Raw genomic sequence first — 144,179 nt, 5'->3', positions numbered from 1 at the left:
TGAAAATAAAGAACTTCAGTTCAGTAGTTTTGTCATATCAGACAAACTGTTCTCTGACTCAGTATCATGATATTTGCATTTATTACAAAACTTCTGCATACCAATTGTGTTGCAGATGCTAAATCATGCAGAAGAATCTTATAAACCACACAGATCCATTCAGTGGATGGGGATGGGGTACATGTTTATCCATTTGTAAAAAAAAAAAAAGATAAACATAAAATAGATAGCAGGCATTTTGTTGTTATGACAATTTGGCATCTTCTGAGCAAATGTATTTGCTTACTATATATACATCTTCAAGCTGTCAAGTAATTGGACAACCATTGCCCTCTCCTCATATTACAAGTTTGATTAAAATGGCAGAGGCCAGATGCCCAGCTCACTCACAGATTCTTTAATTAGAGGGTCTCCTGAACCTCCGAACCACTTGAATGAAAAAAAAGAGCAATTAACACTTTTCCAGGGCTTCCTTCATCCATCTGTCACAGCACAGGTGAAAAAAAAAAAAAAAAAAAAAAAAAAAAGAAAAGAAAAGGAAGAAAAAAAAAGATGATAATGGATCGTTTCTCCAGAAAACACTGGACTCTGAGTGTGCTCCTCCAGCCAGTCCATCAAAAACATCCCTCCCTCCCCCTGCAGAAAATGAAAAGCCTCGAGGTTTTCAAATATGCTAACTGAACAGTACATCGTCTAGGGGAGAAAAATCATGTAGAAGCTACACAGACGGGCACAACATGTCTTTAATCACCCCCGTTTCCATCAGGCAAGAAAGCCTCACAAAGCTCGGCTGGTTAGATGCAAGGGCTTGACATGTGAGGGCATCCACTTCCCACCCCCATGCTGCCCCCCCAGCCATCCGCAGTATCAAATGAGATCTGTTATCAGCCTTAGTTAGATCATAATGAAATAATTGCAGGACTCAGCTGAGGGTGACTGCAGTGTAGTGAGGTGAATTAATTTTCCCACCACAGCAGGGCATGTCAGATCTGGCCACGAGCAGGTCAAGCCATTATTTTTTGTGGGTGTGTGAAAGTGATTGACTGGATTTCTGCACTTTGGGAGGGTTTGTGGAAGAAAAACAAAGGTGTACCTCAGCCATGCTTTATCCTTTAAATGGCAGGCACAAATGAAAGTAAAACAGTTCATAAATTAACACAGAAAGAAACTTTCTATTCAGGTTCAAAAAGAAACCTCATGCAACTTATGCAACTTTAGAAATTTCATCAGGCATCTGTAAAACGTGCATTTCAAGCCACTCCAGGGAAGATGCTGGGTTTTTGGTTTGGGGGGTTTTTTGAGCGTTATAGTAAGTTTATGGCTAAAATGTTAGCAATATGCAACTTTTAATGATCAATATCACAGCTCCCACTCCCATAAACGGGACTGCTACATTGAAGATAAAACATTTAGTATGGCTCAGAGAGGTATTTTCGATCCAAATACTTTGAAACATCATACTGAGGGCCAAACAGCACATTATGTGCTCAGTAAAACTAACCAAACGTCTATTTTTCCCCCGCTATTTGGGGGTAGGGACAATTGTGATTTTCAAAATTTCCTCTGTTCTCATAGGTTATGAAAATTGTTGCTTTTGTGAATTTTGGTAAAAGCAAACAGCTTTTTATTTAAAAACAGCTACTCTTTTTAATCAGAACTCACGTAAAACTTAGAAAGGAATGCTACCTTGCAATTCTGATTTTCCTCTTAAGAAGAAACTACTTGAAAGAAAAATAAAATTTCTACAGACATTTTTCTCTGTACTTCCATATCAAATTTTTACATGCTATTAGCTCAGCATTTACATTCACCAGCAATAAAAGAAAAATGTGGAGCCCTACTATAGTGCTATATTATTTTGTAAAGATTTTTTTGTGTTTTTTTTAAAGTAGGTACTACTGAGGGAAAAGCCTGTCTGAGTTGTATGGTTGTGTTGTACAATTCTTCCAAGAATCGTGCTGTGAAGAAGTCGTCTTCACTGAAGCCATCCTCAGAATCTGCTTCGACTCACAGAAATCCTCTGGCAATTTCCATTGTGGCCATGAAGAGGAAACACAATGTCTTGCCTCAAGAAAAGGAATATGCTCATTGAGAAAGTTCACCAGCTCTTGCAAACTACTAGAGATGATTGGAAAGACGACTACTTGGAGACCAGTGGAATCTTACAGAGGAATTAAATTAGGTAATTGAACAGTATGATTTTAATATAAAACACTCAAGGCTGAAGTGACTACTAAAAACCAGCATTAGGAAGAAAAGACACCTGCACTACAAACCTTCGGGTTTCCCCTCATTTTCCTCTTGAATCTATAACTAATGAGAAACAGGGTGATAGTTACCTTCTGTATTCATTTTCCACCGGTGGATGGGGGGGAGAGGCACATTTTCAGAGGTGACTTTGCTAATTCCTTTCTGTTTCTTTTTTCCCATAGCATTTAGAAAAAGGGAAGGAGATGAAGGAAGGCAGCATTACTCAGACTTCTCTTGTTAAAAATAAATGAGATGAGAAAAAAACCTGTGCAAACATCTATATAAACCCCAAGCTGTGCTTTCTTAATTACAGGGGAGGCAGAAACACCTCTAAAATACCCCTAGCAATTATTCACCTATCTTTCTTTTTAGCAACTTTCCTGGTCCAGTCACCTCAGGGGCTCCAGTGCAACTTCCTGACAAGCTGAGTGAGAACAATGTGATTATTTAGCATCAAGAGAATACAAAACCTAATACTACAGCACCTCAGCTGAAAAAACACATAAAAAAATACATCCCTCATGAAATACTAAAACCAGCTTATACCAATATCTGGACTGCAGCAGGAGGTACCAACAGCTCTTCCTCAAAGAAAAAGTGGACAGTGAAGGATGACACTCTCAGACTTTCAAGTCCCACTTTGTTGTGCTTCAGCCTAAGGTGTTGGCTCATTTTTACTCCTGATGCATGCAAACTGCATCATTAGAGACAGCATATATTAATGCCTCATGAGAAATTGTATGTCGAACCACTTTTGGGGAGTATTCTTTCTCTGTAGTGTCTTTTATTTTCTGGCTCTTTTATATATCTGTATCTACAAGATATACATATGTATGTATATATGTGTGTGTACATACATACCTTTCTCTCCTATGTCTCCTCACTGATGAGCCTGTCCATCTCTTTTAGTAACCCTTGGGCTGCCACTCCCAGTCCCTCAAACACAGGAACCTCTCTGCGGCTGAGTACACTTTGGGGACAGAGGAAAATACCAGACTCTGGTCTGAAGCACTGATAGGAGTCCATGGAAGATTTTCTGGACAGCTGTGACAGCAAAGGGACAGGAGAAAAAGGTAAGGAGACAGCATTTTCTTGAGTGGGGAGGAATGAACAGTACTCTAGCAGATGCCCCCATGAAAGTATTTTCTGGGCTGGCATAACTCACAGCAACACAGAGCTGCTTGATAGTGCCTGGAAAGTCAATTTTTCCCTAGGCAGCCCAAAACTGGGGAAGTAGAAAGTGGCCTTTTACCCATTCATTGTCCTTTCTTAAATGTCTGTTTCAAACTGTGTTCCTCTGCTCTGTTTCCTGCAGCTTCCCGTCAATGCTGCCCATGAGATGGAAACCTCCCCTGCCTCCGCAATCTGCTGACAAAGCACAATAGAAAAAAGCTGTTCTCCAGGGTACACACCTGTGTTTTAACACACCACCTTGTCTCCCTCCCTCCTCCCTCCCACTGCCATCCTCTGATGTCTCATACACAGAATTTCCTTTGCCTGTGACTGTAAGACCCTCCGGGCAGGGACCTTGTCTTTTTGTGTGTTTGTAAAGTGCTGCTCCTTTCCCTAGAGTTCAGCCCTTCGTTGTTATTCCATCTCTTCAACAACACAGAGCTTTACTCCCTCTCTGACATAAAATCCTACTTTAAAAATGCTTTCATACCGTTGTGGGTCTTGAAGCTCCAGTAGCAGCAAGGCAACGTGTTCTATAAATGGCACAAATGCTGATTGGTAATATCATGTGTTAATTGGCAATATCTGCCTTCAGTAGGCTCTGCAATATGTGTTATATCACCCTGACTAGTTACATACCCATGATAGTAGGTATTAACTATTTGCAGGATAAATGTGTGCTCCTTTGAAGGAAGCATGTGAATTTAGTATTTTGTTTAATTAGCCTTTATGGCCTGTCAAAAGCTGGAAAGTGAAGAGAGCATCCATCGAATGTGACATACTGTCAAAACCAGGCAAAGCAAGTATTGTCTCCCCCGCTGTACAGTTCCCTCAGAAACATCCCCTTGAGATAATCATCTTAGCAGTATCAAACTCTTGGCAACCCTGACCTGATCCAGAGCTCACAAAAGGCAAGAGGAGTCTTCCAGAGACTTCACTGGTTTTCAAGCGCATCGCTGTTGCTCCTTTGGTCTTAGCAGTTAGTCAGGATTCAGTTCCCCCCAGGACTGCTCTAGATGAGAAAACAGTGACACAGTACAGTGATCCGATCCCTAGGTTGTGTTTTGACTTCTCCTTTTTTCGCCAAGCCAGAGGTGTGTTTCCCTGAACACGGAGGGGGTTTCTGTACACAGTGTCTGTACCCAGAATTCACCGTCCAGCACCACCGAGCTCCACACCCGAGACCCTTGGTCCCACTCCTGCCGTCCCGGCTCTGCTCACAAGTGCTTCTCCTGGATTTTGGGTGGCTTTGCTGCCACCGGACGCTCAGCAACTGCAAATCCAATATCCCATCCCCTGTGTGCCACCAAGGAAATCCCCCTGCCTACATGCTCAGCTCTGACCTGGCATGTGCTGTCTGAAATCCCTCCATTGTCTCTGCTATTTAAAGAGGCTCAGTTGCTTCTTCTTCAGAGCCTGAAAAGGAGTGTTTGGCAAACCCGCTGATTATAATGAGATCTATTATTGTCTTTGGATCAAAGGCTCACTTGATGGCAGCTATTAGCACATTTCACCATAACAGTAATTTAAAGGTGACCACAGGCATCTTCTGTTTACTCCTCAACAGTACCCCCGCTTTCTTCCACCCAGATTGGTGAGGTTTGCGGGCACATACTTGACCAAGAATGAACCTGGTGTGTGTCTTCACTGTCAAGAAAGGTGTAGGAGGGGGAAAAGAGAATCTCGGTATCATAATCCACACTGTTTCCTTGCAAATTCAGGTGGAATAAAAGCTTTAGTTTTCATCCCTTTGTAGGCATCGCTGTAATCTCTTCACTTACACAGCCGGCTTTACCTAACTGCCATCCAATATAAATGAAAGCATCCAGTTCACCACAACAGTATAGCAATATATCTAGCACCCATTTTTTACCTTGCCTAAACCACTATTATTGGGGGGAATTACTGGTTTTACTACGCTGGCCTGTTCCACCTGAGGGAAGTCAACTCCATCCTTTCTCCTCTCCTTCCACATACTCTTCTCCTGCAGCTGGTTTAACCTCCTGGTTGAAAACAAAGCAGAACTTTCTTCTAACAGCTGAAGACTTAAATTAGGCTCTTTCTGAGAGAAAAGGCAAGCCGGAAACCTACTCATTTTAATAAACGGCCAAATTTTACCTTACACAGGACTGAGCTGATAATCAATTGATAATACCTGAGAGTAATATCTGATTTATAATACTGGTATCACAGATTAGATTTTCCAGGCTGTCCACTTGATGCACAGGAGAATGCCAGGTCTCTGGCATGTCATTTTTCAGAATAGGCTCCTGATAAGCAGTGCTGTATGTTAAAAACCATTAAACATGCTAACATCTTCTTCTATCTTCCAAATATCTACTAAGCCAGGTGCAGAGGCACATGGCTGAACCTAACATCCTTTGCAAGGTATTAACCACTATTTATTATAGGACTAGAAAAGATGAAATAAGCAAAATGAAACACTTGCACTATCTCCAAGAGCAATGGTTTCATTCTGTCTGTTTGCATGACCTATAAAGAAATTTCACGTAACTATTCTTGTCAATCATCTTCAAATAGCTCAGCCCTGCCCTTTCTGCGTCGCTCTGCCTTCTCTCCATTGTGCTCGCAATCACTGCTGCCACTCTTACAGCTATTAAAGCAAAACATTCAACCACAAATTGTTAGTATCTGCAGTTAAACATATACTCTCTCTTTTCTATTTCCTGGAACTACCGTGTATGTAGTTTATTTTTTATAATGGTTTCCAATTAAATATCACTAATTCAGTCTTAACATCTCATTTTTTACTTAACTTCAAAGGCGACAAAGCAACTTATACACCAAATTAATTATGTCTATTATCACTTAAAGAAATCCACTTAATTCTGTCAAGCCTGGCAAATGATATAAAAATGTTGGTTTGATAATATTAACATCAACAACTTAAACTGTATTTAAACTGAGGAGGAAGAAAATAGAAATAATTAATTGCTCATCACAAATCTGCCCAATATGGAATGCCATGTGGTTCTGCTTTTCTAATAAATTAGTTCGCCTTCGCTGCACTATTCTTTGTGAGGTATATAAGTAGTTAAAGGAGCATATTGAAAAATGAACAATCAGGCTAACGAGGAAAGTGATTAAAAGTTATTAAAACCAGAGCCAAAATACTGAGGAAGATGTAGAAGTTTTGAAATGTTGTCCCATGTAAGCAAGACCAGAAAGTGTTCACCTTTTCCCTTCTATTCTTCTGTTTGTATTCCTCCCCTACCCAATATGAGGAAATTCTATGACAAAATATAAAACAACAAAGCAACAAAGGAGAGGAACTGGGACAATCACATTGACTTATGCGCTAAAACCCATGAAGGGAGGGACAAAAGTCAGGCGATCTCGGACGTCCAATGTTACGGACACTTGCACTGTGATGAGTTTACTAGGGCTCTGCGCGGGAAGCAGGTGTGTCCGAGCAGACCCCAGTCTCTTTCTTTACATCGCACCAGGGCCAAGCGTGGGGGGGAGCAGCTACTAGCAGCCAGCACCCCTCCTCGCTCCGCTCCACCCGGGGCGCCTGGCAGCCAAAGGGTTCAGCGGACACCGGCACGGGTGGGTGTCACGGCAATCTAAACAGACAGAGCAGAAATGAATTTCACCACCAGAGATTAGCTAGCAAATTAAACTCAACCTCCCTGACGGAAAAGCGCAGCGATGGAAAGCGCCTAACTTCGCCACGTTCCTGAGAGCTGTCCCTGCCCACGGTGCCTCTCCGACACCGGCTCCTTCAGCCCCACTGAACCCAGTGACAGGGGACATCTGATTTTTTGGCTGGGCAGAAGCCAGGAGGAGACCGTGCACTGCCGGTGCAGCCCCTAGAGAAGGGACGAAACCTCAGTGAAAGCCACGTTCTGCGAAAGCCATGTTCTGCAAAAGCCTCCCACAAAACAGAGAGCCAGATCCACCACAAGTGAAGTCCATCACTGTTTACCCAAAGGGAGCAATATTGACTTACACAAAGTGATGGTCCAGAGTCCCACATTTATTCCCAGGGCACAGTCTCATTTAGGTGTTCAGTTAACCCCCAAAAATAGGCACTTCATGGTAAGCATTTGCAGAATGAGGCACTATTTACCTGTTTTCTGACGCCAGAAAATCCTCCTCTCGGTTTGCCTGTCCACATTCTCACACATTTTTCTCACTTTATCTTCTAAGGCCATGTTAGCTAAATGCATACCATGACCAGAGCTAGCTTCCAGGGTGATCTTTCTGAGGGAAATTTTGCAGTTTTGAAAGAACCAAAAATCCACATCAGAGTGAAGAGTGGAGGCTTCAAAGCTGTGTGTGGAAAAGAAAAATTCAAGCTACTACTGTAAATGATCGAAACGCTTTCGTTAGAAGTGCTGAGTGCAGGGAAGCCCAAGCACAGACACCTCCAACTCAGCTATGGCCCTACAACCGGAGCAGGCTGCCCAGGAGCCCCAAAACCTGCTCCCACAGAGGTGGGCCCAGCACTGGGAGCTGCAAGGGCACCGTGGGGCTGCAGGAGGGACACAGCAGCAGCAGGGATGAAGTCCGGGACCACCCCAGCCCAGAGAGCCCAGAGGGTGGACGGCAGAGAGGAAGCAGGGAGGAGCCAGGCTGGTTTGGATGGAAATCTGCTTTGCTGTCCAGTCTTGAAATCGTTTGGAAGATGTGTTAGAACAGGCCTGTTCTTTTGAAATGCCTCAGTGCCAGCAAACAAGTGTGTTTTTAACAGTATAAATGTTTCAGCACAAAAGCTTTGACCAGATTCACAGAGGAGCACAGTCTGCTAAACGTCCTCCTCAGCAGTCGATCTATAGGATATGAGAGTCTACTTTAGCCAGAAACATAAAAGCCCAGTTTCTTAATTTGTGCTGTCACAGCTCACACCTTGTACCTTTAGAGGTCAACGTCCAGTATTTAGCCAAGACAGCAACGTGTAACAAGACCTCTGCTGATCACTGAAATCCATATATAAGCCTGCTCCAAAGTTCAGAGAAGATGGCAGGAGGTTTTCCATCAGCCTCAGTATACACAAAGACCTTAATGAAGAGCGTGGATGTTCCCAGACAGTTTTCACACATTCATGACTGTTTTTCCACCCACTCAAAGGACTGATTTTATCTTGTATTGCTTGAGTCCAACCATGAGATGTACTGATTGGAAAATCTCAATGCATGAAAGAGGAACATCTGCTAAACAGGGATACAGGATTCTGCCCTGACTCAATCCCTTTGCTCCACTTCAGCATTGAAAAGGGGATATCATGCCTCCATTGCTTGCCAGTACTGAATTCCCAAAGCAAAGGAATATTTTCTGCTAGCATAAAACCCCCAGAGGCATTTCCTGATGCTAAACTCACCTCCTTCCCTGCAAGGCAGAGAAGGAAGGAGACATGTCTGGGAGGGTGTTTGGGGATATAATCTCCATTTTGTCACCAAAACCTCAGTGGCAGAGATTCCCTTAGCAGCTGTTTCAAATCAGAGCAACAAAGAAGCATCTAACTCACTTGGGGAAAGGACAGCCGGGAAATTCGAGAGTCTTCTACCAAGTGGGTGCTGGAATAGAAAAGAAATTGGTCTTCTGCATCTAGTGTCCTTCTGCCAGCCTCTACCCTCAGGAAAGACAGCAAAACTGAACAAAAATCACCTATAACATAGAGCAATAGACATCGATAATTTACTAACCACCTGGAGGACAAGAGATTGAAGCTCTTGGACCAGCAGCGAAAGCTAGGTGCAAAGTCAAAGCCTTTCTCCTTGGCAAATGCCCAACAAGCAGCTATTTCTGACTTGCACACGCAAAGTGTGTTTATAACTTTCATGCAAATTCCTATGCAAAAGAGGGGCTGCACACCAAAAATTACCTGTCGCCACTTTCCCCCATCGTCCCTGCTGGAGAGCGCGGAGCTTGAGAGATCTTGTCCAGCCCCACTGGGAGGCTTTGACGAGAACTCTTTTCTAGCACACGGTCCTAAGTGGTATCAAAAATAGTAATTCAGCCATCTCTAAGCAAACAAAAACAGAGTCTGTAAGAGACAAGAGGCTGCCAAATCTGAAGTGATGCATGTAACGTTTTTCTTTCAGGAAGAAGGGATGTTTTCTCTTTCATCTGTTTTCTGTTTGTTCATTTGGTTTCATTCATTTACAAGAGTCTCCTTTTAACCAAAGGGGAAAAAGTTGATGTTTATTTACATCCTCTCTGCATAATAAGGCCCTGGCCCTTACACACATATGTGTAGTTCTGCTTAAGTCAATGGGATTACTCGCCTGAGGAAAGTTAAATAAGTTCCAAAGTCCTTGAAGGAGCAGGGCACAAAATAGCTACCTATTGACATAAAATAGCTACCTATTGCAGAAACCCAAATAATCAGATTCAGCAGTTGTCCCCCTTTTTCCTCATTTAATCCATAAAGTTGTGCTCTGTTTTTTTGTTAAATCAACACAAAGTTATCATCGGAGCTAAGGAGGCAGCATCCAGTCTGATTTCCACGCTGCCCGACATGCAGCCCTTTGTTATAATCATCATAATAATATTAAATAAAAGATAAGGACCGCTGTCAAAAAGTTAATCATCAAAAGCTGGAAATCACATAGTGAATCTGTCAGTCGTCTGAACTGGACGGGGTCATGCAAATGAAAGGGAAAGAATGCGCAGTCCGCAGACGATGCTTACATGCTAATAAAAACCAGCCAGGCAAAAACATATATGCACAAGACTGAGCAATTTGTCACCCTGGGCTATCATGGCTGTTCCCCTGCCTATTGTAACAATGCCAGCATTCAAAATAGTCAGAAAGGAGCTTACAGGAGCTGAATGCCAGCACATGTGTTTTTCCAGCTGGAGCCGAGTCCTGGACCAGCTTCTGAATTCTAGTTTAAGTTTCTTACTCTCTCCCTCAAACAGGAAAAACACATAATGCAAAGACTGAAAGCCCTAAAATAAAAATGTTGAAGAGAAACTAATGCTGGAAAGAGTCCTAAAAACATAGCTGCGAATTTGGGAGTGTTAACCATCCCCCTGCTGCACACATACCTTCCTCTCCATCGAGCCTCGCCGAGGCTCACTTTCCTGCGGTGCTGGAGCCCGGGGACTGCAGAACCCCCGGCACCCTCCCTGCCTTGCACCCACAGCCCAGCATGCCCCCGGCCCTACCAGGGCTCTGGGACTGGGAAGGGCTTTCTAAGTTTGCCTCAGCCTGGCATTGAACACTACCTCTGAAAACTTTCAAATGCTTCGGTTCTTCCACTGTTTTGGTCTTGCAGTATTAATAGAGCTTTCCTCTCAGCCCCTCGCCTTCTTCAGCAGGAACAGTTTAATGCTGTGCAAGTGCTTGTTTAAAAAAAAAAAAAAAAAAAGACAGCTTGCAACCCTCTCCAAAGTTTACAGTCATCTACTCCAGGCATAATCATTTCAAACTCTGCAGCACTTCACATTTGGTTAAAACCACTTCAGTTTAGAAGTGATTAGAGGTTGAAGATTTGCAGTTTAAAATTTAAATTAAACTGTTTAAAATTATTGGAACACTTCACACATTTAAAGCAAATAATTTTTTTTTTATATTTATTTTCTTTCCTTCCCAGTAGTTCTGCATTTTCAGTAGCGAACTGCAGAGCAGAGGCAGCTATTAAAGAATCAGGAGGGAACAGAAGTCAGATTTAGGCTTTCAAATCCCAGTAACTTATAAAAGGGAAAGTTGTGAAAAGGACTCTGTTTCCACAACAGCAAAGACAGCAAAAATATCTGTAGATACACAGGGAGAGAAGCATGGGAATGGATAATAATAGTGTGTGGTTTAAGGCTTGTGCTAAAATATTACTTCGGATCATTTGCAGCCAAATTCCTTCATTTATAAAACGCCTATAGCAGAGGCAAATGAGCACCCTGTACTCCTTTATCATTTCATTTTAGCTTTCTAAGATTTCATGTTTTCGTTAGAGGAATTAACAGGACAGTAACAATAAATCCTCCTCTCCAAATGAATATGCCTTTTTCTTCCACTCCCCAAGACACAGACGACATCCCCAAACTCATCCCTCCTACAAATTTATGTGGCACAAGGCGTTATCCGCGTTTGACCTGTGAACTAAACTGCTGTCCGTTTCACAGAAACGACTCCCGAGTTCCTCCCAAGCAGCACTGGCGTTTGTGCCGAGTCGCAGCTCCCCATTCAGAACCAGAATCGCACCGCGCACGTACGCAAAGCAGAGCCGAGCCGAGCCGAGCCGAGCGAGCCGTTACGCAGGGCACAGCCTTACGCTTCCAGCTCGAAAGGTCTGACAAAGCAAGGCGAAAAATAAAATATTTCCTAGTTTACATCACTGCTGAAACCAGGCAATCCCCGCTCTCGGAGGGGCTGGGAGGGAGGGGAGGAGAGCAGCTTCCCAGACGCTTCAAAAACAGCTCCCTCTTCCAGTTTTCCATCCCCCGAGGCAGGGCCGGGCGTGGGGCCGGGCAGAGCCGGCGGCTCGCCGCCCAGCTCCGGGCTCCCCCCGCCGCGGCCCCGCTCCTCTGCCGCAGCCTCGCCGCCCCGCTGCTCTGCGGGGCTGGCACCGGCCTTTGTGTGGGCATGAGCCGCGAGCGTGGGCTGCTTTTGTTCCTTCCGGCAGGGAAGGAGGTGGAAGGGAGGACGGCCCTCCCGTGGAACTCCTCAAGTGCCCCCAAGAATACGTTTCACTATACTTATCACCCGCTTTCAGCAGTGTTCCTCTGGCTTCAAAGATCAGCGACGGGCCTCGACAGTTAGCAAAGCCGGTTTTTTCGAGTGCTTGAGCTCCTTAGTATTGCCGCAGAAAAAGTGAAGAAACATAGAAGTAGGTGAAAATCAAACCCGAGACACACGGCGTCATGTTTAACAAACCCATCAAAAGCAGTTTGCATCCCTCTCTTACATATCCTTCCTGTTATCATTAGCTAACAAACCACATTTCCTCGTTAGGTTCATTGGCAGCTGTATACGTACATGAGAAATGAGATACACAGGTTGTATCAGACCCCTGTACTAATGATTCATATGTGGGAATACTCATCTAAAACAAAACAAGGCGGGGGGGGGGGGGGCAGGAAAAAAAAAGAAAAAAGTTTGTTTCTTTTCAAGTACCCACAAGTAATACTCAACACTTGTACATTTGGTATTCAAATCTTTTATGATCTTTGTATTAAAACTTCCTACTTGCCACATGCCTTTTTAAGCAGTACTAGTCTTTGACACACACACTGAAATCTACCCAGTGTGTTAAAGTTATTGAACTGTCGCGAGCTTCCTGACAACAGTGCTGTGCTAATGCCAGTTTTGATTCCACTGACATTAATCTTGGTAGGGCTGAGATGCTGTTAATACTCACTTCCTAAGCGAGGTAACCCCTTCAAAGGCTGACACACACCACCTCGCCTTGTTCATCAAATATATAATCTTACTAAATGCTGTAATCTTAAATCCCAACCTAGAGTAACTAGCAGTGCTTACATTATCATTTTTCTTTAAAGTTCATCTAAAGGGAAAAAAAAATTATCTATTAAAGAATTGCAGATTTCAAAAACCACACAATCAGAACTTAGGACCAACACCTTCTCCATATACTGCACCAAACTGCTTATTAAGCTTTAACATTAACACAATCTAAGATTATTCCTGCCTTTCTGCCAGTCCACCCACGCTTCCATGCACACAACACACATGAATCTTCCAGAAGGTCCCATTGAAATTTTAAAGAGCTCTTTTTTTTCCCCATTTGACAACTCTACATCCTCAAATTAAAAAGGGGGAATGTAGTTATAGCATATGATGTAGAAGGAATTAAAAAAATGGCCCTTCATTGCCAGTGCTACTCAATGACAGCTCATTTTCTTGTGCCAATAGGAAGAACAAGATTAGAAGTGACTCTAATTCTTACCCAGACTCCAGGCCGGTGAAAGTCAAGTTAAAGAAATAAGGCGCTCAGTCTCTGGAGGGCAAGGGTACCAGTCACTTATTTCTTATGAACACTTGCTGACATGTGCACTAAGCATAATAATAATAATAATTTTATTTATAAAGTGCTCCCCCAGCGAAGTGCTTGCGGCATTGTACAATATCATAAAGGCAACTTAAAATACATTTTAAAACATAGGAAATAATGGACCACCCTCTAATAATAATAATTTTTATTTAGAAAATTATGACAAGAACACTGGCCTAATGCTAGGCACTCCCATCACCCACAGCAGAGGAGAAAGGAGGAAAAATGAGGAGAGGAGAAGAGAGGAGAGGAAAAAGAAAGGGAAAGAGAAAGAGAAAAAAGAAAGAAAAAGAAAAACAAAAAAAAAGAAAGAAAGGAAAGAAAGAGAGAATGAAGAGGAAAATCTCTTCTGGTTTTGATTTACAAGTTTTAAGGCTCCTAAAGCATCTGGGTTTAAAAAATCACACATTCGATGTAGGGCTGTTTTCCTATGTATAATGAAAATCATAAGGGAATAATATGACTAACAAATTGCAGTCAGGTAGTTAATTCTCAGCTCCTGTTAGCTGGCACTGATGCTTCAATTTTCCAGACTAGCTTGAATTACTTAATTTCCTAGCTTTTGCTGTTGTAAGTGATATTTCTTATAATGTTAATGTGGGAGCAGTTGGGTATTTTTTTTTCCTTTCATATATTTTATGTATGTAAAACTTTTAATTAATGTTTATTTAGGGATAAAAAGAAGAGTTTTTGCATCACGGGAATGGCCAAATTTATCGCACATGCTAATCTACTAGTGTCAGCAAAGTTACCCTGGGGATACATTTGGCTCTATGTATCACACTATCATATATAATTCCAGTAACGAGCATCTCCTGAGGAATAAGAGATAGCAACCAGAAAGAGAACTGGGAAGTTCAGGGTGGGATGCTGGAAGGTGCTTTGACAGAGCCTGCCACTGGACGGCTTCTCCCTGTGCTGGTGTGGAAGGGGCAGTAACCCCGGTGCACCTATAGCGCTGTCCTGACCGAGACCCCCAACCAGACCCTGAGGCTGCAGCTCTGCTCACAAGCCAGGGCTCTGCATACGGTGGAGCAAAACTGGATTTGTGCTTTTTTTCAGGAGGCCACCCGTGAAGATTCCCACCATGATTATCACACATCCAGACTGATTCTGCAAAGCAGGTTCAGAACCACCAAAACTTTTGGCTAAGTAGGACTGGGAAGGTCAGAAGGAAGAAAGACTCCCTTGCTAGGCACAATCAGAGAGCATAGATCAGATTCCTAATTAGGACGCTACTAATTAGTTTGAAAGGATGGATATGCTTAACAAGAAACTTCTGCTGAGTGTCCTTGTACACTCCGCATTTCCTGCGCCATCAGTGTTTTTGCACCCACACTTAGAGGTTAAGATTTTCAACGAAGACTCAGAATAGATTCATTTTAATAGAAGCTGCTGAATAACTCTCCAAATTTGCTTTGAAAATTTCAACAACAGTGTCAAGGAACCCATCTAGTCAGTCCGTACACTCCCAAGAGAAAGGATTATAGCTTTACTTATATTTTGGACAACCCCAAGCAACTCTTCGTACTTAGCAAATACAAACACATTCAGATAGGATTGACTGGTCTCGCATTCTCAAACGTGCATATGCACCCAACAGGCAGACAGTTCTGCTCAGGAATAGAACTGAAATTATTATAACCAACTCACCACTTGATTTTTTTAAGCCTTTTTCTGTGCCCGTTGCACCTTTTCACTGAGTAGATTTATTTTGGTCTTTAAATTGTATTTTCCTCATTGAATTTCCTCGTTGCATGCTCCTTTGCATGTTTCATTGCTCAGCATTATCATTCATTAATGTTTCAGCCGCTTTCTTTTGTCTGCTGCCCTTCTCCTGTTAACATCAAGTTTCTTTGCTAGTCAAATAAGTTATCCCACTCTTTTTATGCCTTGGTTTCAGCTTTCAAAAAAAAATAAAAGCAGGAGGATACAAAATCTTCAAATGGCTTATTAGAATTCAGTATGACTGGCAAGTGTCATTTAAAAAAGAGATACTGCACCTTTAATAAATTTAATCCACGTCTGATTACAGAGGAAGAAAGCTCTTTTTTAATCTTACAGGGCTGGAATATTGCAATAACTGTTCCATCTGATTTTAAAAATAAGATTTGCTAAAGGTCAACGTATCTCCTGGCCACATATGCAGCAACATTGAAATTTCCTTGGCCAGGGAATAAAAAGATTCTATCATTAAAAATAAAAGCGCAAGGACATCTTGCAAGCCCATAGGGTTTTTAGAAAGAGAAGGAGACATTTCGTTATCAACTAGCAATCATAAGATTTTTAAGCAATATCTCTAATCTGCTTCTCTTCCCCCCACCCCCGCTCCCCACAACCCCCCTTTCCTTTTCACATCAAGGTCTTTTTATCTTCCAATTTTGCATCTAAAGATGAGGTGAATGCCATTAGCTCAATTCAACCTCAAGTGTAGTCAGATGTGCCTGTGATTTCTGAAAAGCACTGTCTAAGGTCACATTAAAATGTATAAGAGCTTTTCTATTCCTGAGAAGGGGGCTTATTATCCATCCATGGTGTAAGGGAGTAATGTCAGTGGCCATAGACTAGGGTGAAAACAAAAGAGATACCAGGGTTTCAGGCTTTTGTCAGGGAACCTCTCTGCCTCCCTTTTATTGCTGTCTGAAGCCCTACAGATAGCGCCACAGACTGTAAACTTGGGCAGCTCTGGGGGAGAGAAAAACAAGTTCAACAGGCTCAGACTCTCCTTCCCTGAACCCTCGTCTTTAAGCGCTTAACTCTTCCCACAAAACTAAAACCCGAGAGCACCACTCCGCACCCACCGAAGGGTTTTGCTCCACACTGGGATTTTGCTCCAGCTGGGAACGCCACCGCGGCGGTGGCTGCCGGAGCGCCGAGCCTGCCGGAGACCGCGGCACCCGCTTTGCTTTGAGTGCACCAATGTCCTCGGAAACGAGACCTGGTAAATGCTCCTTGGGCTTAGAGTCAGGACAAGATCAGAGCTGCCAAATTTGGCAGCAACTTGGAGTGCCTTTTTTTTTTCCTTTAATTTAAAAAGGGCTGTCAAGAAAAGTTAATGAGTGTTTACCTGGGCATGATGTCCGTATTTTCCTGCAATTGAATTAAGGAGCTGTCACTCAGGGATAATGCGAGTCATCAGTAAAAAATATTACAGTATCAACAGTTTCTGTTTTCCTTCTTTTAAAAAAAAAATTAATGGTCAAAAGGAAAAGTCAGTCACGGGGGCTTTACAAAAACAGATACTCATGGCCTGTTTTAAAATGCATTTCAAATGTAATTGTATATTTTAGACTCGATTCCCATCTCAGAGCTTTGTGTATGATGTTATAGCTTTAAGTTCCTTGTAGATATCCCTTCAGGGCCATGTGCATGGCTGACTTTCAGCAGTCTGATGTCTTTAAGAGACTGCAGGCATGCTCTTTCTACTGTACAACTCTGCATTGAACTCCCATGACCTGGTACAGAAGATACACTCTCTTGGTGATCTACTGCTGAAGCTGCAGGTAGGCCTTTTCTGGAAAAACAAGGGGTTATTTCCACAACTTCAACAGCCATTTGCCCTAAGGAATGGGCAAACTAAAAGCATGAGACAGGTTTTTTCTTCTTCTTTTTTTTTTTTTTTTTTTTTTCAAACAGGAGGTCTGATTCATCTCCTCTCCGAAGCACATTAAACACAATCTAATTTATAAAGGGTGGGCCAAATGTATTCAGGGCATAATACTTCTGAATGTTACACTAGGAGTTAATCTGACCCATAATTTTCCACCTTGGTAAATTTTCCCATCTTGCAACAGCAATGCCAGTTAAGTGACTCACTGTGATGAGATAATGTAGTGACTTAATTACCATTGTGAACAATGAAGTTACCGTGCAGTTTGTGTACCTTAAAATGGCACGTAAGCCAGTAAAGGTAATTCCTGGCTTTAGTGTGTACCAATGAGCTTATTAGAAGGAATAATAGATTGATATTTCTCTTTCTTTGTGAGAAGGGTTGATAGCTTCTGCAATATTTTTTCATGGTACTGCATATTTTCAAACCTTGCCTCTGAACTCATTAGCTATTTCCCATGCAAGCGACTGCCTGTGAAAAGGGAGCTAAGGCATGTTTGCAAACTCCAAGCAGCAACACAGATCTGTGATGCAGTCTGCACAATCATTGTGGCACGCAAAGACAATTGCTCGTGCAAAGGAAGCTTTGACGTCTCGGAGATGTTTTTTGCCTGGTAGACAACATGAGCTTGAGTAGAAATCACTCTGTTTTTACATGCCGACAGTGCAGTTGACACGTACAGGTGTTCCCAGTAGAGGTTTCATCTATCTATTCCAAGTACAAATAGCAATGAATATTCAGCATCCCAGGCTTCTAGCCCAGGCGAGGCAAAAGCCCTCCTCAAGTTGCCCTGCTCAGGATGATATCCAAAGGCAGGCCAGCTCTACGCACAGCAGAGACAAAGCAAGCTCTTCTAATCCTTGTGGAAAGATAACAATGTGTTGCCTTTGTCCCTTCTTGAGAAAATTTGCCATCTGTTGAACAACACCCATTCCTGGCCTCATGCGGCAACAGATATAAAAAATTAAGCTCTTGGTTACATCACTGTATTTACCCTATTTGTCATTTGGTTACATCAGCGTTGTCACTTTCCGTCAACCCCATGGAGCACGGGCAGCAGATGGCCCAGCTCTTCAGCCTTTACCCTGACCTCACTGTGTCTGGGGGCCATCACTTGACCTCAGTACAAAGCACACCTGGTGCCTCTCCCAGGACTGAAAACTCTGCAGACTCCAGCCAGCCTGGGATCAGAAGGATGAGTTAAATACATAACTTCAAATATAGTCAAAGTTGCAGTAGGCTAGTTGGTTGGTTTCCACACCCCACATGCCAAATACATCCTCTAAATTACTTCCTTATTTGTCATTTATGTACTTTTGAATTTTAATGAATAGTTCTCTCGTTCTTTGCCAAACTCCTATATTCATAGAAAGCTGGCATTTCACAAATATCAAAGAGTGCTGCTAAGTGAACAGAACCAACCTCAGAGAAACTCAGGAATCATCATTCAAACTCCCTGTTAAAACAGGAAAACAGCTAACTGACATTTATCTGTTAAAATGCAAATAATATTTCTGCTTATCCCTTCAGTGATCCTGCACAGTCCAGGAACATCTCCCGGAGTGCTGGGGCTGCAATTTTGTTATGATGCCTTGAGCTCAGCCTTCAAAATCTGCAGCAATATGAATCAGATTGGACTTTCAGTTTTCTGCTGTTCTTTTTAATAGGAAGGCTCATAAAGAAATTGACCCCTCTGTTTTTCACAGCCATTTCACAGTAGATCATCTTTCTTTTAGTAACCCACATCACTGTTTCCACAGTAATACTGCAGTATTTCCACAGTAATACTGCAGAGCACGGACATTAGCATACTGATAACAGCAGCAATGTGAAACATTTGTTTCATATTCGTCTAGTTTTGCTCTATTTATTTCTTTAGAAGGAAGGTTTTTTTTCTGATAAGCAATCTCTGACTTAAGGAACAGCTATAATTTTGTTTAGGGAAGATGAAAGACCTCCTCAGAGATCAAGGAAAAGAAACAGGGAAAGAAACGAAGCTGAAATCAACGCAGGTGATTTTTTTGCACAGAGCCTTCCAATACAATGCATTGGTGAAGAAAAGCGAAGACAGGTATGAGACACCAATAGCTATATTCTCCCACAGCACAGAGAAAAAGATTTTAGAATCAAAGAGCACTCGGCTATCTTCGGTGACGAGAGATGGCTGCTTTGCTTAGATGGTCTCCACTAAAACAGAGAGAGTGACAACTTCTCAGGTACAAAATTGGCTTGTTATGTGGGCTTTAAAATAAGCTGAAAGGAGAAGCTTTTACTTAATCCAAAGAATCAAGTGTGTGCTTTTAACACACAAAATAAGACAGAAGTTGAGGCTCTGAAATAGAAGATGAATAATAAAAGTGCTAAAGTCATAAAGTGGCTTTATGTGAATGGAAATTCTGTATGGGAAACAAGCAAGAAGAACTTGAAGTATCACTAAATAATGGAAAGTATGAGAGCAAGTGAAACCTTGTAAAATGATTCTCATAACCAGAATATCAGTACGGACAGGTTCAATTTATATAGAAGAGATACAACGGGAAGAGACAGAGGAGGGATGGTTTTGTATGTGAAAAACATCTCCAATGCCAGCAGACGACAATATGAAAATGGAGAATAGGGTAGTGAAATTCTTGGATAAAGACAAAAGGAATGAAAATCAAAGGGGAATCTACAGGAGGTAAACGCTATAGATCACCAAGACTGGAGGAAAGCAAGAATAATAATTCTTGGACCAACTCTCAAGATACTTGTAACCACAGGATACCCTCCCCATTGGAGAGTTTAATTTCCCATATATTTACTGTGCAGCTAGAGCAAGATACAGGCTACATCAAAGAGATTTTTAAATTGTGTGGGAGACAGCTTCATAATCCTGACAGGAGAGATTCCAACCGGTGGAAAAGTCAACCTGGAAGTAATTCTTCCTCAGAGGCTTGAATTAATCATGTAGAAGCGACCAGTAAAGAAACTTAGAACGAGTTAACTACCATCTTCTTGCCCTGGGAGGAAGGGATTCGTGGCAAAGTATACATTTTAAGAAGCCGTATTCTGGGTAGGAACATTAATTTAAACCCAATCCTCTTGCCTTCAAATCAGTGACAAAGCAACCATTGATTTTGTTCTTTGATGCTGACTTCATCTTCATCTTGAAGTCAATTCACATTGAGGTGAGAATTTGCAGCACACCAGCAATTCTGCACAAAGGGGAGGGATTCACCTATGAGATGTTCCAGAGACGCTGTCTGAGACACCAAACCCAAGTGCCAAATCACACTGCCTAGTCGAGAGAGACATCTCCCCAGGGTGTTTCAACCCACCTAAGATCTGATTGCCCTCTGGATACGACTAGGCTTCTACGTGAAGCACCTTAGGCACCTAAGTTAGGGAGAACTAATCCCCTGTCGATCCTCACGCGGATGCTGTTATGCTCCCACTAAGAATATCTTTATGTGAAGCAGCTTACTCTGACGGTATCCATATGGAGAGCGGATAGGAAATAGTTTCAGTGTTGCATACTGTATGCTACTTTTCCTACCTAAAGAAGACTGACGGATATGTTAGAATTCATCTGTGAGAAAGCAAGCTGTGAAATCTCAAAGGACATAAGAAGTGATTGTTTTTAGGGTCCACATGTAGCTGTCAGCCATTGTTTGACCACAGAATGGTGGTCTGGGTGATTTTTGCTTGTGAAGCTACAAATAAAGCTCTCAGGCGGGAGGGCTGAGGCAGGACACTAGCTTCTCTTGTAAAGCTCTTTCTGTCTCTTTTCCTGAGACAGGTCGCTTCCCTGTCTTCTTCCCAGTGGATTCATGTATACATTTTTCCCCCATTTAAATTAATCTTTACTCAATAAGAGTGAACAGAATTGCACTGTAGACCCTATTCCAGAGGAGATCCTTCTCATGCCATGTGTAGTATCATTAATATTTTGCTATTTCTAGTAGGTACGTCTTACCTGGGATTTCATTTGCCTTTTTCACAGCCACATCATTGCCAATGGCTTAGGCACATCTCTATGTATTAGCCTGCAATGTTTGAAATGCAGACATTTGTCTTCTGTCTAAATGAGTCTCCTTTTTCTAGCAGAAATTCTTGTTATTGTTTCCTAAGTTAAGTACTTTGCACTTTGTACTACTAAATTTAAACCAATTTCTAGTACTAATATTCTCCAGACCACTTGTGTTTCTCCTTCTCCTAGCTTTTGGAAGCACAGAGCCAGTTATACAGTGATGATGGAAACTCTCATGGTTTCTTGTAGCATGAAATCTGGGGCTAGCGGCAAAGCCCAGAACACAAAAATCTTCAGACTGTGTAAATCAACAAAGCTCCTTTGATTCAGTTTTCACAAGGATGTGGCTCCAAATCTCTAGCATGTGTTCAAAAAATGTAGTCCAGTTAATGTGGAAGAAAATCCAAGTGCTATTGTTATTTTGAAGACTTAAGATTATTATTCATGAAATGCACTGGGACAAGAGAAATCTCATAAAGCAAAAGCAAACCAAGAAAAAAAACACAAATAAGTAACATTTAAAATTAACTTGAAGATTTTTATCTTAATATGGAAAATAACTTTTCTACCATAGATTTGAGATGTTAATAAGTTTTCCCTTATGCAGACTAACTTGAAAAGAATACAAATGTCATAATCTGGATTAAAATCATTCCTACTCTATTTGAGATATACATCTCGTAATCAAGAACATCCAGGTCCCCCTTTCACAGGCACTGCTATATTCCCCAGGGGTTTTCCATGCTGAAGTTAACTTATGCAAGTAGAAAATTTAGACAGAGTGAGACTTGGAGCACCAACATGCCGGGCAGGAATCTATATACCTGAAAAAAATGGATGAACTCATTTTAAAACTGATTTTGCTAGATGCACATTGTCTCTTAAGGGCTGTCTGTTGCCTCTCCTGGGTTCTCTGAGCTCTCTATGAGTTCAGAGTTGCAGCTCCTTACTGGATAATCACCAAGGCAGCTTGTGATAAGTATCATGCACAGTGATGGAAGCAGTTCAGAGTTTCTGAAGGTAAGGTAAATAGGCTTCCATTAATTGGAAAGAGCACTCTTTAATTACTTTTCTAGCCTGGACTAGCCTATTCTAATATATATCATAATTCAGAATACAGTATACTAACTAACGTCTACAGAATTTTCATTACAAAAGGTGAAGAGCTAACTCTTTTGGAGCCAAAGGTAGTTATGCCATTGATTTTAACAAGGTCAAGAATTCACCACAGATAGATAAAGTTATTCCTGACTAGCACTCAGTGCTTGTGTGAGCAAGAGCAAGTCACTTCTCCAGGCTCCTGTGGTCTCTCCCACAGCTTATTTTTATAATTAAGCCCATTAGCAAAGGGACTGTCTCCTGGACCTAAGAGGGTGGAAAGAGCAGCATGCAAAGGGTCTCAAGGTGGTAAAAAAAGCTAATAAAAATAATAAAATAAATCTAATATAAGACAGGCTTTCTATGCACCGGATGCATGAGAACATAAAACCCATCCTGGATCAGACGGCAATCTGCCCAGCCTGTACCCAGTGATGGATGCTTGGGGAAGCAGCAGAGATGGAGCTCCAGGCTCAGCCTTGTTTAGCCTCCAGTTTACCTGCCAAGCTTCCCTCAATCAGTTTTAAAAACCTCATGAAGCAGAGTTTACTTCTGAAACATATGGTTTAACAACCACCACTGGCTTTCAATGAATATGTCTAATTCTTTTTTTAACTCATTTTTACTTTTCACTTTCACTATATCCTATTCTCTGTTTTGATTATGCATTGCACAAAAAAGAAAGGGGGTTTTTGTTTTGTTTTAAACCTAATAATTTCACTGGATTGTGAAAAACAGAGCCTAATCCTTTCCTAATCACATTCTCTGCAATATTAGTTATATTATAGACTTTTGTCATATCCCCTCAGAAGTTCTTTTCCAAGCTAAAAAGTCCAACTCTTTCCAGTCCACAGTGTATGGAAGGCATTCCTGCATCTGGTAAAACACATCACATTTCTCTGTACCGCTTTCAGGTTACCTTTGTCTCTTTTGAGATAGGATAACCATAACTGCATCCAGTATTTAAGATACAGATATGTCATGAACATGCATGATAACATAATGATGCTTTCGATTTTTCTCTCTGTTCTTTACCTAATCATTCCTAATGTTTCCTTTGCCTTTCTTGAGCTGATCCTTTTGAACAACTCTCCAAAATTATTTTAACATCTCTGGGTACCTATACCATCCTGTCCACGGATATATAGACATGAAGAGACAAGGATTTTAGGGAGTATTCTTCCCTCTAGATAACTATTTTGCAGTTACCACCATTGAATTTTGTTTGCCATCTTAAAACAGAGTCTCTCTGGATCATGGGATATTTCAATCAAAGCTACTAAATGAATGCTAGTCAAAAGTTAATTTTGGAAGATGAAACTTTTAATAATTTTCCTTTATAATAATTGATCCTATTGTAACCAACTCAACTTCAAGTTATTCAGGAGTCTGACAAGGTTTCAGAGTCTCACTGGAGTTCCCATTGAAAATGAGAAGCAATATTGATGGCACAATAGATCAGACTGATGCAATCTTATAGGAGCAGACAGCATACAAGAAGACACAGTTGATGCTCCATGTGGCAATTACAGAATTTAGCTGTAGCACTTCGGTTGAATACTTGTACCATCTCCTAATTAAATGATTCCACTTCACAGGACAGCCGTATAGTCCTCTGATTGAGTAAATAAAGGACTGTACAAACTTCCACCATCTTAGCAAAGTTTATTCCTTTTCTTCTTTTCCTTTTGGTCTTAGATGATGCCTCTGCTTCTACACCTATCATAAGGTAGGAAATATAAGAATGGAAGACAATTCTGAGGCATAAGTAACATAAGATGTTATGGAACTCACCATCCCTGTGGCACATATATTTTCAAAAAAAGCACCCCAAGATATCCTTACTTAATTATATGCTAAATTTCTCCTGCTTCTGATTAAAGAAAACTTCCATTCTTTTCCAAAAATTAAGGGGGTGTGTGTATATATATTTTTTTTATATACATATTTATATATATTAAAAAAAATACTTAGCATAACTGAAGGCGAATATTCTCCCAGCACTGAGCAAAGGAGGGAATCACTTGGTAAGTAACGGCAGGAGCCTGATCCCATCCCTCCACTGCACAGGCTATCAGCCAAAGAGCACCACACAGCTGCAGTTTTACAGAATGATTTTTGGAGTTCTGTGACAATACAAAAAAAAACCTGTTTTCCACTTGTACTCTCAAAGCAGCAAGAGCTTTTCTGACATTTTATTGTATTTATAAAGAAATATTCTAAACTAACATATAAACACATTATTTTTTACAAATACAGTTATAATAATATACACATAAAATGTATGGTTATGCTTTTATAGATATGAATATCTATATAGGTATTCTATAAGGCCTATATAAAAACATAGGGAAATTATCTACTGTAATGTCAGGGACTAAAGGAGTTATGCCCATGATGTCCTGTTATTTAATAATTTTATATGGAACACATCATATATGGAACACATATGGAAAAGCATGAAAAGATCATATTTCTTAACTTATTTGGAAACTATCAACATATATGAGATCCCATCACTCTTAGGCTGTTACTTCAGCACGAAAAAAGAGTGAGCCAAATTCACCTCTTCTGGAACATCACTGAATTGGATGATGGGTGAATTGCAGTAGCTTTTCCTATGCTTACACATCACACAAGATTCATAGCTTACTGGCAATTTTATTTTAAAACAAGCCTCGTGTTCTATTTAGGATGCATCAGTAATTGCAACTTTTAGTTGCCTGGGACTGGCTTTTGCAAATTTGCAAATTTGCAAATTTACCTTGTAAATCTGGAGAACCCCAAAATTAGGTTCTCCTCCTCTGTTTACAGAAGAGAAATGACACATGTGGTTTACAAAATGTTTCCCCAGAAGGAGAGCCCTAAACATCTGAGTAATGCATGAGATTTACAAACTAGAGCCTATGAAAGTGGTTTTCCAAGAGTAACAATGATTAACACAACCCGTCAGAGCTTTATTTATTAGTTGGGTTCTCTGTGCCAACTCCAACCACAGAGTTGGAGGCATGAGCATGCGTGCACTCATACACACGCGTGCACACGCACACACAACGCACTTGTTGTTGCAACATGCTATTAAGATACTTCCTTCCTTTCATATAGAAAGCATTATAGAAGATTAACCAGCTCTCCCTTTTCTTCCCAGCACACTGTGATTCTCCAAACTCAGAATTCGTGTAATTCTGAAATTCAAACTGGAGGAGGTTTTCCTCATTCTGTGCAGATCAAAGGCAAACAGGGAAAAAAAACAAAATTATGCCTCATATACAATGCAAGGGCCTCTTCATTTCTAAGTTATGCAGATGACCCCTCCGCAAAAATAACAATCTCTAGGAACTTGGAAGAAGAAACTGTAGTCCCAGTTGCTTTGACCTAAATAAAGTGTCTGTGTAATTATCTTCAACAGGGCTTGCCAAAACATCATTTTATACTGTTCAAATGCATATTCTAAGAGGGGATGGAAATTTGAGGGACAGGATGGCAAGCAAAGTACATTTTATTTCTCTGAACAATTAGAAAGATTATAATAATACAGCAAATACTGTGCATCCTGCCACTATGTGCCATCTTCCATCCCAAAGGATCTCAAAGGGACTTGTCACTAATTCCATTTTTCTCGTTCCAAAAAATAACATGTCAACCTTTAACTATTTTGTTCCATACAGTACAATACATACTTAAATTTGCTACTTCCCTTTTCATTCTCATGAAATTGCCAATGTGCATTTGTTTGTGGGGTTTTTTTTCCAGTGACTTGGGATTCCATGCAGTCTTGATAAACAGGCATCTTTGCTCAAATACAAGTCAAATTTTGCTCATAAATCATACCTTCCTTCTTCATTGCAGACATTTTGCAAACCTTTCACTCAAATATTGGAGATGATTGGAAAATTTTAGTCATGCAATAAGAAAACTGATAAAATCTTATTTTGAAAGGATATGCGTGGAGACAAAATCTCAGTTCAGTTGGAGAAAACTGGGGAAATGAGAAGTGAGAAATTTCTTTTTTTGATGAATACTTTTTTTAAAAAATTGAATTTTTGATCAAAATGTCTATTAAACAAACAAAGTTCTTTTACATTGATAATTCATTACACTGGGAAACATGATTTACAGGATGATATAAGAGTTCAATACCATAACATCTTTTTTCATGATAGAAGTACAGATTGATTTGTGAGATACACACCCCAACAGCTGCCTGAAACAGAGGATATGTCAAAAAACAGGAGAAACGTATTCAACACTCCAAAACGTTTTGCAGATTTTTAATAAAAACTGGAGTTCTATTTCCTCAAAATTTAGAAAAATAGAAAAAAGGAATAAACAGCTCAGGCTTTCTCCTCATTATCTTGAGCTGACATTTCCTTAACCTGCCAAATTAAATTCAAGAGTCTTTAGGACTTGACTGTTTGTAACTTCGAGAGGGATTTTTATAGACAGAAAATTATTCCCTGACTTGGAGTCTGGCCAGGGCACTGCAGAGAGCAGCATCTTGAGAAAAAGCGATCTGGTCAAAACAAGGGATACGCTCATGCTAAACTGTTTAATATAAAACCCTCCTCCTGGAAATGAGACGAACTGTCAGACACTACCACAGTGACCATCCCAAACAAAGCAGTAAAGCATTTCATCACGAATGTTATCCCACACTGTATAATTTCAGACAATAGACACTAGTTTGTTCGCAATGAGTTTGAGCAATTTACCAGGAAATGTGAAAGCTGGTCAAGTAGAGAAAGGAAAAAATTTCCAGCCTATTACAGAAAACCTCAATGAGAAAAAAAATAGAGGGAGAGGATCTCTCCCACACAAGACCTTACTAGGTTGATATCTAGATGCATCTCGATAGTCCCTGTGTTGTTAGAGCTCTATTAGAGCCAACAGTGAAAGGATAAGTAAGACAAAAATTGAGACTTCCAAAGTTCGAATCATATAATAGCTGATGAACTAGCAACATCTCGAAACTACCATCAGGAGACCCTGTTGGGATCAAATGTAATCTCAGGAGAAATAATATATTTGTGAGGAAGATACGTGTGTTGATCAGATAAAGCTTCAATCATGTAACACAGCAGTGGCTGGGCATATTATTCACAAATATCACAGTACATGCTTATTACAAACTCAGGACATTAACATGAAGGTGGTACTGAGACTCAGTCAGCAGGATGTGGAAAGGAACATAGCAGACAAACAACCAGTAAACATCAGAACAGACTTTCAAAACACCCTGCTAACAGAAGAACCAAATACAAGCCAGTCTCTTATCATCAAGAATAAATTGCATTGGCACCAACATCAAGATGCCTGCAAGGTAAACACAAGACTTTGTACAATACTGGCATGAAAAAAAGTAACTCTCTTAAACCCAGAAGAAAACATCTTAATTCTCCAAGAGAGTTGGAAGCTCACAAAAACTATGAAGGAAAGAACTTGGTGTGAAATGGTGTTAAGTTATGTAATTGATGAGGATTTTAAGAGTATAAGAAAGTTCTGCTAACCACATTTAATGCTACTCTTTTAAGTACGGTAAAAAGCACATTAGGAAAGGTGGCTTCCCAAGAAGGGATACTGTGTTTTTATAGGCTGCTTATATGATACATTTATGTCTGATATCTTCAAAAACTCTGCTTTCAAGAAGTGCCTCATGAGAGAGGACACTATATGTGTAGGAAGGACTAAAACCTGACCTATGCACCGCTTTGGCGCTCTCTTTTTTTGTGCTTGAACATCAAACACCAAGGACATCACTTCACTTTTAGTTCACCTTTTTAGCTTACCCGATAACCCTTAACACTTCCTTTCAGGAGAGTATAACTTCTAGGTGCTGCCTCTTCTCCTTTCTTCCCATGAGTGCAGTAAAGATGAAGCTACTAATGTCCTTCAAATGAAATGACAACAGCTGTAAAAGAGAAGGCATTGTCTGGGGTTCTGAAGAGACATGTTACTTGTCACCTTCTGCGTTACCTGTTAGTGCTGTGCTGACTTACTGCTTTTTTTCTCTTTAAAGTGGATTTCACATTTTTCTCTAGCAGCTCCTTTGGCTTCTGCGGGCCTTTGTTTTGTTGTTTATTTTGTTTTTATCTGCAGGAACAATGCGTGCTGTTTTTCCCATAGTGTTTTTGTACACTGTGACCCAATATCTAACACTTCCATTTCTTATTATCTACAACAGCAAATTCCAATATTTTGAATTAACTTTTCTGTTGAGACCAACCTCCGCCCAGCATACGAACAATCACATAGCATGTCTATATGCTGTACTGTGCGTAGACACGAACACTCTGCCAGCGTGCTAAACCAACCACACTCCGCTCAACCGCAGTTAGCAAAGCATTAAACCTGACATAATAAGCCCAGCTGATAATGAACCCAAATATGCTGACTGCAAGAAGGCAGGCAACTATCCCACTGCTTACAATGTCCCATTTTTTGCAGCTCAGCAGGGTTGTGTCCTCCTACATGTCAAATGAGTGTGCAGCTCACATACCATATCAAGGCACCCACCTCCGAGAGGAAACTGAGCCAATGGATTCATTTTGTGTATCTACAACCACACATTCAGATTACAGCTTTCCCCTGCTAAGACTCATGTTTAAATAATTTTCAACTTCCTTTTTAATTATGTGCCTTAGAGCCCGCTTTCCAGATTGAATCTTTACCCTAGGCAGACTGGATCTGTGCTAGAACAGCATGTCTCATTTCAGCAGGTATCTGGTTGGAGATGTCGCCCAGAAAGCCAACAGTCTCCTTCAGGGGAGGAGGAAACACAAGAGAACAAAACCGAGAGGCTGAGGACCCCAGTACAAGCAAACACGGTGAGCAGATTTGGATATGCATGGCATGCCTGCCCAGCAGCGCATTGCCATGGGTGAGCAGAGCCTCTGATTCTCAGCCCCAGGCAGCGAGAACAGCTTGCAATGGGAGGGCAAGTAGAGCCAGGCTCAGCCTTCTGAGGCCAGAATTTGCCCTGTCTCAACTCAAATTCAGAAAGATGAGCAAGGAAGCTGCTGCAAATGTCCTGAATTGTTGGCCTGTCCTTTTAGAACAATGTAAATCATGTGAGAGGGATCAGCGGAGGAAGTGAAGGAGACAGGCAGCTGACAATAACCTTGTCAGCCCTTTCCATTACATGTGTCCCCAAACCCCACCAACTGAGGCAACACTCAGAGGGACAAAGAAATCCACTAATTGTTTTCCCCTGAATATGTCACAACCATCTCTTGCCCAGTGAACCACTCTCTCCTGTACACCCTGAAAAATCACAAAGCCAGATTATCAGAACTTGTAAAAAGAATTATATTTAGCAATCTCTACAATACTACAATGGCTGCAGATTGCATCTGATATGTCTGATGGTTATGGGCAGCAAATTCCAAAACACCTTCATCATTTCAGTTCTCCCTATGTGATTTACATAAGATTGTATTAAGTGATGGCTGTTGGTTGTCTGAAGTTGAATTTCCAGAAGGATTCTCTTCAAAGCTCCACTTCCAAAAAGCAACTAGGAAATTTGTTTTGCCCACTGAAAAGAGCTCCTGATTTTGGGAAGTACTGGAATTGGTTATTATTAATCCTTCTGTGTGAAAATTATCTCCCACAGGCAAGTAGTCACAGCAGGTACCAACAATATGCACCTACAGACTTCCAGTCACTCAATGTGGGAGCAGAACTGAAGAATTTCTTCCTTCGGTCACAATTATTTTTCTCTCTCTGCCTATCTATAGCTTTCTTTGTAAGGCAAGTGATATTTGCTGTCATAGCTTCAGCCTCACTATGTAAGTTAAAAACATGCCCTGTCTCCATTACATGATTACAGGCAGACTTTCAACTCTGATAGTCTATGAGCTAAAGTCAAGGAACGTGCGCCAGCTGTTACAAAACAGTTTTCCTGGAAAATAGCCACCAGACCAGCAGTCAAACTAGGACATTCTACATACAAGGAAGAATAAAATAAAAAAAAGCACAGCAGTACAACACATGATTTTAATAAAGTCAGGAATGCCATGAAATGTCCAGAAGAAAACATGTCTATACTAACCACTAAATTTGATGATCCATGAACATTCACTGCAAGAAGAGTGCTGTGGCACCGAAACACTCACCCCAGCATCTTCACTTTCCATTGAAATCTGTTACAGAAATTCAGGTGTCTTTCTGCCCTGTCGAAACACAGATACTTGCTCATCTGAGTATCTGAGGACATCACATTATGTGATGTGTCTCACATCCATCACATGTTCTTTGTTCTCTCATCATCTCCCCATGGAGGAGGAGTATGTGGCGCCAGGCCTCTTGTTTTCCTAGGGTTTGGGTTTGGGGTTTTTTTTTCTGTTTTTGTCTGCACATGTTGCTGCATACTGGATAAAGCAAGGTCACAAAGCATGTCTCACACTTGGAGTGGAAGACTGTGAGGCTTGTGATGGTCCTTAGCTTCTTAGGCTTTTGTTTTATTTGATGGAGAGCCTTCCTAAGGCTGTGTTTCTTTCACACACAAGCTTTACCCAAATAGAAGAGTGCTCACTCGAGCCAGAAGAGCAAAACTATCAGTGTCCACCACCAGAATGCCATTTACGTAGCTTTCTACAAACTTCAGTGGATAAATCCCAAGTGTCCCCTAGAGAATTCAAGTGAGAAGTTGTGGCTTGGGCCCATTTCTGATCAGAAATTACTAAGCCTAATGATCCTCATACTATGAACCATGACAACAAGAGAAAATATAGGTACTGTAGCTTTATTTAACACCCGAAACAACCTCTGCAACAAATGTTCACAGCATTTAACTTCAGGAGAGAGCTTTGGTGACTAAGTTAAGACTGAATTCCCATGTGTTCAGAGGTTGGGGGTTCAGAGCTAGGAGCCTACTCGTCCTCCCAGATGCCCAGGCTCTTATGCCAGTTCCCTCGTGTCAGCATGAGCACAAATCACACCAACACTAAACACAGACCTACTCACAAATAAGAATGAACTTAAGGACTCAGCTTCCTCCAGACCATAATGTTACGTAAAATCCAGGAGGAGCAGCCGCAAGATGTAACACCGCGTGGCCATGATTGCTGGCATAGATCATGAAAGGAAGGAGGATGTTTAGTCAGCTTGTCCCGGATGTATTGAGAGCTGTTGGCAGCCAGGAAGGACAGTTTTGGGCAGTCGTCAGGGAAACTGCAGATGGATTAAACATTTTGGAGGGTCCGGGTATCTCTGTTGCAGGAGAATGAACAGCTGGGAGGAGAAGGGGACTGTGAGCACTCTCATTGCGGCTGGGAGGTGCTTCTCTGGGATTGTCTCCGGTTGACCCTGTGCATTTTTGATGGCAAAGCAAAGCCATTCTGTCATGCAGAACTGACGATGCAGAAGCCAGGGTGCACAGGAGGGCATTGCTACTTGTTTGGGTTTAGCATTTTGGCTATTCTGTTGCAAATTACCCAAAGGAACTGCTGTTCCTGGTGGCTGAAGTTCACAGTGTGGGACTGAAAACCTAAGTTAAAGAAAAGGGAGGGAGTGCGGGAGAGAGGGTAAATATGCATATTAGCTATCCTGAAGATTCAAAACAGAATTAATTGTTCTAGAAGCAAGAAAGCTTACATTTAAGATAATGAAAACAATGTCAGGTCACCAAGAAAAAAACAGAGAATCACACATTTAGCATATGCATATCAAGGTTTTTAATGTTATCAGAAGGGAAGTTCTTTCAAGAAATGCAAAGTATTCTGATTTGGCTTGAACACAAGTATTCCCTTAGAAATGCTAATCAGTTAGGTAAAATTCTACAGAAGAATATTTTGTACAGATCTTTTGTCCTACATATGGGTGAAACAGGAATAATTGCATGATGAGATATCTACTATGTTCCCCACACAGGGCTCAGTATGGTATCAGTTCTAGCTCTACCTTCATCCACAAAAGCACCCCTCATAATTTTTTTCATTAGTACAGGCATGAGCATTTTATCGTACATTGCAAGCATCTTTTCAAGGCATCATGTTCATGTTGTGCTTCTAAACATGCACAGATGTGTTTGGACAGGGCAATATGGGTTAATTGTAACTTTACCAGTTATATATTGCAAACAAAACACTGACAATAAAACAAGAGACAGAAAATCAATATGGTGTCAGACAAATTAATTATCAATGGTATATGGAGTTAAAAATAATGGAATGAGATCATCCACTTAGTTATTTTCAACGGTCTGCCTCTCTGTGATCCTCTTTTGAGTCTAAAAAATTCTCCATAGGTCTGCAAAAGCAGAATAATTACCTGTTCAATCAAGCTCCTTTCTCCACCAGCTTCTGCAATGGAAACTCAAACCCATTTCACCAGCCACCACTCATAGCCCTTTGCCTCGGATCATACCACTTCCCACCTTGCTGGGACCTCCTGGTGCTCTTATGTCTTATTATCCCGACTGGGAAACAAGTAGTTCCAATTTCCAAATATTTTCCCCTTCTCCCACTTCCTGCTCAGGCGCCCAGCACTGAAACCTACCTAACCACTCTGCTGACCCTTACTTACCTCCCACAAAGGAGGTACCTGCTCTTTCTCACTGCCTTCCCATTTCCCTGGCCTGGATTTCGTTCCCATGCATTCCACGTTCTCTCCTTGCTTCTTTTGGTCTAACCCCTATTTTGCATCTTTCACATCAACCAGGCTTTCTGAACCTTTTCTCCAAACCTGGTTGAAGGGCTTCCATAGCTCCATCCCACCTGCAGCTCCTATAATTTCCTGTGCTTCATGCCTTTAGGCCAGGTTTCCAACTTGAATGACACAGTTACAGACTGTCCCTTTCCCAAGACAAAAGAAAATGTCTTTGGGCCAAATCCTGAGCTGATATGCATCAGCTTGGCTCCCCTGATTTCAGGGGAAGGGTGCAGGCTCAGAGCAGCTGAGCAGTTCATATGCAGCTTTGCCCTAGGAAATGACTGCAGCACATCACACAGAGTTGAGAAGTTCTCATTACCCCAGTAATGGCTATGGCTAGTCCTGCCTAAAAGCCAAAGACGGGAGCGGGTATACTGTGTTTTTATAGTTGTGGGTCATTCACAGTTCTGTCAGATACATAATAGTCACAGCAGACTTTGTTTGGCTGTTTTCAAAAACTTGGAATTGCTTGGGGGGAAAGGGGTGAAAAGCAACAAAAGGACTTAATTAAAGCGTATTCACTGAGGTCACCAAGTTATGACACATACATTTGGTTAAACAACTACATTTTTGTTCATTGTCGCAAAAACTGGCAGTTCAGATTTACAAGGCCAGTTTCTGTCTGCTAACTCCGCTGCTCTGTCTGGAGTCTCCCCTAGTGTCAGCATGTGAAAGCAGCGGCCTCTGATAACCAGCATTTACATAGGACAAAACGTGATTTTTTCGGGTCCTCCTCCCTCCTGGACTACCAAGGTTTAATTAACAGGACTCAGAGGTCAGTAACTCAGCCTTTCGGCATTATGAGATCCTTTCATCAACAAATTATGGCTCAGATCATGCCTCCAGGCGCAGCCCCGGGACAGCAGTAGGTGATGACGGCGAGTCAGCCCAGGAGCAGCCCTGGGAGGCTGAGCAGCTCAGAGACAGCCCCGGCAGCACACAGTCCCCCTCCTGCCCCTTCCTCGGGGCAGAAAGCACTATCTATCCCCAGCCTCTTCCAGCAGCAGCCTACAACCCTCCCCATGACAGCTCAGCCGTCCCTCCCATCCACTGCCCACACCCCTGCCCGTGGGAGAGGGAAGCGGCTGAGGAGCTCCACCCGTAGCACCGAACACCTGGGCACAGGCAGGTTCACAACATCCTTACTCCTCTGCATGGACACATAAATCTGCCCCAGCAGGTTTCTCTCCCCAGCTGCAAAATGACTTAAATATTCCGCAGTTGATACGTCTCTGAGCAAGATAAATGAATTAACAGCAAGGGCCAAACCCTCAGCTGGGGAGATTTAGAGCCGCACTGATTTGGTGCAATATGGAGATTTACTCTTTGGGGGTTTTTTTCCCTATATTTCCCTGCAAACCAAAGCTGTTGTCCGGCAGATTCTTCTTACAGTAAACTTTGACTGGAGATTATTCTATTGCTTTGGCCACCCTTCTTTTTCATCCCCTTCCTTTTTTTGCACATTTTAACCTGATAGCTTTTAAATAAAAAATTTCAGTGCTTACATAACTTCCAGTGCACCATCCTGACTGATGAAAGCCAGCAAATCTCAGAGTAAAACCCACCTGAATAATGGTGCTACAAATGAAGAAATAGAAGACGCTTAGAAGAAAGTTGCCAAGAGAGGCTGCGAGATGCCAGATAAAAGCCAGGGATGTATCTGAGGAAACAAGGCAACTGCAAGAGATAAGAAGGCAGATATAGAGATTTAAGCTTAAGAAATAAAGCAGATTTTTGTAAATCAGGACAATGATACAAAGAAAAAGATGAGAGAGGAAACCAGGAAGAACAATATTGAATTTATCAAGACAACACTGAACAAACAAAACAAAACTTGAAAGTACAGTAGTAGGAAGGAAGCACAAGAGAGGGAAATACCATTTTATTGCAGTGCTGGGAAAAAGACAGAACTCTTTAAGTGACAGGGCACAAATCATTAAAAGGACTGGAGTATTCTACAGAGACTTAGAGTCCTGCGTTTAGAGCAACTAGCCGAGAAAAGAGTTTTTGCCTTCAAAAAGCACCTCTGAAATCGCAAATGAATGAAATGCGTGGCCTGACCAAAGCATACAGTAGGTCAAGGCACTGGCAGGCAGTTGCCTTTGATAATCCATGGAACAGCCTGTCAGACAGCAGTGTGCCCTTTCTGATGTCTGTTTGGTGTCCTGTATAAAAAGAGCTGTTGGTTCCCATTGCAGCAGATGTTTGTCTCTCTCACAAAAAACACCAGGGCAGTTGGCACAACTGATTCTCTGAGCAGAGATGCTGAAAGCTGACTGGACATAGAGGAATTTTTTTTTTTTTTATGATATGGGCCACAGAAACAGAGATATTCTGAATGAACAAATACAGCATCACAGCTGCAAACATACAAGATGGCCCCAAGTACTAGGGCCTTTGAAGATTGCTTCAGAAAATTTTAGAAAGGTACCTTGAAGGGCATACACCAGCCTATAACACTAGCCATGCCGATTTGACCGTTGGCCCCTGAGTGTGACCATAGCAGCGGTATGGGATCAGAACAAAGTTCTGCATCTTTCCCCAACTGTTCCCCAACAGGTGCATATGAAGCATCTAAGATCAAGGCAACATTAACAATATTTCTTCAGTCTTCTAGTCTCCAGCCATGTGCAGCTCAGCAACTTCCCATTCTTGTATATTCAGGAATTCTCAGGGGGTTTCTTGCAAAACTTGCAAAGCCTCCCCTTTAAGGCATATGAACTGTTAGAAACATGCAGCAAGGAATTCTGCACACAGGGTGAAAAAACACTTCTGACCTTCCCCAGCTAGCATCATCTCACTCATCCCTATCCACCCACATGATTTTACAGACCTCAGATATCTCTTTCACAGTCTGAAGAGACCTTTTCTTAATTGTCCTCTTTCCACATCTTGGATCTTCCCTGTGGACCTTCTCTGAATAAGAACCATGCTAAACCACTTGAAAAAGCAAGTGCCACCAATGGTCTTTGCAACTGATCTGTGGATCAATGGAAGGCACTTTGTTATCAGGATTAATGGGGGTTTTTTTAAGGACAGAAGGGAGCAGAGAAAACATGGTTTCTTTAAGAAGAAGAAGGCAGGAGAGTTGAGAGTACGTTGAAATTAAGTTATTTTGGCCCAACAGACATGTAGATATGCAAAGTGAGCCTAAGAGCATTTCTGTGATAGAAGTGGCCTGTACAACCAGAAGGGCAGAAGAGCCCTCCTCCACCCATGAAGCCACGTGGCTCTGGAGCAGCCCAGCAGAATAGGCAGAAGGTGTCAGATCTCAGACCAGCCCATCTTCCCTACCGTCTTACCACGTTAGTCTGGGCTGCCACTGCACCAAAAGCCGAAGCCCCTTGAGGGCGGCAGCAAAATATGCCCTCCTCCTAATGAGCAGGAATGCATTTCTGAGCTACCTGGGCAGCTTCTTTCCATCCCTTACTCTAACCCTAAATTATTCTCAAAGGAGGTGATTTTGTACTGCCCTTCTCTTAACCTCCATTAAACCATCTTTAACGCTACAGTGCCCCTTAATTTCAGTGAGATCAACCACAGAGTAAGACACTATTCAGTGCAGGAGTGATCCTACCCTCCATTTTTGCCTCTGAGAATCAAAGCCTGGGAAAATATTTCACAGCTGGCATCCGTTACCCGCACCCCTGATATTTAAGAGGCCAGTCTATTTGTTTATAGTATTCATTTGTCCCAACCTAAGCAATCAAGTATTATCCTGCCTGGGGAGGACAGCAGCACTGGCAGAGCAGTAATGGACAAACATGTAGAGAGGAAAACAAGGGAAAACCAAGACAAAATGCTTGCAAATCCTTAAATCTTCTTTAACATCACCTACAACCTTCTCTGGCAAATGCCACAGTAATTGCCAACGCTGTGGGTATGGTCTCCAATTAGGCAATCTGCAGAGGGTAAACACTTGGGCCAGATCTTGGAGCTTCTGCTGGTTTTTAGCAGCTACAGATCTGGCCTGGGATCTGCCGTTTACCCAAGACAAAGGCAAGAAAGAGTTTGTCTTATACGTCATGTTAGCATTCGAGCAAACATCGTGTTTAATATTAGAAGCCGGTATGCATGTGGTTGCTTAGGAATGAGAAACATCCCTTCGATATGCCCTCCGATATGCACCGGGTTGCTGTGGGATGTTTTTGTGCATTCTACTTGAGCAGCTACCAGGGTCTGGAGTCCACGGGAACATGACATTGTAATCTTGGTCATGTTTTATTTATGGGGAGTAGTGCAGCAGATAGGGTGTGTTAACAAACAAAGATGATTGCTTCAGGGGCACTCTCTCGTCCTGAGGTAATTAAGACAAAGTAGTTTCACTGGTTGGGGGATTCATACTGCAGACAACCTTTCCCTTGCTAAAATGATCTGCAGCAACCAGGCCAAAAAGGCTAAATCAGAAGCAACATGGGTAGTGTTTTATCTTTGGTTAAAGGTGCATCATTAAATGGCACTGGCATAAATTATACTTCTTAAAAATCCATATAACATTAAAAACTACTGAGAAGAAAATGTCAGGCTCAGAGATGTGCAGATTTTCAGCTGGAAAAATACCCAAAGAATTGCTGCTGCAGCCCAGCATCTCTTTCATGGCCTGAACTGAAAACAGTGACTGTCACCAAGGCCACCCTAACCACAAACCCTGAGAGATGCTGGCCTGACAAAACATGTAAACTCGGAGTCAGGCTCAGCTGTCAAAGAATCTCAGCATCACGAGGGAAATCTATTCCACCACCAAAGGTCACAACTCAGAGACTTATGGCTGCTCACATTTGTTGGTTATTTGCAAACTGTACGGCTGTGATCACAGCCCTGCAGTACTCACTCCAGAGGAACTCACAGAAATACACACAAGGCACAGCGCAGGTTTAGCCAGGAAATACACGAAGACCCTCCTCCTTGCCCATCGCCTCTTCTCCCTTCTTTTGTCTCTGGCCCTATCCCTTCCACTGCAGCAAGTCCAGTAGGAAAACTCTCCCCAGCTCCTTCTCGCTCTCCATGGCAGGTCAGGCTCTTCCAGTGCTGGGCAGGTGTGTTGGCTGGCTGAGATCAGGCTGATCCCTTGTGGCCCAACACAGTCGTGCTGTGCTCCCCCCGAAAGCAGAGGATAGCTTTGCCCCTTGTGGTTTTTAGCTGACCCATTGAAACCAATGGGAGATTTTTCACTGACTTGGACAAGCTCTGGGTGAAGCTTCTATGGAAAAACATCTTTTCTTACACCTTCAGATGTCGCTTGCCATAACAACACATCTACCCAAAGGATGGTTGTTCCTTTAGGACTGAGGAACCAGATCAAAACCCACCAGAACTGGACTCAGGAGATGTCCACAAAACTTCTAGTTACTTCACAGAGTTTTTTGTATGACCTTGAACAAGTAACTTAACCTTTCTGTGCTTTAGATCCCCATTCATAAAGCTACTATAATAACAATTTTTTTCTGTTACTGTTTTTATGTAAGCTCCAGCTTTGCTTTTCTGAGACAGTTATAGTATATGGGGTATTTCAGAGGCATCAACAATAAAGTATTTCATTTTCAGGATTCCCCATCTTTCACTAATAGGCTACATTTGCTGTGTAGGATGCTTACAGCAGTGCTGCTGTCTTCTGTCACCATTAACCCAGAAGAGTGGTCTGCTCAAATGAGAGACAATTTGAAAGGAAAGAATAAATACACTTAATGAAACCTGACAGGTACCTTTCACACCTTTCCAGGGAAAGACATTAATTGCCCCCTTTGCTTTTAACTGTCCTACGTTGATATTTTAAAATAGATCAATATAGTATAAAACCAGTATCTTGATTGCTTGAACTGTATGTTTAATTAGGCTAATTTGCATTTTTCTCTGAGTTAAATTAAGGGCTAAATTCAGGTCTGGTGGAAGGAGGAGGAACTCTTTTAAAGGTTATGTTGCACTAGCTTACACCAGGTCTGAATCTGGTCCACAGGTCTCTACTTACGTTTGATAAATCCTGGGTGAAGGCAAGTGTTGCCATTGAACTCCCTTGTTTAGTAAACATTTTAAAAAATCCTTGCTCTTTTAAGATGCCAGTCAAGGGAGCCATGACCACCGATTTGTAAGGAAAGGAAATGTTTGCCAAGGAAAGGATTTGAGAGTTGCATAAGGTGAAATTCCTTGTGAAGGTACAGTGGATATGTTTCTTCTTCCAGGTACCGTGGAGGCGTATGAAACCATGGAGGGGGAGAACATCTTTACAATGTGTTTTTCCCTTACTTGAGAGGAGTTGTCTCCCTCCTTCATTTTGCCTCCTTCTTCTGCTCTTTTTTGGATAAACAATCCAAATTACTTCAATATTTCCTCATCAAACATACATTGTAGACTTCTAATCATTTCCTTTGCTCCCTTCAGGACAACCCTCCAACCGGCCTACATTTTTCTTGAATTTTAACCCACAACTGGATGTCCAAAGTGCTCACTATGCTGGACAGAGCGGACAGCGTACACCATGTCATTTGCAGGCTACTCTCTTGTTGATACATTCCATGGTGGTGTCTGCCTTTTTTTTGCAACAAAATGTTGTTGTCTCCCTGTCACTTGTGATCCTTCATACCTTTTTTTTTCTGACCAATGGCTGTTTAGTGAACTTAGTGAGATATTAAAATCACTTTGAACACCACCACCAACCTTCAACACACTTTTGATCTCTCCCAACTTGGTTTGGTGTGCAAATATAATGTGTTGTCTCCAGCCCAACATCTAAGGTTTTAATGAAACATTGCACAGAACTGCTCCCAGTACTGACCCCTTAAAACCTGCTCCATTTTGAGAGTGGCTCTGTGTCTCTTTCTCTCCCTGAACAGAAAAGGTACCCTGAAGAGAAATTCAAGAGCATGTAGGAATTCAAACAAACTGAAATATGATGTGTGTCTGGTAGGCACAGAGGCAAGCCAAACAACACTTTACTTGTAAGTATGCAACTTGTTCTAGTGTCCTTTGTGCTCAGAGGATCTGAATTCATTTTTGCTTAAGCTCCTATTTTGCTTAAGCAGCTATTGTGTGGGAGAACTGCGGAAGCTGATCACCAGTCCTCTGGGCCAGGAGAGTTTCACAGGGACCAAGAAACTTCCCTTGAGCTACAATTACCTGTACAAATTAGTTCATATTAACAGTGTAGGGAGAAGTCAATGTCCAGTCTTGCGTGGCCAGAGGAAGAATGACCAAAACCTCATGTGTGGGAAAACAGCATGGTGAAGAGAAAACTATGGGTTTTACATTGAGGAATCACTCATCGCCGGGATTAAAGTGGTAACATGAAATCACGTCTGAATAACAGCTAACAAAAGAAACAGTCTCCAAGTATGGAGAATCATGTGAACTATGTGGCCAGAGTTTCTGCATATCAAGACAAGTACATACTTCTGGGAAAAATTGCTTGAGAGATTACATCAGACTGAAATGACAAAAAAGCTACTTAATTCTGCTGGCTGATCATTCACATACATCACAGAAGTTCCTACTGACATGCACAGTCTACCTAATTTACCAAGAGCTACAGGTTCCTACTACTCTTTTTGAGGATTGACTTACTGGGGAAGTCACACTTAGTACCACAAAGCAATCAGGGTAATTTGGTTTAAAACACTTCTTGCTTTAAAAAATCTGAAGAACATCTTAGTCTTTTTGAAAAATAATATTTGAAAATATATCAGATATTAAAACCATTTACCAACCTGGGGTGGACAGCACAAATTTGAAAATAATTCTCAAGTTATTTATTATTCATCATCTCAGATAAGTAAGTAAGCCTAGTTGCCTTGGCACAACAGAGCAATACTAATTTACACCAGGCAATGTCCCATTTTGGTTTGCTCCCCCACAAAGCAGAATTAGAAAATGTGTTTCTCTAACTTGCTACTAAAAAAAAAAATTTTTTAAAAAAATCTGCTTCGGCTTTCAGATCCACATCTGGGAAGAGAATCCATCTTCATAGGCATATCCTCATCATCATGGATGGACAAGACATTCTACAGCCATGGTCAAACATCTGTTGCAGAACAAGATGTGCCAATTGAAATTGTACACCTGAGGTCCTCTCCTCTTCTCAGACTAGATTGATCTGCCAGCAGAGAACTGGCTAATCTACCTGACTTTGCATTAGAGTAGGTGAGGAGCACCCATGCAACTCTTCTACAGAAAGGATAAACCATGGCAGAGGAGTAAACTGCAAATACTTCACATATCAAACTTCAAAACTAGCACATACATAGAAACATTTTCATCAATGAACATTTTTCATAGAGAGAGACATGACTTTTGACTCAAAATGTGTTTTCCTCAACCAGAAAGTTCATGTTGTTAGTCGCTGGTAGTTTGGACATTTTAAATAGCTATGATTTCATACCATTACCTCAAGAGTCTTTGCAATGAGCCAAATTACAGATCTAAATTTGAACCTCCTGCAGGTAGCGAGGTTTCCACCAGGGTGTCATTCTGAGAGTTTCTCCATAGGACTACTGGAACACTTATGAGATGTATTGATCTGGAAATAACTCTGCGGTCTTTCATATCTAGTGAAATGGTTAGGCCACTGTCCTGGCCATGTGCTGTTTAGCCTGAATTTCTGCTATCTGTTGGGTACAGTGATGGGTTTCTAGACCTGAAATATGGGGAGTTAGGACTTCTGTCTCTTTTTAGTAAAGATGAGGCTAAGCCACAAACTGAGAGAGGATGAGTCTGGCATTCCAATTTCTCTATGTTCAAAAATGTTCAGACATATAAAGTAATAATTTAAGCCATTGGAATATAAGCAGAATAATATCTATGACAGGAGACTGTTTTTCTAAAACACCTTTGGACCACTGCCTTATTTTCAAAAGCCATTTGGAAATGCAAGGCTTGTTAAAAATCATTAGATCTTAGAACTCAAGTTACCTCTAAAATAGGATTTAAACTCCCATTTCACTTAGGTATTTTGAAATGTCTAACAGGCTTGATTCATCAATGATCCTCCAACACATTACTTTTTTCTGAACATTATTACCATGTGAAACATTATTTTCTCCCTTGTTTATATCTCTTAACATCTCCTTCCCTCTCCTCTTCTAATTTTGTAATTGCATCAATTCGTTCTGTCAGTCATTTGGGGGTATTTTGCAGGAATAGTGCTTTTCTCAGTGAAGCTGCATTATGTTACATCATTGCTAAGAAGTCAAAGTATTCTGTGATAAGTGCCTGGTTTCCGATTAGATTGCTGCAGCCGCATCCTGAATAGAAACTACTATTGTTATCAATATCAATTTTCCCTGATTTTGCTGATGGTTCACATTGGGAATATATCATATGAAGACTTTACTCCTTTGGCCTCCTGCTTCACTCCAAAAATTATTCTCACTGTCACATCATGGAGAGTTAAATGATGAGAGTTTGTTCTGGAGTGTTTCCATGTCTGCTCAGCTTTTATAACTTATCTTGGTTTCTCTCATCTCACCCCATCTCACACCAGTGGGAAGACCCATGCACTATGACGAGTGAAGCCCAACATCCCTCAAACACACAGGTAGTGTTATATCCATCTTTTCATATAAATTAATAAATATAGTGAGAAAAAGAATTATAAACATACCTCCTAGTGGTACTTTGGTACTGTGGAAACTTCACATGCCCCAGATTAGTCTGGCTAGTCACTGAACTTTGCTTTATGATCTATTGGTTTCTAGTAAAAAAACAGCATCTTAAGGATTTTAATAGTGTCTAGTAAAATGTTATATAGATGGACATTGCCCGCACGCAATGGCTACTCCAATTGTGATTTCTAGAGGGAAAGCAAGGGGTCTTCATTTATCACTGTAATATCCATTTCAAATCACCTTTGCTAAAGTAACTGGCAATCTTAAGGATATAGTGCTGTGGACTAAAATTAGCTCAGTTACACTTGCCTGTTGATTAGGAGAAATTTGAATGAAAACAATATTATGCTTTAGCTTTCTAGAAGTACACTTGAAATTTGAATCTAAGTTATGTACGCAGAGATGTATACATAGTTTTTGCACACTCACACATATAACTTGTTAGTCATTGGACATCCGTTCTTTATGCTTAAAACATTTTTGAAGAGCAATGTGTATTTTTTGCATTCCTGTAATTCCTAGCCAGTTTATAGGAATCATTAAAACATGATTGTTTCCCTTCACGTTTTCATTAGCTTTGATGTTTTCTGATGATACCTATGTCTTCTACCATAATCAGCACTGGCACTTGCCAAATCTACATGAAAATACGTAAGTGGTCTTCACTTGCACAGGAGGTATTTCACAGGTATCCTGACAGAATAAGAAATAAATGAAAAGATACACATAAAAGGAAACCTACGTCTAACTTCTGTGCAGAAAAAGTAATCTGTAAATCAGTACGTTGTCTGTATAATGCAATGGTCTCCTGATTAGTATGGGAAATAGAAGAATTAGGATATCTTTTGGAACTAGCCTCACTCTCAAACTACAGTCCAACAAAGCCCTGAAGCATGTGTCCATTCTCAATAAATGTAGTACCATATTGTTATATCCTGTGATTAAACCCATGGGGAAATGGGCAGTGACAAAAGTGGCTGAAGAATCTTTTCTTACCAGGCAAATTTTTTTGCAATGGGTAGGCATAAAATTATATTTGATTCTGTTCTGCATAACATCCTGTTTAGGAAAAGTACTGAAAGAAATAATCTTGCATTGGTAGTGGATGGGCAAAAGGAGTGAATAGGTCTTTTCCAGCTCTAACATGTGTGATCCCAGAGAACAGTCTGTCATCTGTCAGACAGTGAAATGCATGTTGTCATTGAGTAGCTAAAGGTCAGTGTTTAGCTGAGCTAGGAGAATAATTCAGAGCAAATCAACTATTAGGCAAATGTTGCCTCTTTTTTGCTTACAAGTTGTCTGCAAATAGATCACAATTTTCTCAAATATATTCATTATTCAGAATTATTTCCTGAATGATTTTGGTGTATAATTATTGGTCTGTTCACAAGCCTTTCATTTTGAGTTTTCAGGCTGTTTTAATTGGACGTACAGTTCACATGGTATCTTTCTGTCCTTTGATAGGGTAAATGTAACTCTTTGACTCCACTTTCTCATGGAAACATCTAAATTATGGAGTTAGAGTTCAATGGCCACTGCTATTCTGTTATATGTTCTGATCATTTAAGTAAATTTTTTGTATGTAAAACCACTAAACCAGATTCAATCCCATGGAATACTTATGTAAATCAGGAGTAAATCTATTGAATCCAAAGAAGCAATATGGTGTAGAATCAGTGTGAGGAATAAGGCCCTTGAGAAATTAAATCACCTTTATAACACATTTCTTCATTATAATAACTACAATGCTGACTTAAAGTACCTCTCCTTTCATACCAAAGTTTGAACTCCATTGGTTTCATTTGGATTTCACGAAGATTTTTCTAAACGTTTTTCCTTTCTTGATTATAACAGAGTTCTTCTTGGGTTACACAAGCATGTGTGATACAGGAATATCCAACGCGAGGATGCTGCAGAGAGACTCATTTGGATTTAGTTGTTTGCAGCCTTGTTTGTGTGATTTCTCACATTTCCTCTGTCAAAAGGGCGTAATCCGGCTTTTTCCCTCATGCCAACATGTGAGTAATCAGGGCTCTGACAGACAAGCTCTAGCAGATCCAACAGTAATGAGTTAAGGCATCACTACTTCTAGGAGGTCCATGCTTCTCCGTGCCGGGCAGATACCACCTCCCCTAGCAGAGGCAGTGGACGGAAAGTCCCCTCGCACCTTCAAACCCTCCTGGCCACAGGCCAGGGTGCACAGCAGCAGCTGCTGCCGCTCAGTCTTCAAACATCGCATCAACATCTGCAAGGCCTGCAATGCCTTTAAAGCTGACAAAATGACACAGCAGTGTAAAGCTCCACTAGAGTGAAGTCATGTTTATGGGGTGTCAAAAACACCCCATTCAAATGCAAACTGTACAAAATTTAGAAGTAAAATGTAACAGCCTTTACAGCTCACTGCAGAAGGCATTCAAAATGAACATGGCATTTTGGGAATTACAGCGTGAACTATTGCCCAATATAATTGTCAGCGTCGGGTTCTGATTTCATTTTCACTGGTTTTTCATGAGTGCAACTTTTCAAAGCCTGTAACTTTTATATCACTCTGAAGCCTTGATCCAGCAAAGCACTTACACACATACCTAAATTTAGATTGTAGATTCAGGGAGCCTGAGATCAGGAAGGGACCATCTGTAGGAGCTCTTCTGTACCACAAACCACTTAGCTTCCCCTCCTGACTTCTGAGTTGAGCCAAATACTTTAAAGTCCAGGAGCAGTTCCTTTGAAATGAATTTCAATTACCCACCTGCTTTGAATCACAAGCCTGTTACATGGTTTGCTGGACCAGGGCCTCCAGGAAATCAGAATCTGGTCTCCGACACTCCAAATCTTTACTGAGCTTTCCAATAATGGTTTGAATAACAATTCTCTCATTTAAGATTTCCATGCATCTGCTAACAGGTTGGCTTGATAAAGAGTATCAGGACAGTGAACTGCCTGTAGCTGTCAGCTCTTATCCTCAAACTGCAAATTGTGCAAAATTCTGCCTTTAACTGTGCATGCCTTCGTCCCTAGCTGAGGAGGAGGAGCAGATGTTTAGCTGCAGTTACGTTTTGGTGCTTCTCACATAGTATTACGCAGTCTGTGGCCCAAATTCACCTCCTGCTTAAATTGGTAAGCGTTCTCCCTATTTGCACTGGCATGCAAGAAGCAAAACACGTTAACGAACTTAGGTGCATACAGCACATAGTTAAGTTTATGAGGATGGAAAGGAACACAAGAGCAAAGCACATCTCACCATCTTCAGAAAACTGTGCTAATTGCCCAAACGTAACATAATTTCCTATGAGAAAGTTGACCGTTTCAAGCATTATTCTACCACTTTCTCTCAATACCCCTACTCAGGAAATACTTGACATTATATTTAAGTCCAAGAGATGTAAGCAGGACTTGAGCATCTGCTTAGCATCATGCAGGTGCTCACATGTCCTCCCCAAACAAGAATTCTCTCCTGATCGACTCCCACGAGAATCGACAGAAAATACAGCACAAGCTCTATCATCTGTACTGAAGCTTCAACTTCACACTCCCTTCTTTTTACCCTTTCCCACCCCTCAATTTCAAAAAAACAGGAAAGACAAGATTTGGAGATCAAGTCAAATGTCCAATTTATTTTTATAACTTGAAACTGGAACAAACGTTGTTTTGAACGAGCGTACAAATGAAATGGTAGACACATGCTGAACTCAACATTGTGACAATAAGGGAAAAAAAAGAGGCCAAAAATCTTGTACAGAGAATAAAAGGAACAATAAATATTTCACTAAGCCATATTGAAATGACCTCCAGCCATCTCAACATTTTATCCATAATAAAAAAAAAAAGTGCTCTCGTTTTTTAAACAGAGCACAAATACCAAGCAATAATAAATAGTTCCAAACTTGTAGTAAAAGACAAAACCTCCAAGTAAACAACAAAAGCTCATACAATAAGTAATAGAAAAAGGTAATAAAAATATTTTGCCTTGCCGGTACAAATGCAAACAACTTAAATCAACGTTACTTTGCTTTGCAGTTCTAAAATACAAAGAGCACCATAAAAATGAGTTTGCCTGTGATAAACAAAACCTTGGACTGTCTTTTACATAGGACTGGGATGAAATGCTGATTTTTTGACCCTTTCCTTAAAAATCAGTATTTTTCTTTCTAAAACCAGGTTCTCGGACCTGTCCTGTTGCCAAGGGATTTGACTGGAGTTTTGCTCTGGACTTCAAAGGCAGCAGGACTAGACACAATAAAAGTAATAAATTCAACCTTAAAATAATAATAAAAAAACTATTTAAATTGTGAAAAGAACTATGGCAGCATTCTAGCTGTTTTATGTCTATGTTATATTGTGCTTATGGCCTAGTAAACTACAGTTCTTCTAAGCAAGAAGAAAAGGAGGGCCATTTCATTATCACTACAGTCTGCAGAAACACAACCCTTGTGCTTTTGGGTGACTTATTGTTAGTTTCAGTGATCTAAGTCACAAAATTAGACAACTGCTGGTGTTAGCTATCCTGGATAATTAAGAACAACAGGGAGACTGGAGCTCCTAACAACTTACACTAAAATGAAAGGTGAATTTCTTTCTTAAATCAACAAATTGTGGACTGAAAATATGCCGTTAACTTCTGATCTTCATTACACTGATGCATGTCCAAGGGATTCTGCTGAGTTCTGTGACATGACTCTGGATTTATACTAACGCCAGAGATCTGAATTTTCACCAAAAAGTGAAAATGTGCCTTTAAGGGACCAAATTGCAGCCTCAGCTACACTGGAGTAATCCAGGACTAAAAGTGATGAATAATTCTTGATTTATATCAGTTTAATTGAGATCCAGAATTTGTCCAGAAGTCTTAAGGGTACGTTGTTCAAGCCAGGAAGACATATATCTATCTGTTAGGTAGCTGGACCAAATTCTCCCTGCTGTCACACCCATGCCTCTCCAATTGCTCCAGCAGTTCTGCACCGATGAAAGCAGCAGAAGAATTTGGCATGGCAATAGGTTTTTTTGTTGTTGTTTTTGTTTTAAGTTTTACCGTCACTTCCTGCAAGAGCGGTGAGCATTTTCTCCTTCTCCCCTTCACTAGAGCTTCAGTGCCTCTTCTGCCACCTGTCTTCCCCTCGACCCAAAAGGGAGAGAGTGTGAGAGAGAGAGAGAGAAAGAAAAGCAAAGAAGAGAGAAATGAAAAGGCACAGGATTTCATCCCAGTCCCTCAAACATTCAGAAATTTATGGAATGTACAATTAGGAGTGAACAGCAGCAAAGCAGCTAAAAACATGGACTGGCAAGACCTGTACACGGAGTAGGTCCTGTTCTGACAGGGAAGAGGAGGGCTGTGCCTGGACCAATTTTACTTCAACCTGGTTACAGCTGTACCAACAGCAGACCATTTTACCATTTTATGTCGAAGTGGAAGCAACAGCTCTCACTTTTTGCTATAAAACAACTTTCTTCCAGAGGACGGTGGCAGGGTGTGGGGAGCAGTGAGGTGGGGGGTGGCCAGGACAGGGAAGATGTGTTGGACATCTTCTTGTTTAGAAGGGGCGGAAAAAATCTCCTCTCTCTCTCTCAAATCTGCGGGGAAGCTGTGGGCTGTCACCCCAGACACCTTTACGGGAACAGAATTTCATTTCACATGAATAGGCAATAACCATCCAGCCTGGTTCAACCATACCTGGTAAAACCTTGATGCAAGGGGTCCAGGCAACTTTGAAGTTATTTAGAGCCCTGTGGGAACAGCACTTTTTTGTAGGCCATTTCTGACAAAAAAAATATATATACAACTAAAATTATCTGTGAACAACAACAACAAAAAAATTAAAAATAAAAAAGCACTTAATTATTTTGTTTTGTTTCTTTTACTCAAAGGTCGTCTAACAACCCCCTTTTTTCCTGTACAATAAGGACTTCACATACAAATTTTTTTTTATTTTTGCAATATTTTATCCTGCCAAATTAAAAAAATATATTATGGCAGCCTGTTTGTTTGTTTTTATTTTTATTTCCAAATTCACTAACAAAAAGGTACATTAAATCCCTTTAAAAGGACAAGCGTACAGTTAAAAAATTACAAGCTTCAGTAAAAATACAGCAAGTGCCTACATCATATGAATCAACCAATATCAATATCCATTCCAGAAGGGGAAGGGAAGGGGGGAAGGGGAGAAAAAAAGAGAAAAATAGGTACAGGTCAGAAACGTGATTTTTTTTTTCTGCAAAGCAATAACAATATTAAGCACTTTTTTCTACTTACTTTTTCTACATGGTGTAGCAATCACCTTTTAATCCCCAAATACAAGATTCTATACATTTTTCGAAATAAAAATTCAACACCCAAGGCAGAAAAAAATTTACTAAAACTCAAGACTTTACAGTTACAGTGACAAGAACAAATTTATAGACCCACCATTTAAATTTTACTGCAACATTTTCAAGGAAAAAAGAAAAGGGATTTTTTTTTTTTTCTTTCTGGTTTTGTAAAATGCCCAGGCATTCTCCATTATTACAAATACTGGTCCACTTTTACAGTAATCAAGAAATTTTAATATATATAATATATACTAAAACCCCGTCACCAAAAGAAAACAATATACACATGGCCATTATGGCATTTTTTTTAATAACCTATTAAGCAAACTTTGAAAAAAAAAAGATTGCTCAAACACACATACACACAATTTCTTTTTTACCCTTGTATGTATTCAATACTGTAAACGTATTTTAAGACAGAGTGCACTAAATTTAACTTTAAAAAAAAAATTAGCCGTTGTTCCTGAATTGTTTTTTCTCATTCAATGATAACAACTTGTAATTTGTGTCATTTGAGTTTTAATTCAGCAGTAAATCATTTCCATTCCATTTCCTAAGCAGCGTTGTCCTGAAAAAAAAAAAAGGCTGAGAATAATTCAGCTAATGGATGTCCGAAGTTGTGCTGGGTATACATCTTCATTTGATTGGGTCTTATGGCATTTTCATGTCCACTATCTTCAACCAGTAATTTTTTTTTTAAGTAAATGTGGCTCTTTTTTTCTAAAGAATGTACTTTTCTTGTTTTACTTTTTTTTTTTTTAAAAGTCTTTTCATTTCACAAAAACGTTTTGCATTTGTCTCAAGAGACTCAAATAGGAAGATCAGTTTTCAAGGCACTCACGTCAAATTGAATGGCAGTAGAAAAACTGTCCAATAAATTATTTTTATTTATTTTTCTTTATAGTGCCAGTATTGTGAATGCCATGCTTAGCAACACTGACACTTAATCTCAGCTGTTCCCTTACAGTTTAACCCACCTTTGGGCCAAGTAGAAGAATATGATGTAATTTCTTGTTGAGAAGCCATTTTTCTCTTAACCACAAACAAAAGCTTTAAAGTGCGGGTCAACATAATTAAAATCTCTAACCATAATTCTCCACTGTTTGCTAATATTAGTCATAAAAGGCTTTAAAAAATTTGGAATTTGAAAGTAGAGCAGGTGCATTTTTCTTTTCTTTACTTTTTTCTGTCGTAATGCTTTTATCTGAATACAATCCCATTCTGTTCCTAATTAAGCCAAGGGGAAAACTCTTACCGACTTCAGTAGGAGCAGAATCTTGCCCAGACAAGTAAATAAACTAGAATTTGTTTTTCCCTTCCTTATAATAACATCATTGTACATCATATAAGATAGTTCTAATGTTTCTATTCATAAACGAAATGCCTATGAGTTGAGGCTTTTCATTCAGAAATTCACACTTTCCCATCCTCTAGTAATTATTTTGACTACAACAACTCTGGACTAAAGTAGATGTCCTGAACTCAAATTTATGATTTTGCAGTTTAAAAATTAAAAAAGATAGCATTTGACTCCTCCAAGGTTCGAAAAGAATGTTACAATACTCAAGATGTACTTTCACTGTCTCTGGGAAGAGTGGCAGGAGGGGAAGGGGGTGGGAAAGACACTCCAAAAAGTGACAAAATGGCACCATTATGTTGCCATAGCTTTTAACAACAGGAAGGAACTATCTGATAGTAATGCACAATTAAGAACATTTCTGGTTTTGGAATGTAGCTGCCTTCTACACCTATGTCTTTTTTGTTATCATAACTTTAGTGATGAAATCCATCTAGAAAAGGCCTCTATCGTCAGCAACATTGTCAGCGCTACATGTTTGATCCAATTGCAAAAGAAAGTGCTAATTTTAAAGATTGTTATCCGCTGTATAATTTTGTTTTCCCTAATCTTCAAGGTTATTTAAGAAGAGGAAAGGGAAGAAAAAAAGAAAGAAAAAAAAAGGAAGATTTCTGTTCAAATGCTGGCTTCTTCACAAGAAATTACACACACTTAGCTTAAATTTCAACAAAGCAGCGGCCCAAAAATTATAATTTTAAAAGATATGTTTCTCCCCTACAATGCAAGTAATCTCAGGCTACGACTGGGTAAAATTAAAAAGGGATACCCAACAAAATTTTAAAAGAAATTTAAACAGAAAGAATAAAAAAAAGTACCTGCACATGCCAAAAAATTACAAAAACCCAATAAATACAGAAATTATTGCACAGTTAAAAGGCTCCACAATTTTTACTGCCTTAATCAACCCTCGGGTTTAATAGAACTTTGTAGACACAGGTTATATTTAAGTGCCAAAGTCTGGCACCTACCATAGTTATGCTAAGTTATGTTTACGGAGGCAAGTTAGGTCATCTTTTCTCAGTTGGCAATAGTTAAACTGTACAAATAAAATGTTACCTAGACCCCTGAAATTTAACCTAGCGGGGGCGGGGGGTGGGGGGCCTTAGCTTCTTTCTGCCTGCTCAATTTTGACGTCATTTGTCAGCAAATGTTCTCCATGCCACTTTTTCATGTGTTTCTCCAGGGTGCTGTAAACACTGAAGGGCATCTGGCAAATGTCGCAGCGGTAGACCTCCTTCCCTATCTGGCCATGCGTTTTCATATGGCGCGTCAGCTTACTGCTCTGGGCACATGCATAGTTGCAGAGCTCGCATTTGTAAGGCCGCTCTCCAGTGTGGCTCCGACGGTGCACCGTCAAATTGCTGCAGTTCTTAAAGACCTTGCCACAGTACTCACATGTATCGCTCCTGCGCCCTTCCTTCGAACTGGGTCGCCCGGGGCCGGGACCGCTGATGTGGGGGGTGCTGCCTCCGCTCGCCGTGCCGCTGCGCCCTGAGAGCCCCCCGTCCAGCATGTCCCCTGGCGGGGTGGAGAAACGCAGGCTCCCGTTCTCCGACGAGTGCTCGGAAGAGGTCGCGAAGGGGGATTGTCGGGAGTCTGTGAATCCGAGGAACGGATCCTTCATGAAGTGCCGTGATGCTGCGTACCCTACCAGCCACTGGGAGTAAACGTTTTCGGAAGGTATTATCGTTGCTGGTGGCAAGTCCAAATCTTTCTCTACCTTTATTCTTTTAGAGGAATTGTTTAAACTGGGGCTCGTGATAGGCGTCGGCTTGCGGGGGAACAAGTTTGGGAAGGGTTCACCCGGGCCAAAGTTTCTTCCGTTGACCGTCCCTTCCTCAGTGCGGTCCAGCTCTCCCACCACTGAGTCCTCGTCGCCTGGATCTCTCTGACAGAGGTCTCGGGGACACAAGTCTCGCTGGTCAGAAGACCTTTTCATGAAGCTACTCCTCTTCTGTTTTTCAGCTAGCATGTCGTTATATTGCTGGATGGCACCTAGACTTACATTCTCGATGACTTTTCCCAGGACGAGGGATTTCTCATCCGGCAGCGACTTGGAGCCGTTTTCTCGGTTACGACTCAGCTCTGAGTCCATACTGAAGCTCGACTCTGGCCGGCTCTCATTTTCGAGCTCCTCTTCCTCCTCCTCCTCCTCTTCCTCTTCTTCATTGTCATGGCCCAGGGAAGGATCGCTCTCGTTCCTGAAATCTGCCTCACTGGATTTCAGTCCCTCTCCAGTGAGCTCGCTTGTGCCCGGCTCTGGGGAGCTAGTGGTGGATAGTCCATCGTCTGACCTGCCCGTCATGGAGCCAGCTTTATGCATATGCGTTTTCATGTGGCGTTTTAGCTTGCTGGCCTGGGAGCAAGCGTGGTCACAGAGCTGACACTTGTAGGGCTTTTCTCCTGTGTGACTGCGCCGGTGCACAATAAGGTTACTCTGGAACTTGAATGTTTTCCCACAAAATTCACAGGACTTGCTCTTGGCCTGAGGCTGGGGAGGCGTAGTGCTGCTGGGGGGCATGGGGGGCAGTGGTGGGGTGCTCAAAAAAGGTGATTTAGGACTCGGCTGGAAAGGATTCAACAGGCGATGCATAGGGTTGGTGCGACTGGGTGAGACTGGCGGAGGGGTGGAACTGTTTCCTGCCAGCTCTCGAAGCCTTCTGGAGAAATCCATCGCTGGGGACTCAATTGCCATGGGGTTTAAACGCATAACTCTGTCAAAGGCACTGGGATGCTGGGCAACTAACCCCATTTCTTCGGCACTAAGGCGATGTGGATCCAGATGATGACGAGGCGGTGGGCTGAACAGTGGAGGCGTGTTTGGGAGCCGACCCTCACCAAAGCCAGGGTGTTCGCGCAAGATGGGTCCTGTCATCCGCAAAAGATTGAAAGGGTTGTTGTCTCCAAGGAAATTCATCAGCGGGGACTGTGCAACAGTCTCCGGTCCCAGAGGAGGAGGGATGGTGATGCGTGGAGTAAGGGAACTGTTTGAAGGGCTTGTTTCCAGGTAGATGCGGAATCCATGTGTGTTCTGGGCATGCTGAAGCAAGAACCAAGCACTATTAAAAGGCTGCTTGCATGTTGTGCAAATATAGCTTGAAGGCTCATCTTTACCTATAAAAGAAAAACAGAAAGAACACTCAAAAAATAATACAGCGGAGAACATTTAAATACAGTTGGCATGCACTTTATTTTGCTAACACATTTCCTCCTTGGCATTTCTGAAAGAAGGACTTAATTGCAATGTATTGACTGATATAAATTGTTGAACAGCACATTTACTCACCACACTTATTCACTTAACATGTATGACAAATATCACACATACGCATTGGTGCTATATACGTTTATATCCTCTAACTTGCAAATAAAACCTTCCTTTATGATGCATAAGGATCCAAATCCTTTCACGTGTTTGTTCCACAAAAAGGAACTTGTTTCAAGGGATTTATGACTCCAGACAAAAAACAAAGAAAATGCAGTGTGGTAGGTTTTACAAGGCACCTGCAAGAAGCTTCAGTGTCATTTTCACTCTTTCATTTTATATTTTTGTATACTTCATGCAGCAGTCCCCTGAGATCTTGCTGAATTTAATTTATACATGCTTCAGTCATGCCAGCACTTCCATTTTTAAAATACTATGTAGGTATTTAGCTGCACAAGTCCTATTCAAGTCAACAGGAGCTTGGAAAGCATACCCTTGCATAAACCACTTTGACTTTCTTTTTGCCAAAACACCAAGAAGCCACTCAAATGAAACATCCGGTAATCAAAGCCGACAGCACAGTTGCAATTAACAGTAACAAACGTTGGGCCGTGCTTGAACTGGGTCCCAAGAATTTCTGAGCCTGAGCCTGCCCTCCAATGCAGAAATGCTCACCGGAGCCAAAAACATTGTTCTGTTTGCCTTTCTAGCCTCTTTGAACGACGGCATAAAGGTGGAAAGCATTCCTTTAACCTTGATTCAGCTTTACATAAAGGACAGGTGTGGACAAGTCTGCACTACAGTCATAATTTTGCTAGCTAGAAAATTCCAGTCCTGGGCACGATATAAACTTCGTGCTATCTTCAAAAAGCACTTCCTCCCCGCCCCCCCAGCCGCCCTTCTTTTTCAATGCCTCTGCAAGACTCTGATAAATTCATAAATATGTGTCAACTTGAAAATCACGATCCAGGATTTGTTTTGTTGTTTTTTTTTTTAAATGAGGGGGAGGTTTCCTGAAAAAACAACTACCCATTTTGGAAAATCTAAAATTAATTTCTTGCTTGTTTGTTTGTTTATGAAAGCACATATTTTGGCTAGCAGTGGCCCCGCTGCACCTAAAGGCACTAAACTTCCTGAAAGTTCAAAGCCTGAACCAAGCTTCCCGCCTGACCCGTATCTGCATAACAACCCAAAGGAGGCCCGATCCCAGCCCCTCCACAGGAGCTCAGGTCCAAAGCTGAACTACACAACCCCTTTCTAGACTGAGGAGACTGCAATTCATAAAAGCCTATTGCTTGAGCTTGAAAATGAAAATTTATAAGGTGAACAGAACCGTATTATTGAAACTACCTTTGTAAAGAGGAGGACTGACTCATAGCAGTCAAAAAAAAAAAAAAAGAAAAAAATTGAACTCGGGCACACCAGGCGAAGCAGGATTGCTGCTGACTGAATTCCCCTCTTCTGGCTGTTGCAGGAATGGCTGCTGCTAACAAAACCTACAAAACCTTAGACAAGGAGGCTAGAAGATTATGTGCCTACCTATCAGCCTGTCAGTCTATCTAATCTTATCACCCAATGAACATCCATAAAAGCGTAAAGGAAAAAGCATCTATCAGATTGAGACTTATTTACAAAGGTAGGTGATAAATGTGGTGCAGCTCCTCACGCTCCTATTGATTTAGTAGGGCTATTGCTGTGGATAGCATCTTCAGACCCCGATTTCGGAGAAGCCGGCTCTCCACAGCCAAGAAAAAACGTACACAACACAGCGGGCATTTCTGCCTGGCTGACATGGCCCCTGTGCCCCGGCCCTGCACGCTGCGTCGTACAGGACAGACTCAGTTGCTTTGATTAATCTCTAACAACCGCTATTAGAAAAAACACAAGTTTGGGAACTGTACTCGGCTTGGAAAAAGTGCCCGTAACTGCTATTGACAGTAATGAAAGCCACATACAATCACAGAAAGGAACTGATACATTATCCCTTAAAAATCTACTCAGCGCTGAGGCAGTTAGGGAATTTTATGTCAGCTCTGCAGCCAAAGCAACAGTAAATGCTCCCATTATTACTTCAAATATTTAAATTTCTGTTTCTTACAGAAATATGATGAAAATGTCTAGACCTTTAACTTTTCTTGCACGGCAACATGTGTAGTATAAAAAGTGACAGAAATCACTGAAGCAGACTAAAGTATATAACATACTCTGTCAAAAGCTTTTTTTAACAATATGTTTTACCTCAGCTCACCCTAGAATAGATTTTAATAAAGCCCCTTCCGAAGTGTGATCTAATAGCAAATGAAGTGCAGCATCTTACAAGGTCATATATCTTCAAATTAAAGAGTGCTCTGCACCCTTCACCTTCATTTTATCCACTCTAATTAATCGATTTATTACCCACAGCTGTTCGATTCTTTCATTTTTAAAGTCACAGCATGCATTCTTCTTTGTTGTGGGGTTTTTTTCTTTAAAAAAATAAAGTGTGTGAGTGTGTGTGCGTGCATTCTCCTTGCTTAGCTCAAGAGCTGACAGGAAGAAGAAAACAGCTGTGTATTAGACAATGACGACGACAACAGCAACACGTTTACTTCAGCAAAGGCACATACGTAAGGAGAAAAATTCCTGAGCAGTCTGAGGATCAAGGCCAATCTAAAACTGAAATGGCTGATTAAAAAAATTACCCTCAAAATGGCAGCTGGCTGGATGCTTGCTACTACATGTTACATGGAACTGAGATGTTTTGTTTTGTTTTGTTCTCCAAAACTTCACCTCCGTGAAATTCAAGTGAGGAAAGTAAATCCCCCTCCTTTTTAGTTTTCTTTCATACAGAGCAAATTAGTGCTATTAGTGATCTAAGATTTACAAGCTAGCAGTCATAAAAGAGTCTTCTCTTCCTTTTTGTTTTGTTTAGCTTTTATGCTCCTTAACACTCCTCTTCAGGAGACCCCAACACGGCAGCAAAATTGACTGCAGGCTACCTGGCTACCAATCTCTGACTGCTTCAGGAGTGTTCACGTGTGCATGCCTGTGTATATATATATGTTTTAACTTTCACAACCCTGAAAGACTCTCCTCAGACTCCCCGTTTAAAAAAAAATGAAAAAAATAAATTAAAATGTTCATTTCCATATTATCACTTCATGGTTATCTTGCCTAGAAGTTGCCCTGAGCAGTGTAGATGCTCACTTTTAAGAACAGAACAATGTCAAAAAGTCTTTGAAGATCCACTCCAAATATTTTTATATTCAAAAACTTGCTAAATATTTTAAACATGCCCAGAAACAGCCATGTATTGCTCAAGAATGATCCTTATATTTAATAATGCAGTGCACCTACACTATAAAACTCTTTGTTATAAGGCTACTTTTGATATATGGCTATCTTAATCCCTTGCCACCTGCACTGAAGTCTGTCTAAATACCCGCTTTATGACAACTAGCTGTATAGGCTTTGCCATATGCAGTCTTTATCACTTTAGCATGTGCTTGACTTTGAGCATGTGAGTAATCAACATCAGTGAAACTTAAGCATAGGCTGAAGTGCTCTGTTGGATAGTGATGAAATTATTCATGTGCTTAGAGTTAAGCACAAGCCAAGACTTTATTAATACTGTTAAATGATTTGCACATGGATTCACCCCTACAGTCTGTAACTACGCATGATTTTCAGGGCTGATGGCTCAAGTATAATCTTTTATCTTTACATTAGTTGGTAGATAGGGTGTATGTACTGAGATGAGACATCCAGGTCCCAAGCCCCGAGCAGTCAATAGTAGCTTCAAGGTTGCACTAAAGCCAAACAAATATTGCTGCTGAAGTTCAGACATGAGACAGGTTTGTAGAGCTGGATCCTACCGAGACACAGGTCTATAGGTTCAGAAACATTGATTTGAAGGCTAGGAAGGACTGTGAATTTAAAGAATGAGAGGACTGGGATAAACCTTAAGGGTTGCCCTTGTCCAATTCCTGACCCAAAGGATGTCCATATCTATGCATCTATCCATATCTACGGCAGATGCTCCATTTATCCCACTTCAAAGGCCACCTGGATGGAGAGTCTACAACCTTCCCAAAGTCTACCTCATTCCTTCTCTCCTTTACCATCATGAAGGTTCCCCAAATGCCTAATCTAAATTTTTTCTTCCTGCAATTTAAGATCATAATATTTTTTCCTACATACATGTACATGAAAAACATAGGAAACAGTTTAGTCTGCACCTCACATACAGATATCATCCAGCCCAGCAATTTGCAGTTGAACCACTTCGTGTCTTTTAGCACCCCCTTCTCCCAACTTGATTTGGAAATGCCAAAGTGAGAGAGAGTTCACTATGCATCGGAGTAGTCTGTGGCAACGGTTGACTACCTTCAGTATTAAAAAAACTGTCTTCTTTTCGATTCAAATTGCTGAGTTGAACTGCCAGCCATTAGATCTTGTTATGTTTTTATCTGGTAGATTAAAAATCTCTCTAGTATCTTCTCCCTAAGCAGGTAATTATAAACTATGTACTTACTGAATACTCTTGCCTTTTCTGCATATTATGGCAAATGATGGTCCTTTCCAGAAATATTAAAATGTGTTCCCTCCATTATTGCATGACAGATTATGTTCCACTCAAAATGTCAAAGCAATAATGAGCTTTTTTGTCTTTCATGAACAGTACAAAACAAAGGTAAATTCAGATCCTGCCTCCCAAATTCTGCCCTTACAGGGGCAGTGAGAAAAGACAGTTCGGTTTTCCCAGCCCAGAACAAGAGTAGCCTGGGTCTGTGGACATTCATCCCACTGCACCAGGCAGCCTGAATCCCCTGACTTATCTGTCCTCTGCAGTCTCACTTGTATCATTTAGTGATACGCAGATCTTCCTTGCCCAGTTGGTACATTACTTTCTATATACCCTGAATGCTGAGCGCCTTTGCCCTGGAGATAAATTTCCCTCAAAATATCCTCAGTTATTCTGGATACCATCAAACAATAATCAGTGTGAGATAAGAACTGTTGAGAATTCATTATTTTCTGCTGGGCTACAGTGACATCCAGTGCCTTATGAATCCTCCCCTCAGCACGCCTGAATAATGCCATTAGCTGTAACAGAGAACAAACTCCCCCCCCACCACCCTTTTTAATCACCCACCCATAACCCCTGCCAAGACTGCGGTGAGGACCTGCAGTCAGGTCCACATAACCACTGCCATTCTTTACCTCTAGCAATACTTTCCAGATAATGTTTCTGGTTCCCTTTACAAAGTTACAACAGCAGCAATAAAAATGTTAAGGAATTTTAATGCTGCTTTACTGCACCTTTAGAAGTTCAGGAAAAGTAGAAACTTGCAAGCTTTAAAGAAAGGACACCTTTTATTGTAGCACTCAGGAACAGACATGTATCAGGTTCCTACAGTCTTTCCACCAATGTTACTCTCTTCTCCACCACTCGATTTTTAATGAGCATTTAAATAATTACTCCTTGTTATTATGATGGTTACTCTAATAATACCAATAAAGGTAGCATGGATGCTCCATAAAAAACACACCTTTAATTGAATTATTATTAAATTAAAATGCCATAATTGAGAACACTAGTTTAACAAGTCTCCTTATAAGACCAGCTGACATTAAAGGGCATTAAATACTGAAAAGATTTAGTGTTTCATAGTGAAGAAAATACATGGTTATATGTGGTTTGACAGGTCACCTAGACAAGGGCCAAATACTTTCCAGGTGTCTGCAGTGTGCATCTGCAGTGTGAACTATATCGGTTCATACCCGATGCTTGACTGGGTATGCAAAAATATCTCTAATATAGGTATTTCTGCTGAAGAGGTTTTATAAGCCATATTGCCACTCTAAATTATCCAAGTTAGCAAGAAGATTGACTTACATATGTTTATGATTAAATAAACATATGCTGAGCACACCCAATATCAAGAGTTTTACCCTCCCTGCACGCCCTGGGGTGTTTGGCAGTGCTGCTACCTCCATTTCAGAGGGACTGACAGTCTCAAAAAAAAAAGACGGAAGTGTGAAGCAGGGTCCAAGCCTGGGTGAGGATCACCACTGCCAGTCCAATGCCAGTCACTAGTTTTGAACACCAAACGCAAAGGAGCCATTTCTCTTTATACCTCTCTTCATTTTCATTTTGTTTAGATCGCAACACGAGCTGAAGATGTAAAACAAGCGCAACTCCTCTATCCATCCCCAGAGCTAACACAGTGCATCCATCTCTACGCTGCCTTGTCTAAAGAAAGGGCTCAAGAGAGTCTTGCAGCACATCCGGCTGAGGGTGACGGGGACTATCACCAACAATTCATAAACTAAGCATCAACTAGCAACTAAAGTTGGTGTTTTGTGGCTTAGCAAGATGCCTGCAGTCTCACAACCTAAGCACCTCCAATTCTCCACTCAGATAAACAGCCACTCTCTCTTGTAAAGCTCAGCCGACCTGAAGCACATCTCGGTCAAGAAGAGGAGATGGAGGTTTAGGTTCAAGAGCCCAAGCATGAGGGGCCACAGAGCCTGTCATCATCTGAAAATGGGGAATCTCAGGATGAGGTTGGTGAAGGGAAAGATGTGACAGGGAAACAAAAATGAAATGTTTTTAAGAGGTGGATGGAAAAATAAGGGTGTCTGAAGAAAGGAGGAGAAGTAACCAAGAAGTGTTACTTCTCAGTAACAGAATCCTGTTTCCTCCCATACTAGGCCCTGTTCTCTTTTTCTGCCTTGCCTCTTGAATAGCCTGTCTCCTCCAGTGCCATCTTCAAACAGAAGAATCACGACTTCATGCAATATTCTTCTCCCACACACTGCCTGCGTGTTTTACAGCTTTCTCCATCCTGTTTCTACCTTGACTAGTGAGACTGCAAGTTCTCTACAGAGATTACGCAAGAAGCTTTATGCCAAGAGAACCTACAAACCCCACAAGACCCTCTCATTCCAAGCACTGATTTTAATTACTGATGCGAATATTCTCGAGAGCATTTTCTACCTGTTGAAAAAGATCTACAACAGCACTGGTTGACACCAATATTAAAATATATTAATATTACACTACTATTAGTAAGGTACTGTTAATCCTTTCTATGCTAAAGCCAACTACCAAACTCGGCCTTTGGTGGACTAAATGCTGCCCCACTTTTGGGAGCCTATTTTATTTTCTGAAGCCATTTGTGCTTTTCAGCCATGTTCCTTTTCTATTAGACAGGACTGCAAATTGTCTGTTTATCATTCTTGTAATAATAAATATCTTTTTTGTGAAATGAACTATTTTATCATACAAGTGGAAAACCAAACAGATTAATTACCAATCACATAGTCAAAAAGTCAGACTGTCATGCTGTCTGTCTACAGCCAATCCTTTCATAATTCCAAGAACAAAGAGCATGAATCCTTGAAGACTTGCAGATATCAACCTGATACCTTAAAATCATACTCTTAGCCAAACTCTGATTTGAATTACCCTGCTATGGATTCAAAGTAGCTCTTATGGCCACCATTGCAGACTTCAAATTTTTCCAGATAAGCTATACCAGGTTATCACAAACAAGGATCTTATCTAGGCTTATATGAATATACCAAGTTGTGATTTTTTTTTCATTAAACTTTCCCCAGAAGCATTTTATATGTCCTCTCTAGCATTTATACTTACAAAAAAGAAGGAGACTGCAGGCAGACTACAGTCATGCATAACACAAACAGATGCTTCCTGCTTCTTAATGGACACAGGCGACCTTTGGCTGAAGATGCAGCTTGTGTTCAATAGTACCATTTTCTGTGAGACTTAATCATACCTCAGATCTGTACTGCCAGATTCACATAAATGCGCCAAATGCACAGCTCAGTTTAATTTCTAGTGCATTACAAAATGGCAATATTATATTTTTAGGTATAAAATGTCAATAGTCATTTTGGGCAACTTCCTTCTGGATGTCCAATTTCTCATTCCTTAAAAGAGCTTGTGGCTTACTGGAAGTTAATGTTCAGCCTACAGAAGTATAAGAAGTGCTTTTACTTAGTGCAGAGAAAGAAATAAAAATGCATAGCAAAAATTGGAACTCACGACACAGGGATTTTGATCCAGGAGCACTATTAAAATGGAAGATAAAAACCATGTTTGTCATCTCTGAACACCTTCTTCTAATTGGTGTTAAATTCTAAAATACAAAGGCAATTTATAAAGCAGAGAAAGGGAGAAGTGTGAAAAGTAAGGAGCAAGCAGGAAAATCAATATTAAAAGATCAATAGTGAATGAGTTAACTTTTAAATTAGCCCTTTGTGATACAACAGTTTCAATTGACTCCACCTTTAGCATCTAAACAGCTTTGTGTCTTTTAGTTAGTTTCTCTGAACCTAAGACATCAGCTAGCAGACTGAAAGGATGCTTTACAAAGCTGCTGCATAAAATAGTGAAAACTATCAGTGAAAATGGGGAAGGCAATATGTGGGGGGAAATGTACCCATTCATGAGACAAAAAGACCATAGGGCTACCCATGGCTGGTGGTTTAATATATAGGATCCCATTTACAGCATTAATGAAAAACCCTTGTACTGCTCAAGGACACTTTTAGGCCTTTTCTTTGCATAAGGTATTCAAATGCATTTGAAATAATGTCAGTCTTTTCTACAACATATGACATATGCCAGCAGCTTCCCTTTAAATCGGTTTCCTGTAAGTAGTTTTGTTTGAAAACTGGCAAGTGCTGGGATTTTTTTTTCCCACAGACTTTTCTAAGGTGCCATTTTCTCATCTTACAAGCAAGAATTCTCAGTAATCTGAATAGGAACTTAAAGGAGAATACATAAAGGAAATTGTCCATGTCATATAATGGAAAAATAAAGAGTAAATTAGGAAACAATAAAAAAAGCCAAAGGGTGAAAACAAATTTTCCTGTTTTTTTCCCCAGGAGTACTTCAGTCTGTTTTACTATAACTATTTCTTAAGGGTATTAGGTGCCTATTCATAGTTAGTAAATGAAATAGCATTTTTGTTTTAATTCATTGCTTCTTTAACAAATGCTAACTCCCATCTCTGCTTCTTTAAATCCACAAAATCTCCACGTTCAATCCTAAGAAGTATTATAAAGGCTGTAAATCTTGTTTTAATGGAATGTACATTTAGCTATGAGGAGATAATTGACGTTATGGAGGGCCTAGATGCTGAATTATATAGGTTATCTAATACAAAGGGGACTCATTACCGAAGCACTACAAACAAGTAGTAATATATGTATATTGTTCTGAGTGGCGTTATAGCAAAAGTGTTCGGGTCTGCAGGGATTTATAAAACACAAGAAAACAGCAGACATGCACTTGTAAATTTGTCTCATTTGTCTCTGAAGTTAAAGGTTATTCCCTTGATCTGAATTTGTAATAAAAACATGCTAGACTAAGGTTTGTAGAGAATGTTTGAATATGTAAATTGTGTATAATGATAGGCAATTATAGGGTAAAAACTGGACCTTATGAATGTTACAGAATTGCATGGAGCATCAAAGTATTTTCCTTCAGATGAAATATTTATTTTTTATGCATGTTATAAGCACTTTTTCAAAGGTATTCAGCAACCCATTTGAGTGGAGAGTTGACAAAAATCAAACCATTACAACCGACTAAGACTGTGGGCTTATGCACAGGAGAAGCCACAGCTTTTTACAGAATATGCATAATAAATCTCTTGAACTAATGGTTCCGGAGATGGATCCTCAAGGACAAGTTCCACTGATTTTCACTCCCTTAGATGAAAGCTGGTCAGATGTTTCTGGCTTTTTTTTAAGAAGATGTGGGGGTAGAATGTGGGGAGGGAGACTGGGGAGAATAACTAGGTAAGAATGTGAATTTTCTCGGACTGATTCAATGAAGCCCCATTTTCCCTTCAGTTCGTTGGCTGCTGTTCTCAGGGAATAACATAAAAAAAAATAAAAAAAAAAAGGATGCTGCACTGAGATAGAAAGGAGTAAAGCCGGGAGATGATACTGTAGTTTATGCTACCGAAGATAAGGTTTTCTCCTTCTCTGAGCACGACAGTCTGTTCAGGTTAACCAACTGCAGTGTTAGAATAACTCCAGCCGACTTGTCACAGAGTACAAAAGTCATCAGCAACTGAATGTTCTTTTCTGCACCGCAATTAAGACGAATCAATACGACGTGCCACAAATGGTATTTTACTCTCAATAAGAACTCGGGCTGAGTTTATTCAGAATATTTTAGCGCTTCCCCAGGGGATTTTGGTCCGACGCAGATGGCAAATAAAGTACTCAGCCTAGGGCTAGAGCACATTATGCTAATTCTAATGTCAGATGTACTTTAATATACAGCTCTATTTAATCACCCCATTATTTCACATTTCCATATGAAAAACCTGCGGCACTTCTGCAGAGCTTTCACTCTGCGACAATGCCAGCTTCCTTCAACTAGCTCACTGCGAAAGAGAAAAGAAGACTGGTCATTCTCACCAGTCAAAATGTTACAGTTTCAAAGTTTCAGTATTCCTGAATTTAAAGTGGGTCTTCCAGTGCAATTAGCAAATCGGTCGGCTAGAATGCTGATATGTACAAAATGCTAAGGAGGTGTGACTGAAAAAAAATTAAAAATAAAAGCCCTCCCTCTCTACCTCATCCACTCGTGCACACAGAATAGGCAGACACATATCTCAAATCTGCTTGCAGAACAGTAATAATAAAAATAATGAAAATATTTTCATAGTGCAATTCAACCAATATTCTCAACACTTGTCACCAAAACACTGTTATTCCTGGCTGCACGGCTTCCGTTACTTAAAAGAACAGACATGGCTGGCACAGCTGCCAACCTACAGATGTCTCCAAATAAAACCTTCCTTGTGTATCAATAATTTTTGCCTGCAACAAACTACACCTCTAATTAGGTTTAGAAGCCACACACCTTCAGCATGGGCCACTATCCAAATTATCTGCAAATTTACCTTGATGCCTCATCTCTGGTGACCACAGAATTTGAACCTATGGACTTGAAGGTAAAATGATTCAAAACTGGATTTACATTGAAAGGAATGAAGGAAAAAACTTTGCTCTGGAGCTATTTTTCAAGCCATGTAGGCTCTTGATGTGCAGAGAGGGAAAGCAGAAGCAGTCCTTGGAGCACCTCTTCAGCATCCAAGCTTTCCCTTCAGAGTAATTCTGTGAAGGACCCTTAATTCAGCATTTGTGTACAGTCACCAGTGAAATGAGTTTCACGGTCTCAACAAAATCTTCCCCCAGTTTGGCATAATTGGGGCTCCATGACAACTGGTACTGCACATCAGGGGGAGCCAGGTCAGGACCGGATTATATCGAGCTGCTATTAGAGGAATGTACGAAGCTTAAGTCAATCGTTGTTTTAATCATTGCATTGAACCTGCAATGTATTTCACAAAAAAAAGATCTATTTAGAAAAAGACCTACTTTTTCCTCCTCCAACCACCCAATCTGCATCCTTTAAAAATTGTTCAGCAATGCATGCAGGAGCCAGCACCTGGGGCCAGATCTCACCTGGTTTTACTGTTATGCATGAACATTTAAAGATACAGAACTGCGCTGCTGTGCCTTGACACGGCATATGCCACAACTTCCATGTCCTAATTTGAACACAGCGGATGATATCCCTCACATTCAAGGCAGAAATGCTTACATTTTCAAGCTCTCTTTTATTTTTATATATATACATATATGTGTGTGTGTGTGTGTGTGTGTGTATACATGATTTGCTCTCTGTAAGACCAGCGATGAATACAGCGCTATGCACAAAGGAGAAAGGGGGCTGAGTACAGGGCAGAGGTCCATCTTTCCCCAGCTATTCCAACTAGACCTTCAGAAACACAATCTTATTTTGGGAGACGCATATGCAACAGTTTCACTCTACTGGAAGTTTTGCCTAAATGGTAAATACAGCACAAGTTAATTCAGTAAAATAGGGCAACTTTAAGATTTGTTTAAAGTAAAGACTATCTCACCCTGAAAATGAGTAGTTAAATTCAAAAAAAGAAGAGGAAATGAATGTTTAATATCCCAATACAAAGCCCACAAAAGTCAATATGAATCTTTCCACTAGCTTCAATGGGCTCTGGATGAGGGTCTTCTTCCACATTGGGATTTGTTAGTCCCAAGACACTGTCTTCAATGTAGGGATAAATCTGGTTTGTGGTGGTGTAGTTAAAAGAAGAGAACTGAGTTCACAGCAGCTATAAGCCTAAAGAACTCAGCTGTAAGTATTTTAGAGGAATAAATGGAGACATATCTAGTAAAGTATCTTTTGTATCTTTAGTTAAAAGAAAAACAGTTGAAATAGGAGAAATATATAAACTGAAATTAATCCTTGACAATTCTGTTGCTTTTTCTTATGCTGATATTATGTTGGGTTTTGGAAGTATAAAAGGATAATAATTCTCCGTAGATCTATCCTATTTCTTTAGCTCACTTTAGATAAACTGACTGCATTCTTAAACTCCATTATTAAGAATTCTTTGAAAACAATTGTAGCTGAGACTAGCAAAACAATTTTTTTAATAACATATTTATTCTTGGCAATAAACAAATTTGTGGAATCCTATTCAATTTCCATCATTATGGAAATTTTTTGAATGCCAGAATGTCTGCAGACACATCTTACACTAAAGGGTTCCTACAGGACTCAAAGGTCCTGTAAAGGGAAATCCCAGACTGGGTGAACAAAGAAGCAAAATGAGCAAAAGCTTTAAAAGGCTAAAGAGGGGGGGGGGGGGGGGGGGGGGGGGGCGCGAAAGGGGGACAAGGGAAGGAGGAAAGTATAAAATACTTCAGATGAAAAATAAAACCCATCAGTTACAGAAGCAGGGATCTTGGGGGTTGCTCTAGATTAAGCAGTTAAATTGCAATCCATGACTATGAAGTTCTGAAAGGTGAGAACGTCCAATCATACTTCCTGAAGTGCAAAGATAAAACCACAGTTTTTGCTCCTTAAATAGGTGGTGGTTTATGCCGCTACAACACTGCAGAAAATAATGCCAATGTTGGCTTGACAGAAGATCCTAAAAACTTCCTATTTTATTTCTATACAATCCAGATTGATCACCTAAGAGAAGCATAATTAAACAATGCTAAGCATCCCAACCCCTTTGAGAATGTGCTGCTGAAAAATATTTTTAGAACAATCACTGTAGTAATTCTTCTTAGTTGTAGAAACACTCCAAATCAGAAAGTCAATTTTTCCTCTATTTGCAGAAGTGTGCTGGTTTTCACTGGAAAGGCGCCTGTGTTTTGTTTGGCTGCTGTTCATATACTGCCTTGGCAGGATTTCCTTGGATTGCTTACAGTGAACATTGCTCTTGCATACAGTAGCACTCCCATTTTAACCGTCCCAGCCACACGTTTTCTAATAACACACGGAGAGCTGCAAAATCCCTATAAGCACAGCTCTTTAAAGCAGCAACAGAAGGGGGTGGGGGCGGAGGACTGGAGGGGGGAGGCTCTGCCCGTTCAAAATCCAGCGCTGCAAACAGAGGATGGTCCTTTTAAAAACAACCAATGTGAATTGTGTTTAAGGAGCAGCTTTCCAGGAAAAGAAAAAAACATCTCTGAGAAGAGGGCCTGATTCAGCTGATTCACCGAATCTGATCTGCGCTGGCTAGGCTCCGAGCGTCACTGAATTGGGTCCTAAGTACTGTTTATTTTCTTTTTTTTTTTTTTTTTTTATTTTTCCTGCCCTTCTGAGGGGTGTACAGATAACTTAATAGTTCCCAGCATTACCTTGCGTGTTTGAGACCCCACACCTGAGCCTGTGTTCCTCGTGCATCCAAATTTTCTGCCCCGTCAGGGGGAGGCTGGGGTACACGGGGAACACAGGGCTCCACTGTGGTAATCAAACGGGCAGGCGAGATGAAAGAGGAGGACATCTATCTCGCTGAAATAGTCACAGGAAACAAATGCAGCATTTCTACCTACGGCTGAGAGAGAGAGAAAGCCAATAACAAAACCGTTATTCAGCTCCGTGCCCTTTACAAATAGGACTGACTTGTTAGTGGACAGCTGCGGCTCAGCCCCCCTCCACGCCATTCCAACTTGCTGCCTTTGCCACCCTGCTTTTGGAGATCGACAGCAATTTGCATCTCCATGCATCTCATTTCTCGTTAAGTAAGTTGATTAATTTGGGCGAGGGAAGTTGTCATTCAAAAAAACAGAAATTTCCACTGGCATTATTTCCGCCTTTCAAAATTCGCAGATCTCCCCCCCACCGGTCCAGCCCCCACTTCACACCTCTCTTTCTCCCTGTCCCTTTCTCCCCCAATTCCCGCTCCCTCCCTCCCTTCCTCTCTCTCTTTCTCCCTGTTGTTTACAAAGGTTTCATTATGTTTTCAACTAATCAGAAAGGCCTACTAATACACAATTAACATGTGACTATAAAAAAATAGCTTCCAGAAGAAGGAAAAGTAATTAAGTAGAGAATGCTCTTCAGTAAGTGCTCGCTTTAACCCATCGTCAGAGAAAAGAGTCTAGGTTAGTCCACAATGGATGGAACAGATGCCAAGGGCGAAATGTTAAAAGCAAATAAAAAAGGACATTATTTTCTTTGGGAATAATAACTATCAACCCCACAAAAAACGAACATCAGACTGCAGTTGGTTTTATCTGACCTCCTCCTCTTTCCTCCACTTTTCCAAAGTGCCTTTTCTGTGTGTTTCATTAAAATAAATACAAAAATAAAGGTATCGTTTATCCCATCTTTCCTTCTGAGGTGACAAGAAAACAAGTGTCCTGGTTTCAGCTGGGATAGAGTTAATTTTCTTCCTAGTAGCAGCTGTAGTGCTGTGTTTTGGATTTAGGATGAGAATAATGTTGATAACACACTGATGGTTTTAGTTGTTGCTGAGCAGTACTTACACTAAGTCAAGGACTTTTCAGCTTCTCATACTGGCCTGCCAGCGAGCAGGCTGGGGGTGCACAAGAAGCTGTGAGGGGACACAGCTGGGACAGCTGACCCCAACTGACCAAAGGGATAGTCCAGACCATATAATGTCATGCTCAGCATATAAACTAGGGGGAAAGCTGGCCAGGGGGCTGCTGCTCAGGAACAGGCTGGGCATTAGTCAGGTGGTGGTGAGCAATTGTTTTTCATTTGCATCACTTGTTTTTCTTGGGTTTTAGTTCTCTCTCTTTTTGTTATTTTCCTTTTCATTACAATTTATTGTTGTTGTTGTTATTTTATTTTATTTTATTTTAATTCAGTTATTAAACCGTTCTTATCTCAACACACGAGTTTTCTTACTTTTACCCTTCCAATTCTCTCCCTCATCCCACCAGTGTGGGGGAGTGAGCAAGCGACTGTGTGGTGTTCAGTTGCCCGCTGGGGTTAAACTGTGACACCAAGTAATCAGCATCACCATCGAAATGGTGCAATGCTGTAGGTTATTAAAAAGATTTTACTTTAAAATATTTTAGGCCCGAATATACACATAAACTAAGCTCCCAGAAGAGTCAGCAGGAATTTTGCCCAAGCATTGACAAGGGGTGTTGAATCCTCTGCAAGTTGTGCTGTGTTATCACAACATATAGGAACTATAGGAGACAGTTTTAAAGGCTGTAGTGTTTGCAGCACTTCAGCTATTAACTTTGGACCTATCTGCTGACACTGTCCTCAGCCTGAGAGCTGCCACACAGGTTGGTAGACTGAGGACACTAGCATATATATAACATACACCATATATATGTGTGTTTATATTGGGGAGGGTGTAAATTAAAATGTTATCTAACAGATTTAGACTTTTTTTTTTTTTTAATCCAGGGATTGTCAAAATATGTCCAAATGTTCCCTGTGTTCTTGATGCATTCAGGCAACCTCCACAGCAAAAATGGTTCCCTTTGGAAAAACATATATTCCTCTAAATGTCTGTCCTTGGAGTGGAGTGTTTGGGATATTTTTTATTTCTGTTCCCCTCCCTCAAATGAATTCTAAAACAAACAGACACTTAGTTGTGTATTTTGAAAACCAAATTCTGCAAGGAGCTCAGTGTTTTCATCAAGATGCTGAACATCACTTTGGTCCCACTGAAATCAAGGGGGAGCTGAGGGCTTTTGGGAGGAACAGGTCCTCCAAAGTCACAAAGAACCACATGCAGTAACAGCTGCTTTTCCCTACATTCCCCTCCCACCCCCCCGCCGAATTTATATTCCAAACTATGTATCACATACAGAATATTTTTTACTATCCAAAATCCCATTAGTTTCATTGGCACTTTAGGTAATAAGATTTGCATGGTAAAAATTCCATTTCTATTAGATTGGGTCCATAGGACTCACCAGCCTGATATGATTGTCAGAGGAAAGGGAGGATGTGTGGGTTTGTTACAATATGAGGATTTGTCCACACAGAATTTGGCACCAGTTTAATCAAAAGGACTCACTTTAACCAGTGCAAACCCCAGTGTAGCTTCTATTTCTGTCAGCTTAAAACCGGCTATATCAGGAAATTTCTCACTGTAAATTTATATAGGTACACTAAAACAGGTCAGCTAAACTGGGGTGGCAATCAGTTAAAACAATCTATACCCTGAAGTATTCTGGATTGTCAGTCGGAAAGACCCCTTTAGTTAAACTAGTGGAAGAGGGTGTTCAGGCCAGACCCAAATGCTGCATTGGCTTCACGCAGGAAGCCTGTAAGAGAAATGATGGCATCCTGGGCTGGAACCTCCAGGTCTCTTTCAGGACAGAGTGAAATAGTGAGATCCCCTCAGCCAGACACTACTGCTCTTGCTCATATAAGAACATAAAACCCCTGGGTCATGCCCACAGGCAGGACCCCATTTTCAACCATGGCCACCAGCAGAAGCTTAGAGAAAGAAGAGCATGTGAATCAAGGCAGAAAAAAGTTCACAACTAGACCCTCTCCAGGCCTTCCAGCTCCTAGCCATCAATGATTTAGTCTGTCAGTGCCAGGAGTTGATCCACAGCAGATTAGCATTTTTAATAACCACCCACCAAATCTTCCTGATTTTGCCTAGTCCTTTTCTGAACCCATTTGTTACTTTTAACCCTTGCGACACCCTGCAGCTATGAGTTCCACACCTCTGGTGTGAGCGAAAAACTACATCGGCTTTAGGTCTGCTGCCTGACTCACAGGGCATGTAACAGGGACACTAGCACTGCTAAGTGCAACCCGAGTGTGTCACGGCAGCAGACCATCACAAAATACTCCCTAGGGACACAGACAGCAAAATCACACTCTCTGCTTTTACACAATTCTTATTCAGCCAAATCCTTACCGATTCCACAGGAGACTGACCTCTAACTAACAGCAGATGGAAAACTTCAGGATTGCGCACAAGTCAGATATGGCAGCTCCTTCCCAAACCATCCTTCCTTTAGTTTGTTTGCTCTTGATTTCTGATCGACTGAATAGTTTCTTGTTCTGTTCCTAGTCTAGGTTTAACATCTAATCTAGGTTTAAATGCCTCAAACAAAGGAGGCATATTCACCAAAAGCTAGGAGATGGTTTTATAAGTACTTGCTGAAACTTGGCACTTTTCCACCTCTTAAGAACACTCTACAACCTGAAAATCAGTCATGGTCTGGAAGTTTTTCCTAATGCTCATTTCACACGTAGTTCAGTTTACCTATTATTCATGGCTGTAGCTCTTGTTCTGAAAATGCACCTGGTGTGTAGCATCAAGCTGACACTGAAGCCCCATTGGCTTCACAGACTTCATAACCTCACTCCAAACCTTCTGGAAATGGGGTCTGGAGGGGGTGTCACACTACTGTATCACCCCCGATATTCCTAGTTACTTACATCATATTCCCTCTACCTGCTCCTTATTTAACTTGCTCCTATATTTTTAGTTCTTTTCATCTTTCCCTATGAAACAATCCTGCCAACATTTTAATCACTTTTGTTGTTCTTCTCTGAATTACCTCCAATTTGACAACACTCTCCAATTAGCAAGGTGCACAAAATTATACCCAGTCTTGGGTCATTCTTCTGTGGAAAAATAGTTTCCCATTTAGTCTTGCTGTGGATCAGATACCGACTTCAAGAACGCCCTGGGATGGTGAAACTGCGGACAGAATTTGGCCCATCTGCATAACAAAGGCTGACTGAAGTGTACAGATTGAGAAGTAAGGGTATTTTCCACAGCTCGGTGTCATCATCCCTGGATCAAACAGTGATCAAGAGTCTTTCCTCCTCTATGACCCCTGAGACCGGCCAACAGAGCTGGGTGATAGAGTGATTAATTGACAAGGTTTGGTCTGGACTGTTTGGCCTTTATCAATCTCAGGCAGATGCTTAACTCTACAGAGAAGTTATTTTCTAACCGAAACATCATGGCACGCCAGATTTACAAAAAAATGCCATTGAGGGATATGGGATGCAAAGCAGCAAGAAGGGCCCTGGACATGCACAGAGCAGACAGCTATCAGGCTGACTGATAGCCAGAGTTTGGCGGGAGGCTCCAGATGAGCGTCCAGGAGTGTCTGACAGGGGACAGATAGTGAGGATGCCAAGGAATTGTTTGGGGAATCCCACTGGGGTATAACAAGAAGTAATGGGATTTAATTGGGCCAGTGACAGTGTAGGCCGTTTATCAGGAAAAACGTTTCCTAACTCTGAGGCCGGCAAATCCTTAAGAGAAGCCCCAAGCTGATGGTGCCTCAGACGAGGAGGAGCACTTGAGAGTACACAACAAAAATAATGTCACGTTGCCAGAGTCAGAGCAGCATTATGAAATAGGCATTTTCTCCTTTCTAAATTTACAGCCATGATTCACAAAAATGAATCGGGTTGCTCCAAGTACCCCATTTAGAAACACCGGACTCAGCATGAGCTGCACACACCCCCTCCAACCTCAACGGAGGCTGTGCCGTATGGGAGCCTTGGTGCGCTCTAGAAATGAGTGTTATCAATATCAGTCACCGAGAGATCAGGTCAAAACAGTTAATATCTCATCAGTCATGCGAACTGCATCTCTTTCCCAACACACACCTACGGATTTATTATTAGGGTACTTCAGCTCTTTTGTATTTTTAAATCAAGCTGATTCACATACTTTAATGTTCATTATACAATTAAAAATATGTGATGGTAAAAGGTTTTTTTCCTAACTCATTAGGAAATACATATGATATATATTTATAAATCACATATTATCATCTTTTTAGACCTAATGATGTGTGCTGTCTCAGGCAAAATGACCTGTTACTCAGACTAATTGATTCCGTTTCATATCTACAAGCACAAGGTATTTTTATCTAAGCTTGGTCATTTGGCTCTATCCATAAAACATGTTCTTTGGGTTTTGCTGGGAGGGGGGATGGGAGGAAAACAAGATTGAACACTTGAGTCAATATTTATCCCTTTGTCAAGATGGATGAGGAATGGATAAATCTGGTGTATATGCTTTGTCTACTGAACTTGGCAACATGGACTCTGCTCAGCAGACCCATCAATGTCAACAAATACTCTCCCAATTAACTAACAGTGAATGCTAGGTACCAGACAAACAGAGAAGTCCTGTCTGCTTCAGTGAATAACATGAACTTTCACTATGACAAAATGAGCAGCCCTATCCACTCCCCCAAGAGGTGAGGTAAACACTCAAGGTCATTGAAGTGTTGGGAGAAATAATAAAATAATTTTTGATCCATTCAAAATCTGCCCATTTCTAAAGCCACTTTCTCTACCTAGGAAGATCCCTACATTTAGTGGTCTTCAATTTTTCCAAGCCCCAATGCACGCACAATTGTTCTCAACTGTACTCTTGTGTTTGAAAAAAGAAATTGGAGTAATGCATAAACCTTGCCTTCCTGAAGACTAAAATGGGACAGAGGCATGAAAGCCCCCCTAATTCTCTGGCCCTCAAAGCATGAAAAGGGACTTGCATCTTTTTATTCTTCAAATCAAAGAGGACTTAAATCAAAGTGGTCACTCCTGCTTCAGCCTATGGGCCTGACCTTCCTCAGAGATTCAGAGCGATTTGTCACATCTCCTGCACAGTGTGGGGTGCTCTGAAAACACAAAGCAGCGACCAGAGAAGGCTGGAGCCGTATTTCACACGGCTCTGCACTGCCAGTTCTCCCTCCTCTGGGTACACCAATGTGTTTGTGTTAGGTTTTGGAGTTGGAAGCTGACCAAACGCAGACCAAGTTCCTCTGCACCTCGGCCACACGCTGTACCCCTCACAGCCATCGCCAGCTCTGCAAGGAGGAAAGGCTGTGGCCATGGTACGCACAATTTCAGCAGGACGGGGCAGGGCTGGGAAATAACATGGAACCATGAAAGGTAACCAGAGGTACTGCCTGCAACAAAGCCACTGGGCTCTGACGAGGGAATCCAAATGGCAGCGAGGGTGACATCTGAAAGCTGCCAACAGAAAAGGACCATGAAGCTCCACTGAAGCTACAGGGAACTAGAGATCTGAATTCCTCCCTTCAAATCTCACTCTGTGACATGTACACTCCATTCCTAGCCTTTCCTCACTACCCTCCTTTGCCAACTTCCCCTTTGTTTTACCTGCTATCACCAAGCTCTGTTCTGGTGGCTTCTGTTTAATTTTTCCACTGCTGAGGTACCAGTCAGAAACTAAGCAGACCAAATTTTGCCCTATTGTAAATCTACCAGAGCATTTTACCAGAGATAAATGTAGCCTTTGCAGACACAATAGGGTGCAACGGAGTGGCATACGGAGAGATCTGATTTTCATTACTATGAGGACACAGACAATGCAGTTATGTGGTGATTATTACATAACCCACACCTCTATAATGGACAAACAGGAGTCAAACTTGTGCACTTAAGTAATGAAAGGTTTACAAATGGGCCTCTTCTATTAATGTAAATCGTCTTCTCTATTTTATTAAGATCCATCTACTGTACGGTGCACTGAGCTAACAAGCAATCTTCAGTTGCCACCTCGCGTGTCTGCATTGCATAGTACAATTCCTCCTAGATAAATATCTCGAGAGAAGCAGGAAAACAATTAAAACTAGAAGGTAATAAATGATGAAGAAGCCTATGAACAGCATGCTGGCCCTTTTCCCAGTCTTCATTCATGCATCAAAAAATCCCATAGCTCTGAGTCTTTGAGAGGGCAGCTGGGCAGTAGGGATGTCCACAGTAATATAAATGAGAATTAGATATGATCGAATGTGCTCATTGCATTTTCAACAGCACATGTAATCTTCTCCCCCTTCCCTCCAGTTCCCCCACCTCTCACCCTGCTACCAGAATAGATGACAAATGATCCTGTAACCAAGCAACTGGGCAATTGAAGAGTTTCAAAGTTCCAGTACATGAGAGTTTAGCTATGATCATTTGGGTGATCAAGCTCCGACTGGAGATGCCATCCCTGAGTTAAATACCTTTGCTCGCTCCAAATAGTTTTACCGTGGCAAGGATTTGCAAGGGTTGGCGGAGGTAGAATTTTGTCCTCAGAGCTTAGCAGCTCTGTCCATTACTTCTGCTCCTCCCTGACACATGCAAGAGGATGATGACCACAGAGGAAATGAAGATGCGTCTACTTGACAGTCACCTGCGTGGCAGCAATGGAGCCAGCCCAGTTAATACAGCCTTGGTGATACTCCATCAGTGATACCCCAATAAGATTTCATCCCCAGCTAGTGAGTGCTCATACAGAGTCCATCAGTAGGTACACTTAGCACAGTTTAATCCACCACCATTATTCTATTTCTTTGCATAATGGAATAACATTATTTATAAGAATTAAGTCACTGAAAACATTTTAAAATATCTAAATCTTTTTCATGGGTCTATTCTAACTGCAGTAGCCCTTTCCACTGGGGGATGGATTGTGAGATAATTGATTCTGATGCCACCACGTGCGCCCTTGCTTTAGACTCAGGACACATAACTCACGTGGAGGTCAATTATCTCATAGTACAGTTCCCAGTGGCAGAGTCTATGGCTTAAAAATATCCTACGCTAGAAAAAGTACACCATTATCATAGGCTGGCATTTATTTCCAAACAAAAATTTAATGGTAGAAGTGTCTATTGCCTACCCACATATACGTGCAGATACATATGTGTGCATAACATATATATTGAATATAAAAGGAATATGTTGGATGCATATCTATTTGTACAGGTATGTCTGTAACTCTCACCACTACAGTATCTTTGTTGTAGATGTAGAAAAATGTACAGCAAGGATTTTTAACTCTTTCATTGCAAAAAGAATGTCTGTAGTAAGGACGTTCAGTTCTACCCATTTGAATAAACAAGGCAAATAAATGCCTTTAAAAGAAACACAGCCCAGAATCTGCTAATTGTTTTTAAACTCTGAGCTGTATTAAGCCTTCTCAAATCCTTGAGTATCCTGGCAATACTGAGTCAGCATTCACATATCATCCATAATTGTTAACTAGCCACCGCAGATGAAAACTATTAGTAATAAAACTCGACCCTATTAGGTTGACCCAAGATTAGGTTTTCTGGCTGATCACTGAATGGGGGTGGTCAGACATGCGTTTGTACATCTCCATTTAGCAACAGGGGCCCAGAAGAACGTGGCACTATTCTAAAGAAAACCAGTCATAGGTAACTAAACCCCCCACAAAAGACTTGGCAAGCCACCCTGAGATCACACTGCCAAATTCCAAAGGGGGGGTGAGTGCTTTCCAATCCCCAGCAACCATTCCGGTTAGACTCTTCAGTGAGGTAGAGGTTAAATTAGTATTAGGTAGAGAAAATTGGTGTCAACAGTGGCATCTCTACCAAGCTGGGATTCTAGGCTGCACAGTAAGAGGTAGCTTCCAGGTGAGGGAATATGGCAGGAAAATCAGTCAACTGGAAAATATCACATACCCTTTCTTCAGCCCAGGTCTGTGATGCCTCTCCATAAGCACACTCCTCCAATCTCAGTTTCTAAGTTATGTCGAATTTCTGACCCCAGGTGAATGTTGAAAGTATTCACACCTTACCACTTACAACTGCATTTGTTTTTTACCACCTTAAGCCTACAGAATATAGCCTCAGCCATTTGAATACAAAGCCTCAAGTTGATGTCAGTCACAGTGAGAGATTTGCCAGAGGGACGGACATGTGCCTTAAAGTGAAGACAGTGAAAGAAATTAGGAAAACTATCTCGGGAATGTGTATCACTGGGACGCTTTAAAGCTAAATGAGACCTATGTTCCTTTTCAAAGTCAGGCTGAAAATCAAAGAGCTTCAAGTAAGAAAACACACGCTTCGGGAAATTAAGAGGTTAGTGCAGCTGGAGTTTTTCATCACTGCTGCTTAGTGTAAGTTTATTGGCCACTTTTAAGTAGAGAAAAGAATGCCTAGCAAAGATCATCTCCAGCATGCAGAGCTTCAAACCTGGAACTATTAGCATCCTCTTCAGGGTGAATAATTACACTCAGTAAATTCACTCTCTTCATCCATGTTAGAATCACTATGGCCATGGATAGAGCGGATATGCTGGAGGGATCTGGGGAGTAACCCTCCTCACTGCACTGCTCTCACTGAACTTACATCTCATTTTATTGGGCAGTAATTAATAAAAACAAAAAGACCAAACAAAAAAATTATTAAAAAAAAAAACAACAAAACAAAACAGAAAACCAAAAGAAAAACCCCTCCAGATCTTGTGAACTATGGGAGTGCATGAGGCCAGGTCCCTGTAGAGTCTGGCTGGTTTAATAACACTAGTAAGAAAACAAGAGTGGTAAAAAGAACGATCAGAGTGTTCAAGAGCAGCGAACAGAATATCAATCACAGCACAACTGCCAAAACGCTGCCCGTTCTCCTCCTTGCTGAGACACTAACTCCGAACAATTTGCTGCAGCAAAGGAGCAGATTTAATGAAACAACATGGCCGGAAGGGTTGCGGTGGCAGGACGCCTGGCAGACCGTGCTACGCGGCGCACAGGCACCAGTGCAGGGCTGCACGTGGGCTCCCACCTCCTCGCAGGGTGCTGACCCCCTCCCCGGCTCCCCAGCGAGATGGCAGTCCCAGAGCAGCCATGCAAGAGGCAGAGCCGCAAATCCACCCACTCCTGCTCTCCCTCCACCCCTTCTCCTCTGGAGCAAACGCCGGGGATGCAGCTCGTGTGCTCCAGAGCTAGCCTGGCGTTGGAAATGCCAGTGTGAGCTGAAGCAGGAGAGGAATGGAGGACGCTTTGCTGCTCGCACAGTGGTGTTGGGAGAGGCCTCCCTCTCGCCTTACAAAAACCATTCAGAAGCCTCCACAGATGCTGACGTTGTTCCCCTAAACAGCTCGCTGATGGTCAGGAAGACCTATTCCCAAAGAAACTGCCCCTTCGCAGGAGCCAGGGTAAAAGGACTCGAGCCCAGAAGGCCCAGCACAAGTCACTGGAAAATTTTTAATACCTCAGCTTTTGTCCCAAAATGTGTCGTCCTAAGTTTTAACACAGGTGACCAGCATGTCCTACATCTACAATTACAAGTCCTGCTTGATTTACAAACTGCTCGGTCTCCCGGAGCGTGCCCCACAGCCCCGCATGCTGCATGCGGATCACCGTGGGCCCCTCAATTCAGCGTGGCACGAATTCTCACAGTGGAGTGATGTTTTGCACCAGGCTATTGTCCACAAACCATTATTTGTCGAAAAACAAACAAAAGGAGAACATTGGAGATACTTTTACATGATACTTTTCTGGTTCCTGAAAATGTGAGATAATGAATAAAAATGTTCATTACAGAATTATTCACTTTTCTCCATGATTCACGTCCCAGTAATTACCGTGACCAGCCTAATAAAAACTGCTACAAAACGAAGGTCAACTAGCAGTTAGAAGTGTTCATTTTCATTTCAATGTATTCATCTCTGGCTCCTAATGGCCTCATTTTCTCCTATGCTCTTTAATAAATACCACTGAATTACAGGTTAAATAGCTAAATTAAATTATTGCAATTACAGCGTGCGGAGCACTGAAACTGGTTTACCTTTCCCAGTTCAATTAGAGGGGAAGTTTCAACAGCCTGAGACTCCTGATTGCTGTCAATATTCTGAATCACTAGGAATCCGCACTAAAGGCCAGGTTATTTGGTTACAGACTGGGTAATTTCTACACCCCTCTTCCCTCCTGTATAAAGAGGAATGACTTGAGTGCTCTCAGCTAAAACAAAATGAAGCAATCAAAGTATTTTGGGGGAAAGCAACCACAACACATAATTGATTCTTTTTGACTGAAGAGAAGGAAGCCTTGAAGTGGTTCAGGCTGAGGGAGAGTATAGGAAACGACAACCTTCTTCCTCTAAAGGAGAGGCAAGTACGTTTTAATAAATAGGAATGCTTAACCTGCCATCGGCCCACAATTATTTTACATGTACAAATTAAAGATGTTCCTCATTATTTAAATATATTCCAGCATTTGTTGATGTTGCCCCTTCCACAGGCTTAATTATTTAACATCCCTTTATAAGAATGAATATCTTAATAATAAGGACTGTTAGAAGATAAATTTTTTAAAGAAAAAAGGTTTGTTTCCAAAAGATCCCAGAGCATGTAGCAATATTTGTTGTGGAAGAGCTCCCCCTTACTTCTTCACGCTCATGTTTGCAAAAAGCACCAAAAAAAGCTATCAAGGATGGGGGATTCTTTCCTGCATTGATAACAGGACCATGAAACACAGGCACACTCAAATACAGTTAGAACCAGAGACAGAAATATTTTGACTGCTCAGTGCTATTGCTATTTCTAGCACCAAGGGGAGAGGGAATCTGTTTGTCTTCCACCAAAATCCACATGTTCAAAGCCACATGTTCTGTACTGCACTTAAACTGCACTGCGAGAAAAGTGAGGTGGACCATGCAGCTAAATCACTCACAGGCCTGGATTATTTCTTCTTAGGACACCTAAGGGAAGTAGCAAGAAAGGGAGTTACTTTGTGCCAAGTTGAGGAGCCACATTAAAACATCTCTACAGCCAAAGTAAAAATATATATACTCATTAAGGTAATTGGGAGCGTACACAAAATCCTGTTCTTTTATTATCTCATCTTTAATATGTTTTGCCACTACATGTATTTAATTCCTGGTAATCAACTGGGTGTAAGCAAGAACTGAATATAGCCAACACACCGAAACAGAGTTGGGATTGATATGAACGTTCAAGAAGGGGACACTGACAGGGACACAACTGTGAATTAAAAATGCCACTGAGTCCTTGCACATGCCACAACAAGGCTGTGGAACACAAATATAAATTTACGTACTGGATTTTGGGTCGGGGTTTTTTTGGATGTGGATCCTGCTGCAAATAGGCTTAACAAGCCACAGTATTGCATTGGTGTTTGTTCTCAGTAGTTTGAGCAGAACTGTACCCCTATTGTATTTTTTACAAATTATAAACCACACTTCTCATGAACTTGGGTAGAGAGCCAGATTCCACATATGAATTACCAAGAGATCAAACCTGCAATGAGGTAACCTACAGTGCGGGGAAGATCCTGAATGTACTCTACAACAATGCAAGACCTAATTAGTGGCAGCACCTAGAGCCCCAAAGGAGAGGAAAGCACTGTATAGCACTTTGGTTGACTCAGCAGAGAAAGCCAGAAACACAGAGAGAAAGTATTACTGGGATCACTATGAAGTCCTGAGTAAAGAGTACTAAAGGGCTCAGTGCACACATGAGTAGAGGAAGAGGATGAGGAGTTGTGAAGGTGTGAATTTCTCAGACTCATCCCTCTAAGCAAACTTGAAAGGTTTGATTCTCCACCCACCCTTCCTCAACCTGAGAGCAAGGTTCAGTTCACATACAACCTTGTGAACTAAACCCTCCAGGGCTTGAACAGTTCTAGCCAAAACTGTAGCAATGGAAATGAAATGAGTGTTTTGTGATAGCTGACAAATTGGGTTACATCTCTCCAACTGTGAAGTGCATCCTCTCTACAAGGTGTGTTTCCACTGCTTTCCTCCCAGGTCTAAGAGAGCATCCATAACACCCCAGGGCTGAGTGACCCATGTCTGGACTTTCAGATCCTATTTGGAATCTAGCTGGGATACGCAAGGCATGGAAGAGACAATTGGCAGGCTTTTCTTATGTCTATCACATTAAAAAAGCTCTTGGAGCATAACCGTACCAGCCAAGCTATGTAGTCAATGTATAAAGCCCATTCTTTTTCACAGGACACCACAGATCCTATCTTATAGATTTGACTTACATGGTTAAAGTTAAAACAAGTTTGAAGATGGTGGACTAGAGCTGCTCAGAACACTTCTACCAAAGATTCCTGACAGCTAAGATGACTTGTGTTAAGAGCTGAGTTTCAGTGAAGTTTCATCAGAAAGACTGTGCAAGAGACAGAGTTGCCTAGTAGTCAGGGACCTGCCCTAGTAGTCATGAGACCCATATTCAATTTCTTTTGTCAGACTGCAAATTATCTGGCAGAAAGATGCTGAAGCAATATTGATACTGACCCAGAAGCCATGGGGTTTGAACCAAAATATCATGGTTTTGCCTAAAAAACTGAAAACAAAATTCCATTTCTCAGAAATCTTTAAGTCTGGGTTTCATTCCAGTAGGAAGAAAAACACAGTTTGAAACTTTAATAATTGACACAAAGTGAACATTTGTTATACTTCTTGATTCTTGGGATGCAAATCCTTATGAGAAACCTGACAGAAGTCACCATGAAGTTTCTAGTGAGTTGAACAGACCACAGTTTCACACCTAGATCATGTGGGGTTTTTTTCAGAACACCAGCGCTAGCACCTGAAAGAGTGAAGGAAGTTGAATTTTTCTGGGCAATTTCAAGCTTTTATATCACTATGAAGTTCGAGTTTCCTCAGCTAGAAGCCAAGTAGGAAGGAATGCTAGTGCGTTAGTAACAGACGATAAAAGGAAACGTGAAATGTACTTCTACAATTCCTTGAATTATAGAAACCAATCAAAGCTCAGACAACTTGGAAACACCAGCCAACACCAACTTCTTTTTTACTCTTTTTGTTTTACTCTGTGAAACATAGTTTGTACCCTCTAGGGCGACACCTTTATTATACACCCTAGGGAAGAAACACCGGCTTGCTGAAGTCACTCGTTCTCTTATGGCTGAATTGCCACTCCCTTCTTCAAGGTGAAGAGAAAGGGCAATATCACCATAATGCACTATCGAGATCTCAACAATTTCAAGAGACTCCAAACCAGCCTCTCAGGGCTGGTGGCAAACTGCATTGCCTGAGGGAGGGTAGCGATAAAGTCTAGAGACTTCTCCAGGGCTGACAACTATATCACTGCAGTCAGATGCAATTATGGGCTGGAGCAGCTAGCAGGAAAGGGGATTGACAGTGACCAAGAGAGTGGAAAGGCCTGAGAGAAAGCAGACCAAACATTAATAATGCAAAGTCAATGCCTAGATTGCTAAATCTATGCGTTACACAAAGGACCTCCTTTGGCAACCGCTACTCAAGATGACTAACGTTTGCTCATGCTGACTTCAACGAAAATTAAGTGCCTGAGAAACTGCTACCTAGGGTGAGGAAGGGTATGTCTACATGGTATCTGGCAGGCTGACAAAGGCTCACCCTGCCTGCACTCCAACCTGGCCAGATGCAAGCCAGCACCAATGCAGAGGACATGTAGCTGTGGTTAGTACAACCCCAAACCCGAGCTAACAAGCCCTGCAGAGAGACGGGGCTGGGGCTCAAAATCCTCATGCACACAGCTGTACGGCTTCCGGCGCGGGGCTGGCACGCGTCCAGTTGGCTTGAAGCATAGGCAGAACAAGCTCGTGTCTGCTTGCAAACTAGCGTGCACACCTACCTTCACACAGCGCTGACTTTCACCCAAGAGGTGGAAGAAATGAAGAAATCCCACATAAAGCAGCCATTCGGGATTCTCGGCTTCTTCAAAACCCAGAGATTCACGCTGTAGAGCCAACCCTGGTTTGCTTTCCTGGCAGGCTCCAGGTAGCAAGTACTTAATCTCAATAAAATAAAATTAGCTGTATTTCAATCTTTCAGGTCCCCCCCCCCGTTTTAATTTATTTTGCATGTTGTCAGTTACAGTAAAAGTTAAAAGCCAAGCGGATGCCATGATTCGATCAGAAATGCTCCAGTATCTCCATGCATAAGTTTTAGCCCTCCTAAGTATGAATTTTAGACATACTTTTGTCACGCATTTCAATTCTGACTACCTTGGGCCAAAATACTCTTATCTTCTGCAAGATAATTTGATAACTGCTGACCTGGATTATGGGCCTAATCCAAACCCAAAGCAAATCACTTTCAACTGTACATTCATTTTATGCCTGTTGTTCATGTAGCGACGTGACCAGACCAGATTTCTAGAGGCCGGGAACTTACTAACCAAGTCTGTGCCTAAGCCCTTTTTTTTTCCTGCCTGTAAAATGGTCATACTCACCCGTGAGGGCTGATTAGGAGAAACCACAAAGATGAACTATGCCACACAATCCCAGGCAAGTTGCAGCATTTTTAAGGATTATCACTCCATTTCTAAACCACCAAAAGACTACACTTCAGAGAGCAGAGGAGTTAAGAAACACTACACTCTCTGACCCCTACACAGTTTACATTCATAGGAATCTACATGTCAACATGATGGCCACTATTCATAAGTAACAAATCTGGACACTGTACCCTGGTGCTTTCCAGTCAAACCAGATCGCTACACCCATTGCCAAAAATAATGACTAATGAAATGACTAAGAGGGATGGGTAACTGAAAAGCAGAGGCTGCAGGAGTGACACAATACTGTGAAGTATTAATTCTGTCAGGGAGCCTGGCACTGTTTGAGTATTTTATATCCTTTTCTCTTTGGGAACACTATGCCAACCCAGTCTGGTCATTTTATTACATAGGAGCGGGGAATTCCTCCTTGAAGCAGGAACCTCATCGCTGCAAAGGAAAAAGTAAAGTCATCCAGTAGAACAACAAAATGTTAAAACAAGCCTGCATATTAGAGCTTAAAGTGGGACTCAGAAAGACAGCAAATGACAACTGAACCGGAATCTTCTCTTGCTACTTATGGTACACAGACGTAAGAAGAGAGAGAAGTAAGACAGGAACATGGCAATGGCAAAAATGAGTGGACCGTGCCAAACTTTCTCTTACTACCCTTGCCAAAATGTCCTGTTGTCTCCTGAAATACAACTTAATGGCAGTCAGGGAACAAGAAGCCTGATCTAATGCTCACAGAATCAATAGCAATTGATTTTTCTGATAACTCCCATGGACTTCATCTATGTCCTGCCCTGAAAGAGTTCATTTGTTCCCTCGCTATTTGATCATATTTCTTCCTAGAGTGGATCTCCAAGGGTTGAATTTCTCTGAACGTACAAGTCTATTCACAATAATCCTGTTTAGGTTCTTGCACTGCTTGCTTTATCACCATACCCGTTTGCCTGAGATTAAGCCTCACACATCCCCACTACAGAGACACACTGGGGAGAAAGGGAGTTGGCCAGGTTCGCAGAGGGACTGTGTGGTGGGGGCAGCAGCAAGAAACCCCAATTTCCCTTGGCTTCCCAGTTCTGCATTTGAGCTGCAAAACTATACTTGCTGTAATGACTCGAATTTTATTGTTTGCTCATTCTTCAAATTAGAAGTGCTCTGGGCTCCTTGGGATGAAAGGATCTAGCTAAGTACATACTATTGTTGTTGTTGTTATCATTGAGATTATTCACAAATAGAAGTGTCAAGGTATATTCAGAACCAGTTCTGCTGAGGCTCATATATCTTCCAGGCATCTATCCGTGCTGTTATATAGTATTAAGGTGTGAACGGGGAAAACCATGTACCCAGTCAGCACTGTGTTTAAGTGGCCTGCCAATTCCAGCTAATCACCAAGTTATTTACTTCCAGTTTATTAGGCCGAAACTGCCACTAGCTGTTGGCAGCCTCTAATATTTACACCTTACTTTCCTGGGGTCTCTTCAAGCACTGCTGTAATAAAAAAGCCATTTCTTCCAGGTTTAGATGCAAGAATTAACACACAGAGCACCACACAAGACCAAGCCAAATTCTGATCTCAGTTACAAATGTGCAACCCCATTGATTTCCAATGGCTTAATTTGCAATGGTCTTGAGCTGCTGTACCTGAGAGCACAATTTGATCCACCGTTTTCACAGAGAGGAGTAACAGCAGTACCTCTTATACACTTGTGAGTATTTTAAACACAGTAACAGTTGGACAAACATCAATCACCATCAATGGCCCTCAGTCTCATTTTCATCATAACCAATAAAACCCAGGACAAGCAATTCCTCAAAAATTAGCCTAAATTATTCACATTCATTTTATATACCTCTGTAGCTTTTTATTATTTTAGTGTTTGAGCACCTCAGAAACTCCCACATCTTTATCCTCATAATACTCCCATCAGAGAGTGAAGAACTGGAATTCCTTACTGAATTGGTGGGATACTTTCCATGGAGAAATTAAGGGACTTTTGCAAGATCACAGGCAAAATTCAACAGAGGCTTGGATTTAGATTTCCCAAACTGCAGGGAATAGGACATGCAATACAAGAATCTCTTTCTCTTATCAATACTTTTCACCGGATAGCAATAAAAGCATACAACAAATTCTCAAATCCACTCACAATATTTTTCAACCTGGATTTTCCTTTTTTAGACAGATACAGGGTCCTTTCATTGATGTCATTGGGGACCCCTGGACAGGAATGCTTTATTTTCTCCCATCTGTAAAGACAGCCTGTTGTTGGTCTCCTAAAGCTGCCTTCTCCAAGAAACGTTCCCTGTGCAGTGTTCTCCTCTGATTTTAGACACATGATTAAAACTTACAGCCATGCCCTCAGTTGTGTAAGGCCAACAGAGTATCTGCCCATGCAGAGCAAACATGGGATTTCTGATGCTGAGCCTGTGATGTACGTTGAGCTATGTGCTCCACGTGAAGTTCCCAACCCTTTCACACCTTCCTGCTGCCAACACAAGGGAGTTCCACAATTTGCTCAGGGCCAGGCACACCTTTATTCATAGGGAAACCTGCTAAGAAGCAGCCAGAGCAAACCAATACTGACTCATAGCACATGTGTACTTGCTCAAGTGACCACTTCCAGAAATGATAAAACACTGCCGACAAGCCCTGTCCTGCAAAAATTACACCTTCGCAGCTCATTCGGCAGGCTGAGTTCATTGCAATGAGGAAAGCCACCATGTTACAAAGGATAGCTTTCTTTACACGTTGTCTCAAGGATGTTTTCTCCTACCCCACATAAGGATGTAGGAACAACCTGTCAGGAGACTACACCAAGAGAAATCACAACATATTTTGCTGACTGCACTGTAAGCTGTGCCCCATCTCTTGACTTCAGTCCTGGCTCTCCTCCACAGAAGTGAAGTTTACCATGCACTACAGACTGACCAGTAATGATATCAGCCACCTGAGTATTTCACCAGCTTAGTTTAGGATAGTCATATTTGCATCAATTACATTTCTTCCCTATAAGACAAGAAAGCTAAGAAAAGAGTGGAGAAAGAGAGGTAAAGGAAGACAAAAAGCATGTTTTGTTTTCTAATAACTTGAAAGTATGACCTGATAGGGAGAGAGCTACCATTTATTTTATTTTGTTCCACTTTCAGATTTCCAGTCACTTTGTGAGGTGTATCAATCGGGAACTGCTGACATTATAGCGCAGTCAGGTAGATACAAGTCAGGAAAAATCATCAGAAAGAATCTAAAAGGCCAGGTTTTACCCTGGTAAAGTGTAGTTACTTTAATTGAAAAAGTCTTGCTGCTCAGTTCAGTACCATTCATGAAACAAAACCCAAGGATTTTAAGAAAAAATTGTATTTGAAATTAATGTCATTACAGTTACATCCCAAATAGAAAAGCCGGCTAAATGTAAAACCAGTCTCTCCTCTGTTCTCACCTGCCTGCTCTATGTAGAGTCCTATTCAGGTACCAGGGGAACGGAAGGTCCCACTGGAAGTACTCGTCTTTGCTATAATTTTGACATGACTACAGTACAGAAGCTGATGTAGCCGGCGCTCTGGGATGCCAGTACCTATCCTTCTCCATGACTCCAAGTCCTTTCTCTGTCCCTTTTATCCTCCACCTTCCCTCCTCTCTCTCTTTCCCTCTCTCTCCTGCCATATACACATCCCAAGTCAGCCTGATTTATAGACAGCAAGGAAGATTTGTGTTGGTCTTTACATCTCCATCTGTCCATCTGTGAAATAGTTTTCTAGTCATAGACATTACCTGAATAGTGATTTAACAAAAAAAAGATGCAAAGGCTATTTATTTCACCAAAAAAAAAATCAAAGTGACTAAATCTGTTAAGCTAACTACTTTTTCTCTTTTCTTCATAGTAATGCTGTGAACATTGTAAAAGTACAGGAAAGATTTTTAAAAGAGGCTTTAAAAAGCAAGTGCTCTCTGTTTTTTGGAAACACTGACAATCCTACTGCTATTATCAGAAATGCCTGCCCTTAGCCAAAATTTCTTCTCCTCCACTCTGACACACACTGGCTGCTAACCTGCTGTTACACACTGGCTGGGAAGGCGTATTCCAACGGCCAAGAGAGCACCACTTGTGAAAGGACTGTAAAGCATCGTGCATTACTAAACTGGAGAGCCCACGTGAAAAGATCCTGTTTGTACCTGCTTTTATCTAAAAAGCTGTTGCGCTTATTGTGTGCAGGTGTACGTCAAAGTTGGCTGGACACTACAAAACCTGATCTTGTGGCCAGGCAATTCGGTCTTTTGCTCCTTTTACTGTCTGCTCTCCACAGATCTGCATGAACTCAAGCTAGTGAACTCTGAAAAGCATTTGGCCTGCCTTGCCAGAAATGCTTGAGCACCTAGCCAGTCCACAAATAGAAAAGAGAACAGTATCAGCTTTTTTTTTTTTTTTTTTTCATGGGCTGGATTAACTTCAGAATCAGCACTGCACATGCAATAGCACTGAAAACTGAACTTACCTGCCCTCGGACAACATACCAACACTACTCCCTGCATAAAAACTGAGAGACAAAGTCCTGGTTGTAATCAATTCACAGTGCATTCTCCTGAACTGGAGTTTGTCAAGTACTTCTGACAATTTGAGGATAACGCTGTCTTGTGTATAGATATTTCACAAGCACAGAAAAAAACTACCTGGGATACATTATTTGTTAACTGTTCACTCAGCTCATGATAGGTGTGTGACTCCAAACTGTATTTGGCATCTAACATCTCTCTTTTGATAGATAGCGATATCTCAGCAGCCTGCTCTCTGAGTCAGTACAGACAAGGAATGGGCAGCACACGTTCATCAAACTAACATCTGCTTTCAATTCTCATTTATAGATGTGGAATCCTTTCAACTGGACATTAATCATTCTCTACAGCAGCAATTAGATACTTGAGACAGATCAGAACAAATCAAATTAGCCTTATTTATTAAACAAAAAAATCCTAAGGAGTAAATAAAAAAGACACCAGACCATCCTGTGTGCAGCAACATAAAAAGAAAATTAAAATACTGACACACAGGAGTCTAAAAGCTTTCAGGTGCTATTTTCAAAGCCTCAACTGTAATCAAATAGCAGAGGGCTCTACTGCAGAATGCCTCATGGATTATTTTAGCAATAAGGTATAATTGAAAGGATTATCGTGAATGTAATGTTTCCCTTCCAAAAATTCCAGGAATGCAAAAATGACTCTCATCTGCACTGCGTGACTCATGTTTTTAATGCTGGAACTTCATTTTCACTCATGAGGAATTCAAGCTCAGGGAAACGTTACCACAGAAATCCTGATTCAATCGACAAAGGAAAATCTCTCTCTCTTTTGCTGCAGTTAAACAAAGCCTAAGAATCGTATCTTTGGAGAGTCTGGCTTGGTTCAGCTTCAGTCAGTGGACATCCTGCACCCCAAGGAGGGACACTGCTCTCCCCAAGGGCTCAAGCAGATCACCCCGAGGAGCTCAAATTCTCCAGACTATCTTGAATGGAGCAGAGCAGCTTTCTCTTGCTGCGCTTCCCTGGCTTAACAAGGCAGGCAGCTTTCAGCAAGCAAGGTGGAGGACACTGCCACATTTGCGTGGAAATCAGTAGCAAAACACCTGTATATCACAAGGCAAATCCAGACGGATCTAGGGGAAGGTGCAAAGCTATTCACCAAACACCTGATACTCTCTTTCTCTATCTTTCCTTCAATTCCTTTTTCGAAAATTTCTTTTATTTTTTAATGAGGAAACAAGGTAACATGTTTGTTACAGAAAACTGGCAATGCCTAAGTGAAGAGCTCTGACCATCTAGATTACATGTATCAGCAGCATTTCAGGGTTTTTTTTTAAAGGGGGCTAAATGTTGAGCAGATGAGAAGTTTCATGAAAAAATATGTCTAAGAATGGCAAGCAGGGTTTGGCTGTCCACACACAAAATGATCCTCGTCTGCCTGTGCCGTAGATCATGAAGCCAATCATCTGCTCCCATTCAGAAAGCCCCATCCCATGCCGGGCTGCCTTTGCTGCTGGAAAGCACCAGGGTGGGATGAGCAGATCCAGAGGAAACGTGGTTCTGCTGCACGCCCTGAAAAATTGTGCTGCTTTATCGCCCCTCCTCTCAGCACCTATTCAGGGTGTCCATGGGTGGGATGGAGGCTTGCATGGGAAGGAGGAAGACATTTCTTCCAGTGAACTCGTCAGGCCTCTCCTCCTCCTCCTTCAATACCCACAGCCTCCCATGCTGATCCTTCCCTTTCCCTTCCCCAGCTCTGCATACACCTGACTGTAATAACAGCAGAGATACCATCTGGGGTTAGCTCATTACATGTTTATTACTCCTTTGTTTATTTCTTCATAAATATAAACTGTTGTTACTTGTGCGAGCCTGTGCATCTAGCCCAGTTCTGGTGAGCCTTAAAAGCCCCAAACTGAAAATAGCCTAAAGATGTGAAGAATCACGGCCGGCATCGCAGCCCAAAAGGCAGCCAGTTAGCCGAGGTATGGAGAGAGAACCATTGCAACATGCAGCACATAGGGATGGTTTTATATTTAAGATTTCCTGGCTCGGAGGTACTGTGTTAGCTAGTTAGATGTGTTTATAAATAGAAGCGCCTGCTGACATTAATCACAATAATTTGGCGATGTGGCTACCGATGTGAAATTACGAAAGGGACAGGTACCTTGCAAACCTAAACCCAGTTTATCGTTGGCCAGATCGTTTATTAGCCAGGGAGAATAACCTTTCCTCCATGTTCTGTGATCTCATGCAAACGGGAATCTGAGCGAGAGAGGGAGAAAGGGGCCTTGGTTTTTTATTTGATTTGATTTTTCATTTGGTTCAATGTAACTTTAAGAAATATTAATCTGCTCCTTCGTTTAATTTCATCTGTACCACTGGCCAAGAGAAACGCACTAATTTATAAGTTGAAGCAAGCCTTGAGATAATGTCACCCACCATTCATCCAAATTTGTCACTAGCATCCCATTAAAGCCGTAATTATTTTTTAATTAAAACTAAGGAAGCTGGCATGCGTGTGCCTACTTTATACATCTGTTATGGGTTAAAATAGCTTTTAAAAAATGTTTTTTTAGACCGCAGTCTTTTGTGGCCATGGCCTATGCCAAAGAAAACGCAAACTTGCTTATTTTCTCCATGGGGCGCAACACTGCCTATGTGTGCCTGAACAGATTCGACTGGCCGTGAAAAGAATTCTAAATAAAACACAAACATGGAATTTGGCAACACCACAGAAGCAAGCTTAAGACTAATTCCAGCATGCGGACGGCTCTCACACAGCAAGTCTGGCTCCACTATAAATGAAACCAGGCTCTGTAAAATCGCCAGTAAAGTTTGAGTTAGGATTTAAAGAGACAGCACTCTTATTCCAAGGTCTAAGGGGGAAAAAAACACACGCGCACGCACACATGCATACCCCAGCTTATTAAGGAAATTCATGCTGGCCCAATAAGTCTGTACGTTGCAAGCTGTGTTTACTTTCAGCAGTCATTTCCATTTAAAAAAAATGTGAAGTTAAAAAAAACCACAAAAACCAGCAAATTCACTTTGGACTTGATTTTTAGAAAAAAATGCTGTAATTATTACTGTAGGGACCACTGGCAGTGACAGCAATGAATGAAGGACCTACCTGATGGCAAAGTTGAAACTATATATTAAAAAAAGAAATTTGTATGAAAGTTTGGGGAAGAGCAGGGGAAGGGAATGGTGCAGATGGGGAAAAGCTCCATGGCCAGAGTGGCCACGGACAGAGCAGCCTGTTCCCATCAGACAGCCCAGCAAGCAGGATGGTGACTCACTGGGACTTGCTGGGAGGGAGCTGTATGCAACACAGCCCCATGCTGCCATGCAGCGGGGCAAATCTAACCCTGGGGCAATAAAATCCCTGGGTAATACCTCCCTGGCAGTCACAGCCGGCCCCAGAGAGCAAAGACATCTGTGAAGAAAGAGTGAGGAGAAAGTGAGAAACAGCATTCACTCATCTTTACCTATTAAGGAGAAAACAAATTTAAGAAATCTCAGCTTATAATCACAAGACACAGGCTGGCAAACTTAGCAGGAAAGGGCAAGGAGCAAATTATTTAAGGCACTGGCAGTACTGTCTCCCACACACTCGTACTCTCCCTTACAGCTTTGGATGATACCCGGCCACAGAATTAAAATTATACCTCAAGTGCCCACCTCAAACCCTGACCACTGTGTTCTTCATCAGAAAGAGGAGAGCAGAAGGGAAGATTTGCTGGCTAGAGGGCTCTAAATATGGGAAAAGCTCAGACATTTATGAGTGTGCTCAACTGCACTAATGAACGTTGACAGTGGTGGTGGAGGCAGGGGCTAGCACCACGGCAGCTTTCACACTGCTCCTCGTGGAAAATGTGTAGAGAAAGTATGAAGGAAATTGGGAGGGAGTTTACAGCAATTTCACAGGATTTTTTTTTTTTTAAGATTCTACCTCAAATTTACAATGAAGGTATTACAGTTCGGTTTAAGGAACAACCAGAAAAAATAGAGAAAGAACATCTTTTTTTATTATTATTCTATTTTATAAGGTTTTGCAGAAAGGTAGAGTTACTCACTAATCTTGTCCTCACTGTAGGCAAAACCACAATGATCCTATTCCCAGTTTAATCAACAGTTCACACATTTTTTATAAAGGATTTGGATTAATCAATCCGTAAACACTCAGACCTAATTTTTGGACAGACTTTGCATTATAAGCCTGTCTGTGCCATAATAAATGAACTTACTCTCTCCCTGTTCAACCAGAGGAGAGGAGAAAATAACCCAAATCTCTGTTAGAAGATGCAAACCGAAAAAATAGTTCCCCCGCAGGCAAAGGGCACTGGTGCTATGCTGAGGTCTTAGAAGGTTCCATGAATTTTTTTTTACCTTGATCGCCATGGACAGTTTTAAATGGTACATATTTCCCAACAATACTCTGATTCTCATTTGAATTTCTGTACATGCCTGAATTCCATAGACCATGTTCACAGCTGGCATAGCAGCACAACGCCACCAAAGTCAGAAAACACCTCGTAGAAAGATGCTCAGCTAAGCATCCCTAGGCGGTCCCTAACCCATCCCTCAATGGACTGCTGGCATGGTACAGCATGTCCCGGAAGCACACACTTGTCACGCAGCCATGGAAGAGACGTAAGGAGCAGGTTTAGATTTGGGTCTCACGTGAAGTAATCTAGGTCAATACAGGACACGTAAGGAGACAGTCTGACACACAGAAAGGATAGGATGGTCCCCTCGCATTGCCAGGGGATGTACTGAAAATAAGACATTTACTGTTGGCTCCAAATAGCCAATGACGTTTAAACAAGCATAAAAGCTGCAGGTATGTTGTGCGAACTGGCCTCTCTCTAACCAGAGACTCTTTATTCTAATAGCAAAGACAATCATTTAGAAAGCACCATTTCACGGTGTGATTCCAGCGCCTGCGTCTTCCTACTGCCTTACTTAGTGACTGCATTAACCTCATTCCAGAAGTCCCAGGACCTCTGACTCTTACAGCTGAATTCATAAAAAATGTAAACCTTCGCTATGTGGGATTTTTGCCTGCTTCCTTCCAAGTGCGTGCTTTATTGACTCATTGAACCTGGCTTCCCCAGCTTGTGCTATGGCAGGTTGCATTAGCTGGAACAGGGACCCATAGAAATTGCCTGATTAAGACAGAAACAAGAGGGAAATAAAGATAGCGAAGGCACGTACCATACTCTAGCCTACCAGATTTCTGTACGTACTGCAAAAATGCTTGGAAATAGCCTGTCCAAAAGAAAGCAAACAGCATAAAAACTTATGTTGCTAACAGTTGCTCAGCTGTTTACTGCTCAGCAGAAAGAAGGCCCAACATGCAGCATACAGGAGCCCAGTGGGGCACACGCAAGGTGGATCAGCGTGGCTTCTTTGACTCAAATCCCTTTCTGAACATAAAGCATCCCATCTGAGCACAGAACTCTTCCTTTCATCTATTTTTATGAAGCACTCAGAAAAGAAAAAAGAACCTGGGTCTTCTGAATTAGGCAGCTCTGGAGGGACACAGGGTAATTTTTTTGCAGTTCTCTGGCCTAAACCTGAGCCACCCCAGGAATATGGGATCCAATTCCTCTAAAAAAAATAAAACAAAATAAAGCTATTTCACTACAACATGTACAATGCTTCACTGTTGCCTCCACCTTTCCCACTCTGGCTTGTGAACTAAAGAGCGGTTCTCATCACAACTACCTACACCATGCACCGTGGCTCGCCCTACTTCCTTTGACACTGAGCATTATATTTGTGTGCAAGAGATTTATCTCTGTTCTCATAAACTGAACAGCCCAATTCACTTCCTGGCTCAGAGACACAAATACATCCGCATGTATCTAACAGAAAGTGAGAAGAAAAGTGATGACAAAAGCTACTGCTGAAGGGGCAGGAGAAAACTCCATCCTGAATATGCCAGGTGAGGCTGTACAAGTGAACTGTTTAGCATATGCTATGTAAAAATGAATGGCAATTTACTGAGAGAAAGAAAGAATAATTGCAAACATTTATGCCTCGTGCATGTGTATTAAAAAAAAAAAAAAATCAGCTCTTAGAAAGCTGGTGCGTTGCCCAACCAAAAAGGCAAGGCACCTGACAAACACTACCCCTAATTTTGTCTCTTTGTAGGTGATTGCTTCCTTCCTTCTCTTCCTGCAGTTCATTTCTTTTCTTTTTAGGAAGTGTTCACCAAGAGGCATTCAACTCCCTGAAAAGGGTGGGAAGGAGGTGGCAGCAAGGAGAGCCTGGTCCTATCCTGCAAACCATTCCTGGTGGTTACTCTTCTGCAGAAACATGAAAGCCATTCCTGTCCCTTTGCTGAATACGAACACACACCATGCTACAACTTCAAAAACAGGTCTGCTCCTCCTTCAGACAACTGAGGTGTTTCTGGACATAACGGCTGCTGAAAGCTACGGCAGTGCCCAAACCTTGCCTACCGCACCCCATTAAAGCAGTCTTTATTTATGCTGGTGTCTTCTGGAAAGTGATGCGCCAATGCCAAGAAAATAGAAGACCCTGTGATTTGTTTGGGTCTTCTGTCAGAGCAGCAGGCACCTTGCCATCAGTGGTGCCTCTTTGTAACCAAGCTACTCTCTCCCTTTCAAACTACTGATACTCCCAAATATTTAATGAATCAAGGGGAAAAAATGGGGGTTATTCCTAATGGGAACAACAAGGCACAAGAAAGGAGCCCTGTAAAATAAAACCTGCTCAATGAGATAAAAGAGAAATGTCTTTCCCTTGCTTTCCCATAACCTCCCCTTTTGCCTCATCTCCCACCTGATACCACCAAAGCCTGTTTGTGCTTTAACAAAGATGGATCAGTTCCGTGCGGTCCCCTGGTGCTTACCTATACTCTGAAGTCACCTACTCCTAACCCAGCCATCACTCAGCAAACCCTAAAAGGAAATAAATTTGTTCATTCCAATAAGCAAATTATAAAATCACCTTCATCCATCTTGTTCCTATATTTTTAAATTTGATTGTGGCCAGAGAATTGCTGGCTGGGAATTACCCTTCCCCCACTTGCACATACACCCTTTAAAAATGCAAAATCTAGCCCTCTATTTCAATATTTCTGATGTCAGTGACCGGTGTCGGCTCTCCCCATACAGTAACTGCTTTAAAGCGCTGCATACAGCACTGCATTAAAAATTAATTACACATGCTATTTTATTGATAGTGCATAATGTAATGAGCACCAGCTGTGCTAAACATCCAAACTCCTTTTTAAGACAGCTATAAAAAAAGAAAGAAACTGCACTTCCAAATGCTTCTCCTGTCAGAGGAGAAAAACAGCAACATCTTGGATGGATTTGAAACAGGATTCTTTGATTTAGCTCTCCATTTGGAGCGTTTGAAGAGTTCAGACTCTCGGGCTCAGCATAGTGGTATGCGATCGAGTTAACTCTCTCAATGTTGGAGCCATTGTCTTTACTGCAGGCAACGTTGCCTTGAACCCTTTTGTCCCGAGACTACCAGATTCAGTTCCACCCGTTAATATTGCAATTAAGGGCTTTTCTTTTTTCCTGGGATGTCTCGAAATGGCAAGCATCCACTTTAAAGCACCTTTAAATATCGCTATTGCTCCTGCTGGTTCTTAACTTGACATAATTAGGACTTACAAAGTTATAGTGATCAGGCGTCTGTCTAGAACAAAGCCTCAGCCACACTCAAATTGCCAGCGCTGCTGCCCCATGCAGCACCCTAATTTTAGTCACCTCTTTGCCATCTTAAGGTCTGTTCGCTGCCTCTTGACAAACATGCCATTCAGTCAAAAAATCAGTTTGTGATTAGATCCATCTATTTTGAGTTTGGATCTGATTTTAATATCTGGTGAGACAGCTGCATAGACAGACAGGTCACATATGATTTTAATACTTGGATAGATGGATGAACACATAGATTGATAAATAGATGAAAAGATGGATGCATACACTCAGGCTGATGCATTACTGGTTTTAGTATATACATCTCTCACACATCCCTGCACTCTGTAAGTACTGTCCACAGAGTCAATTCTACTATAGGATGCATTAAATATTTCACTAAAATAAATAAATACATGTAACCATGACTAATAGGGACATCTCTCCTGAATGTTAGCCAGTACTTTATGCAAACCTCTTCTTTACGCAGCAAAATGAAAAGATACATTTACAAAGGGTCTCAGGGAAACTATAGGTCTTTGTCTGCCCTCAGACATGTATACCCAATTCCTTTTTCTCCTCCCGAAAAAACAACCAGTGCTGATCAGAAAACAAGTTTTAGTGGACTTTTTTTTTTTTTTTTGAGATTCCACTCAACAAAAAATGAAGAGTAAAATACAAGTTATCGTCCTGGGACTTGATGATTTAGTAGGTTTTTGCTGGATGAGTTTGCATTCTCCGCTCTGATTACTGTTTTGTTTTCCATTGATCCTCCTGTGTTAATAAAACCCAGTCTGGAGTGAACAAAAGCTTGCTTCTTGTTCTAGTAAGAAATGTGCCGAGTGCATACCATATCATTAACATAAAAGTTTTTGAAATAATACTGCTTTCTAGACAGACTGTATTAATTGCATCAAGCTTTTTACAGCAGGGTGGTCTAATCTAACTCTTCTTATTGGCTGACTCCAGTTATAAAACCAACACAAAATTATTATGGTGATATAATTGAAGGAGGGAAAAGTATTCTTTTAAAATCTATTATTTACTTACAGGTACTTCTTTTATCTTTACTGTCACCTTAACCTTTGCCAAGAAAACACCAGACTAGTTAAATGATGCAGTAAGTAGAATTTCAGTAGCCAAGTAAATTGATATTAACTTTACAAGATGACTGTGTGATTTTCAGAATGTCCTAATGACTAATATAGCTGATTCCTTGAATTAACAGGAGCTTGTTCCTCTTTTCTGAGCTATGGCCCCATGCCTTCCTCTATTTTAGACCTTAAACTTCACAGTCCTGTCCATTAATCACTGCTGTCCATGCCCACTTGCTGTTTTTATATATGCAACTAAGTATCATAATTGCTTTCCACCTCCTTCCATCAGCCTACATGTGGGAAGGAAGCAGTTTCACTGGTTAGCTGAATATATGTGTATTGGACAGATTTAATTATCTTTACGGAGGTATATAAAACCCTCACTCATGGGCCCAGGTCCAAAGATTTTGGATCACGTATATATGTGAATGCAGGCACAGGGGATAAATTATTATCTGTGCCATTACAATCCCCTTTGTCTTATGCCGATTATAATTCCATTTCTGGGGCTTTTGCACTGTAGGATCTTCAGGGCAGGGACTTTTTTCTTTGGAGAGCGCACTGTAAAGTGCCATGCACTTCTGCACTGAGATTTTCAAAGCTCATTTCTCGTTAACTTTAATGGGAAATGGGCATCCAAATCTCTTAGGCAGCTTTGACAATTTAAGCCTTAATGTACAATATTAATAAATCAGCATCATAAAAAGAGCCTTATAAAGACGTATTGTGAAAAAATAGCCCCACAAAAAGCATTGCAGTGTATGTGTGCATGCATACGGGCATATACTTTTCTTTACATAATTAAGTCTCTCAACAATCATTTGCATGTCTCTGTTATGCAAAAAAACCTGTGTATGTTTTACAGTTACCCTGAGCAGTTGCAATTCATTGAAATGAAATAAAAAGCAGGCTCAAAAAAGCACCCTAATCTGGCAAGGGGTAAAGCAAAATGAATGCTTTGCCCATTCATATTTTAGATCCAAGCTACACAACCCTGTGAATTTCATGACTCTATTCCAACTTCTAATTAAATAGGCACTAAAAACATTTAAATGGGAGAACCCAATTCAACAGACAGAAGCCTCTGAGGCAAAAAATAAATAAATAAAGAGACTGAGAGAGAAATTGTTCTAATGGTGGGTACTTTTTTTTAAATCACATGGAAAAACATAGACCTTCCTCACCCTGTGGTGGCAAGAACACAAAGAATTGAACAAAGACCGAGGGGACCAGGACCAGCACCGGCCGAGCGACAGTCAACACCCAAGCGGACTTTGCAGCATCATTCACTGTGATTGAAACTACTATCAGCAGCACGTTTTCTAAAGATCGCAAACAGCTCTGGATGAGGCAGCATGACTTCCCCTGTGCATGACTGAACGTTACTCAGCATTCCAGGCAATCGCTCTTATCTAGGTCGGAGATTTCCAAATGCAGTTTTCACACCTGCATACCCCAAATCCCACCACCAGCCAAAAGTTTAGATTCTCCAGCACAAAACTGCTGGGACTCTTGAGGGCCCGATTTGTGAGTGCCCAGCAGACATTTGGGAGAACCTGAAAATTCGAGCCTTCAGAGTTGCAGCCTGCTTGAGAACTGCATGGAAAAACTCCAGGTCCTGAATGCTGAAAAACAGGAAAGGTAAGAAATGATGAAGGAGGAGGAGAGGCGGGAACTGTTGATGGCTTTTGTTCAAAGAAGGAAACAATTCCTCAGAAGCAAGAACAGGGCTGACAGAATAAAAGGCTAATCAAGTCAGAGAGACAAGCAGATCTCTAAAGCTGGAGCAAGTGACTGTTGTAAATGTCTACATTAAAAAAGAGGGCACAATGCAGGGACCGTCACCAGATTATTAGTCGACACAAAGAACTCACTTTTCTTTCATTTCCACAAAACATTTTGGGAGCTAGAAAAATCCTGTAACCCTTGCTACAGGGTTTAAACCATGCCCAGGCTCATATGCAGTGAATACCATGGGAGCTAAGAAAGGGTTAAGTAGACATAATCTCCTTTTTCAAGGGAAGCAAATGTTTCTTTCAAGCAGACCTTGACCAACTACTGTCATAAACATGTAGCATGCACTTTGATATAACCTATTCTCTAAGTGCTGCAGACTGCAGCAGTAATTACAGGAAGCCATGATAACAGGTCTCTCTCTCCACGGAGCTGGCATCGCTCTCCCAGCAAACAGGCAATTCTGAAAACTCACAGCGCACAACTCCAAAGTGAGAACTCAAAGTACTCAAAGTACAAAAGCCTTGCCTTCCCACGTTCTTTAATAAGTTATTCCTTCCTTCCTTTTCTATTTTTAGTTGTACTTGCTTCCCTCCCCACTAGCTGCTGGCATCAGAAGCAACAGGGAACCAGGGCATCCAGTTCACTGTTACAACTACCTGCTTACCAAAGGCACCTGCGTGCGTACCGCAGCAGTGAGGACAGAGACAGCAAACCATGAGATCAGTTCCAGTTTGGCTTACTGGTTACAGGGAGGAGGGAAGGGAGCTATCTGACTTTCTGATCCAGCGCTCACCGTTCAGAAGAGTCCATCTCTACACCCATCTCAGGCCAGCTGGTCAATCTGCTGAGGCTGATGAAGCAGATCCTGATTAAAACAGCATTCCCCCCCACGCTGCATGCGGCAGCTCGGATAGGAAATCTGACCAAATCCTCTGGATGCACTGACTGCACCGTGCCACACAGGGCATTGCTGCAAGCCCAGTGCCTGCGGCCGGTGCAAGCGGCCGGGTGCAGGCTGAGCCTCTCCCAGGCAGCCCGGGAGCCTTCCTCACGCGCCCTCAGCTTCACCCAGGGTCGAAATAGGACCCTGTGGAGTGCTCTCAGCCTCCTCCCGAGAATATTTTATCTTTCAAGATCAAGGGTTTCCAAGATGCAAATTTAAATTTCTTGCAAAACTTTTTGTCTCGCTTTATTACAACAATGAGAGACATACAGGGACATTCTCATGAGATACAGCGTACTGCAGCCAGGTGGTACCACTGCTCGTGGAAGGAAAAAGCTGAGCGCAGCAAAGTTTTGCCGGCTTCGGGAGGACATGAGGAACCATTTCCCAAAGGCTTTACTCCTGACAGCCGTTGCTGTCTCTCTAAATCCTCTGGTCCTCACGCATTACTCATCCAGCATCATTCTGGGAACTCCCTATTAAAACTCCACGCACATTAGCATGAATGAGGGCTGCAGGGTTTGGCCCACCACAGTGAGACTCCATAAACGCTTGTGGATTTTGCCACAGCTGTATTTTCTTTTAAATCCTCCCCATTTTCACCTCTCCAGCCTGCAGTTCACCATAGACCCCATCTTGCAACTGAGCCACGCTCAGAAACACCCACTGATTTCAAAGAGATCACTGGGTCTGAAATGATGGGGTCTGGCGACAATATGTCCGTGTCCTCTTTGGCTAGCTCGGTGCACCCTCATTTCCACATCACTTTCCCCTCCTCGCGGTGACAAAAGTCAGGCATCCAAAAGGAATAAAGGAAAAGAAAAGCTGACAGGGGAGAGGCGAGGGATGTGTGGCAAGTTACCAAGGAGCATTTTCTCAAAGCGAGGGAGAAAACGGCATGGAGCACATACATCCTGCGTGCACATGGATGCGGAGGAGAGCCTTTAATACAAATGATTGGGGATGGAGGAAAAAAAAGGGGGGGGGGGGGGGGAAATACCTCAGATGTTAAATGTTATCCAATTAAGCTTAAAATAAACAGCCCAGAGAGAAGAAATCTTGATACTGGGGTATCACATTTGGTGAGGAGTCTCAGACATTTGTTCACAACGTGGCACAACCGGCCCGGCAGTGGCCGCCGGTGACAGCTGAAGGTGGGCAGGCGGGGGGGAGGGATGGAGAAATGGAGGGAGTCGCTCGCCCTTTCCCGCTCCCCATCCTCCGCCAGGGTGGAGGGGGAGGGAGGAAGGGGAGAGGGGTGGTTTCGGGCATCGTCTCTGCCTTCCCCACGCGACCCAGCGAAGGCAGCTCTCCCACAGCAAAGACGACATCACTTGGCAGCACTACTGACCTTCAGATAGCAACAAAAAAAAAAAAAAAAAAAAATGTTTCTATTACCTGACAACTGACAATGACATCCAAATGTGCCTGACGTCTCAGTCTGAATCTCAGTCTGAGTCCCGCCAACTGAGACTGCACGTGCACCACAGCAGGGCAGGCTAAGGCAGGGCGGGAGGGAGGCCAGTGCGCGGAGAGGTGACGTGATCACGGATGTGTGAGGGTGGGAGGAGGCAGCTATGGGAGCCCCCGGCAGGTTTGCAGGCCTGGACGGCCCTGGAGAAAAAACAATAGAAAAAACTGTCAGTCGGATCTAAGTTTGAAGGGACAGAGGAGGCATCATCAGGGGAAACAAGCGAGGCGGGGGCTGGCTGCCTAACGCGCGACACGCTTGGTCTGAACCCCTCTCTGGGTCCGGCTGAGTCTGGTGGGCTCACGCTGGGCAGGGGAAGAGCAAGAAGAGACCTGGGGGACCCGCAAACCAGGGCTGGGGGCCCGCAGGGGACACGGAGAGAGGCGAAGTCGGGGGGAACGGCCGGCCCTGGCACGGAGCAGAGCCGGAGGCGGCAGACGTCGCCACCGGCGCTTGCTCAGGGACCGAATCAAAAGGGGGATTATTGTTTTACGGCTGTGTTAATGCATTGAGACGACACAAAACTGGGCAGGCTTTCTGCCGAGCCGCCGCTGAAGCGGGCTCCACGCACCAGCCCGGACAAAGTGTGGTGACTTAGAGCTCAAATGGCTTCAGTGAGGTGCCAGGAGCCGAGCTCCCAGAAGGAAGCATTGGCGGACGCTGTGCTGCCTTCCCGCCTGAGCTGCGGCCAGTTGTGCATTTTGCATGCCCCGATTATGCAGGCTGCTTCCCTATCGAGCCTGTGAAGAAGGGAGCAACCTTTTTTCCTGGTAGCTAAAAGACAGTATTGTAACCTCCAACCGTATTATTTATTTTTAACCCCTCTAGGAGTCACCTGCCATTTAAAAGCTGTATTTTTAAGAGTTTTCTCCTGCTCCGCTGGAAACGCTCGCTCCTCCTGGCACTAGTCCAAACTGAGCTCCACAGCTTTGAAAAACTAAGACACAAGTCTTAAATACCGATATACACCTGCACAAATACACACGAGCATACACACATGCAGAATCAGGTAGGAGTCGCATTTTTGGCTGGCACGAATTAGCAGAGCTTAAAGGGAAGTTGAGCGAACAGCACTATCCACTGAGAATCCCACCCCCTTCATTTAAAACTATGCCTGCCACTTAATTATTAAATAAAGGGTAGCTACTAATCAAGGGCAGTTTCTAAATGAAGATATGCGGTGGAGTGGTCGCCATTAAAAAGCTGGCATTTGCCAACAGTTACCGCACAGTGGTAGATCAGAAACCACAGTTTCCCCCTGTATTTAGATCAGGAAATATGTGTGTTAATTGTGGGGTATCTTCTGGCAAATGCTCTCTTTTTTTTTAATGGTGGCAATTCCGGCTGTGCATGCGTGTGCCCCTTGCAGATATATACAAACACTGTGGCAGCAAAGAGAAATATTTATCTGTGCTCCCTCCAACCCTAGAAAAAACATTTTCTGAAGGAGCCTACACCGTGGCAGCAAGGAGAAATATTTATCCATGCTCCCTCAAACCCTAAAAAAGCAACGCTTTCAAATGGGAGCCTCTCCACCTCGAGAGTCCTGATTCGGAAACTAGGCCTGCATGTTGATCTGACAGCTACACATGTGAGGCAAACGGGGATACTTCATCCCTGGCACAGCATCCAGCGCTCCAGTCTGCAAGGACTGCATTTGATTTTGTCGTTTATCTTAAATGGCTAAGAGACCACCAGTGCAAAACATTTGTGTGAAGCTTTTGCCAAAACCACAAGTGAAGAGTCTAAATTCCCTGTGTAAATACTTGAGCTTCAAGCATCAAGGATAAAATTTGTGCTCTTTTGTGAGGACTGGTTTTAAATAGAAGCCATCTCTGTGGCTTGTGGGACGAGGAAGGATTTTTTTATTTTGGGGGCTCAGTTGCTTTTGTAACTGTTTGATCTCCCTGGAAGTACTACACAAGCAGGTAATGGTAACTACTATCCAGATCGTACCTATGTTGCATTTTGGGCAGGACTGTGCACTAGACACATGGAAACTGATTGAGTCAGACATGGATTTCTGTGTGTGTATGAACTACTCTACTGCCACTGTAACATAAACGAATAACAAGTTTGGTTTTTTCATGGAACAAGCAGAAAGTAACAAAGATTCCCTCCAATGACTTAACAATTGTATCTTATATTCCTAACATTATAAAAATAACTAGGCTACCATAGGCTATGTTGAGCTGCCTGGGCACTCGTCCTTGCTGGGAAAGTTGTGAGCTTGAAATCAGGATTTGGAGTAGGACCACAGGGCAGCTACGTCTCAGGTTACACCTAGACATGTCTGTGGCCCCACCATGACTAAGGGCACAGGTCCTGCAGTCACTTGGCCCTCTGCACATTGTGGTGCCATAGTACGGGTTTTGAAGGAGCTCATCACACAGAGGAGCTATACGAAGCGCGCCAGGTGCACCATCAACCACAACGGCATGGGGTTTTAATGTGGAGGTGCATGGGTCCTAGCATGCAACGCTACCCTGAGAGCAACAGCTTCTCCTCTAGTGATGGTGGGTCCCACCTGTCCATTGGCAATGAATTTGATACAATTTGCACAGCCCTGAGGCATCCGAGAAGATGCTAAGAGCTCACCAAGTGGGTACAGGGAAGGCCTCCCTACTCTTGTCCAATACATCTCCTCTAGTGTGAAAAAGGAATTAAGGTTTCAAATAGGAGGCTTCTAACCATCTCAGCAAAGGTATCTTGTAAGAGCCTTCCAACAGAGGTACTGGGGACAAGCCAGCAATCCGCTTTAACAAGGTACCTAACAAATTTACGGGAAAGACTATATGAACCAGTTGCCAGCGAATGGACGGAGCAGAACGTGTCACTCTGAAGGTCTTTTTCTGTCCTTTGATGTATATATGAAGAAATCTAAAAGGTGCTAACTTAGTGTCAGAAAGGAAAGGGTTGGTAATGGAGAAGAATAGACAAAGAGAGACTCTGGCAGATGCTCAGGGAGTCCTACCACCACTCCCGCGTCCAGCGCTAAGAGACAAAGATCGTGGGCCTGCCAGACCAGGAGGCTGAGTCCGCCCCTACAAGGGAAGTCAAATCAGGTGGACCCTCCTCCTCTTTGCTATCACTTCAGGGTTTGCTTCTTTGTCACAAATCAGGACAGTCTTATAGAACCAGATCAAGTGGCAAATCATGAAGAGGGAAATCGTATCCGCTGGCCTCAAGGAAAGGCATGGAGAAAAGGAGACCTCCACCATTAGGTACATGATACCTTTTCATAGCTCTAGAAAGAATAAGAGTGGTGCTCAGAAACACAGAGCTTACATTTGCTAGGAACATGCCCACGTTTCACCTCTCCAGCTCCTCTTCTGTGGGATTTTTTCCCCATAAAGGCTCTATTTAAAACTGAAAATTAAGACGGGGACTCTACCGTTCTTCAACTTAACTGCAACAGGTGATGGACAAACACAAAACGAACAAACAGATAAAAAGATAAACAGATATAGGTAGATAGACAGACAGTATCCTAAGGCGGTGCTGGGAGTTTTCTGCTCAACCCACGCAGCACCAGGCAAGGGAGGGCAGCCAGCCTCTGGAATGCTACAGCCAATTGACCACATCATGTTGCACACAGGTTTCAAAAAGAAAACACTCCTGCAAGCCCCTGGCTGCCGTAAGGGACACAGCCACAACTGGCACTAAGGGAAAGCAGACCACAAGAACTGTGCTGCAGTCTTAGAGGAAAACATCCGATCCGACTGGGGTGAGCGGGCACGCACATGCAGCTCTGTGTCACTCGGACATTGCTGACACGATGTGTGAGGCTCGATTTTCTTCTTGGGTCAGCACTGGGAAATCACTCACCTGCACTGCAGATCTCAATTATATATTCTGCATTCATTCTGCGTGGATGCAAAGGGGAGTTTTGCACGTAGCATGAGTGTGAAACATGCACAGGGACTGTCACTATGTAAATAAAAGATCTGCATTGCTGATGGTAAAGGAGAATTTTGTCCTCATGCTTTAAACAGGCTCGGCATATACTCAGTGCATGACAGTAGCTCACTGGTTATGTTGACTCCCAGGCACGGCTAAGAGTAAATTTTTTGCTCTCTGCTATTTTTAAACTTGCAAAGAAGAAAATAAGGTAAATTGGACATGACCCCAGAAGATGGAAATGAGCATAAAAGCCTAGATGAACATGACAAAAGCCACAATCAAGGCATAAATTGCATCCTTTTGTTGTCCCTCTCCCTGAACCTAGGCATGACTGGCCATATGATATGGTATACGTAGAATACGACACTCCTCTGGCACATCTGCAGAAAAGTCCCTGAGCAAAGCACCAAGATGGAGCCACAAGCAGTGTTCACAATGTCCCACCTCAGGTTCAGAGGACATTCAGAGTGGTGCAGAGTGTGGTTCAGAGCAGAGGACGCGATCTTAATTTAAGAGACCTTGCTTTACAGTTCGTGTTGCGTGTAAATGCAGCCACATGTAGCTGTGTAGCTGGTGTGTCCCTGGGGGTGTTGTGTGCTTGCCTGGGTGGGTGCCTGGGTGTGTGTCTGTGCACAGGCAGACAGGCAGCTGCACAGGCAGACGTGTAAACCACTTAACAGGGCACGAACCAAGTTTTTCTCTGTGTGTCTCTGTGCCTGTCTGGTGATGGAAAATCAATCAATAGCTGGTTAGAGACTAAAGCTCAGTTCCATTATTAAAAAACTCTCTTTCAATAAAAAGAAAAACATCTGTTCAAACAGTGTATGGCTACAAATTCAGAGTGCAGGCTGCAGCCTCAACCCTGCCCTGTGCCCGTCATGTTCAGGGAGAGTACTGCAGATGTTTTGAGATGGGTTTTACATGAACCATTGCAGCAGACTTGAACAGACACATCCAAAAGTGAAAGACAGATCTATTCACTAATCTTTCCAACAGATTTTTTTCCAAGCTTTTCCTAAAACAAGTTGTCTCATCTGTATTACACCCTCTCATACGGACTGTTCCCAACTGACACTATTATCTTTCCACCATGTCTCTTTACACAGACACCAACAGGGTTGATGAAGCAAACTTGCACAAGCACACATGTGTACAGACACAGAGTGTACAGAGACACGGAGGCACAACCAGTTCCAACAGCAACTAGCAGAGCAATGCATGCACACCCTGCAAGTGGTGGGCACCCACAGCATCCCCCAGGAAAGGCTGAAAAGACTCAGTGGTATAGGCTATTATACACACTCAGGCACAGAGTCCAGCACTCAGCCAGACACACCTGCACACCAGCCTTTACCTCTTCCCCCAGCACATGCGTAGCGGTTTTGGAGCAGTTCCCCTGCATTGACTTACGATGCTAAGACTAAAACTTCGCTCAAGCTGGAAATGGAAAGGCAGCACTGGGGAAAGAAGAAGGAGGGCAGGGCAGGGATTTCTTGTTATATTTTGCTCAGGGATTTTTTTTTTTTTTTGGCAGACAAGGATTCCCTTTGAATTGATACATTTCTTTCTCCCAAGAATTTCAAATGATAATGCATAAATGAGTCATAGATCAAGAACAGCGACGTGGTGAGCAAGAAGGAGAAAGAGTGTAAGTGAGGGGCACTGGCACAGAAATTTGACAGTACCCCAATCCCCCCCCTTCCTCCCCCCATGCCAAGACATTAATTCTCACAAGTCGGAGAAAATTACTATGCATGAATGCAAAAAGCATGATCAGGAGTAATTAACATGGCTTCATATGCAAATTTTATTAATGCAGAAGTACAAAGTCATTATGCAAATGAAACTTACGTCAACTCTCTTGACAAATATTCATCTCTAAAGCTCAAGTTTCTCCCTTCTAATTTTTTTTTATTATTTTTTGGTGTAAAACCAAAAAAAAAAAAAAAGTGACGAGGACTGTTTGACAAGTTTGCAAAGTTGTTTTTCAACTGGAGAAATTTATTCTTGCATTGTTGATATTTTTTTTGTTGTTGTTGTTGGCAGGTACACGACAGCTCATGGAAGAGAGCGGGAGGATGGGGGACGCAGGCTACCAGCAGCAGGCAGCCAATCAAAACGCCAGCGGCTGTAATGAGCGCGATTGATGACTGTTTGGCTTTACTGCAGGGTAATGAACTAGAATCCAGTCTGAGGAGGAAAAAAATATGAATATTCATGAAGCTGTGCTCCTGCCTTTGATGATTAAAGAAATTTTTAATATTCAAATAAGCGCTTGCCAAGTGATTAACAAAGAACAAGCACGCAGGAATATGGAAATGGAGCTGTGGAAGATTTGGGAGTCACAGTCTGTGCAGAAAAGACAGCATAAAATTTCATAAACAAGATAGGCAGATAACCCAATTCAAATCTGAGCAAATAAAGGGGGAAAAAAATCCCCTTCTTTTTAATCAGTTTGGATATTGTATCAGTCACTTTGTTTTAGAGTGCGAAGGAGAATAAAAGCAACCGATGCAATAAGACGGGGGGAAAAATCCAAACCCTGAGAAACCCAACCCAGCAATTACAAAGTAAGAATCCTGGGTGAGAAACCAATAGGAAAATGATGGCTAAGTCCACTGTCTGCTGTGGGCTATTGCTTTTCAAAAGCAGGAGCTTGCCTGATGCTGAGAGCCTACCGGCTACTGAGAACCGCCAACTTGTTGTATACAGGCAGGAGTCGAAAGTATCCCAAAATAGCCGAGACCGGTCCCTGCCGTTAAATCCCTTTCCTTGGCTAGAGGGTGCGTCGCGGGGTTTGACCACTGTCTGGGAGAGGAGGGAGGGAGTGCAACAGAAAGAAGAAATATTATTGCCAGGGAAAAGAAAGTGCAAAAGGAGGGTGCAAGGAGGTCTCAGCTGCCCACTCTAGTAATCAGTTGGTAAGAAATGTGTTTTCCATGTCTGAGCCAGAAAGGTCCTCCACTCCCCACAGGTTTCTGAAGAAGGATAAAAAAATCCAGCCACATTACAAAATGTCTGATAAGTTCAGGCTCTCACAGTTTAATAGCTTCACTAAGGATTCACACTGAAGCACATAATAACAATATTAGCTGCTAAAATGACTTTGCAGTTAAAATACATCTAATTAGCAGCCAGCAACAGCCTTTTTTTTTTTCCCCGTCTTTTTTGGAAAAACAGTTAACTTCAGGGCTACCTTATACCACAATGAAATGTGGTTGAACTCTTTCTGTTACTCAGAAGCCAGAGTAAGAATGTCTTCAAACTCTTAGGGCACTGGAAAACTGACTCACCTTCTTTGTTATTAAATCCTGGGGTTTCACAGGCCTATTTGGCTTTTCTGCACATATTTAAAACCTCTGGCTAATTATTTCCTATTTTAAAATCTAAAGAAAGCATAGGCTAGGTACCATTTAATAATTAGCTGGTGTCTTCAGAATGCAACGTTTCAAGTCTACTTACAAAAGAAAAAAAAATAATAACAGCATGAGGACAATGCAACAAAATGTACAAAACGGCCATGACCAGAACCTTCAGAGCTGCCGTGAAAACACATCATGGAGCTAATGGGATTTTTCCCCCTATATCTGCTCCATTTTTGGAGATACAAAAATACCCACTATTGATGTACCATGGGAAAGAAAAAAGGAAGGGAAGGGAGAAAAAAAAAAAAAAAAAGAAGTGCCTAAACGTAAGTAAAGATAAGGTTAAACACCAGGCAGGGGTATTGCTGGGAGTCTTTCCTCTGAATAATGCCAAGACCTTTCGAAGATGCCTGTTGTCTCTAGGTGTGTGTGGGCGGGTGAAGTGTGATATTACATAACACACACGCGGCAGCGGCTGTGCACAACCGTACTGATTAAAACGCTTGACTGTGAAACTCAGCTCTCCATTTCCTGGGCTGTTAGTAGCTCGTGTCAGACCCTTGAACACCATAAATGTTACCCTTTGTCTATGAGATTCCTTGGCTTTATTTTAATCAATGCATTTTCTTTTTTAATGACAGAGAAGCAACTACCAGCTCATACAGTTGGTTGCTTTGAAGCCCTTCTTAAATGGCAGTTGAGTTCTACCATATAAATGTGAATACTTCATATTTATGCCACATTTTCTTCCTTTCTTTAAAAGCACCCCATTTACATATTTCTGGAGAATAATGATACTTCAGCAGGGCAGGTGAACACACATTTCAGCATATGGAGTCAATGGGAAAAAGTATTAAGAGTCAATATTGTAAAAATCAGCCCCTAAATTTAAGTGGCTTGAATTGAGCGTGCAGCTGTGGTTGCCTGTCAGTAGTTAGATGCTGTAATAATAATAATAATAATAACAACAACAACAATAATAACAATAATAATAATAATACGCCTTTCATTTCTCTAGTGCCTTCCACGCAAAGATCTGGAAGCACTTTACAAAGATAAATAAACTGAGCTTGGAACACCCCGTGTGGTTAATAAATATCCTAATAAATACCCTGTTTTGCGCATGTAACTCTTCTCACTGCATAAAAATCCACATTTTAGGTTGTCCACATATTTGCGCATGGCATTTTGGAGGCTCAGACATCGAGGGCAGGCTGTAGAGATTTCTACTTACCTAAGAGACCGCGTGGATTCCCAGAAGTAGCCCACACTATGCCTGCAAGATTGCTTATGCAGTGCCAAAACCTGTCTTTTAGGAAATGGGGGGGTGGGTTGTCACTGGACCTGCTCGGGGGCCTGGGTGGGAGGCCCGCGGGGGCATCCAGGTGCCACACGGCAGCAAGGCAGCATCCCTATGAGCCGGGTCCCCGTGGGGGCTCCTGCAGGACCACCTGTCCCCCCTCCCACCTGATGCTCATCCAAACCTGCTCCCGGATCCTTTGCCTTTGTGCTTTGATCACGAAGCTAAGTGAAAAACTGAAATATCTTGGCTCACCCCGATTAAACACACAAGAAAAATGACTCTCGCCCACCCCAAGGCTGCATTCATCGCTTCCTCCTGCTGTGCCCTCTGCCCACCCCACCGATGCAAGGCTTTGCCCCCAGAGGACCGTATCCCTCCGCTATGAGAGCAACCAGGAGCGAAAGCAGGGGAAACAAGGGCAGGATTGGGCCTAAAACATCATAAGGCAGAAGTAAATACAGCATATCAACAGCCGCGATATAAATATAACATAGGAAACCAGGGCGTTTTCTCATGTCAGGAGGGTGGTCTTGCAGACAGGGCTCTGGGCTGGCAAGGGGGCTAAGGCACACCCCAGGGCACGAGCCACCCAGGCTGCGGCACGTCTCCTCCCGGAGCTTGGCTTTCCCCTTCCCACCCTTCGCCTGTCTGGTCTGTTCAGCCCCAAAACACTTCCAAGCAGAGCCTGGCTCTTGCTCCGGGGGTGCAGAGTGCCTAACACAATGGTGCCCTGATCTGAGCTTCAATGTCCAGAAGCTACCGCAATAAACTAACAAGTAACAATAATCACCCTGATTTGTGGATTTTGTTTTCCAAAAGGCATAAAGGGTTGACAATAAACAGTTCATCAATTTTCCCAAGTTTGTTCCCCAACTCTTGTAATTAAGTCCTGGGGAGTTTCAATGGTTGTAAAAATCCTTATGGGGATTAAAATTTTTAGTCCTGATTATACCATGAATATTTCTACATACCAACAAATATTCCTGATGTAATTGAAACATATAACCACCCTAATAGACGATTGTAGCAATTTAACAGGCCCTGGAATTAATAAAGGAACTCACTGGATGGAAAGAGCTGTTTCCAAAGGGCAAAATAATACATACAGGCAGCTACAGAGAGAAATACCACTACAAATAACCAGAGGGCTTGACCACAAGAACGTGGTCAAGAGGCTAAAATGAAGTGGCCAGGGAAGAGCCTCAGATAGGCAGGAATCAGGAACACTGGTGGATTTCTCCTCTGCCTTGGCCATTCGGGACTGAACCCTGCAAACATGTATCCTCAGGCAGAATATGGCCTCTGGAAAAGAGAACAGTAGGATTTGGTGCTCGGGTAGGTATCTCTTCCTTGCTCTGAAGTTTGCCTAGTATTTTTGAATTTTTTCCCTGTCCCACACTAAAATTAAAAAAAAAAAAAAAAAAAAAAAAGTGGTGAAATTAGGCAGGATGAGGCTTTAGCAGCTGTTTGGTAGCAAAAACAATTCCTGGAAGGGGAGGGAACTTGAGGAAAGAGAGGCAGATGAAGTCACTCTGCCCCTCTGTGCCTCAGTCTCCCCATCTGTGAAAATCGGCTAATGACATCCACCTGATTTAGTTAAATGTCCTGGAAACTAAGAAGACTCTGTAACAGCAATATATTAAGCAGCAGCACTGTTAACTGCTTCACTGCTGGAAATGCGGAGGACCATCAGGTGATGCTCATGTCCCTGCAAAGCACAGATGGACAAACTTAATATACAGACACAATTAGCTTTGGGAGAGAATCACAGCTCCTCGTTTTTTGGCTCACCCCTTGCCGAAAGCAGTATAAGTGTAGGCACTTTATAAGTGCTGAATTTCAATGTGAAAAATAGTCTACCTACCTAGTGTGAATGCATACGTTACACTTCAAGCAATATAACAGTGTTTGGGGGGGGTCCCGTTAACGTGCACGTTTATAATTTGCAAATTTTCCCTTGTGCACAGAGCATGTTCACACTCAGCAGAGCATTTCACTAAGATCAAGAAAACTTAAGCAAAGCAGAGCAAGCGATCGTAGCGGGGTAAAAAGCAACAGAGACTTTTAAAATGAGGATGCCCTTTGAGTTTTGGATCTCTCGTGGGGAAAACCAATCCAGCTGCGTGTGTACAAGTGGGCCCAAGTCTGATACCTGAATCTGTCAAATTAAATGAGCGGAGCAATCAACTGGAGATGGTAAAACAATCCACCAAACATGGGGAACTCAGAGGATTTAAAGCTTCAGTCCTCAATTTACTGGACACTGGCACAACTGAGTAAATAATGCTCCCTGAATAGAAAAGAGGCTAGAAAATTAACTAGCTTTTAAATAACGAAAGAAAGCAGACAAATAAACCAGCAACCAGGAATCTAGTTCAGACTACAATGTAAGTTAAAAAAGGGAAATAATAAACCGACATTTCATTTGCACAAGGAAGCATATTGCAAACCTGCGCCCAATCCTGCTGCTACGTAGCACAATGAAAGTTTCACCCAAAGACCTGGATCCAAGCAGAATTTGGCCAGTCACAAGTGCTAATTAGACAGGATAACTGAACCCTGCACCAGGAGAGGTAAAACACAAGTACGACAGTATGACACAAAACTAATAGCAAAGCCAACTACAAGAATCCAAGAGCCATTCTGCATATGGGACATTTTTTCTGAGGTATATTTTTTCTGGACCAGATTTCCCCATAACTCCCAATTCACCAATTTATTTGTACAGAATAGCATCTTTCTTAATAAGATAAAAGTATAAGACACAAAAAGGCTTTTTATTATCAGGTCTGCTTGAAATTGAAGCTGAAGTTGATTACCCAGGAAAGTGTATTTAAAAAAAAAAACAAACAACAAAACAGAGATACTGTACAAACCAAGGTGAAGCAAAAGAATTCCTTCAAACATCCATGGTCAGGATGAGGAAGCAATGTTAAATTCATACCTATCACCCCAGTAAAATAAAAGCTAGTGGGTTTTTGTTTTGTTTCTGATGAAAATGTCAATATACTCAAATGGCAGCTTATTGCTGTATATCAGAGTCTAACCAAATCTTTCTATAACCTCTTGCATTACAAGCAAAATCTCTAAAATGTCACCAACTAAAAAACTGAACTAGCCTGTAATTAGTTTCAACAAAGTAGTCCTTTTAACCCTAATTTTCTAGATGTAGATGGCATTTCTACAGTAAGTGTTATGAACCTTCCTTAAGGACAAGCGGAATCAAACTGTAAAATCATAAGCAGCGATCTAGTAGTTCTTCCTCTAAGCAAGCCTTTTATTTCCCTGTAATAAATTCAAATCCAGTCCTCATTCTCTTAATAGGTGATCAGAGAAAATATGCATGCACACCTAAACCACTACAACAAACCTTATTTTTTAAATAACACTTCAATCACTAATATAATAAAGACTGTTGTAACACGTTAGCACTGGTATCATTATTCCTTATGATTCAATATTCTAATGACTGGCTGTAACAGAGGTTTATGTTCTGCCGAGGTTTATACCACTATTTAATGTAATTAAGCAAACTGGCAGCCAATGCCTCTATGGAAATATCATTTCTATCGCAGAGTATTCCCACCAGAAATTCAGAGGAATCATAACATACAAACTTTGATTCTGTTTATTTTTTCCCCTGTTCTGAAACTGATCTGGCATTTCTTGGACTTAGTAGAAGAAGGAATTAATTTGGCTTCTGTAGACATGTTATTATTGACAATACTAATAATCTATGACAAATGGGCCAACCCCACTCCTCTGTTTCAGCAGGCATTGCAGCCTGCAACATTGCTTTGCAAAACCCCAGAGCTGGACTCTCCTTGTGCCGGGAGCCCTGTGAGTGTACCAGCAATGGGGTTTTAAGTAAGCCATTAAAATGCTAATATTCAGCACGGGCCAGATCCGTGTTACCACTGAAAGCAGAACTAAAGCTCCTCTGGAGACAGGATAAGGCCCTTCCAATGTGATCAAAGAGTAAATACATGCAAAGCTCTGATGGGAAAAAGGATCTTTTTTCTAATTTTAAAACCAAACAGGGAAAGTCCACCAGGCTCGTAATCCATGTTACAGTCACATCTGGGATCACTGACATCTGGGATAACAGTGGCAAGGAGTCCAGGATAAAAAGTTGCCACCTGAGGTCAAAGAGGAGCACTTAATAACCAGGATTGCATCAAAACAGAGTTAGTTACCTTTCGGGCTACACTCCCCTCCACTCAACACAGTTCTGCTGATGACAGCAGATGTGACACATATACATATATATATACACACACACGCGCACATATAGCTGTGCACAGCTTTGTCTCGTCTGCATTCACCCCACATTACACAGGGAGCTCAGCCCCTTCGGCAGCCCTCGCTCAAGCAAGAGGTTTATGGAGCTGCCCAGGAGCACACAGTCAGGAGCAGAATTCAGCCCCAAAACCAGAGCTCACCCACTGCCTGCAAACAGCAGAGCTCACGAGCTGACTTGGTTAAAATAAAGGCTTAGTTACCTCTCACTCCCAGCTGTAAAGCTCTCTGCGGAGGGAAAAAAAAAAACCAATGCTGAAACAAAACCCACACCCATTTGTGGGGAGAATGGGACAAGGAATGATAACAAGAAAGGGAAAATGTCTGGTTCCTATTATTGCTACCTGCAGCACCTTACCTCCACAAACAGCTTCTGGAACAGAAGTTCAACTTTCCTTAATCTGGACTCTTAAACTGCCAGGATCTGGTTACATTTTCTCCTTCTCCACATTTTAATACTTTTATTTTATATCCCAATATGGGGGGGGGAATCTCAGTGTCACTGTAAGAAAGAAGTCACCGGGTTTTGCGATCCAGCAGCTTCCTTGGCAGAGGCAACTGCTGGTTGGCATAATCCACTCGTTTGACAAAACTACTATTTCTGGGCACAGGCTCAAAAACAGGTAGGAAGCAAATGCTGAGAAATAAGGAAGTAAAAACAGCCAACAGATTTTTCACTACCAAGAACGCCAAGAGTAAACATGATTTATTTAGCTGTGTTTAACATGTCTCTTCTGCACTAGACTGCAGAAATCTGCTTGCATTTAGAGCAGGAGGAGGAGGACGCGGGGGGGAGGGGATGAAAAGGGAATCCATTACGGCGCTCCGCTGGTACTTTCTGAATTGTTCAGTCACACAGTTTTATTGAGTACAAGTATTTTCTAGCCCAAAATATATTCATGTGTCAGAAGAAAGCAGCACTAATCTGCTGTTAATTAACAAGCTGCTGCTAACAAAAGATGAAGGACCCAATTCATACAAACAATATTTACGTGGGTGTCGCACGATTTTGTCACAGATCTTTTCTTCTCTTCCTCCCCCCCCCCGCCCCTTTCCCCCCTGCCTCCTCCTCTTCTTCAGCACCCAGTTGCACGGATGCAGCGCAGAGGAGTCCCAGCTCCTCTTGGGACCAACACCCATAGCAGCGGCAAGGACACCCATCCTCGTCCCGATCCAGCCAAACTCGGACAGGATCTCACCCAAGGCACCCAGCTCCGGGGCTCCCATCTCCCCACACGGGGAATGGCCCTATCGCATGCTCGCAAGTGAAATTTCCTTAGATCCTTATTCAATTACGAGGCAGAAGCCATCTCCTGGCGCCGTGCCCGTGGCGGCAACGCTGCCGAGGCTCCGGGAAGTGGCACGAAGCCTCCCATCCTCCATCCATCCTCACCAGCAGTGCGCGGGCTGCAAGAGGGGACGGGCGAGATCGCTGCCCTCCCCAGTGCCCTGTCTGTGATTTCACATTTGTTTAATCCAACCATTTTGCCAAGGACTTTGGGAAGGGGGGGAACTTGCTAACAGCACAGAGACCCAGAGGGATTTGGGCTTGTTCAAAAATATCAGCGCACGTACAAAAGGGTAGGGCTGTGAGCGGTGAACCAGAGGGCAGGCTCTCCAGGCCACAGCCCCGCTGCCGTCACCCGCTCCCTGCTGTCATTTTGGACGGTAGTGCTTGCAGCCTCATCCAGAGGGGTGCTGAGTGTGGCAGACCGCCCCGAGACCCTGCCGGACGCAGCCGGGCACTTTGGAAAATCAAGCCATTCACATCTTTTCTGCTTCATCTGAGAAATGAGAGCGCCTATCTGCATATCTCCTGTGGGCGGTTTAAAGCTGGCGCTGGCAAAGAGATGGGAGGTTTAAAACCAACAACAACGAGCACTAAAAATTCCTGGACTTGCTCCACTGCCGGGAACAAAGGTGGGATTGCAGGGTTGGAGAAAGGGCTGATGGTCTCCTGCGGTTTACCCATCAAACCATGCAGACCTGCCCTAGAGAAGGGTTACGGGGCACAGGGTTTAGGCTCTGCTCAGCACTGCCATCACCCAGCCAGGGCTGGGAGAAGTGTAGGTACAGGAGGGTGGGAAACAGAAGTATTCAAGCGTGATTTTAGATGTTCCAGGGTTCTCCCGTAATGGCACGCTGGGGTGGTATTTCTGCTAGCACGGTGCTCTGCACACCCCAGTTAGTGCCTCGCCCTGAAGGCCACAGTTTCCTCAGCAAGAAACAAACTCCGCTGGAGCATACGCGCATCTGCCCTTCCAGGTTTTCTTTCTGTACCCTTACCCTGTTCCCCAAAACATGGGTTTTTCACTGCAAAAGTCACAGCCACCCGCCCAGCACATCCCCCGGGGAACCATCGCCAGCACCCAGCCCCACTTGCTGGCCCCAGCTCTCCCCCTGCCGCTGGCTCCCCCCCGCAGGACCTGCTCTGGGCTCTGCCCTGATTGTAAACTGGCACCGACTCTTCTGCACATCTGCCCCTCTTTGTGCACGTCCGGAGTCACCTTTGCCATTTCTTGACCAGCATTTTAACAAAGTCCTGGCCTGGGCTTTTTTTAAATTTTTTTTTTTTTTTCCTTAACTTGAAACACTGACATTTACCATTTGAAAAGCAAAGCGAACACATTTAAACAAGCGTCTTAAAAGAGCTAATGAAAGAGAAACAGATCCATCTGTATTGTATTCTCCACCCTCTATCGCTCAAAAAAATAAACCTTTCCGGACAGCAGGGAAGTCTCCCAACAGCGAAGACAATAGGAGTTCCCAAGCTTCCCACTGAGGCAGTGAGGACAACCAGTGCATCACCCCACCTAGGTAACACCTGCTGCAATCTGCCGCTCGCCCGGCACAAACCCTAGCCTGAGCAGCTCCAAGGCTCCAGTGCCAACAGGGACCTCATCAATCCAGCTCGTCAGTCCTTCCAAAACAAGGAGGTGCCTTTGTTAGGGGTCTCTGACAGACACCGCTACATCCATAACCCCCTTCTGCTTAAATATTTCTAATGAATGTTAATTGTCAGATAGGGAGCATTGAGGATTGACGGTGTTTCTCCTCACCCACAGAGCAGACGTGGTAAGGATGAGGCCAGTCCAAAAGAATGCACTGTCAAAAGCCCCCTGACCTAAGGGACGGGTGCTTCTGGGGGCCAGCAAAGGTGTCCTTTGCTCCTGCGTACTAGCGCTGCTAACAGAAAACTACCTTGTGCATCCCTTTCAAGAAACAGCTCCGATCGGGTATCCTCAATCAGCTTCAACAAAAACTAAAGTGCATCATCTTAAATGATGAACTTTGCACAATGAGGATAGCATCCTTCAGTGGGGGTTGGAGTGGGGGCTTAGGGGGGGAGTTTTAGGGGGTTTTCGGGGGTTACTGTTTTAACGTCTTTCTGCAAAAAGGCCCTGTACCATAAACGTTAATCAAACACTATATTCTGCCTTTTAGTCTTGAACAATTATGAGTACAGTTTTGTGATCTTTAGCCATATTTACTGATACTCAAAGGCAGATTCTATCTTGTTAGATTGTTATAAATGGGACCCCAGGGAATCGGCACACAGGCGGAGGCAGATGTGAAAGAGCCTTCTCAGAGCTCGGGTATACTTCAGTTTTCTACTGCTGAAATTATGAATGTTTTGGAGAAAAAAAACAACTTTAGATTCCTGTGCCAGATCATTACAAAGAGCTGTCGGTAGACTAAAAAAAAAAAAAAAGTTCCATTTTGCTGAACTTAAGATTTTTTAAGGTTAACTGTTAAATTTCAAAGTGTGGCTTACATGTGCTGGCCACTTGTATGCACAAAAGTTTCAGAGACAGACACAGAAAAGGTCTCTGGTTATAAACCATTAAAGAAAGAAACCCACAAATTCTGTCTCATTCTCTCTTAAGTGTATTGTTTCTGCTCCAGACCTGTTTCATAATATGATAAAATAGAGGCATGTTTCCGACACTAGATTTGAGAAGCTGTCACATTAAAGGTAAACTTTTAATCTGCTATAGACAAACAGCACACATTTTTATTTCCTGAGTAACAGCTCTGGAGAAATGTTTAAACAAGAGTTTAAGAGCTCTGTGGTAAAGCCACATATAGGGGTCTCAGACAGCTACTGGGTTTGAGCTTCTTTTTGTTGGTGTTGTCCTTTTTTAATTCTTTAAATAAGCTACTCAAACGTAGACTTCTAGGAGCAGAGTAACCAAGATGCACAGTAAAGTGAACCTCTAGGCTTGCTTTTATTTCTAGTTAATAAAAAAGAAATGTTTAACCTGAAACACAGGCCCGAATTTCTAGCTGTTCATCCCCATCTTTTTATTTTCTTGGGACTCACAATCGAATACTTTTGAGAAGTTAATTGTGTCACAATTAGTAACACATTAGTCCTCTGATATTTTTAATAGCAACCCAGGTTTTTCCCCAAGGCACTTAAAAATGGCAGGCTCGGCTATACTATCCTTTTTTTAAAACTCCCATGCACTTTCTTCTTTAAAAACCTCCCACATGCATTTCACTCGGTCTGAAAATACCACCACAGATCTTAATCCTGCCAACGCTTACAGCCGTGCTTAACTTTCTGCACATCAGTAATCCCGCTGACTGCAAGAGGACCGTTGGCGTACCTACAGCTCGGTGCAAGCTAAGGATGAAATCCTGCCTTCGCTAAAGCCAATGGCAAAACCCCCATTGACGTCAATAAGGTTATGCTTTGATATCCAGTTTGTTGCAGGATTGGGACCATCCTCATTTCAAGGTACTTTCCCAAAGTCTTTTTTGTTGTTTTTTTCTTCCTTTTTTCTTCCTGCTGTTTCTCCCCCTCACCTCCCACACTCACTCTTGTGGGGCCCCATATTGAGACCACTTGAAAACTTCTGCCTTTCAAATCCCTCCGCAAGGGAAACCCCCTCGCTGAGACGGGAAACATCCTTTGCAGGTAAAGCTGAAAGAAACTATTTTGCCCCGCTGCGTGCGTTGAGTAAACTAATTAAAACCTGGGAACTTGGGTTCCAAACGATGCCAAGAAGCAATCGTTAGTATGAGCTGAAGTGAAATGGAAGCTCCAGACGTTTAAAATTAGCTGTAGGGAAAAGAAAAAAAAGGGGGGGGGGGGAAGCAGAGGGAAAGGTTTTTTTGTAATTTTACCGTCAAGCTGACGTGGTGCGGCTTGGACTGCATGGGGTTAAAATGAATTGGGGGGGCTTGCTCTACAGTGAAGGGGGAAAGCGCTGCTGAAAAGCAGGGGAGAGGGAAGCAGCGGCAGCCGGCTCGGAAGCGCTGCAGTGCTGTGAAGAGCAGGCAGAAGTGAGCAAACCAGCTGAACCGCTTGCAGAATTAATCAGTAACAAAGAGGCTGGAGCTGTTGGCGGGCTTCAGCCCTTGAACCTGGACTCTGCTCTATAAATTTCAACTTGGAATGGCTCTCTACTTGTTGAAAGACAGGTTGGCTCCAGGCCAAGCCATAGGGGGAAAAAAAAAAAAAGAAGGCAAAAAAAAAAAAAAATTCCTTCTTGCTCAGGAAACTTCCCTTCAGTTTCTAACTCTTTTTATGAGCTAGTAATAGGGCACTCCAGAAAACGGGAAACGAAAAGCCGGTATTGAAAGGAAAAAATGAGCCGGGAGTTGGTTTAATAAAGAAAATAAAACAAGTAGGTGCTAAATTCAAATCTGGATTTTGCCTGCGCCCAAGTACATCAACTATAATAGAAGACTTCAGAGCACCTCGCCAATAATTCAAAGGAGACTTTTACAGTTACATTAGCTGGCTACAGGTTTGACGCTGAAAATAATAAATGTCTTAAAAGAAGAGGGCTGTTTAATCCCTGTCTGCAGTCTCGTCATGTTCTCTCCTCCCCCACCACTCCACCTTGTTTAAATGACCATTACAAAAGCAGCATGGTATAAAAAACACGTAGAACCATCATTTATTCAGCAGTATGTCTTTCCTCTCTTGTTTTTCCCCTCTTCAAACAGGGGTGTGCGGGAGAACCGACGCTCTCCTCAGGCTCTGCTCATTGCCAAGGCAATTTCAGCCACAAATACCCTGCCGCCGCGGTGCTTTCCCAGCGTGAGCAGACAAGGAGCGGGCTGGGGCAGAGCGAGGGGCTGGAGTGCGGAGGGGGGGAGCTGTCAAAGTGAGAAGAAAGAAGGCAAACATCTATTCAGAGGCCAGACGCACGGAGCAAGGTCAGCTGCAGAGACACAGCCCCTTGCAGCAGCTATGCAATTACGTCCGAAGTCTGCACAGCACCGGGAGTCCCACAGCCTGCATGCAAGGGCTGGACCGGAGGATCTAGGGCAGCTGGAAGAAGGTGTATAATGGTTTTAATTGCTCTTCCGAGGTGCTGAAGGGTAGACGAGATGCTCTTTAGCTAGAGCAGGGGGCTGATGCTCTATACCACTTGCAAGAATATGTGCAGATAAAACACCCTAATGGGAGAGTGGAGAGAGAAAGACGGTAAGAGCCAGCCGTGATCAAAAGGTGAAATAAAATATCAAAATAAAATGCAGCCTAATCAGAGCATGGAGGACAGGCACAGACAGTCTCTTCACCAAAAGTGGCTGTTAAGGTAAATTAGATTAATCACTCCCATTTCCCTTCCTCCCCAAACTCCCTTGTTTTTAATGAAGGGGCTTACTGCTGTAAGGCTGAACGCCGTCCAAGGCTGCTGGACATTTAAAGCTATATACGTAACACGCCTGCAACAGACACACATCCTGTACTTCCACTTTCCAAGAAAACTGGGATCTGCCACTTGGTAGGTCTTTTCCATCTGCAGCTTTTATGACCCTGCCGAGGGACCGGCGAGCAGTGTCCCCCTTTTCTCACTCAAGAAATACGCTACCAAATGCCAGAAGAAAGCGAGTTTAAGAGCTGTTGGGCTTAACAGTGGTTTGTGCTGATCGCGCTCGAATCTTTCTGTATAGGCATACATGCAAAGAGGAAAAAACAACCGCTAAGTAACCACTTCACATCTGCCATTAAGATTATTAAACTCCTTACAAGCAGTATCTACCCCAGCTTCCCCACTACACACAAACATACACACACCCCCAAGCTCTGCAACATGGCAACTGGGAGCCAAGACGGCTCTCCTTTCCCCGCTGCAGCAACCACATTCATTCCTGTTAAGGGGTTAACGATTCGTTTCCACTACTTCTCTCGAGAAAACCTACAATGAAAACATTGGCTCACGAAAGCGTTCTCACTGCCAGAATGCCACAGCGCGAGTGAAAAGTCCGTTTTGTTTTCATTACATCTCTGGGATTTCCGGCTTAACTCCTGAGCTTAGACACCAAATCCCTAGATACCCCACCCACCCACTTTTTCTTTTTTTTTTTTTTTTATAACATTTCTACTGAACGGCCCACCAATTACCATTTGGAGGGTAGGAGGGAACGGGGAGAAGGAACCGTGCTGAAAAGGATGCTCTCGTCAGAGTGAGCGCACGCATCTCCCAAGCCGAGAGCTACCCAGTTTCTCTGGGCTTCCAGAGTTGTCCACTGAGACACACAGTTTTATTTCTATACCTGGCCTCTCTCCTCTATTCCTCACCCTCCAGGCTCCCATCTTCCCACTCGGCCACGAAAGCCAGCGCTGAAACTCAGCCCCAAATCTATGCCCTTTGAAGTTATGTGACATGACATAGAAATCCAAGCCTTTCTTGTACAAAAAAGTATGATTACTTCACAGGGGTTTTTTTTCTCCAGTTAGATAGAAAAATGTTCCAATCTCCAAAAAACCCCAGAAAGGTTCAACCTTTATGTCACAGCCGATTTGGTCACTGTGTGTATAGGCAGCGCAGTTCAAACACAGGCTGAGAAAGAAAAACAATCTATGGAAAAGACATGAAGGGAGGCAGCCTAACGCTATAGCAGGACTTCTGTCCTGCTGAAGCAAAGGAACCATTTCTGTGCCTTTATGTATTTATTCGCCGTCAGAGAGGAACAGCAACTTTCGCTATCTGTATGGGAGTTTTTCTGTTTTATAGTACTTCCACGCAACCGGCTTTCCTTCGACTACATTGCAGTGCAAAACTCCCCTGTGAACGCACACAAACTGCTTTCTTGCAGTCAATACTCCACTGAGCACAAACCTATTGCTATTAGTCACATACACACAAATGCCAAAGCAGTCTATGGGATGGTCGGGCACTACTTTTACTTTGCTCTTAACAGTTGCTCACAAAGTTGTCAAGAAAAATGAGTAACGACTGGCTGACCAGTGCCTTTTCATCATTTACCATTAGTGTTGTCTAAAAAATCTACCAATCTAATCTTCCATGCTAATAATAATCAGACATATACACAGTTTCTGGTCTCCCACACATGGCCCAAGTAATTTCACAAGAGGGCCCAAATAAAGGCAAAAAAACACTTTGTTGGGTGACATTTTGACTGGGCTCTACCTCTGAGTAAGTCCAGAGTCCTTCCACTGAATTAAAGGAGAGTAACGGCAGTGCCAAGCTGGTGCAAAAAAGCAAGTTTTGCTCTTAATATGCTCCTGATACGCATCCACCCCAGAGCGAGAAGACTCTGGCCACGTGTACTGAATGACCTTCTTAAATCCCCTCTCATCAGCCTGCAAAATGGCATTTCTGTCGAAAAGGTTTTACCTAGCATTGTCACACGTAAAACCAAAGATGACTATAACTAAGAGAGATTGGAGAGAGAGAAAATAACAGCAGCAAGCTCCCGTTCCGCAGTTCGGCACCCTGTGCGTTCCGGGGCAGGTCCCCGCTTGCACCACCGGATCAATCTGGCATGGCACCGCTGGTTTCAGGGGAGTTACCCCAGGTGAAACCGGGGCGGAGTGGGGCGAACCGGACCCCCTGCCAGTCCTCCAGCACTGGCACCTGCTGTCTCAGCCTCGTGGGAGTCCAGCTAACCACACACAGGGCGCAGAAAATAACTTTGAAAAACAGGATGGTGAGAGGAACAAAACAAAAAGCTAAAAACCAGAAGGGAGAATCGAGGGCATAATATTCCTCAGCGTTTTTTTCAGTCTGCTTTTAAAACTCGGTGCGATTCATTTCACACTTGACTCTTGGGGGTGCAGGGAAAGCCTTGGTGCCCGGTGGGACCAGACCCCCGGGCAGGACATGCCTGGGGCGAGCCGAGATGGCGGCAGGGAGAGGGCGGCCGGTGGCCCCCGGGGCCGGGGCTGATCAGAGGGCACCGGAGCCACACCACATGGGTGCGGTGGAGTTCAAGCAAGGGGAAGAAAGGGTTTCGTAATCGGCAGGTTTCTCACCTTTAACTCTTGCCGGGATTCGCAGGGTGCTTACCCCGGCCTTGGCGGGAGATGCCGTGCAGCGCCAAGCAGCCGCGGCCCTGCCGCTCCTCACTGCCAGCTAGGTGGGCAAGCCGAGGATGGGGGGCTGCCAAGCCGCCACAGGACGCCCTCCACACCAGCCCCCCTAAGGATCCTCCAAAGGGGGATCACAGCAGCTGGAGAGCCTCCACCTGGCCTCACCAGCAGCCTTAAAACTTGAAGCCATCAGCGTTTCAGCTGCCTCTCGTCATGCTTGAAGCTGCAACGAGCCAGGGAAGGGCTGCCACCACGGCCCCCCACCCCCCCGCCATGGGCTGGGGGTGCCCTGTCCCCGGAGGAGAGCCAGGCTCCCCCAACGTGCCCCCCACCCTGCCCCGGGTACAAGCAGGGCTCTGGGTGAGATCACCCGGCTTGTTTTTCTCCCCGCAACCCAAGTCAAGACCTCAGCGGAGGTCCCCGGGGGCAGGAGGCTTGCTCGTTAACACCGCTCTCGGGGAGCCGCAGTTGACACCTTCCGTGTGTCGCTTCCCCCCCCCCCATACTGCTTAGCAACACCAATTAGCAAAACACGTTGCTAAATACCTGGTGAAGCTGCAGAGGAGGAGGAGGAGGCCGCCAGGTAACTCCTCTGTGCTCAGGGAAAGCCTGGCAAACGTGAGGGAAGAAACAAGCCTGGAAAAGCCTCCCAAAAAGGACTGCAGCTACAACCCGAGTTTCTCAGGCACTGTTGCCACACACTTCTGGAAGCCTCTTCTTCACCTAGTGTTTTTCCAGGCCTGGCTGTGACAAGTCACTCCTGCGAGACCCACCGCCCTGGGGAGGTGCTGGCAGCAGGACCCGGTGCCATGGCAGCCTCGGGAAGGCGATGGCCCCCAAGCCCCGTGGCGGCTCGGCACTGCTTAGGACACCTCTTCCCAACCTGCCCGACATCGCCGCCACCAGCCTCAGGTTGTTTCAGCTCGCGTTTTCCTCCACTCACGTGTGAAGGCATCATGATGGCTGTCTGAGTCCTACAGTTAATATGGGTCCATAATGGTACATTGTAAGTGAATGTCTCAGGGTAGACAGCAATAATAATTAGCTGTCATGATTTGAAAAAAGGATAATCCATGCCATTGAGTTAACAATCACTCACACAACACACATGGATTTAACTAATCTTAATTTGGAGAAAAATAACAATTCTAAATATATCAAATAGCCTATTTCATGGCAACCTGCGGCGGTGTTTATCTCTGGCTTCCAGCACATGCGAGTTATTTAGTTTCTCTCACTGGCAGTTTTACCATTCAAAAGCCTGAAATGAACATTCATGGAGCAGGGGTTGCAGTTAAATCCTGCCTCTGACAGGGAGCCTTTTTTCACGATGCACATCTAGTTCAAGTACATAATGTATAGAGCCTAGCACTGGTGGCCGGGACTGGATGAACGAGGAATTCCAATCAACCCCCTCCCCTTTCCTAGCACCATCTTTGCAGAAATTAACTATGCTGGTGTGTTATCGGTCCGCGAGGGTACGCCATCCCAAACGTGTGGACCAGCCAGTGAAGCTGGAGAAGGTCTGGTCCAAGAGGTGCCTGCCCCAGGGAGGCTCCCTCCTCTCTGCCGGGGTTCTCTGCAACCATCCAGCATTAAAAACAAGCGGGCCAGTACTTCTTCTTTAATCTGGATGGTTTCAGAGAGTCCTGCTAACAAACAGCCTGGTGGCCTGCGAGCCCAGCAGGGCCATGAGGAGGACAGGAGATACCATCAGTCAAAGGACAGCGGGAGCCACCTCCCCGGGGCCTTCTTCAGCCAGGACAGGTCACCTGGTTATGCCCAAGCTCTAATAAATATGAAAGATAAAAAGAGGTATAAAATACAATGGTGGACTAATTTTTTCCAAAATACCTGCCAGCAGTGAAGTGAAAGAAGCAGTGACTGATAACTCCTAGCCAACTCATTGGCCTGGCTGTGTTTTGCTGTGCAACAATCTGGTACATCTGTTCGATCCTATCACACCGTCTGTATGAGAGCAGAACTGATTTTCAAACAGGTCAGCCGATTTAAAAAAAAACAAACAACTTTACAGGATAGACTGCTCATAAGCAAGTCACGTCCTCCCAGTGCCAGCTAACATGCTACCACACACCTTACGGACAGTGGTAACTAAATGAAAGCGCCTTGAAAAGCTTGGATTTGCAAGTTACAAGTCAGGAAAAGATGACAGACTTCATTTTCAGAAGGTCTTTAAAAGCTGATTGTGGAGATAAAGTTGCCTTTGTCTCTACAGTTATCTAGAAATGTCAGTTGGAGATTTGCGTTGCATGCATGTAAATTCTTGCAGACTCCTGAGCTCTACCTGCCTCCCTCGAAGCGGCACAAGGTCTGTTTTGTGGTCAAGAGGCATTCAGTGACCAAAGCAAGCAGAGTTACCAGGAAAGAAAGAAAGGCAAAAAAAAAAGAGGGGAGGAAAGACCTCAGGACTCCGGAGCACTCTGCGCCAGGGTGAACGCTCGGTGGGTGCTGCATCCCAACATCCTCATGCCCAGAGGGAGGAGAGGTGCAATGGCAGGGCCAAGCTCAGCGCTTGATGTACCCTCGCTGCACTCACCCATGGGAAGCTGTAAGGTTTGGGGGCTTAGTCACACCGCAGAAGGCCACACAAATCATTTCGACCAAATAAAAAGGTCTACAAAAATAACACAAGATCAAGGAGAGGAGCTGAAACCTATTTGAGGGCAGCAGCGGTGGCAGCATATTTCAGGGAGCCAGAGTGGCGAGTGGGTGATTTCTGGTTTCCCTCTTCAGATATAAAGACTCAATTATCTTTGAACAGCTTGCTTTACACATGAATTGACACATTTATTTTACAATAAATAACTGAAAGTTATCTATGTTTCCTTTACTGTTAATCTACACAAAGAAATAATAAACAGAGCTTGTCTACAAAAATGCAACTACTGCAGTCCTCAGAATTCAATTAAGCTAAAATAATTAATGCTTCCACCATATTAAATTACTTTATACATTTGAGCCACTGAAGTTTTTTTATTCTTTAATCTTTTTTTTGCCTTTTTATTTAATAAAAAAAAAGTTAGTTTCAAAGTAGGGGGGGGGCTGGCTTGGAGGGGGAAAAAGAGCATGATTTGCTGTTAAAATGTAATGGTCTCCTTTAGCTGACACAGCATGTAGAGTGTTTTGTGCCTTTGATTAAAATAACATTTTAAATGCTTTGAACAAACATATCTCCCCATACTTCTAAGGGATTATTTTACATATTTCTTGGTGGAATAAAGAAATTCATTCTTCCTGTCGCAGTACAGAAAGGCTAAGAATATCTTTCGTCACATATAAAGTAAAAATACTGTAGGCTGTTGCATTATTACCAAAAAAAAAAAAAAAATAAAGGGAGGGGGTGGCGGGGTGGGAGAAAGCTGCCTTAGAGATTAAGTTTCCCTTTTATGAAATCGTATTTAGTCTCTTTTTTTAACAAATCTAACAACAATGCTCTACAGCCGCTCACTGGGAAATACCTTTAATGTTAAATGCAGATTCTGATTTTCTTGGCTAATGCAGAAAGCCTTTCTATTGAAATATAAATAAGGGGTTTGGTATATCCCACTAAAGCCTTTCCAGTGAATGACTTCTGTGGGTTTTTCATGGCTACCCTCCATGGCTGTAATGTGAGGCTTTTATCCTACTATTGAAAACTATCCGCTGCTATTAAAAAAAAATATGGAAGGACACTGCACCTTTTTATCTCGGAGCTGGGCTCCTAATTGAGAAAGCATTATTACTGCACTATTTAGTGGATGTCCCTATCTCCATGCACTGCTGAGAAAATGCCAATCAAATGATAAACCCTTTTATTTTTCTCAATTCAAAATCTTTCCTACATATTTTCATTTGATATTCAGTTTAGTCTGAAAGAGATTAGGTGCTCCAGATTGGCTTTTAAAAATTTTTTTTTTATGCCTTTTCCACATGTGAACATCCCCTTCATCCCCTCCCCCAGCAGACTTTCTGCACAGCGAAAGCGTTAGTTATGTTGATGCTGACCCCCAGAAGCTGGGATGGGACGGCACTCTCTCCACTGGGCATAGCCATTGAGGTATTTCGCTATGGACTGAACTTGGGCACAGATTAGTAAGAGGTGAGGTCTGGACTGCAACTACAGCACAGGTCTCCTGGACCAACCTTACTAAGCACTAGGCGCCCTCTGCGAGGGGCTGAGTGTCATCAGCCTGCACAGAGACCAACAGCTATTGACAGTGCTCAGCACCATCCAGGAGGCCTTCAGCGCAGTGGAAGAAAAGGTCCTGAATACTTCTCTTCTGCTCCCACCAAACGGGAAGCAAATCTAGCCCTCAAAGCTGCTATACCATGAGGTAGTCATCTCAGCCAAGAAATGCATTCACAACTGCAAAAGGATGGGGAAAGCTGAAAAAGGATGAGGAAAGGACAGGGTCAGGTCTTACAGTAGGGTTGCTTACAATGCTACAGCACAGGCTGCCACTGCTAATGTCCCCAAAGCTACCAGCTGCCCCGTCCCAAGATGGTGACTGCACCCAAAAAAAATTCCTGGAGGTCAACAAGGTCATCAATGGATGGCTTATGCCCTCTCCTAAGAGGCAGATCATCTGGAGATCTGAAGACTGCAGCAGTTCAAAGCCCACATCCTCATTTTTGTGATGGCCAAGCCCATCAGAGATGCTGGGGACTGACTCGGAGACCTCCAATGCTAAAAGCGGGAATCTCTTAAGCTTCAGTTGTAAAGATAGGAGCCTCTCACAAGTCTTCTGGGGATCCCCTCGAGGGAACATCTCTACTACAGGCAGGATCCTGGACTGTCAGATCTAATCCCATAGGGCAACTCCTAGAGAAACTGGGATAGTGGCAGCAAAGACAAATTACCACTGGTCTTCTGTATGGGATACAGTCGGTTTGAACAAAAAAGGCCCATTTGAGGGGAGATCCTGCTGTGTAAGATAAAACCCCCACTCACTAGCAGGGAACAGAGCCTTCCTTTCACCGCTGCAGAGGGGAGGAACGCCCTGCACGACGGAAGCGGCCCCACGCCGGGCGCTCTGCAGGAACCGCTGCACAGCAGCTCGCCCAGGTGGGTACCATCACCCGCCTGCCCACCTCTGAGCCGGGGAGGCCCGCTGAGTAAACGTTAACTGCACCACGTACGAGAGTTTAAGGAAAAGGAATGCCTGCAATTTGCTCACCCAGGCCAGCCTGTGCTCTCGTCTCCTCATTCCAAAGCGCCATTTGGGGAGTCCGTGTGCGTGGAAGTGTCGCCCACCCAGCTCCGGCCATGCGCAGAGACCCAGGACAGGCGGCACAGGCAGCAATGCAGACCAGGAAGCTGACATCTACCCCAGCAGAAGGACCAAGCAAGGACCTAATGAACCCCTGCTTTAGTCCTTAAAACAAATCTTCTTCCTGCTGCAGTCAGTGGGAAGAGGATTTTTCCACTGAATTCAGTGGGGTTGGGATTCGCTCCTTCCCAGTGGGTCTGCATGTGACAAAGGGTATCTGAACTGGACTGAACTGAGCATCTCACCAAAGTCCCCTATCCCTCCGCCACTGCTCCCTGCTTAAGGATTCTCCTGAAGTGGTTTCTGACCCCAACCTTCTGCTTTTTCCTACATGTACAGGCTGTCCCTCGGCTCCCCCAGGGGATTGAGAGGCCCCTCTCTCTGGGAGCTGGCCCTGCGCAGATAGCTACACTGAATTAAACATGGGGTGGACAGCCCTGCTGAGCCCTGCTGAGCCATGAGGATCCTCCAGACCGATGGCTCCTATAAAGACCTGTTATTGAAGCCTCTGTTTCATGGCGCTTTCTAGAGGGCTCTCGTTAAAAGATTACCTAGGCAGTTGATTGAGTGTAAAACATGCTGTACCTGCAATGTTCTCCTGCTTGGGGCAAATTCCTTTTGTAGGCGTGAGAAGACGGTCTTCTTCATCGGGTGTGACTTGGATCCCGATTTCCACTGGCTCTGACACTTTCCTGAGCTCGGCGCGTGAGGAGGGGGGAGGGCTGCTCTTATCCATGCTCTTTTCATAGCAGGCACCACCAGTGCCATTGCACTGTTTTCTCTTGTGCTCTATAAAAACCAAGATGTCTCCCAGCGGGAAGTTCATCTGACACTGTCCACAGGTTAACAAGTCGGGGTCTGTCCCGCCTGCGGTGATGCTGATGCCGCCCGGCTCTGCTATTGCCAGGCTCTCATCCTCGTCGGCGAGTGCCGGTTCCACATGGTCAGCCTCTGCTTTACATGGACAAGGAGAAAGAGGGAGGAAAGGGACGAGGGGAGAAGAGAAAGAGATTGCTTTGAATGTTCACAGACTCTGAAGGATGCATCACGAGAGGCCCAGCTTCCCCCCACCCCCCCAGAGAAGCCAAGCCTGATGAGATCTTTCTTTTATTTTTCAGCTTTTCCGCTCTCCCAGAATGATTTCAATATATTTTGCAACCAAGCCTGCCTGAAACAAAATGGAAAGGCTGACCTGGCATAGCTTTCCTGACAGCTCCTTCCCACTGCTGCCAGCGCTGCAAGGATATCAGCAAAGAGCCATTTTGCGAACGTTCGAGCCCCGAGTCACTTTCTGAAATAGTTCCTCTCTTTTTATCCCACCTTCTCATTCCCACCGCGTCTCCCAGCCATCTGGCCAAGGCCCCATCCAGCAAAGCTTATGCACCCGAACCTCTCCTCCTATTTCAGAGAGAGGGGGAAAGCTTGTGTGCTCCAAACAAGCAGGATCAGGCTCCCTGTGGCATACAAAATTAGCACCACCTTGTCCCATTACAAAGATACCGGCAAGGTTAAATGACCAGCCATTAGCAAGAATTACAGCAAACTATTTGCAAGGGTATGGTACGCAGGATACAGTCTCATGAGAAGTTAAGGGGTTTCAAAATCGTGTACAGCGGGAAAGAGAATGAGGCACTTATTTAACATACTGGAATATTGGCTGAGCCTGAAATCTTCCACTCTATTTTCCTGATGTCAAATAACTGTGCAGTTGCTATATAGGTTAATAAAAGTTTTTTGTTTGAGTCTGACCCATGGACCTGGTGGATTTCATACCATTACCCCCAAAGACTGGGAAAGCATTTCTGAGTGACCTGCATCAGTTTTAAGAAATAAGTAACTTCTCATTTCACAATCAATAAAACACAGTGCATTTTTAATGGGCATTTAGAAGATAATTCTTACATTATAAAATAATTATGGATCACCATCCATTTCTGGGGCAAAACGTGGGTTTTAGTTTGTTTTCTCTTGTTCTGCTGTGTAACTGCCAAATCATACAAACCTTGGTCTTTACTCAGGCAAAATTTCCACTGACTTTTGCCTAAGGCTGTTTTGCCTCTGCAAGGACTATAGGATTTGGGCTGAACAAAACAGAGGAACTAACAGTATGTAAATCAGTGAGTGAGACCTCTAATCGAATCAGGATTAAAGGAATAGGAGGAAAAATGTTCTCTATTAGCCCAAGCAGTTTGCTTATGGATTTCCTGGGGAAAGCAAGTCACCCAAATATCTCAAAGAAGTAAGACTGAGATAAACAGATGTTATAACCCAGATCTGGATTCTCCTCCTAGCCGAAAACAAAAGGCGTTTTGTCCCGCTCTTCAGCAAATTGCAAAAAAAAAAAAAACCACATAGGAAAGGGACAAGAGGTAGAAGGTGAAATGTATTACCTGGCAACAAAAATGGTTGAGCCTTGAAAAAGGCAGTTTAGAAAAAGAATCACCCCCATTTTTGCCTTCCAGAATAAATACTTGATCGGTGTATCTACCAGCTGTATTACATCAGAGCTCACTAACAGCAAAGCGGAGAGCAGCAGCAGCACCAGCAGGAAAAAGACGGGGACCCCAGAGAAGTGCCCAAGCAGGGACCATCCTGCTGGAGCAAACGATGGGCACAGGAAGGCTTCGGTTTCCTAACTCACACCAAGCTTACCAAATACACAGCACAGTACTCATTCTGAAAACCATTAATTAACTTTTCCCCCTTAATCTAAGTTTAAAAGGAGTTTGAAGACAATACTATGTAATTAATTCACCAATTTATATCATGAAAAGATGCCTCCTTGCCTTAGTGAAAATGTAACCATAACCTTGCGCTCAACAGGGACTGCTGGGAAGGGAGCGGGTGCCTGCAAACAGTGTGTCACGATGCAAAAGGTAATTATTTAGTGCTGCGGTTCCCTTTAATGATCTAACATTGAGCAATATTGTTTATATTGAAGGGAGCTTGCACCTTTAATTACCAATTACATATACATCATTTTAGAGCCAAAAGAAAAGGACTGTGAAAAGGGTCCTTTAGAAATGTGCGCACTATTTCTAGGAAGAATTCCTATTAAGGGGGAGCAGTGTGTCAAAATATTAAAAAAAAAACCCATACAGAGAGGCACACACAGGCACGCAGATACACACGCGGGAGATGGGACAAAGAGCTGGAAAAGACAACACGAAAACAGGAACTGAACCAAGGGTCGTAAGGAAAAAAGGTGGCAGAGGGGGAAAATGCTTGTTACTAGTTTCACCTAACATTCCTGTAAAGCCTTCAGATTAAAGTCTGTCTCTTAAATTACAAACACTGAATTCTGGCATTTATATATATGTAACAAATAAAAAGAAAAGCAAAGATCTCAACTTGATTATCTTTTTGATGTGAGGATTTTTATTTTTTTTTTGCCTGTGATTTACATTGTGCTCTTCAGAAAATGTAGCAAAACTGCTGCATTTGATAAGGGTCCTGACCAGGCATCTGTGGAAACATGAAGGAGGTTTGAACAGCTAAACTGTTGCAAATTCTTTCTTTTCAGTTCTACACTTCATTTGAATATTAGTTAAATCCACATATGCCTATTCGCTTACACTCGCTCACTCTCTCTTTCCAAGGACTCTGCAATGGCATTTTTTTTTTAAATAACATCTGGTATTCCTTCATATTTTGGCAGTCATCACATTACCAAAAATCAGCTTTTCGTTTTCTTGGTACACCGAGCCCTCGTGATCAGTAGTAATTGGGTTTCAAACTATCAAAAGATTTTTTTACTCGACTCTATTTCTGATTTGAGCTTAATAAATCACCAAGCATGAGACCATCCGTACACCCAATAATGCAGAAGCTATATTACATCCCCTTATTCGGGACATGGAAAACAGATACAAAAGAATGAAAACCAAAATACTGAATAGATCTTCAGATACGTTTTATCCATGGCAATTTGGATTTTTATTTTTTTTTAACTCGGAATAAAAAAAAAAAAAAAGAAAAGGCTTCCTATTGACAACTCAATTAAGCCATTAAAAACCTACATTCAAGTAACATTACAGCAGAGATTTAAAACCCACAAAGGAAAAGAGAAAAAAGCCTGCAAGTCCAGCCCGTAACGCATCGGGTCATGCCTGGTTAATACAACAGCCAAGATCTTAGGCTGTTTAAGGAGTCCTTTAATACCAATGGGGCAATTTGGGCCAGTCTCAATCTAAAGTTCTGACTCCGCTTGTGTCTGTGGGTTTCAAATGAGTCGCTTCACATTATTTGAATTTAACTTTGTGGTTTTATTGCTGTTTGTTGGTAGCTGGGTTTGGGGGGAGGAGGGTGTTTCCTCACGAGTATTTATTTAAAATTAATTTATAATTTTTTTAAGAAGGAGAAATCAAGGCACACAAAAAAGGAGAATGAAAAACATCTCATCTCCCTTACGTGGGAAAAGGAAAAAAAAAATGCAAATGAGCTATTTCCAGCCAGGACTCATGCCCTGGTTCTTCCAGGTGTGTTAAGGTGTGCCCGGCATTTTTCTTGCACCCAGAGATTCCTCTGAAGAGGATTGCCTTGGCGTTGCCTGCCTAAGGAGCACAGCGAGTCGGGACGGGCGATCTATGGGGACGTGAGTGACACTTGTTGTCCAATGGCTTCATGAAATTAACGCAACCGGAGAATCTAAACCATTTGCTCTACTCTGAAAAGCATTACACTTGCTGGCTGGACTCTAAGCAGCATCTCCAAGCTCTCTGGCTGCCTCCCATGGCAAAATACAGTGGACAAACCCCTCAGTTCCATAAAGGCACTGTCACAAAACCACCAGCGCTCCTACTTCAGCATGGTGACATCATTAGAGCATATGCGCCCCATGCAAACAATACTCTCATGCCCAGTATTAAAGCGAATGCACATGCTAACTACTTTCTGCCTGTCAGATGTCTCAAAATCATACCCATTAACAGTGAAAAAGACTGTGTTACTAAAAATCATTTCCAAGGCCTCAAAGGACGGAACCGTGGATACTTGTTCACAGCGTTTGGGTGAGGCTGGGTCGAGGCAGCAGTAATTTTTTTTTTTTTTGCCTTTTTATTGCACTGCAGAACCAAGGTAAGAAGGGATCTAAAAGTTGCCAACTTATTCTCTTCCTTATTCTTCCTGATCTGCAGTATCAGAAGGAGGCAGAGAAAGGGGGAAGAGGGAACGTTTTGGTGCCGGGCCAAAGCATTGCGTGTGAAACCTCCCCTCCGTGGCTGGTTTCTGCGCAAATCGATAACGGGACGGTTAAGGCGAGCGCTGCCAGTGCCTTCGCCGCAGAGGTGCTGCTGGGTGCCCTGCCTGCCCCGGCACCCCGCTACGGACACCGCCTGCCCTCGTGCCCACCTGGGGGGGCGAAGCAGGGGCTGCCCCAGGGCCACCCATCTCTGGGACGAGCTGGGGCTGCCCAGGGTCCGCCACGGGGGTATGGGTCCCGGCGCCCAGGCACGGGCAGCCGCCCGCCGGCGTGCTGCAGCGCGCCGAGCACGCCGTTCCCCGCACGCAGTCGCTGCTGTCTTGAAGGCACATCCAGAAAGAGCTCAGCCCGGCTGGGGAGCGAGCACAAAGAAGTGAGTCGCTCTTCAGGGTGTTGGCCCAAAGCAGGCCTGAAAATGATGTCCCTTCAATCAACACCCACATGTCACATTTACTGTAACATCAACGTGCTTAACGGAAATAGCGCGGATCACATGCTCTCTGGCTGGGTTATCGCCGAGATCGGTGTCAGGATCCTCGCTGCACAAAGACTAATGCTGCGCAAAGCGGGCGACGCGGCTCCTCGCCGTCGAAGTTTATCAATAACCTGTTTTCAGAGCCTCCCCGCAGCTGCAAGGTGCAGAGTCGAGCTTCTGCCTACATATTGCATCAGCATCACGCTCAGCGGTACTAGGCACCGCTTATCTGCCATCAATTTTTAATTTTTCTGAGGGCTGACAAACAATCGTTCAGAGTATGTTACATTTTTTTTAAACAGAAGTCTGAGGCTGACTCGGCCAAAAGAGGCGACTTGATGGGGAAGCCCCAGAAACACGGGGGCCCCGCAGCTCTGCTGCACTTTCCGAGCGACGACTCCCCCACACAAAGGCGGCCGGAGCGGCGGCGAACCTCCGCCGCGCCGCCCGCGCCTGGCCCCGGGGCCGGGGCCGCCGCCGCCGCCGAGCCGCCGCCGCCGCCGTCCGGTCCGGTCCGGTGCGGTCCGGTCCGGTCTGGTCCAGTCCAGTCAGCCGCTGCGCGCCAGCCCGCCCTCCCCGCGTGCCGGACGGCAGCACGGCCCGGCGCGGGCCGGGCCGCCACGGCGGGTGGCGGTGGTGGCGGTGGCCGTGGCGGGCTGGCCACCGGCACCTGCCCGCAGCGGGCGGGATGGAGCCCGCCGCCCCCGCCGAGCCCCCCCCCCCCCCCCCCCCCCCGGCCGGGTACCGACAGCGAGGGGACGGGAGCGAGGGGATCGGGACCCAGCGGTGCAGGGATGGGGCGGGGGGGGGGGGGGAATAACCGGTTTCACTCCAACGCCTGAGCAAGCCCCGCGCACAGCCGCCAGTTAGAGGAGTCCCCTGCACCGCTGGCGTGTCAGACAGCTTTTGCAGAAGTATCCCGAATCTCTGGGAAGAGCGGTTTAACCCTCCGTACACACCTGAGACGGAGCGAGCCCAAGCACCGCCACAAAGAGCCGGGCAACGCAGCGGGGTTTGGGGAAAAGAAGAAGGAAAACGACACAATAACCACGCCGGACCCAAAACGGAACAAAAGCCAAGAATATCCAAGGAGCCGCGCGAATCTCCAACACTTGTCAGATGTTATTTCATCAGAAACTATGCACAGTGTTAAGGAAGGGAGTGGCGTGTCTCCGCTTAAGTAAACTATACGTTCATAAAAAAATATTTACTGCTTTTGAGAGCAGAAAATGCATAGGCTCTTCTATAGACTGCAGAAGCTGTAAATCTCTGCAGATAAAATGGGATGTGATGATGTGATATAAAAGCATTCTTTGTTCCCCAGTGAATACATTTGTTTTATTTAAAACTAAACGACAACCAAGGAGAGAAAGGAGCGCTCGGTGCCACAAAAGGAGAAGGAGCAGTATTTGGGTACAGGCTTTTAACTGGCGTGGACAAGGATACTGGAAGCACAGAGTCTTACCCCAGGATTTAAAAGGCAGGATCAAAATTAAGTAATTAGTTTTGAGCATGTATTAAACACACAACAACTTTGTTCTTTTCTTAAATATCAGGCTCAAAAGAGACTGTTTCTCAATTGTGTATGGCGCACTGTTGCTCATATACAATTTTCTTAAGCCTTTTTTTTTTTTACTTTCATTGAAGCATATTCATTATAACATTCAGCGAATTTATGGCTTCTTCCAGTGGCTTAGTAAAAGGGGTCATAAAAAAGTTAAGTAAACCAGTGTGTTTTTTTCCTCTCCCTTAACTTTGGATTCCTTTTTTATACTGTGCTGTCTAGTGCTTAGTCTTTGGAAAGTACCTTGGGCATATCCAGCACACACACAAATTATCAGCTGCTCCAGGAAAAAAAAAAAAACGGAATTTCTTGCACTGAGGCAACTACACAAAAGACTTGCATATGTCAAAAATACAGAACTAAGTCCCTGTGAATGCTGCACCATTAATCAAATCCCCGATCTGGTGTCACTTTTGCCAGTAAAATGATGATATTCTTCTAACCCCCTTCTACTGGCGCGTGCCTGCAACGCATGAAGTGTGTCCCTCTGCTTTAATTTGTTTTCGAATAGCCTGCTTTAGGCATTTTTTATATATCCTTTGGAAAAAAAAAAAAAAAAGAAAAAAAAAGCAGCTACTACTTAAAGCTCCAGCAAGGGTCTACAGTACCGACAAGCAACAGCTTTTCGGGAGGGAGGGCAGACAGTGAGCAAATTTAACTGATGTTCAGGAGCTGAAGACACAACTGCCTCTGAGGCTGTAACCGTGGGTGCCAAGGAACGGTGTGCAGTCTGCCCAGATACATTTTAAGAAAGAAAATAAACACGAAAGAGGAAGGTGCTGTAGTAAGAGCAGCTGAATGAATCATACATTTATCAATGCACGCAGTTATTGATGCCTTTTCCCTCCCTCGTTAAAAAGATACATATATATATAAATCCATCTACAGCCAATGCTGATGCTTCACCAAGCACTTTTATGGTATTGCTAACTTTAAAGCAGGCGGTAACCCCCAGCCCCCGTTTATTTTTCCATGTGCTTTCTCTGGAGGCTACCAAGGGGAGACCAAATTCAACCGACAACTGCAACGCAACCCTGGAGAAACCGAACTGCAACCCAGAAGAAGGAAGTGCTCCGGCAAGGAGGCAAAGAGCCATTTTGGGGTAGCAGGTCTCCGCGGAGAGACTTTTCCGCTGGGCTTCGACCTGGGGGAGTGAGACGGGTGGGAGGCAGAGGACGGAGCGGGAGGAAGGGGAGCGTGGGTGTGCGTGCGCTGGGTGGGAAGAGGTAACGGGAAGGAGGAAAGGGGGATCGTTGTTTCTCTTGGTAAAAGTTAACAGTTGTGGAATGGAAAGAAAGCCACAGTCGGCGAAGTCTGAGGTTTCGGGAGGGGAGAAGGGAAGGTTTTCCCCATGGCTGGGAAACACTAGCATCAGCAGTGGCCTGGGCACTGTGCTCTTCAGCTTACCAGTCTGTCAAACGAGCTGGCTGCTGTCTATATGCTCCCAAGCAGCTCAATTCAAACATTAAATGAAGTAGAGAAATCATCAGATAAATTGCTGGCCCTCTCTACCCAAGAGTGAAGGGTTTTTGTACAGCTGATGACAGCCCTGATCTTTTGTCTGACCTAATTTACTTCTCTTTCAGGTTAGAATAAAGCACGCTTTCCTGTCACGGGATAACCTCCATCCACATATTGCACCCTAAAAATGAGAAGACACTTGTGCTATGTTAACAATACCATAACTTGCTGAATTTATCAAGTTGGGTGAAATAAACGTCCACTGATCAAAGCCTCCCGTGTGTACGCCACGAATTATCTGTTTGGGCAAGAAAGTGTCCCGCTAAAGTCCGTCCACGACGCACAAGCTGACTGCGGCAGAGAACAGCACAAGCCCGGTGAAGCAGCCTGTGAGCTGCTCAGCAGCAACTTCTACATGACAGACATGATTTTGTGTTTATTTCTCTAGAAAAAAAAATGCTTGTTTTCATTTGCAGGACCTGCAGATTTTTTGCTCTAAGGACCCGAGGATCAAAGCACGGTAAACTATCTAATAACAAATCCTCTCGGCAGGGGTACATGTGGCTTTCTGACATGTAATCAACGCCAAATTATGTACGTGTACGTCTGCCTTGTTGCTGTACACACCTTCTCCTAGAACTCCAGCTTCCTCGCTCAGTGTTTTTACGTCCACTGGAACAAACAAACGGATCTCCGTGGAATTCCCCCCCACGCTCCCCGAGACTCGTTCTTGCACAGGTATCATTACCCCGATCGCTATCTGCCGACAAGAAGTTGAGAATTTAAAACACTGTATGTTGACAATAAAAGGCACTGTTAGAAACTAATTTTAATTAGAAACTCCTGTCCGCCCGAGCCAATTAATCAGCGGCGATCTAGCTGAAAATAGATTTGCCTCGCTCGCAGCCCCTCTCCGCTAGCGCTCTATAGCTCTTCGCATGCCAATCAATACTACAACTTTGCCCTGAAAACATTCTGCAGCCCCGCGAGCGGGCTGAGCGGCGGCTCCGGGTTCCTGGGGCAGAGCATCCCGCGCCGCAGGGCCGGAGCCAGCCCTGCCATGATACAGGCTATGAGCTCCCCCTAGTCGTCAACACCCGCCACTGGCAGCCGGGGGCACAAGGCAGGCGTGCGAGCAACTCAAAAAGCCAGCAAAGTTTATTTTGGAAAGTATTTTCCGTCAACAGACAACACAGAGCGCAAAGCCACGCAGGTAGGCAACGTGGAAGGGAAGCGAACATCTTGCGCGAGGCTTTTTTGAAGCGAAGAGGTGTGCTGGCAGCAAGCGCAGCCCAGGGAAGAGCCGCTGAAGAGGTGTCGACCGAAGTCGGTAACTGGCATCAATAATTTGTACTACTTCTACGAGCGCGCACTCCACTAAGTCATAATTATTGTCAAATATGCCACAAGACAACCCTTTGTTCTGCAGAGAAACATACGTTTTGCGCAAGACAAGGGCTCCAACCATTCCTATTGAAGGCAGCCAGGTTGTAAAATCTTGAAGACTTTTCTTTCTCAATATTTAAATAAGCCTGACAAAATATGCTTTGCATCTGCCGACCAGCAAAAAAATGCAAAATGATTTCTCACCCGCTGTACATCTATTTAAGCCACTGAGCACATCGACCGAAAAGGACGGAACAATCTAGATCCACAATCTAGTTACTCCGCACCAGTTTTTTAAAAATATTTTAAAAGACCAGAAACTATGAAAATGTGCCAGTATATTTTTTTTTTTACCTTGTAAGTCCAATACAAATATATTCAAATGAGAGGCAACCTGGAAGTCGACAGCACACAACCTTTTTTTTTGTCCTGTCCTATTTAAAGCCAACACATGTAATGTCTTTTAAAAGCACATTAAGCTTTTCTGTGCACAACTATGCGGCTATCACAAAAAAGTCAGCCATCTCCAAAATAATAATTTCCTCTCTAATTCTTCAGTCACAGCTTACCATCCTCTTTGTACTAGAGTTGATTGCCTTGGTGGGGGTTTTTTCCTGCAGGAAGAGTGCATTAATTGCACTAAATCTAAACGCATTTTAAGAGAAGCTCCTTGAAGCCATTTGCAAAACTTTGATATGCAAAAAATCGTAGGGTTTTTTTACTATTATTTTTAATGACTATGTACAAATACAAAGTGATAAAGGAAATTATTACTTTTCCTAGGGAACCTGTTGACCAGGTACTGAAAAGCCTCCTTGGGAAACCTGGTTCTCTACCTGGAATTGTATGATTTTACTGTGCCTTTCTCTCCCAATCTTTGCTGCTGCTCTACAGAAATGTTCTTGCTTTGCCGCCTTCTGCAAAACTGCTACCAGCAAGCTTTTCACATGCTCTCGCCTTTCACGTTTCCTTCAAATGCAAAATGCAGGGCTAGTTTGAAAACAGATTTCTCAAGTTAAAAAAAGAAGATCTTAAGCTGGAAAATCAGCAATTTGAATCAAACCAAAATAACATTTCTTTGCACAGAGCAGCTCAACAGCTCAGCCTCCTCTTCGCTACATAATCGTCTCTTTTACTTTGTCCACCCATTTAAGTGAGCTCAGCTACCAAGTTTGTTCTGTTCACCACCACTGAAGAAAGGTCCAGAGCTGCTCTGTTCTCCCCATGTATTTCCCCTCTTTTTGTCCTGCACATGCATCCATTACAAGGCTGCCTGGGTGAGCCTGGCAAGGACAAACAGGCCACTCCGGTTTTCAGTCTTAAAGACCACCGTGCTAATGAGACCCTGCAACTCTGGAGCACAACTACATTGCAGCTTCTCTGCTTTTTATGTTTGTTTGTTTGTTTGTCTTACACTCAGGATCTAAACGTTTCTCTGAACACCAGGAGCATGAAACCCAATAAACTCCAGCTGAGCAGTGTCAGAAAACCCTTCTCTCTCTCTCTCCCCCATCTCTCTCCCAATCTCTCTTTCCTTCCCTGGCACAGACCTCCAATCCATCCTGAAATGCAACTCTCCTGACAGATGCCAAAAGGGGGGGGGGGGGGGGAAGCCCAAGCTAAACATGACATAAATGCAAGATTTCTGAAAACAGTATCAATTCATCCGGCTTGGAGGGCTTGGCTTGGGGTTGGCTTTATTTTGTTGGAAGTGCTTTGGTTTCCCACTCCGTTGCCCGCTACTTTCCAAACTCCCCCTTACAGAGGACGGTCTCCCTGGCTGCTTTTCCCCCACGAATGACACCTTCCCGAGGAGTGCGGGGATTGCGAAACCCCCTCCTGCAAGCCTGCAGCTGAGGCTCAGCGCCTGTGCGCTGAAATGCCTGCGCTTCCTGCTCCCCCCAGCCCCAACCCCAGCCCCAGCCCCAGCCCCAGCCGCAGCTCCCCCCCCGGCTCCCACCCCCTCCTCCCCTGGATACCTTCATTTTTTTCTGCCACTGTTCAGTATGCAGCCTTATTTCTTCGCCAGCTTCCTCAGGATGGAGAGAGAGATAAATACAAGAGGGGAGGGAGGGAAGCTGCGTACCGCTCTGCTCTCCATTCCTCCCCAGCCTCCCCGCTAAACCCATTGTACACGCAGCTCCTCGGCACCTTTTAATGCTCTCCTGCCTCATTATTTACTTTCAAGTAAAGCGATCAGAAAAGGAGATCAAATTGGAAGAACAAACCTACCTGGCTCTCTTCTCCACCCCACCCCCCCCCCCCCCCCCAGCAGCAACAGCAGCGAGAAAAGAAATGTTTCACCCCTTTAAACAAATTCAGACGTGCGCAACAAACCAGATTTTCCGCACAACCCCTTTCAACACCCCACATCTCCTCGCAACTGAGACAGAAAAGTGGGAGAAATTGCACAGGGCGATTTAGAGGGGTTAGGTAGTTGATGCTTTTTCTTAAAAAAAAAAAAAAAAAAAAAAAAAGGAAAAAAAAAAAAGCCACCAACAAAAAAGGGAGACGCATTTTCCAAACCGGATGGTTAAAAACAAAAATGCAATTAACGAGTTGCGGAGGGGGGGAATCCACCTTTTATGGTGATGCAAATCTGACTCCAAATAACAATGAATTAAAAACAAACCCCCCAGAAAGAGCTGAATACCAGATGCATCTTCATTTGTGTTCCACCAGCTGATGGGCTGGAGGGGGGGGGGAGGAGGAACGGGTTAAAAAATAAAGGCGCACACCAAAAAAAAAAAAAAAAAAAGAAAAAAAAAAAGGAAAGAGCGAAAGAAAATGAAATTTCGGGACCCAAACCGTCCCCCCACAACCCTCCGCTACGAAAAGAAAAAAAATCTCACAGGAGGTGGAAAAATTATATACACATATATATCTCGATTCCCAAGGAAATCTTACAAACAGAAATTTATCACCGGTAACAAAGAAAGAGAGGAGCTCGCAAGCACCAAATGCTCCTGGCAGATGGCTCCTATTCTTGGCTTTCAGGGGAGGGGAGAGAAGCCGGGGGAATATTTTATTTATTTATTTATTTAAATTCTTTAAAATCTCAACATAAATATTCGGATCCGCCGCGGCTCAGGCTCAGCCCCGGGCTGGCTCCGTGCGTGCCGCCGCCCCCCCGCACCACAGCAACTTGCGGACTCGTCTTTTTTTTTGGGGGGGGGGGGGGTCCGGCCGGCCTTCCCGGCGGGGTGCGGGGCCCCATCCCGGCCTCCGCCCCCCCCAAACCTCGCCACGGCCCGCCGGGCATTTTCTCCCACCCCCCTCAAACGGGTCCGATGCTATAGGAGGGAAATGGGGAGACCCCCCCCTCCCCGTGCCCCGGTGGCGGCGGAGCAGCGGGGAGCGCTGGGGGCTCCGCGCCCCGGGAGGCGCCCCCTCCCCAACACCCCCCCCCCCCCGCGGCACAAGCCCCGCGGGGACGGGAGCAGCGGAGCGGGGCGCCCGGCGCGGGGACCTGCCCCCGACTCTGCCTGCAGGCGCTCGCCCCTCTCCCGGGGCTTTAGGGGTGGGAACGGGGAGGAGGGGGGATGCTGGAGCTGGAGGCGGGGGGGGGGCGCCTCCTTCCCCCCCCCCCGCTTTATCTTTTCCTTTCCTTTTTTTTGGGGGGGGGGGGGGGAGGCGGGTATGTGCGTGTTTTCATTTCACAATGGGAGCTTCGGCAAAGTGCAGCCTCCGCTCCTGCCCCGGCACCCGAGCCGCTGCCCGGCCCGCATTTCGTGCCCTCTGGCCCCGTCCCCTGCCTCGGCTCTCCCCGCGCCCCCCGCCACCGACAGACACCCCCGCCCGCCCCCGGCCCCTCTGCAGCCCCTGCCCCGCCTCTACCCCCAGCCGAGCTGATCCTGCCTTCTCCCCCCCCCCCCCAATCCCGCTTTGGAGGAGAGTTATCTCCCCCCGCCGGCGATGCACCTGGGGCGGGCAGGGTGCAGCCTGCCCATCTACCTGCCCCGCGTCCCCGCGCCGGGGGGGCTCGGCGCCCGCCGCTGCCGGCCCGCGCTACCCCGTCCGGCCCACCGCCTCCATGCGCTTCCCGTTAAGTTCCCCCCCCCGGCCGCTCCGCTTCTCCCCCCTCGTCGCTGCCCACCTTGATCCGCCCCCCCCCCCCCCCCCCCCCCGCCGCCCCGGCCCGGCTGTCACGCCGAGGCAAGGCGCTCGGCCAACTTTTCCCACCGCTCCGCGCTGTCCCCGGAGCAGGGAACGAGGAGCGGGGCCGGGGGCGAGCGGCGGAGCCCCGGCGGGGTGGCCCGGCCCGGCCCGGTCCGGCCCGGTCCGGAGCGGCGCGCCCCGCTCCGCCGCCCCCCGCACACGCACCCGCTCCCCGGGGGAACCCCGCGCCGCCCCACGCCGCCCCACGCCGCGCTCTCTCCGCCGGCAGCGCCTTCCCCGCTCCACGCCGCCTGCCTGCCCGCCTCACCTCCGCACCGCTGCAAAAACGCACAGCAAACTTCGGGCTTCTCCCCCCCTCCACCCCCAGCCCATCCCCCCTAGCCACACACCCCCCTCCCCTCTTTAATTCCCTTCTCCTCTCCCTCTCTCTGAAGTCATTTACCAGCTTTGGTTGCTCCTGGAGTCTCCCCCCCCCCCCCCCAACCGCTTCCTCCCCTTCCCTAATTTTGCTCCTCGATTTCGGCTCGGTCTGGTTCCAAGTTCAAACTTACGTGTGATAATCTCTCTTTGTGACAAGTGCTGCGGGTTTCCCTGCTTGCGACGGGACATTGCCCTGGCATTTACACTGGCATCGCCTGGAGAGCTGCACTGGTTTGGGGGGATGTGTTGGGGGGGCGATCCTCCTCTTTTTTTTTTTCCTCTTTCTTCTTCTTCTTCTTTATCGAGTTCTTCTTCTTTCAAAAAAAAAATTAAAAAGGAAAAAAAAAGCCTCCTTTTTGTTGCTGCTGTGGTGCACTGGATGGGATCCCCTCTCAATTAAAAATCATCATCATCATCATCAGGAAAAGCTCTTTCTCGCTCTTTTTTTTTCTCTCTCTTTCACACACTCTGTCTTTTCTCCACAGCTTCTGCCACTTGGACTTCCAGATCTCTTCTTGAACTTGGGAGGATATGCACCGCCAGTGACACTTTTCTCTTTCCCTCTTTCCAGAGTGCTTGGCAAATTGGCAAGTGTGCTTTTCCACCAGGAGGGTAAAAAAAGGAAAAAAAAAATCGAAAAAGCAAAAAACCGCAGGAATATAAAAAAAAGTACTAGAATTGGGATTGCCCCCACACGCAAAAAATTGCCAAAAAAAAAAAATGTTTTTCAGAGATTGACCCTTGCTGGGTAGATATATAGAGAGAAATTTTTTGAAAAGGGGTAGCCAAAACTGTGTCTCCTCTTTCCCAGTTCAAGTGGCACTGCTTTGCCCTGGTGCTTTTGGATTGCCAGTGCTCCTGCACCACTTTGCACTCTTCCCCCCTCGCCTGGCACTGGGACTGGAAGGAAGGAAGCCCCCAGTGCAGCTGGGCTGGTGCTGGCTATTACTATTATATATTGCAATGTGAAGATGGCGGAGTCCTGGTTCTCTGGGAGCGCTCTGTCTCTCTATGGCTGGGGCTGCCTCTGTACAATGGGATAAAATTCAAGTTCAAGTGCGGACGTGACGTTTAATCTGCACTAGAGACAAAAAGACCCAGAGAGTAGGAGCACTGGGGGCGACTAGCGGTGGCTTTTTAACATTGTACCCTGCAAGAGAACAAGAAACGCCACTCGCACACACCGCACACACCCGCGCGCACACACACACACACACACACGCACGCACGCACGCGCACACACACACTCGCACACAAACTAAAGCCCATGCAGGGCTCGGGAGCCGCTCCGGGCTTTGTGCCGCGCCGCCTGCTCGGCTACGCGGAGTGCCGGCACCGGAGGAAAGCGCGGGGGGGGGGGGGGGGGGGGGGGGAGGAGGAATAAATCCGCATCCTCAAGCACGGCCAAACTTCCCCGAGCCCGGCGCCGGCCGCAGCGGGGGCGGCCGGGGCGGGGGGCGGCGGGGGCGGCTGCCCGGGGCCGCGGCGGGCTCCGCGGCCGGCGGCCGAGGGAGGCGCGGGCGGGAGGCTGCGGCGCGCTGCCCGCCGGTGCCGCCGCCTCGCCGTTACTCATTGCGGCGGCGGCCGGTCTCCGCCGTCCGGGCCCGGCGCCGGGTCGTGCTCCCCGCCGTCCGTGCCCGGGAGCGGCAGCTGCCGAGGGGTCTGGGGCTGCTCTTCCCTCCAGGCGCCGCCGCAGCTCCTCGGCGGCGAGCACGTCCCCCCTGCATTTCTTTCGAACAGTTTTACAACAACACAAATATCTGTGTGGGTTGGGGAGAGGATTTTTTTTTTTTTCCCTCCCTCCCTCCTCTCTCCCTACCCGAAGTGTGATGGTAGCGGGACACGCGCGCACACCCGATCCGCACACGCGCTCCGACCTTCTTCTCCCACCCCCCTACCCCCCTTCCCTTAAAATCCTGGCAGAGAGGATTTTTCCTTGGAGGAATTAAGTCTCAGCGACGAATCGAGAGACGCCGAGTTCCCAGGGACCGCATCTCGGTGCACTTGTCCTCCTTTTTCACACGCAGGTAAATGCCCACAACTGCGTGCGCTTCTAACTTGGGAGAATCTTG

General features: G+C 43.5%; 1 protein-coding gene and 1 long non-coding RNA gene across 5 annotated transcripts in view; both read right to left on the bottom strand.

The window, feature by feature from the left end:
• LOC115338676 overlaps positions 1-5,936 on the bottom strand; it is a 14,052-nt gene extending 8,116 nt beyond the window's left edge. The window contains exon 1 of the long non-coding RNA XR_003922497.2: positions 4,314-5,936. This is a non-coding gene — a long non-coding RNA (uncharacterized LOC115338676). The remainder of the gene's footprint in view (positions 1-4,313) is intronic.
• Positions 5,937-45,954: 40,018 nt separating this feature from the next.
• BCL11B (BAF chromatin remodeling complex subunit BCL11B) lies at positions 45,955-143,117 on the bottom strand. 4 transcript variants are annotated; one of them, XM_030003745.2, is made up of 4 exons: positions 142,239-143,117; positions 128,068-128,436; positions 99,972-100,187; positions 45,955-53,134 (listed from the first exon to the last, which is right to left on the bottom strand). In XM_030003745.2, exons 1-4 carry the CDS (start codon positions 142,294-142,296, stop codon positions 51,123-51,125), a joined length of 2,655 nt encoding a protein of 884 aa, XP_029859605.1. In that variant the 5' UTR covers positions 142,297-143,117; the 3' UTR covers positions 45,955-51,122. The 4 variants fall into 4 exon arrangements, with proteins under 4 accessions (XP_029859605.1, XP_029859612.1, XP_029859622.1 ...); XM_030003752.2 differs by having other exon boundaries at positions 128,068-128,433; XM_030003762.2 differs by lacking the exon at positions 99,972-100,187.
• Positions 143,118-144,179: the final 1,062 nt, after the last annotated feature.

Source organism: Aquila chrysaetos, chromosome 2 (assembly GCF_900496995.4).
Source record: "Aquila chrysaetos chrysaetos chromosome 2, bAquChr1.4, whole genome shotgun sequence".
Lineage (NCBI taxonomy): Eukaryota > Metazoa > Chordata > Aves > Accipitriformes > Accipitridae > Aquila > Aquila chrysaetos.
Note: the sequence above shows the minus strand (reverse complement) of the source record. Positions and strands in the feature narration are given on the sequence as shown.

Bases quoted from the DNA above. Each gene is read 5' to 3' on its own strand.
- BCL11B (XM_030003745.2), bottom strand. From the start codon at position 142,296: ATGTCCCGTCGCAAGCAGGGAAACCCGCAGCACTTGTCACAAAGAGAG. The intron at 128,437-142,238 runs GTAAGTTTGAAC...GTCCATGTAAAG, and splicing joins ACAAAGAGAGATTATCACAC to CAGAGGCTGACCATGTGGAA. The intron at 100,188-128,067 runs GTACAGCATGTT...TTTTTTCTCCAG, and splicing joins CAAGCAGGAGAACATTGCAG to GGCCGTCCAGGCCTGCAAAC.